This window comes from Protomyctophum bolini, assembly GCF_963924005.1.
Source record: "Protomyctophum bolini genome assembly, chromosome: 4".
Lineage (NCBI taxonomy): Eukaryota > Metazoa > Chordata > Actinopteri > Myctophiformes > Myctophidae > Protomyctophum > Protomyctophum bolini.
This window is the reverse complement of record NC_137865.1, coordinates 32,052,093-32,196,271: the sequence shown is the minus strand read 5'-3', so window position 1 is coordinate 32,196,271 and position 144,179 is coordinate 32,052,093. Positions and strand designations below refer to the sequence as shown.

At 42.3% G+C, this 144,179-nt stretch overlaps 7 protein-coding genes across 11 annotated transcripts; 4 read left to right on the top strand and 3 right to left on the bottom strand.

Moving 5' to 3' along the window:
* Positions 1-25,165: 25,165 nt before the first annotated feature.
* LOC308313951 (uncharacterized protein) lies at positions 25,166-35,768 on the bottom strand. The gene is made up of 6 exons (XM_080761291.1): positions 35,675-35,768; positions 33,866-34,129; positions 32,483-32,701; positions 32,074-32,156; positions 31,745-31,841; positions 25,166-25,285 (listed from the first exon to the last, which is right to left on the bottom strand). The coding sequence occupies exons 1-6, from the start codon at positions 35,706-35,708 to the stop codon at positions 25,251-25,253; spliced, it is 732 nt and encodes a 243-aa protein (XP_080617417.1). The 5' UTR covers positions 35,709-35,768; the 3' UTR covers positions 25,166-25,250.
* LOC308313949 (ankyrin repeat and protein kinase domain-containing protein 1-like) lies at positions 25,615-39,711 on the top strand. Of its 2 annotated transcripts, XM_080761285.1 has the most exons (11): positions 25,615-25,715; positions 26,515-26,657; positions 26,826-27,159; positions 27,740-27,885; positions 27,979-28,028; positions 28,323-28,481; positions 28,940-29,022; positions 29,128-29,221; positions 37,116-37,180; positions 38,412-38,457; positions 38,938-39,711. In XM_080761285.1, the coding sequence occupies exons 3-11, from the start codon at positions 26,869-26,871 to the stop codon at positions 39,174-39,176; spliced, it is 1,173 nt and encodes a 390-aa protein (XP_080617411.1). In that variant the 5' UTR covers positions 25,615-25,715; positions 26,515-26,657; positions 26,826-26,868; the 3' UTR covers positions 39,177-39,711. The 2 variants fall into 2 exon arrangements, with proteins under 2 accessions (XP_080617411.1, XP_080617412.1); XM_080761286.1 differs by having other exon boundaries at positions 26,515-27,159.
* Positions 39,712-45,619: 5,908 nt separating this feature from the next.
* On the top strand, positions 45,620-56,929 carry impdh1a (IMP (inosine 5'-monophosphate) dehydrogenase 1a; the record flags this gene model as incomplete). 4 transcript variants are annotated; one of them, XM_080761103.1, is made up of 15 exons in its annotated part: positions 45,620-45,718; positions 46,502-46,550; positions 48,992-49,093; positions 49,397-49,471; positions 49,977-50,183; positions 50,647-50,734; positions 51,364-51,563; positions 52,166-52,256; positions 52,422-52,517; positions 52,647-52,790; positions 54,063-54,207; positions 54,593-54,736; positions 55,239-55,322; positions 56,680-56,696; positions 56,826-56,929. In XM_080761103.1, the coding sequence occupies 15 exons, from the start codon at positions 45,621-45,623 to the stop codon at positions 56,927-56,929; spliced, it is 1,644 nt and encodes a 547-aa protein (XP_080617229.1). The 4 variants fall into 4 exon arrangements, with proteins under 4 accessions (XP_080617229.1, XP_080617230.1, XP_080617231.1 ...); XM_080761104.1 differs by lacking the exon at positions 56,680-56,696 and having other exon boundaries at positions 56,826-56,847; XM_080761105.1 differs by lacking the exon at positions 56,680-56,696 and having other exon boundaries at positions 45,621-45,718; positions 49,397-49,456; positions 56,826-56,847.
* Positions 56,930-61,270: 4,341 nt separating this feature from the next.
* prrt4a (proline rich transmembrane protein 4a) lies at positions 61,271-110,267 on the bottom strand (the record flags this gene model as incomplete). Its single annotated transcript, XM_080762179.1, has 18 exons — positions 61,271-63,396; positions 64,638-65,327; positions 65,475-65,498; positions 66,140-66,273; positions 81,839-81,993; positions 82,125-82,277; positions 82,369-82,511; positions 82,599-82,638; positions 82,735-82,770; positions 83,514-83,567; positions 83,668-83,718; positions 83,992-84,078; positions 84,170-84,190; positions 84,767-84,820; positions 85,191-85,238; positions 107,549-107,599; positions 108,335-108,394; positions 110,238-110,267. The coding sequence occupies 18 exons, from the start codon at positions 110,265-110,267 to the stop codon at positions 61,271-61,273; spliced, it is 3,957 nt and encodes a 1,318-aa protein (XP_080618305.1).
* A 934-nt stretch (positions 110,268-111,201) lies between these two features.
* LOC308313584 (transmembrane protein 53) lies at positions 111,202-115,799 on the top strand. The gene is made up of 4 exons (XM_080760788.1): positions 111,202-111,321; positions 113,131-113,409; positions 113,857-114,103; positions 114,703-115,799. Exons 2-4 carry the CDS (start codon positions 113,185-113,187, stop codon positions 115,062-115,064), a joined length of 834 nt encoding a protein of 277 aa, XP_080616914.1. The 5' UTR covers positions 111,202-111,321; positions 113,131-113,184; the 3' UTR covers positions 115,065-115,799.
* Positions 115,800-116,982: 1,183 nt separating this feature from the next.
* Positions 116,983-132,478, top strand: rbm28 (RNA binding motif protein 28). Its single transcript, XM_080761255.1, has 20 exons — positions 116,983-117,309; positions 117,870-118,016; positions 118,518-118,651; positions 120,033-120,108; positions 120,490-120,582; positions 120,743-120,814; positions 120,983-121,073; positions 121,959-122,251; positions 122,645-122,711; positions 122,867-122,976; positions 123,067-123,140; positions 123,492-123,630; positions 124,183-124,247; positions 124,410-124,568; positions 124,772-124,921; positions 127,137-127,211; positions 127,907-128,033; positions 128,388-128,526; positions 129,231-129,348; positions 131,786-132,478. Exons 1-20 carry the CDS (start codon positions 117,189-117,191, stop codon positions 131,918-131,920), a joined length of 2,385 nt encoding a protein of 794 aa, XP_080617381.1. The 5' UTR covers positions 116,983-117,188; the 3' UTR covers positions 131,921-132,478.
* Positions 132,479-133,847: 1,369 nt separating this feature from the next.
* Positions 133,848-134,471, bottom strand: LOC308314548 (leptin-like; the record flags this gene model as incomplete). Its single annotated transcript, XM_080762178.1, has 2 exons — positions 133,848-134,213; positions 134,319-134,471. The coding sequence occupies 2 exons, from the start codon at positions 134,469-134,471 to the stop codon at positions 133,848-133,850; spliced, it is 519 nt and encodes a 172-aa protein (XP_080618304.1).
* Positions 134,472-144,179: the final 9,708 nt, after the last annotated feature.

Sequence of the window (144,179 nt, the reverse complement as noted above, 5' to 3'; positions counted from 1 at the left end):
GATTAAATCTTGTCTTTCCCGCTCTGTGTTCGAAACTGTGATCCATGCCTTTATGACATCCCTCCTCGACTACTGTAATGCCCTGTATATTGGAGTCAACCAGGCCTCCATTTCTCGCTCACAGTTAGTCCAGAATGCCGCCGCACGGTTGCTTACAGCCAGGTACAAGTGTTGCTTTTTGTTTTTAAATGGAATTGCTGAAACCATATGTTCCCACAACATGTTCTGACCAGCTTCTCCTGGTGGTGCCTAATTCAAGGCTGAAGCTCAGAGGGAACCGGGCTTTTGCAGTGGCAGCTCCCAAGCTCTGGAATGAGCTGCCTCTGCACATATAAGACAAGGGCCCCACCATTCAGGTGGCTCAAGACGTATCTTTATTCTGTCTTCTGTGGCATTTCCAAAAATAGTATGAGCTGTGTTTGAAAGTGACACTGCATGTGTACTGTATGTTGTTTGTTTTTAAATTAAGTTGTGGTTTGTATTATTTTATTGTAAAGCACTTTGGTGCAACTTTGTTGTTATTTAAATGTGCTATATAAATAAAGATGGTATGGTATGGTATTGTTTTATTATTTCGAAATAAGGCCAAACCCATCCAATGCAACGTATTTTGGCAAATATTATGATTTATCATGGTATAAGCCTAGTCGGTTTTAAATATAAATTCTTTATAGGCAGCTATTTTACTTAAAAGTAAACCATTGAATTCGAGGAGCTTTCTGGCTCTCTGGCCAAATGTTAAAGTTCAAGGGTCAAATTTGCCTTCTGGGCTTGTGTTGAAGCCACAATGACATGTCATGGCATGGCATGGCATGGCATGGCATGGGCAGACATGTAAATGGCATATCATTTTCTCTTGTTTGTATTTAAAGGCTGCAGTGCAATTACGCCACAAAAGAGCATACATGTACATAATGGCTGAAGCAATTAGCGTAATTGCTGCTATAAACAGACTTCCCAGTGACTTCTTCACTGGGAGGCAGAGGAATTAATTGCAATGATTATCAATTAAGGAACATCATGGGAGGAATAGGGTAATTCAAGTGAGGGTTTTGTGTTTGTTTCAGACGTTTTCTTTTTTCTTCCACTTCTTCATTTTGTTACCATGCAAATGTATTGACATGCAAAACTCACCTGATGAGGGTATCACGGTTGGTTGAGCCAGAGCAGATTTGGCAGCACATGGAAAGAAAGAATGGATAGAGAGAGAGAGAGAGAGAGAGAGAGAGAGAGGCAAGTCATATACATTGCTATATTGAGTCTACTCTGCATGCTCTGGCATTTTACTTGGAGCAGAGCGACCCATAAGTCAATGTGTGACCCTGTCCCTGGCATTACAGTTAAATCAATAATACTGGGGAGAGAAGTATACGTACTGTTTGCTCTCACAGGCCAGACTGGGGCTCTCGTTCAACCTAAGGCCAATATCATCGACTCAGAGTCTAGAAGAGATATGACGTGTGTCTGTTAACAATCACTGTCAATATTAGAGGCTCTCTGGTGGGGAAAGCAGATAGACCTAAACATCGATGAGGCAGGTGATATACTTTAAGGCCGCGCTTTCTGTTGTCAGGCATGTTCGAGAGGAGTGGTAAGTAACGGGTAACTGTCGATTGTCGATGTTGCAGTGGTTAACACCGTCAGTCTGAGGTCACACATGCTGCTGTCTGTGGGATTCAATCCTCACACATGCCGGTGTCTCTCCGGCATGTGTGCAAGGAACCTACAGTATATGCACATTATTTCGTTTTTTTTCTGTGAGAGAAAATCCTGTATGAAAAGTATGACATCTATGGACGTCATAGAGGATTGTCCTCTGTACCCACAGTGTTCTCTATGACCAGCTTTTCCTCTCCATACATATCCGGATTAAAGCATTTAGAGAGGCAAATGTACAATCCACTAAAGGAATATTGACAGATCGCTACAGCATGTATTTGAGGGATGAAAGCACAGTAAAGCCAGCAGAGATGGTTAATTAGTTGTTTAAATCAATTAACCACATCCTCACATATACAAAATCCCCCTTTGCTGCTTAGTTGAGACTCAAGGTAAGCTGTGGTAAATGTGTTAATCCAGGAATTGCCCGAGACATGACAGCATGCAGTAATATCCCTGAAATGAATGCAAAACACATTCAAAAGGTGAGGAGATGCAAACGCCTGTTGTGAGCGTTTTCAAGGGCTTCCGGAAGCCCAGTGGCAGTGGTGGGAAAAGTATGCTACTCACATTTTTTGAATACTGCAATTTAGAAATACTAAAAGTCAGTAGAAGTTGGAAATCGGAATTACTCAAGAAAAGTACAAATGCCACTAAATTGTACTTAAGTACAGTACTTATTACTTAAGTTATCTCTAACCTCATATCTACGCTTAGCTCGGAGCTAAAGTGTAGCAGCATAGATATTGAGGTTCCAAACGGAGCTATACTTAAGTAAATGTACTACTTTGCACCACTGGCGCTCTTTGGGGTTGTGCCCGTGACCTCGTGTAAGGCTTGGGTTTACTATATGATATATGTGGGTGTGACAACTCGTTTATCCAGCAGCACACGGAGCCAGGGGTCCAAGCCATGTTTGAGAGAGCGCGGTTGATTGTAGCCGCAGGGAAGGTTTCTATAACACCCAATCTAAAGTTCATTAAACAGAAATCCCTTGGAACATTCTACCCTCCGCAGCACATTCTCCCACGCGCACGCACGCATGCACACACGCACGCACGCACACACACACACACACACACACACACACACACACACACACACACACACACACACACACACACACACACACACACACACACACACGGGTTGTCAGCTTGTAGATCTGCTATTTTCAGCATGCAACCAAGTGTAAAATGACTTACACTGGATCTCTTGTCCACTAGTCCCTTCCTAACATTTTGGTCTAGTTTTTATTTGTTGATGGAATTATCAGCATATTTAGTCTTGGTTTTAGTCATCATAGCTTAGTTTTCATTTAGTTTTCGTCAAAAAACCCAATGCACGTTTGCAGATTCTAGACGCACGCACACACACACATCAGATCCGTATGCTGCTGTGTATCCTCATTGGCCAGTAGTCTTGGAGAGAGTAAAAGGTAAGAAGGAAAGCGCCTCTCCTCAGCACAGCTCAGAGGGAAACATGTCTTATCTCACCACTGCAGAGAGGGAGAATCAGAGAGAGAGAGATGGATGAGACAAGGCAATGAGAGAGAGAGAGTTCTTGGAGGTAAAGGACATGAAGGATGGAAAAAGAGGAAGTGTGTGTGTATGTGTGTGTGTGTGTGTGTGTGTGTGTGTGTGTGTGCATGTGTGTGTGTGTGTGTGTGTGTGTGTGTGTGTGTGTGTGTGTGCGCGCGACTGCGCGCACGTGCGTGTGTGCGTGCGTGTGACGTGTGTGGAATTCATGAATGAAAGCATGCATTCCAATCCTGCACGCATATTATGCGCTTAAATGTAATTGAGAATGGGAATAATTAACGAAGCACAATTCTTGACTTCAATGGGTTGTGGAGTTCCTTAATCCCACCGAATCAGTCTACCTGCACCAAAGACTAATCACTCCTGCTTATGAACAACAAAATGGAACCATGCAAATATTTATGGTCAGCTGTAGCACGATAAAACATGTCTGTGTGTTTGTTGGACAATGTCAGTGCAATAAGAGTATATTATTTGGTCCTGTGAGAGAATTGATTTTATTCATATGGAGTCGGTGGGCTCGCCTCTGTGAAGTCACTCCGGCAGGGTCTCCTAGCAACCGTTGTCATGGGCAACCCACATTCTCTGCAGATGACACATCAGGCTTTGCAGCGATGCTGGCCTGCTTGTTTGCTCTGCATGCACACATGCACGCACACACACGCGCACGCACGCAACACACACACACACACACACACACACACACACACACACACACACACACACACACACACACACACACACACACACACAGCCAGATGTTGATTGTTTTCTTTCGGTATTTCTATGTTTTGAAGGTAGTAACATTCATGGCATAAACATGTCTAATGAAAAGGCTAAAGAGTGCGAGAGGAGCAAATGATGATAGCGAATTGACAACAAATAAGACTGTTCCTTGTCCTTTCCAATGACATAATCCAAAAATAAATAAATGTAGGATATACCTACCTAAATTCATCACCAGCAACCAGCAGTCATTTAATTCTGCACACAGTCAAAGGCAAGCTACTACACAAATATATCGTACTATGATACTACATGTGTAGCACAGCGATTGTGCAGTCATAGACACCTATAGTCAAACGTGACCCCATTTCTGCACTATTCTGCATAGCATTTACTAGTCACCAACAAATGAATGGCCCAAATACAAGATTAGACATAGGCCTAGACATGTTCACACACTGCCCTCTACAGTTAAAGCACAGACTAACACCTGGTCATTATTCCGATTTACTAGAACTACAGTACAACAATACAATATGATATGACTAATGAGTACACATAAACCTATATAGTTTACAGCACCATGCTCTGTTCCATAAAAGGTTCAATTTACATAAAAACCCATGGTTATTTATTGGCTTAATTTTGAGGGCAGACAGTAGCTGCAAAGTCAAGTCTAGTCATTTTTATTTATGTACTCTATTTAACCTTGCATTACCACTGGCATTTCAACATAACAGGAGATGACCCAAAGTGCTTTCCAATCAAGGACGACCAACTGCAACATTGTAGCCATAATCTGTAAATCAAATAGAAAGTTAAGACAATCTGAATAAAACAAAGACATGTAAGAGACAAGCTGTAAAGAAACAGTTCATTCATTAAATTCAGTGTACTGTAGCCTGTACTTCTAAAGGACATTTGGGGTAGAATCATTTAATGTAGGATGGATGGGAGACTATTACAAAGTTTAGATGCAGTGATGCATGTAATTACTCTGCCTATAGTTCTCATGCTGTTAAAAATAATAATGCCCTTCACAACATTACAGACTTGTAAAAACCGACCTCTAAACAGACACTTACTGTAACTTTATACTGTCCTGGTAGACAATAGACCAAGTGCATTGGTTAGTAGTGATGGAGTTTTACGGGTAAAAAAGAATTACTTCAGTTTAGTTTTTTTTAAATTTCATTAAAGAAAGTTTCTCACATTTAATGGAATCAAAACTGTTAAAAAGGTTATTCGTGGAACTAACAGTATCAGGCATGACTAGTAGTAAGTATACAAGCTGTAAAACAAAGAATCGTTTTTGAGTCTCTACACACAAATCTCCATATTGATCATCGTATTATCTGACTGTATTATCATTGCACCGTCCCTGGAATGAACATAAAGCAGGATCTCTGTCTGTCCCGTCAAGTGCATCCAGCAACATGGTGTATGATCACACTAACGAGATTATCCCACCGCCTTGTGATGAGATAAGGAAATAGACAAATTCACGCAAGGCTGAAAATGTAATCCACAGAGACACTGCTGCGACATTGTTGTTCCAAAGAGTGCAGGACTCTCGTGGGCACAGAAAAGGCATGGAGGATGGCATGGAGGATGGATGAAAAGTTGGATGCATTCTGTCCAATAGCATTGGGGCTTATATTAGTCTGTCCAAGTGTCCATCAATCCACCACTTTGGTCCCGAACAACATATTGTTGCTGTTGGGCAAAAACCGCTCATCTCCACATTTCAACCTTGTGTGTTTTTCATAAATGAATGCCCTACTACTTCATCATCTACTTCAAGAGTGTTGCACAAAAGTGTAGAGAAAATAGCAGATGCGTTGTGAGATTGTACAATGGCTATTTTAAGTATTAAAAAGGAACGTTTTTCACATGACACCGATGATATCCTGACAACTACTGGCTGGGATTCCCTTGGAATGATGTGGACACCTTCATGAACCCATGGCCAGTGGATGGCCCCAATGAAGGCCTAAATTATTTAGGTGACCGTCACCCCATTGTGTTTCCACAGGCACCAGCACCACTGTTAGGCCTAACCTTCCACTTGCACACATCCAAAACAATATATCTTGAAAATTACTGGCCGGATTGCCATGGAATTGGCGGTGCACCTTTATGTTCCCCGGGTGATAGTCCCTATTGATTTTGGTGACCCCCCCCCCCCCCCCCCTTTCCTTAACATTAAGTCAAACTTTCCAATTGCCCACAGCATTGAATGAGCAGATTGCCATGAAACTTGCTGAGCTCATTCATGCTCCCCGCATGAAGAGTATTCCTCTAGCACCACCCTCAGTCTTTTCTTCTAATGACACCTTTCAGCCAGAAGCAGCACAGAAGTCTCCTAGTCTAGAGGCTCATATTGGGGCTTTTAAACCTAGTGTCTATAACTATGACATGTGATGAATGAACATATACTGACTGGACAAATCTGTGTTCGTTTGACTCACAGCAGTAAAACCTAATCAGGTTCTGGGTGTTTATGAGGCACTGCCATTGTCTAGTCACGTACCGTATGGAGTGCATGCATGTGTGTCTTCTGGGTAATATGTTATGCATTACATTACAGGGAGGATTAGCTTGGCTAATGCTGGGTAAGAAAGTAAAATCCGCCTCTCTCATATCAGCCATCCATCAGGCACGTATCAGTCTGTCAGCCCATTAACAACATATCCAGCCACAATGGCTGCCCTGGGACAGCACACTCTCACCCTGGCTGGATTGTGTGTGCTGTGTGTGTGTGTGTGTGTGTGTGTGTGTGTGTGTGAGAGCGCGCGTGTACGCATGTACGCGTGCTTGCATGTGTGTGTGTGTGTGTGTGTGTGTGTGCATTGTGAAAGCATTTGCTATGTTATTTGCTTATGTTTGGCTTTGTTAGTTATTCTATATCTCTGGGATATGTCTGGGTTTTGAATTGAATTTAATGCATAATGAAGGTCCAGTCAGTGACCAGTGTAGCCTAGCTACTATCACGCTGGTGCATGGGCCATAATTCCAAGTAGGCTATATTGTAAAAAGAAAGACTATTGTTTATGTATTTATTTATATAGACCTGATTCAGAAGCCTTGATTGCCCTCTAGAGGCGAACAAGAGAAGCACAGAGAAGAATTGTATACACACTATACACAGTGGCAAAGTAACTAAGTGCATTTACTTAAGTACTGTACTTAAGTACAATTTTGAGGTATTTTTTACTTTACTTGAGTATTTCCATTTACAATACTTTTACTTCTACTCCACCACATCTCTAGTTACTTTCATTATTATTATAAAACGTATCTACAGCCCGGCTGTAGAGCACCGAGTCCATGCCCCACCCGGCTATGCAATACCCGTTGTACCCATGTCAGAGTACCCGTTCCACCCATCTGTCTGTGTCCCATCTGTTTGTGTCCCAAGATCATTATCAGGCATGCCCAAATATGAAGTGTTGTGATGTCAGAACAGGCCAGATATAGAGTTATATGGACATGAGTGTCATGGCAGCGTCCAGTCACGTGATTCATGTCCCTTCCTTTCATTAGGTTCCTTGGCACCAACAAGGAAGCTTGCCCTCACTTGAGAGCATTCTCCCTCTGTCTATGATTGTTCCTTCCACATCCTGTGGTGTGGTGACACATTTTGATTGACCATGCAGCATTTAAGCATGACAAAGTTGTTATGATAAGCATCTACTGTAATTTGTGATTTTTTTTAATGTTACGTTAAAATCAATTACCAAAGTATTTGTGATGTGGTTCAAAGAAATTATTTGGTTGGGAAAACGTTTTGAGGGAAAATGGTGAGAAATAAGACACTAAACAGACCGAATGCATTGCAAATAATACACATGGGCAATGCATACAAGTAGGCGAACAAAAGCTTGCACATGCACTTGGATAGGCATGGTATGTATCCTTACACGTGCATGCAAAGTCAGGTTGCTGTTCGTTGCACACGCACGCACACATCTGCATACCGACCGCCGCCTCTCAGTAAACTCTGGGAGAGAACGAAGAGAGTTTAGAAAAAGGCCAAGGAGGCTGTACCATACTGTACGTTGCCAGGGCAACCAAGGTCAAGTGCACTCGTCTGGGCGAGGGAGGGAGAGAACTGCAGTGTAAATACAGTACAATACACACACACACGCACACGCATGCACGCATGCACGCACGCACGCACACACACAGATAGAGAGAGAACATTTGCATCTCTCTATGAGTGTGCCTGCCCTGCATGCCAATTGCAACCATAAAAATAGTGGTTATTAGTGACTGCAGCTAGTATCCTGATGGACAGGCAATGGAAAGAACAGACATCCCTGGAGAGGAGGACAGGATGGCTTGTACATGCAGTAGGCGTCCACAAGACAAAGACAAAGCAGTCCTCCTTTTCACTGTAGTGTACAGTCCTGTGTTTGTTCACCAGTGGTCCTTGAGGGGGTTCCAGGTAGTCCCATGCAGCTAAATGATGGAGAGTTGGTATAACCAAATGGACCCTTATAGATCTTTAACTCTTGAGAGTGTAAAATGAAACCTTGGTTTCACTCTCAAGAGTTAAATTGTTTTTAAACATAGCTGCATTACTTCAATTACAAGAAGTCTACACAATAGAGAATGTAGAAGAATTGTTATTTTGATCAATGTTTGCCTGTTATCTCTCCTACTGGTATACCAACATCAATACAGCATGGAATTGTGGACAATCTTACAAACTAAATATTTTGGGTCCGAGAGGCTAAATCTCAATATCAAATGGTGGTCCGTGGCTCAAATGCCAAAAATAATGGAGCTTGATATGAAATGGGTTGAAAACCACTGATCTATAGCAGCTCTGAGAGAAATGAACCCCAAGAGGATTTCACAGTGTTCCCTCATCCCTATTCAACCTCATTAATATGCACGCATTATTTTCTGACCCATTTACGCATCCTCAAAGTCTCATATCATATCCTCGTAATTAGCTGGTGTGCCACGAAACCGCACAGTCTCTTTGTGCAACCGTTAATCGAACCAATCGTTTATTAAAACGAATTAAAAAAGAAAAAATAGCAGATCTAATATTTTTTTAAATTATATTTAAAAAGTCCCTTTCAAAAAAGTATTTGGTATAATCGCTAAGAAGATCATCGATACAGCCCTATTGTGTGTGTATGTGAGTGTGTGTGTGTGTGTGTGTGTGTGTGTGTGTGCGTGTGCGTGCGTGTTGCAGTCACTGCAGGTTCGCTGAAAGGGCTGCTAACAAGACAGCTATATGACAAGGACCCGCCATGTTAACGCTCTCCATATGGAAGAACCTAGTCCCACTGGGACCCACCCAGACAGACAGATACACACACACACACACACACACACACACACACACACACACACACACACACACACACACACACACACACACACACACACACACGTACACTCCCAGACAAAGACATGAGAGAGAGAAAGAGAGAGAGACACGGCATTGGGAATTTAATAGAAACCATCCTGTCCACTCAAGCATCTGCTGGCTCCAACAGACAGATGGTGAGCCAATCAAACCGCCTGGTGCCTCAATCACTGCCATCTATCTCCCCTCTCTGCCACCGAACGCAGGTGGCAACCTGACCCGCAAATCACTGCCCTGGCCATGCATTACATCTGTGATGATGATGAGATGAGATGAGATATACTTTATTGTCCCACGAGGGGAAATTTGTCTTGGGCAAAAGTTCAGTAGTACATTAAAACAGACAGACAATACACAATAGCAGCGATGTACAAGTATAGTATCACAAGAGTATCACAAGAGTGCAAAATTGCAATCTGAGAAGGTATATAAATATATATATATATAAGTACTAGAGTATTCACAGTTTATAGTATCACAGGTGCAATAAATAACTGATGCAGGTCAAGAAGTCCCTTCCCCACTAAGAACTATGAACTATGTGGCGGTTGTTTGAAGTGGGAAGAAAATAAAGTTTGAAGCGGTTGCAACGACAGGCTCTGCGATGCAGGGCTCTGCATTACATCTGTGATGCAGGGCTCTGCATTACATCTGTGATGCAGGGCTCTGCATTACATCTGTGATGCAGGGCTCTGCGTTACATCTGTGATGCAGGGCTCTGCGTTACCCGTTTAATTTCAAGGACCCCAAGTTTGACATGCATATTAGTCCCATATTATGATATTAGTATGTAATGCATGGTCAGGGCAGTGATCTGAAACAAGCCCTGCATCACAGATGTAATGCAGAGCCCTGCATCACAGATGTAATGCATGGCCTGCAGGGCAGAGCCCTGCATCACAGATGTAATGCAGAGCCCTGCATCACAGATGTAACGCAGAGCCCTGCATCACAGATGTAACGCAGAGCCCTGCATCACAGATGTAACGCAGAGCCCTGCATCACAGATGTAACGCAGAGCCCTGCATCACAGATGTAACGCAGAGCCCTGCATCACAGATGTAATGCAGAGCCCATTACATCTGTGATGCATTACATCTGTGATGCAGGGCTCTGCATTACATCTGTGATGCAGGGCTCTGCATTACATCTGTGATGCAGGGGACACAGCACAGAGGGACAGTGTGTAACATAGAGGGAGACAGCAAAAGAGAAGACAGGAAATACCCTAAAAGAAGGGAGGGGTTGGCAGACTTTTCTGAGCATCTGTCAGCACACGCAGGGTGGGGTGCAGGTTGGAATGGATGGTGTGTCAGATCTTGCTCATTACTGGCTGCCTAATTAGCTCCATCTACATGCTCAGCTGTACGACCTCGTACGTAAGTCTGCAGCCTTCCGGCCATGCGCCAGCGTCTCACACAAAGAGACTGCGATGACACTCCCCTGCAGTGCGGGCCTGCCATTTAAAATGCAGCTGAGTGAGATCCCCTCACATGTGCAGATTCTGTGTTGTGTGTACACAAACACAACACACATCGCTTTAGGTATAGCACACATGCACACAGAGTACACACTGCGACAGCATGCACGCTGACACATAACACGCACGCACGTTCACACATACGCACGCATGTTCACACACACACACACACACACACACACACACACACACACACACACGGATCATCACTGTGTTTCTGTCTCGCAGATCATCTGGTGAAGTCAATTATACTGGAGGTGCCTCACCTCTGTGGTTCATCAATAGGCCTTAAACAGACTGCAGCGTAAACAATGCAAGTGGATTTAATAATGTGTTCCAGTCCAATGCATGCACGTACACACACACACACACACACACACACACACACACACACACACACACACACACACACACACCCTAATGCATTATGTATGCATTTGGAGACAGCGGAAGAAATATTCACTCTATCACTGCTTCTCTCTTTTCTTCTCACCCTTTCTTTTCGCCTGTCATTTATGCATTCATTCATTCATTATCTCTCTGCCTCTCCCCCCCTCCCTCCCTTCCTCTTTTTCTCCATCCCTCTCACTCTCCATATCCCCCCTGGCCCCTCACTCTAAATGTTCTGTGGAGTTCATAGCAGCTTTACTGTACCTGAAACCTTTTACAGTTTTACAAGTCAAAACCCCTCAAAAGCAGAATCTCATATTCTCAAACATATTGATTGTTTGGTAGGTAGAAAAGTTTGTGTGCGATGATTGCTTAAATATATTGCCTTATCATTCAGTCAGTATATCTCATTTTAAACGTTACTTTTAAACCATAATTTAAAACTTTTTGCTAGACGTAAATTAATTTCAACCACATTTAAATTCTCACCTAAGTGGTTGGGATGTGGATACTGAAAAAAGCAAGAGTTATTTTTTTTAGTAAGACATTGTGTTCACATCACTCTCCACAGTTTGTAGTTAGAAATTGAACATAACACATGACATTTTTGTTTGTTTGTAATATGTTTTCAATATGTTGTAAGAATTTCACAATAACTATTGCAGCCATGAGGAAGGAAGCAGCCCTGTCTTCATCGATCGATATAGCACAGGGAAGGCACATGTTGTTTGTAGTCTGAGCTTTGTGGAGGTCTCTAAAGGTGTGTGTGTGAGAGAGAGAGAGAGAGAGAGAGAGAGAGAGAGAGAGAGAGAGAGAGAGAGAGAGAAAGAGACTTCATTGTGCATCACATGATCCAACACGCACGCGCGCACGCTCACGTGCGCGCACGCACGCAAACACACACACCCACACACACACACACACACACACACACACACACACACGCACACACACACACACACACACACACACACACACACACACACGCACGCAACTTGAAACTGCCCAAGATGTCTGCGATATTGCAACAACAGCAGAGTTTCAATACCGGTAGTTTGAAATGAGGCACCCACACTCTGGGATGAAGTGAACACATGCAACAGAAAGCACTGTCCTCTGTTCTGAAACAACAGTTACACAATAGTCAGCCGAGCATTTAGTAGTTTTAGGAAATGTTTAGTGAACAGTGAAAAGCCTTCATGTTGTTATGCAGCTAGTGTTGTAAATCCAACACTAGCTCGCTTGATAGGATGATCTACAGTACTATACTTTCTATCAAAATACAGTATTCAAATACGCAGTGGCTTCTTCTCTTCCAGTTGCAACTTGCCTGCTCCACAGGCAATAGTTCATACAATTATAGTAACAACTTATAGTGTAACCCATAACCACCAGTGGTCCTTGAGGTGATTCCAGGTGGTCCTCAGCTAAATGATGGAGAGTTGGTAACCAAATGGACCCTTATTAGACCTTTAACTCTTGAGAGTGTATGAAAACAAATCGTCCCGTACAGGTCCATTTGGTTTCATTTTACACTCTCAAGAGTTACATTATTGTTAAACATCTGCAATATAGCATGGAATTGTGGACAAATCTTGTCCAACGATAACAAAATGTTTTTTCGTTTTGGGTCTGAGAGGCTAAATGTCATCAAATGGTGGTCCATGGTCCGAGGCTCAAATGCTGAATAAATAATTAATAAAGAATAAAAAATGTTCGCTCTGAAAGATAAATAAGTTTTGCGCCACATTTTCACGATTACAAAAAATAGCAGATCTACAAGCTTGTAGCGTGGCACTCTGTGCCGTGCTATGAGCTTGTAGATCTGTTATTTTTCAATAGCTAAAGTATTTATATAATGCTTAAAACACCAAAAGGGGTTCCCGTCCTGAATGCAGGGTGACATTTTGACGCAGAGTGGATCTGGATCGATGGAACATGACAGTGATGACACACAGGCTAAACTTTGTTTAGGGAGGTGTTGGTTTTGTGTGTTGAGGTGGAAGATTCTGCAGTCTGCAGTAACACACCGTGACAGAGATCCATGGCTGTGGTTTGCTGACTCCAGCAATGCTGCTGACATCACTCAGGCAGCACCGTTCTGCAGTCTGACTCCAGAACCGCTTGACACGGCCTTTATACCAACAGGAAAAATGATTAACTGGAAAATCATTTCATTTTCATTACATAAAAACTAGCAAACTGACATTAATGAAGAAAGAAAGAAAGAAAGAAAGAAAGAAAGAGAGAAAGAAAGAAAGAAAGAAAGAAAGAAAGAAAGAAGCAAGTTAAGTGGATCCCTCAATCTGTAAACTCAAAACAAGTCATATAATATATTTAGTTCTTGAATAGTTTTTTCAATTTGTAATACATTCATGCATTTATTTCATTCATAAGCGACTGTGAAAGTGAAATGTGTGGCGAATGTGCAAAAGAAAATAAGAAATGCTTACCACTAGCTTTCTTCTTGTTCATAAAGGTGTCTACTATAACATATACATTTGTTCCAACCCAACTCCCTTGGGAAACTTTGTGACAGCTGCTGAAAGTTGGGGTACCATTAACAACCAAAATAAGGCAAAATTCCAAAAATGTCATTTTTGCATGAAAATACTCCTTGGGCTAAATTTGTGTGTTTTTTGTGCAAAACTCAAAAGAATAATGAAATTTGGATTTTCTTTTTGCCTTATATTGGTTGATAATGGTACCCCAACTTTCAGCAGCTGTCACAAAGTTTCCCAATGGAGTTGGGTTGGAACAAATTTATATCTGATTGTAGACGCCTTTATGAACACATCTGTGAAGAAAACTAGTGGTAAGCATTTTTTTTTGCAGATTTGCCACACATTTAGCTAATTTTCCTTTATTAACTGGCTGCATTTCAAATCAAGGAACAGAAAGTGCAGATACTGCAGGACGAGTGGGAGATAGAAGGGCGGCAGAACATACATGAGGAACAGAGAAAATGAAATGCCATCTGCAAGCTTCTAATCCAAGACCAACTAATCAGCCATAAGGGGCTAGAAATCCATACAGGGTATAAATAGGCTGAGCAGCAGAGATGGTAGATTGATTTCCTCTGTTACTGGCAGTAATATGAGCCTCTGTGTGTGTGTGTGTGTGTGTGTGTGTGTGTGTGTGTGTGTGTGTGTGTGTGTGTGCATGCGTGCGTGTATTTATGTGTGTATTTGTGTGTGCGTGTGTCTGTGGCCGTGCATGTGTGTCTACTGTCTAAAGTGTGTGTGCCACTGCCTACAGAGCATACGATATGGTGATTACATTTGACATGTAGACATACTGCACCCTGAGTGGAAGACTGGTAGAGGTGAACTGCTGCAGCTGGCATGCAATGATGCAATCCGCAAGATTCGGCATGAAATTCTCTGCAACTGTTTCCACACACCAGTCAAAAGATGACCCCTGCTTTTCTGTCAGCTCGTAAACATGGATTATGTCAAAGCCATCGTGTGGCATCAAGCTAATCAAATTAAGGTGGTACTTTGGAGGTTGGGGTGAATAACTGTAACCCACACACACACACACACACACACACACACACACACACACACACACACACACACACACACACACACACACACACACACACACACACACACACACACACACACACACACACACACACACACACACACACACACACACACACACACACACACACACACACACACACACACACACACAATCAAATTCTCACTTCTATTTGTTTCAGGTCAGTGATCAGTGATCAGTATCTCAGCATGATGTCATTCTTCTTGTCGTCCCCTCCTCCACACCATGCTACTGTACCTTCCACAGTGACAGTACTTATATATATATACTATATATATACTATATATACAGTACTATGTACTACTAGTAACACACACACACACGCGCACACGCGCACACACACACACACACACACACACACACACACACACACACACACACACACACACACACACACACACACACACACACACACACACACACACACACACACACACACACACACACACACACACACACACACCTGACTGGGGCTATCACGTCATGGGGTGATTTGATTAGTGGTTGAATGAAGCTCCTGGCCCCATCACACTGAGTCATCTGCTCTGTGTCCTCAGAGAGACAGGCTAATTGAATGAAGGCACGCTAATGCACAGACATGGCTGACCAAGAAGAAGAAGGACAAGGTAGAACCTGTAGTCTTTGTAGTCATAGGTCATATCTGCTTGTTTTCAGAGAGATTAATAGCAAACAATGGGCTTTCCCTTCTTTGGTGGGGGCATGCGCTCGTTGGGAGTAGTGCTGTGATGTCACCCCTGCTTAAATTACAATCAGTAAACATCTAGAAGCTAAATGAGATGGAACATGCATGACGCTGTGGCAAGCTGAGATATGATGGGGGGCAAAACATGGCCCCACTCTAGTGCTGTACGCATAGTGGGCTCCCTGCAGCTTCATGCTAATCCGCTTAGCTTCGCTGTGTGTGCAGATACTAGTAACTTGCCCTGATTTCTGTCAGCTGTATGGGTTTATAGAGCCCAGTGGAAGAGAGATAGCTCCGAATGAATCTGCACATGTGAAAAAGAAAAAGGAAAAAGGACAACTGCAGCAGTGTTTGCAAGGGATTCTCCACAACTCTGGCCAAAAATAAGAGAAAACAAGGCCAGTTGAGATCTACTGGTATTTGTTTTAGCGATGAGCATGACTGACCAAAATCGAAGTCAATTATTCTACTGCTATTAAGCGTGATTAAGAATCGATCACGGGCACATCCATGGCGGCCCTGTATAGTAGGCTATTACAGGGCTGTATAGTAGGGCAGTATGGTACTGTATGTTTATACCATCCACACTATACAGTAATGGTCCATATTGTACAGCATGCCCAGTGTACAAGTGTAATATAGCACTATTTGATGATGCATTGTTATATTTGTTGAGGGAAAATAATCGTTCATACAAGCATCATTGGAAAACCTAATTTGGTGGATTTGGTACCGAGATGAAGTTGTTCTGAAGAAGGGGACAGTTGGCGGAAAACCCATTTCTAAATGCAACAGCTTATTCATATCACACAACAGCTTATTCATATCACACAACAGCTTATTCATATCACACAACAGCTTATTCATATCACACAACAGCTTATTCATATCACACAACAGCTTATTCATATCACACAACAGCTTATTCATATTTGGTAGACGATCACGACATTTTAATTTGTGCATCGGGGTGAGGCGGTAACTGCCTTGGAGATGTTGGAAGGAGTTAAGAATGTTGAGTGGTATGATCGAGCGCAGAGCGAATTGGCTCAGTGTTGAGTGTGGCTGCGACAGCTAAGATGCCCTAGTTATGGTGTATTTCCTTCTCCATAAGGAATGCAAAGAAACATAGCTTATAATAGTTTAATAGTTAATCAAATAGGCTCTCAAAACAAAACGTTGCAGCCCCTGACGACATGCCCGGAAGAGAATTCCCCATACATTTTTCCCAAAAAGTATAAGCCTCGGACAAAGCCAACTCTTGTTGTGACAAATCATCACAATAAGCACAATGTTTTGGCCCGATCAAACAATTAGAAAGAAGAAAAAAAGTACACTTTATTTGTTTTGTTTTTCCTCTTTCTAATTATTTGATTGGCCCAAAACATTGTGTTTATTGTCATGATTTGTCACAACAAGAGATGGCTTTGTCCGAGGGTTTAAATAAATCTTTAAATAAATACTTTTTGAAACGTCTATGGGAAAAATGAATGGGGAATTCTCTTCCGGGCGGGACTGCGACGCCCTATAGTAATTGCACAGTTCAACATATAATAAATTGATGATTAGACTAAAGCTGCACTGTGTGATATATTTGATAGTCCTATAAGGCCTGAAAAGAATACTGTATGAATATTTCATTGAGAATATACCGATATAGACACACATGTGCACTCCGACACACATGTGCGCGCTATAGCTATTCATGTCCTTTTGTCAAAAAATAAATAAATCATACCTTCTTTTAAACTCCATCTACCCTTGACATGAAAACCGAACTGAAAATACCCTGCAGGCACTGTAGACATGTTTGTCTTACTTTGAATGCTGTAGTCTGTTGTTGTATGCATGTTGTGAAATGTTTTGTCAGACGAGCGTTAGAGAGCCGCAGGGTAAAGGCAGCAGGGGAGGGGAAGAGAGCTCCCACTTGTATTGAAACACAACGTGACTTTTTATTGTACTAGCTTTTGTTTGCAGGGCAAGAAATGTAACTTGTTACATACATCGTTAATGTGATATAAAAGTGGCATTTAAAAAAAGCTAAAAACAGTTATGAATGAACGAACGAACGAACGTACGACGTACGTACGTACATACGTACGAATGAATGAATGTAGTTTTTTATCCTAACGCCAAATCGACCACATGCCCTTGCTGACATCGACCCCAGGCAGGGTTCGAAACCATAACCTTCCGCATGAAAGGTACAATTAATAAACAAAAGTTTGGCAATTTTTAGGTCTCTTATAATAATTATGAATGTGGTCTCTAAAGAACAGGACTGCAAATGTTGCAACAAGGTTTCTGTGTCCATGCATGCACCATGCAAGGAAAAGGCTATTCACATGAGCTATAATCACAATAATCTCTCTGGGCAAGAATCTCGGCAGTAACAGCTAGCATGCCTCGTTGAGGTTAAACCCTTTCCACTAGCCTGTGGTTGTATCTGCTCCAATATCTGATGACAACTTGTCTCTGTGTTACTGCCCGTTAGACTCAACCGTGTTATTGATCCTCTCTGAACCACAATGGCGGCGACGGCCCTTCAAAAAAGGCAGCGTATGGCCACAGACTGACACACAGTAACATCTGGACTGTTCATTTACTTCTGAGAGTGTACACATTCTTCCGCTCTCTGAGTTTGATTGCCTCTCTGTCTCCGCAGCTCTCTCTCTGTCTCCCTCCCCAGTCCGTCAGTCCGTCTGTCTGTCTCTCAGTCCGTGTGTCAGTAAACAGGTAATCTATTCTCCAGCTCCATTAGACAGATCGGAGTGAAACTTTGCACGCACACCCCTGGGAGGCGAAGAAAGAACCTCCGCCCCAAATGTTTTACGGGCATGTTATAGCAGCACAATAACAATTTATATTACTAAAGTCCTTCAGATTGTGTGCAAACCTCACGCAAATCGGTACACATTATCTCTATGGTCATGTGATCAAGACAATTCTGTCAGATTCTTTTCAAGCTTGTGAGCCTTGCACTGCAAAAGTAAAAACAAAGAGGCACCACGTCAAGCATGGTATTTCTCTAAGTAGGTATCATAGCTTTATCAGTGAAGATAAAGGTGCTTAAATTAAAGTGGAGGAAAAAATCATTCATCTATTCCCCATCCAGTCATAATTATTACTCATTCATAATCATAACCATGAATCTATACGAGGATATTGGCCTGAACATTCAATCACATTGAGCAGCACTCAGGCCTAGTTGCCTATGACAGGCTTGAGACTGTTCTGTTTTATGGCTCAGCTACAGCAAAGCTTGGCCAATCACATTATTTACGGACCAATGGAGCCCTGAGGAGAGCTAAAATACAATTTAGTTTGTGTGTTTTGTATCGGCAGCTCAATGGATGAGCAGTGAGCACTCGAGCACCAGCAAAATGTACTTTTCCGGTTTGTGAGTCATTGAATGAGCTCACTTCCCCGCCAATAACTGAATGACCATCTAGTGTTGCTCTGTATGTGAGTCTATATGTGTGCGTATACATACTGTAGTGTATACTACACATACACATGATTTCTACATTGTTCTCTCTTTCCTTCTCCCTCACCCTCAGTGTGTTGTGTGAGAGAGTGTATATATATGTGTCTTTGATGGTCAACCAGTGATTACCTGGCTATAAAGGTATCTCCATTCTTGTCTAACGCATGCAGGAATGCCTTTGAGTTTGCGTGAGTCAAGCCATATGAAATGAGGTTTTTATGTAAAATGCACGACAGCAACATTATTAGTAGCATCTTTCATTATGCTTTTGAGAGGCTCTCAATAGAGAGTAAATTGGGACAGGGAGAAGGAGACAGGATTACCATCAAAGGTCAACTCCAGAAAGCCTCTCACTCCCAACATGGCACAGATTTGTTAACCGGTCCTGGACAGTCGCACACGCACACGCACGTGTCGCACGCACACACAAATGAACGAACGCACGTATGTCTTTCTGTCTGTCTATCTGTAACTAGTAACTACTATATCTACATTCTATTTGACATATGATGTATTGGTTGTTTGCTGTAGGCAGTTTGCACTGTGAGTTATTAAAAGCAGTTCCTGTAATTACTGGGGATGCTAATCACTCTACCTGAAATATTAATACACGCAGAGTGAGGAGGAAGCATCATCAATATTAAACTTGACGCGCGCGCGCGCGCACACACACACACACACACACACACACACACCTGCTGAAACATGAATAATTAAACTAGGTTCATGCTCCGAACATCATGTGAATACAAATGTCATGCATCCTATGAACAAATTGCTGATCTCCTCAGTGAATGCATTTCACATTTAATGAAAAATTCACCATGACAGAATTCACACAAGTCATACACAACAGTGTGACTCCCATTGACTCCCACTAAACGTCATCATCATGCATAACAATTTGTATTTATTATTGGAAAACTATACAGTTTATTGCAAGCTATTTTAACTGCAGCGAAAACAGAAGGTTGCGGCTTAATGTGGAGTGTATAATCACAGCTGAAGAGTGACAGTAAACAGTTGGTGAGCTTGTCTTCCTTTTTACGAGCTGGCTAAATGTGTTGACAGCTGTATGATCTAGGGCTGACAGCTCATAGGGTGCTTGTATGAGAACCCCCTACTGTAAGATAACGCTCATGGAGGCAGTATTGCAAAATGGATTTAGGGGAACAAGGCTGACAGTCTGTCAGCGTGGCGATATTGTGCTCGTCTACCGAGCCCGTCGTCTCTCATCTGTGCTAGAAGGCACATTGATTGTACTTAGTTGGGCGCCAGTTTCGCACACAACGCTCTCAACGTGTTGCATTTGCTTGTAGATCTGCTATTTTGGCACACGACACTGGCAAGCAACCAATGCCTGATTTATACTCGGTTGTGTGACGCTTGTACGCAACTACTGTATAAACTTGTATGAATCAAAGCACTTAAACCCTCAGATGGCCATGGACGTGTTCTCCCAGGAATTAGACACTCTTCAAGGTTACACAACACATCACAATGCAACGTGTTGTAAGCTCCTATAGATCTGTTCTTTTCACTGAACAGGAACGCTATAGGTATACACATGGTTAAGTCTGAGACAAGGCCTCGAGGAGGATGAGATATTTTGACAGGAGACGTGATTGTGTCGTCTAAACAAAAGCCTTCCTTTCCTCCTACTCTCTCCTACTCTCTCCTCCATACGTTCCACCTCCTACTGCCACTTATCCCTTTCCCCGTGTTCCTCTGACCTGTCCGTCACTTCTTGTGCTCTTCTCCTCCTCTATCCCCCCCGCCCCACCCCATGCACCCTCCTCTTCACCCCCCCTCCACCCCCAGTGAGTTGCATGGCCAATCGCCATAGTAACAGACAGCCATGACAGGTGGAGATAGCAGGTAGTGTAGCGAGGCTTGACACCGCTGTGGGAATGCACCGACACTATAGAATGAGAATGAACAGAACAAGCTCTCCCCCAAATACAGAAGTCATCATTTGAACCACTCTGAGTGTTCCAGTTCATTGAACCGTTGTCTGTGTGAGTGTGACACGCGTCACACGCGGTTACGAAATACCACTTTTCTTTTTTGTTCTTCTTTTTTTTTGCTGCTAAGGATGAACATGAGTGAGAGGAGTCAATGGGTTGTTTTACTCAAGTAAAAGTATCAATACTGCAATATAGAACTACTCTGTTACAATTAAGTAAAAGTCCGGCATTCAAAATTTGTAAAAGTACTAAAGTATTGGTATCAAAATATCCTTAAAGTACCAAAAGTAGGCTACAAAGTACAACAATCTAAAGAGTATACAGGGCTGTAGTGGTTAACAATGTGTAAAGTTTCAAATAAATGTACTGAAGTAAAAGTACAATATTTTGGATCCAAGATGTAGTGGAGTAGAAGTATGTACTCAAGTACAAATACCTCAAAATCGTACCAAATACCAAGTAAATGTATACTTAGTTACTTTCCACCACTGATGGGTTGCCTTTTCAGTGCGTTTCTACACTGTCGCGCTCCTTGGCCAGGCCTGAAGCAGGCCAAGCCGAGCCAATCTGTGTCAAGTGACGTCACAGAGGAAATAGCTTCTATCATAACAAGGTCCTATAAATATGGACTGCATGATGCACAGCTCCTTTTTCCTTTCTGGATGTGTCAAACCCGTTCACCCTTCTGGGCAAAACAAATCGATCAGTAAAATCTATAGATTGCTCTTTTGTTATCTTGTCTGTCGGGCAGAAACCACCTACCTAACTCCAATTTCATTTCAATAGCACTGATTTATGAAAAAACTAAAAATCTAAAACCTCAAAAATGGAGTTAGGTGGTTTCCACCCGACAGCAATGATATGCATTGAGTCTGAGAGATCAGTTTCCAGGCCGCAGATGGGTCTGTCTTCTACTGTTGGGAATGGGAGAGCTCCATCATTCTCTGTCCACCCTCCTAATGACCTTTATTAGCACAGCGGAATGGCCTCGCGGGGAACACACACACACACACACACACACACACACACACACACACACACACACACACACACACACACACACACACACACACACACACACACACACACACACACACACACACACACACACACACACACTCACACTCACACTCACACACACACACACACACACACACACACACACACACACACACACACACACACACGCGCGCGCGCGCACACACGCACAGACCTCATCCTAAACCCCACCCCGCTCCCCCTAACTAATAGCATGGATTCTCCCCACACTTCACTGCAGCAGGACCTTGCAGTGCACGTGCAGCAGGTATAGACAAAGCTACATACAGAGAACACAGCACCAGGTATAGACAAAGCTACTGTACAGCACTGTACACTGACACTGTACAGCGGACACACCACCAGGCATAGACAAAGCATCTGTACAGCGGACACAGCACCAGCAGCATGGAGAGGGATTCCCTGTAGCGAAGGGAAAGTACTACAGCTAGTTGCTGACTGTCCCCAGACATCAGCCACTTTCAGAATGGGAGATAGTTGTAGTAGAGGGGGAGGGGCAAGAACAAGCATGCAGCATCCTCTTTTTTAATGAGATGACAGCTCAAAGCCTTTCTTTTATATTCTCTAAGGAAAGACAGACAGACAGACAGACAGACAGACAGACAGACAGACAGACAGAGAGAGCAGTGTAGCCCCCCCCCCCCCCCCCCCCCCTGTAAGTCAATTGAGGAACATACCGTACCCTAGTGATATACTCACCATAAGGAGACAGACGGCGGATTCGGGCATGTGTTGGACGGCCATGATGGGGTCCTCCTGTGGTTTCCTGAGATGCCGAAAAAGTCTTGGAGCCGGGACAACCCCCCCCCCACCACTCCTCCAACGGTCGCTGTGATGATCCTCTTCCCTGGTCCTCCTTATTCTTGCAGAGTTGTCACTCGATCCTTTGGCGAGATTTCTCAGACAGAACGCTGCATCTCCTTAACACTGACTGTATGTCTTTCTATCACCCTGGCACTCCTCCTCGCCACTGGAGAGCCATGCAGTGTGTCTCTCTGGCTCCTTATAGACTGAAGATGGGGACTCTCCTCCTTTGATCTGTTAACAGAGCGTACCCTCCCTCCTCCTCCTTCTCCTGCTCTGCACTTTCGACAATGACCCCGCAGCAGCAGACCCCCGTGTCGACCAACAACACCTCCCTCTCACAACCCACCAGGCCCCCCCGTATCTGCTCCTCGTTTTGGCCTGGATTGTCCTGCTCTCCTCCCTCTCTCTCAGCACAAAGTGGATCCGGCTCCTCCAAGATGCTCCTCCATACGGAAGATGCTCTTCTCCACGTGGCTTTCGCGCCTGCCTGCCCGCATGTCCGTTCCTTTCTGCAAACTCTGCTGTCGCTTCTGACCCGGTCCAAAAAGATCTGTGATGCCCCACTACCCTCCAACTCCCCTGCCTCAGTCACCACCAGTCCATGCAGCACCCCTCCTCACCGACCCACCTCCCTCCGAGTCCACAGCCTTCCTCCTCCCTCGGGGACAAGATTACAGCAAAGCGCACGCCCTCTGCTCACGGTGAGCTGAGCCGGTACAGTGCAGAGAGCTCCTGCCTCATCCGTCACCATACGAAGCAAGGAGAGAAAGGCAACTCGGAGAGATGGAGAGATGAGGAGGAGGAAAAAAATAGCATGAGAATGTCAGGTGGAGGAAGGAAAAGAAAAGCACAAAGAATAGAGGACGAGATATGGGGAGAGCGAGCGATGGAGTATGAGAGCAGCTGATAGTAAGAGAGAGAGAGAGAGAGAGAGATACACGCTGTGGCGGAGCGTAACCGAGAGGCTGGGATGGGTGGGAGGGAGGAGAGAGCAGACCGCGCCTATTGATGCCGGGCAGGCAGCACAAGTATATCAGACACAGTGTGTGTGTGTGTGTGTGTGTGTGTGTGTGCGCGCATGTGCGTGCGTGAATGCGTGCGTGTGCGTGTGTGTGTGTGTGTGTGTGTGTGTGTGTGTGTGTGTGTGTGTGTGTGTGTGCACCTGCGTGTACGTGCGTGTGTGTGGGTTTCAGTTATTGGCTCCAGTATACCTGGGCTCCAGACAGCAGAGATTTTCAGATTTCGGTGGTAAGTGCAGTGAGGAACATTAATAATTTAAAATGAAACACGTCTCATCGTGGCTTTTGTCTAGTGTTTATGCCAGTGACACAGACACGAGAGAGAGAGAGAGAGAGAGAGAGAGAGAGAGAGAGAGATAATCAATGCAAGATAACTGGCTACCACAGAGCTAATGTATTTTGTTAACATGAGAGTCCATCATAAAACACTTCCAACAGGATCCGTTTGCCATACACTGTATATCAGGGGTGCCCACACTTTTTTGACTTGAGAGCTACTTTCAAAATGACCAGCTCAACAAGATCTACCCATTATAATAGCATTGCTGAACATGTCTTTGGAATAGCAGCGCTGGCATTACATTTAAGACAAATGCACTTGGAATGGGAAATAGAGGGGGAGAAATGGAATGGAATAGAGTTTTTTAATTTGTAATTCTACCAACAATCGGTTCGGTAGTGTCATATCCCTAATATGTATGGCATGGTGTAGTACAGTTGAGTTTTGGTTTTGCACCCCAGCCTACTGACAGGAAATATGCTGAGCTGTGTATCGGACGGTTATTCTCTTGAAACCACATGGTTTCATGGAAATCATCCACCCACATTTCTTATCTCTTTACACAACTAACAGTAATAAAACAGGGGAGTAAATTATGCCTCTCAATCACACATCATGATGATATCAGATTATCTAATTGTGAAAGTACAACAGAGGTTAACGTTATGCGATAACCAGCATTGCTGTGTCTACCTGTTATTACTTCATAAAAGATAACAAACACTTTCAGTTTCATGATATGGTGTCCTGACTCAGGAGCATCCATCCCATTTCGGTCACTGGAGGAAGACCAGGGTGTGGCAAGTGAGCTTGGTTCCAGACAAGAGCTTGATAATGGGAATTGTAATGACGATTTCCTGTATTAGCAGGTAGCTGTCAGTGGGCTGGTGTAAGTTTGGGGAGGGAGTCGAATGCTTGAGCCCAGTATATTTAGGGTACCTCTTTTTATATTGCTTGGAAGTATATTATTATATTATATTATTGAAAAAACAAACTGCAAAACAAACTGTAGAACATATGAAACACATCTATTCATACTGTACAGTGTATATCAATCCTCAAATTTTGGTGTCAAGTCAAGTCACCTTTATTTGTAGGCCTATAGCACGGATTTCCCTTCGGGGATAAATAAAGTATCCATCCATCCATCCGTTCAAAACAACAGGAGTTGATTCAACTCCTCCTGCTCCCTTGGTCTGACAGTACATCTACAAGACAAGAGAGACAGGGCAGCCAATCAGGTATGAGGTACATATACAAGTCAGTATGCCACCCCTTGGCTCTCCCATTGACTATAGTCCCATTGACTACTTTGCCTGCAGTGTCTCTGACTACTGTTAAATCAATGGACCTGATTGACACAGTCACAGTGTCAGACTCACACCAATTTGAAACAGATGAGATACATCAACACAAGCACATTGCTGCTGCACTGGATGGATGCCACCCCTTGGCCCTCCTCATGTACAACAAACCCCACCTACCCCAGAGCCCCAGTCCAGTAGCCTACCAGGTATTATCCACAAACAACCCTGAGAGCAGATAAGAGGGTGGGACACAAAGCAGTGGACAGCGACACACGACTGCCAAGTAAAAGCAATCTGAGGACTATATAATATTTCACACATTCACGATATGGTAAGTACCTTAAAATGGTGATGCAATTTATAATAACAAAGAAACTATATAAAAAACGTTATTATCAGGAAGTGGGTCATGACAAATCTCAAAGCCGCCGAAAATACAGAATAGTGTAGTTCTGCAATTTCATCCTATTTCAAGACAATGAATGTACTATATGCAACAGAAAAAAGCCGTTTATGGAGCAATTACATGGGCTTGTTGAAAATAAATATAAAGACAATGTGTTTAAATGTTATAATTTGGGAGGAATGTACCTTCAAATGTACAACAAATAGACATAAGCCTACTTAGGTTTTGTGTAGAATGTCGTTTTAAAAGTACATGTTGAAGTAGAATTATAGTTACTTATATTCATTTAAGTATTTCCTTCCGTCATGTATGGATCCTGTCTTCTGCATCTGGTCAGACAAGGGTTTAAGGTCCATTAACGACCTTTATACTCATAATGTTTTTTCATCTGTTAATATTCAACCTCCCCATTCGCACATGTTTCACTTTTTTCAAATCAGGCTCTCTGTTATGTTGGACTCCTACTTGTCTGAGACAAGTAGTCTCTTGAGGCTGGTGAAAGGAAGCTTACTTCAATTATATATGACGCTATTTTTAAAGTTATTCCGACTCATTTAGACTCATTCAGAGCTGCCTGCATGGGACCAGGACCTCGGTATCAACATGTCAGATGACAAAAAAAAATAATTATATATATATATATATATATTTACAGGTTTAGTAGACATGCCATTAGTGGAATGTACCGTTAAAGTGTACTGTACTGTATGTTCTGTGGTGACAGATGACACAGCGTGGCAGAGAGACAATCGGCGATGAAAGTCTGGAGAACTGGTGAAGCCTTGGCTCAGGGGGCTTTGGAGAGGTCTTAAAGGCCAAACACAAGGACTGGCACTTTGAAGTGGCCATTAAGCTGCTTCATGTTGGGTAATGATGATAAAGTCTAAATCATTGCGATGGGAATTTTAACTGGTATATTATTTCACACTAATGACTGATTTCATTATATTCAGTCCTATCAAAGTCAGTTTCATGTAACTGCGTAAATGCTGTCTCTCTCTTCCTAAACTGGCCCGGCTGCCTGCCATTCTGCAGCTCTGACGCCTCGTGTCCCGCCCTGTGGCGAGAGGCTGATCATATGGACTCTGCCATCATTCAGTATTTTCCCAGGGTCTATGGGATGTACCAGGGGTATCCCCCTGGCCTGGGCGTTACCAAGAGGCAGGGTATAGTCATGGAGCTGATGGAGAGAGGCTCCCTGCAGTCCCTCCAGAAGGCCCTCTCTAAGCCCCCACCCTGGCCCCTGGCTTTCCGCCTGGCCAACCAGGTGGCCCTGGCTATGAACTTCCTCCGCAGTAAGAAAATACCACTTGTGCATATGGACCTGAAGCCAGCCAATGTACTACTGGATGCCAACTTAAATGCTAAGGTAAATACGTAAGACGCCTGAGGGCACGAACGCATCCGCCTCGTTGACGGCAGACTGCTGGGCGAGCGCTGGCGCTTTGGCATGGGGGATGAGATCAACATGGAATAAATTCTGTACTGGCCATATAAGGAGCATGTATGTACAGTGTCAGAACTCAGAACAGGTTCTGACCATATATGGAGATCTAAGGGTTTGAGGTCAGATGTAGAGTTGCTGGCCAATATTGATGACATCAGGGATCTCCAAATATGGGCTTACCTGCGACAGTAGGTTGCATTTACTATGACCTGGGAACCATATGGTGCCCGACCAAAACACTGATGGTGCCCGACCAAAACACTGATGGGTGCCCGACCAACACACTGATGGTGCCCGACCAACACACTTAGTTAACTGCGACCTTCGGTCGCAATAATAATATCCATCCATCTACTTTTGCATTCAAATTAATTAATGCCATGGCAACCAACAGTTTGATTACCATCTCAAGAAAATTAATTGCATATTGCCACATCTTTGCCCTCACTGGGTCTCTTCAAATTTCTATTTAAATAAATCAGAAACCTCTTTATTTCAACAGATATCAGATTTTGGCTTGTCTAGCGTGTCCACCAGTGTTTTGAAGACCAGCGACAAAGGTGACCATGGGGGGGGTACTGCAGCCTACACACCACCGGAAGCTTTTGACCCTTCATACAATGGTGTTCGCTCTTATGATATTTACAGGTAAACTTTTGAACAAAAGCACGTAATAGAGTTAAAATTGTGTTCATTATTTATAACCGTTTCAACTTTTGTTTTTCTTACCCCTCTTATTAGCTACGGTATACTTCTCTGGAGCATTCTTACTGGAAAGGAGCCCTACCCAGGTCAATTATTTCTTATTCCATTTGAATACAGTAGCAGATATAAACTGCTAATAAAATAAAGTGATTGTAATATATGTGGATGTGGATATATGAGAGGAAGTTTCACTTCCCCACAGGTTTGCTTTGTTAATGAGCCTTTCACCGACACTACACTCATTTAGTTTTTCCTCTTTGCTGTGTAAAGCAATTTTAAAACGTCTTAGACCAATCTAAACCTCGTTAATTCCAGCACTTTCCAAATCTGTAAAACAGCCACATACATGCACCAATATGTTTCCTGTGTTTTATGTATAGCGGGGACTGTTTACAGCCGTCTGGTCTTCAGGGTTGAACAGGGAGACAGACCCGATCTTGACCAAATTGAGCAGAAAGAGGCAGATGGTTTGGAGGAGCTGGTTGGCCTCATGAAGAGGTGCTGGGATGCCGAGTCCACAAAGAGGCCCTTCTTTAGAGGTGAAATTACATCAATACTCAATACATTAATACACTTTACTCAGTGTATTAATGTATTTGTATCATACTAGACGCTAGTAGACCAGTGCCCGACTGTAGAGCACCGAGTCGGCACCGGGCACTCCCTTTGGGGGTGTGGAACGTGTGTGTCGAATTTGAGACACCAGAGATTTGGTGCATTTATAGATATGTAAATTCTGAAAACATCAAATCATGGCAAAAATATAATTTGGACATACAGTTATATGTGAGAAATATACCTTAAGAGGCCAGAATATAGCTTACATTTAGGGTATAATTTTGTTAAATGTAATTACTGCAAAAACAATAAATATATATATAAATATTTACTTATATGTACAGCATTCATTCTGATACAGAGTTATAATTCTGTTTTGAATACGATAAAATGGCCAAATATATATTCTTTCAGCATTTCATGGTGGTTTTCCTTTCAGAATGCATTGGCGTGACAAGTCATGTTTTTTCAAGGCATGCGAAGGGAATCAATAAGGCTACTTATGAAGTCTTGACAGAGCTGGTAGGTAGGCCTACAGTACATGCACTAATTTTCCTTTCCTTTGTAAAAAAAAAAACAACCTTCCTGCAGTGTATTCACTCTGTTTTTATAATACCATTGCTCCAGGACCAAGTGAACAGACAGGAGTTTGTACAGGCAAATACCTACAGTCTACCACCAGTTATACCGTCTCTAGCAGTTCTCAGTAGCAGGTCACCAGGTATATATCTGTCTCTTCACACATACTGCACTATACTATACTAATTTAAATTATTAATTGATTGAGTGTGTGTGTGTGTGTGTGTGTGTGTGTGTGTGTGTGTGTGTGTGTGTGTGTGTGTGTGCATTTGTTCCTCCGTCATAATGGGGACACATGCTTGTTTACACAGTCACCTACAGAGGACCTCAAACAGTATGGGGACAAATGTGTAGGTCCCCATAACACAAATCATTCAGGAGGTCTCAGGTTGCTGATGTGTCTGGTGTAATTTTTTTAGCAAGTCCCATGAAACATGTTTTCATGTTCATGAACACACACACACAGTTCATGACAAGTGTGTTATCTAATGGGGACATCCCCCAGCAGGCGATAGTTGGTACTGCAGTGTGTGTGTGTGAGAGTGTGTGTGCGAACACAAAAACACTACTAGCCAATCACAGATCAGAGATTTACATAAGTTTACATAAGCTCAAACCAGCGTTACGGGGACCGTAGCTAAGTTTGATCAACTGAACACATTTTGAATGGTGCACTACATTACAGGAGTTTTCACTGGGGGGGTCTCTCTGTACAGTACAGTACAGTACAGTACAGTACAGTACAGTACAGTACAGTGGAATGTAGTACAGTACAGCACAGTACAGTACAGTACAGTACAGTACAGTACAGTACAGTACAGCACAGTACAGTACAGTGGATAACAGTACTGTACAGTACATTACAGTACAGTACAGTGGAATACAGTACAGTACAGTATTGCCAAAATATGTATGGAGTCAATTTGTATTGGTGTTGGGGAGGGGGGCGGGGCGGGGGTCACGAGACATGTTCAAAGCATTGCCTGGGGGTCCCCAGCCAAAACACATTGAAGAACACAAGATCACCCCTGTCAATGATTAATATGGAGCAATGTGATTATAAGTGTAATAGTGTAATAAGAGTAATAGTGTAATAGTGTAATAAGAATAATAGTGTAATAGTGTAATAAGTGCAATAGTGAAATAAGTGTAATAAGTGTAATAGTGGAATAAGAGTAATAGTGTAATAGCATAATAAGTGTAATAGTGTAATAAGTGTAATAGTCTATCACGTGTAGTAGAGTAATAAGTGTGATAGAGTAATAGTGTAATAGGCTAATAAGTGTAATAGTATAATAGTGTAATAAGTGTAATAAGTATAATAGTGTAATATGTGTAATAGCATAATAAGTGTTATAGTGTAATAAGTGTAATAGTGTATTAAGTGTAATATAGTAAGTGTAATAAGTGTACTAGTGTAATGGCATAATAAGTGGCATTTGTCTGTGTGTGTGTGTGTGTGTGTGTGTGTGTGTGTGTGTGTGTAAACATACGTTTACATTGCCAAAGCAAAAGGTGCAACAATACAATCAAAACAAAATGTATACACAATAGTTGAAAGGCAGAATCTCCAATAAATCAATGTCTATGTTCAGAGATCTCTCAATGCAGGAATACACACAAAACCAATAATCACCAATATGTTCTTATCAAGACCATGAAATGGAGCAAGTATGGACATCTCCTACATATTGATGTTGTTGTCAGCCATTGTCCGACGTCGCATTTGGCGCATCGTCCGACTACTAACCCTATTACTAACCCTAACCTCAGTCTTAACCGGCCACGTGACGTAAGTAAAGTTGTTGTATAGTGCAGTTTCACCATGAGTTTCACAATGTTTTTGCTTTCTAGTCGCCTATACTACTCACGGTAGGCAGTACGTAGGACATGTCCATACTGGCTCCATTGCATGGTCTTGACATGGTCTCGATAAGAACATACTGGTGATTATGGGTTGATAACATTGGAAGCCAGTGTCACAAGCAGATGTAGTGGGAACCCACATGCAGAGAGCCAGGCAAAGTGGTGTTCAAAACCCATTATTGTCCATTTTAATACCGGAGAGACAGGTGAAAGTGAACGTCACAGACAAAACCATGTGACACGATACAGTGATGACACATCAAGTTTCAAGTTTCATTAGAAAACATCATTGCTCAAATCTATTGAAAAAATATGGACTAATACTGTACATTAGACTCCGGACCGCTAGTTGACATTACATTTTGGTGCAACCGGGTGAAAGTGGTGGTCACTAAGACTCTAAAGAATTAAGATTCTAAAAGAATCTTAATAGTCTTAATTTGCATGGTCCCTAATCTCAGTAGTCAAGAAGGGACGAGTTCCCCAGTCACCAAGGACTGACTGAAACAACACTGATATCAACATGAGAGGTGCAAATCAGTTACAGCTGGGGCAAACAGAAACACAGAACCTAGAAAACTAGACCAGGAAATGAGGGAACATAGATTGAAGATTCTAGATTCAAGATATTGTCACAAGGATGTCCAAATACATGCACTGTAGAAAAACTTAGAGCATCACGACCAGCACTTCAAGGACTGACACTGGAACCCGCACAACCAGGACATCACAATCAAACAAGAATGTGCTGCTTCAGTATAGCATCCCCTCCAACAGAGTCATTGAGACATTGACATACCGTTCTGTGATGCTGTGTCAGGAGATCTCTCATCCATATCGTTCAGGGGAATCTCAGGGTCATCCTCCTGTCTGGAATTCTGGCCAACCATGTACGTCTGTAGAAGTAGCAGGGTCAGGTGGTTCTTAACACGCACAGATACTGTAAGCATGCTGTATGTATACTGTAGCCTATATTGCGCATGAATGCATGCACACATGCAAGATGCATGCACAGTAGTACACACGCATGCACGTATACGCACGCACGCACACACACACACACACACACACACACGCACGTTTCACATAGCATAGCGGGTTGTCATTTGAGACATACAGAATACTCACTTTAGATCGCCGAATTAGGAAACAGTAGGATGCTCCCATCCCAAGTAGAAAGACGAAGACCACAATGAGTGTAGCGTAAACGGCTTCAGTGGGTGAGTGTAAGGGCAAAAAAGAGTACAATTTAGTCTCAGTGTGCACTGTTGTCTGGATTTGAAAATGTTAATCGTTATAAATAGTAGTAGATAATTAGTCAGTTTCTTTGCTACTCTGGGTTTGGTGGTAGTGCTACCTGGTTCAACAATAAAGATTTTATTTATTCCATTTATTCAGCTTTTATGAATGAGTATATGTAACAAAACAAAGGGAGATCAAAATCATGACCAGCAAAATAAACTGGCAACTGACACATCTACACATCTGAAAACAATCAACTTTTGTGAATTGAAGAAGAGAATATGGAAGGACGTACTGCTTGGCCCGATGGCAGGTTTCACAGTGGAAGCTTTCACAGTGGCAGGTTTCACAGTGGAAGGTTTCACAGTGGCAGGTTTCACAGTGGAAGGTTTCACAGTGGTAGGTTTCACAGTGGAAGGTTTCACAGTGGTAGGTTTCACAGTGGAAGGTTTCACAGTGGCAGGAGTGGTAGGCATAGTCTTGGCTGTAGGAATCTCAGATGTTGTGGTTGGTTCTGGGACAGTGAGAGATACAGTGGCAGATATGAAGGGCATCTTTCAACATGAAGGGCATCATTGAACAGGTTAGATATAATTATAAGTACATCATTCAAGGTAACAGGTAACATAATTCACAGCTTATCTTTGCACCATTTGCTATTGTCTGTTGCTCTGTTCAGTTTGGTATCAATTTCACCGGTATAGTATGAGCTGTTTAGTGTGTACAGTATAATCTGTGTGTCCATGAGTACACCCCTTTCATTATTTAACAGTACATCACGTTTCCACTAGTCCGGTTTGGAAATAGACACTAATTAGTGTTAATAGACTCTAAATGTCTAGAGACTAAATAACATTTGGTCCAGTCTGTTATGCTACTCTCCTACTATAACCCTTCTACACTACTAGTCTATCTAAGTTATAACATTATTAAAACTGTCCTTCTGTCTGTCCTCATTAATTGTTCTCCTCAGTGGGTTGCCCAAACCATCTGAACGTACACATGTGCATGACATACTGTAGCTTTACACTACAGCGTATGTCGGGTGTGAGGAAGCTGATTTTTCACAGATCTAAATAGTTTTTTTGGGAACTCACTCAAATAAGACTGCAGTGGGAGGAGATGTCCTCATCCAGTTTTCTCTTCAGTGGGCTGACCATTAGATCTCAAATTGCACCAAACCCTGTACACTCAAGACACTGCCCCCTCTTAGATCTCCATATGGAGCTGACCTGTTCTGACATTCCATATGTTGATCTGATCTCATCAAACCCTGTACACTCAAGACACGTTTTATATGGCCAGTACAGAATTAATTCCATATGTTGATCTGACCCCCCATGCCAAAGCGCCAGCTCTCGCCCAGCAGTCCTCGCCCTCAGGGCGTCCTCAGGGCGTCTTACTGGTAGGTAGTAACCAGAGTAATCTAGTAAGAGAGTGGCGACACTAGCGTTGACTCCCAACTTGTAACAATGGAATGCAGAAGTGCTCATTCTATCTCAATGGGATAGTTCCAATGTTTGGAACTATAGCCCATAGGCACCATCAAAGCGTGTCGCCACTCCCTTCTATTCCACTCGTAAGTACAGAGTAGTTTGACAGGAAATTGGCATTACCAGCCTAGATGCCTAGACGGCGACGCCAGCTGTCCAGGCCAAGGGCTTCACATTGTTCTAACCTGAAAGATGGTTTCCATTGGCGTCGGGTGGCTCAGTGTACAATGCCGTGCCATTGGCGTCGGGTGGCTCAGTGTACAATGCCGTGCCATTGGCGTCGGGTGGCTCAGTGTACAATGCCGTGCCATTGGCATTGGTGGCGTTTCCATTGGTGGCGTTTCCATTGGTGGCGTTTCCAGTGGTGACGTATAGATCAGTGATGAAGTTTGTTGCAGTCACATTGGCACTGACTGTTTGTTGTGCAATGGCAAAATGTGTAATAAGACCTGAAAGAAAAGACAGGCCCAAAACCTTGAAATATATTTGGTGTTTAAAGTCATCCCATCATGTTTATACAGTAGGCTACTGTATATAAAGAAATCACACCGTGTGAAGTGAGGGGCGCTCTTATCATCTTACAACATAAATTACAACATTATGTTTGTTAAAATTTTGAGGACTAAAACAAACATTACATTTCTCTTTATTGTCTATGGCGTTTTCTTAAACAAGCATTGTTTAAAAACAAACATTAAAGCTGTATATAGGATCTACTTCAATCCCAATAGGATTAATGATTGAAACAGATTTGGTTACATGACCAACAGCCAATAAGGGACCACCATTCTTGGTGACATAACTAAGGTACGTGTCAAGGTGGGCATAAGGTCATAAGAAGTGATGCCAGTGGTGAGCGCACCTCATGGCGAGACACCTCGACAGAGTGCATTTCTAGTTATTAGTACTTGCGCAAGCAGAGTGCGCAAGTACTGTGGTCGGCTGGACCGAAAGTGGTATGTAGGCATGTATGTATGTATGTCGGTATGTCGTTAAAAATGGTGGTCCCTTATCGGCTGTTGATGGTGACTGTACGCTTCAAGGTTGGTATAAGGTCAATAACGGGTCTAAAGGATTTAGAACAGCAGTTGTAATAGACTTTAGTTAGTAGCAGTACTTGTACGCTCTGCTTGCGCACAAGTAGGCCATGTATGCCCTACTTGTGTGCAAGGCGCAAGTTGGCACCTCGACAGAGTACATTTCTAGTTATTATTATTATTATCAGCTTGAGAATATTGGATTTATACATCAATATGTTTTTCTGTTCGGGTCATGTTTGCCTCCAACACTGGGATAGGTTTTTGCTGGCTGAAAGTTATGAAAGCCAAGAAAATGTTCCAATCTAAGTTGCATTTGCAACCTTCACCTGCTAATCGTACCGAAACGGTAGAGATTATATTTTTAAAGGCCCTTGTCATCATTATCAATTAGCCAATCATCCGTTTCATCAAACTACAGCATGCTGAACAGGGTGTGGCAAAGTGTGTCCTTGTCTGCACATACTGTATGTAAACGTTCATGTGCATTATGGGAGCTTGTAATGCTGCGGCTATGGTTAAATTGCCAATGGACCAGTAAATATTCTCAACTGAAAATACATTTTGTACAGAAAGACCAAACCTCTGCCATACCCAGTTTTTGTATTGTGTAATTAACTTAGATTTTTTTTTACAGTATATAACATGAGGAACCCCCTTCTAACTTATACACATAATATTGACACACAATGTGAGTTTGTTACCGCATACAGTGCTTAGACCAACTAAATAAAACAGACAAATATTTCCATGGTAAATGCAAACTGTCAGTGCCTGTCATAGCTGTCAAGGCTACTACATTTTGTTATCATTATTTAGAAAAGTTTAGATGAAATAAGCCAGCAACAGAATAATGGCTATAACCAGAAAACAATGTCACAGCTTCCAAAGAATCCATGTGATAGAAAAAACAAATGTGAAATATGAAAATATAAAAGACAAATATAAAAAGCCTACCCAGGATAAACACAGAAAGGCCAACGGATCCCATATCGAGACCTCTACGTATAACTTCTGCTGAACCCAGCAGCTGATCAGCTATTATAGTGTTGTTGCCTGAATATTAAGCATGCCCACAAAAGAGGATCAACCATTCTGACCACAGCAGGATGTATGTTGCTCAAAGTGTGTGTGTGCGTCCTCGTTTCGCCAAAAGAGGATCTAAATTGCCTGCCTGCCTGCTGATATACAGTACGCCTGCCTATTGATATACAGTATCTCTCTATTTCCGACTCTTTTTGCAACTTCAATAACCTAGAACACTAAACATAACTTTTGTCAAACCACATTTTACCCAATGTGATATATTATATTCCATAAGAAATATTTCTCATCAAAATATATTGACGTACAGCAATACATGGCAACTTGAGGTAGGCCTACTCTTCACAAACTGACTAACTAATCACTAAACTTGGGTGAAGGTCACCCGAACACCTGCCTGTAGAAAAGAACAGGCATGTGGGCAGGGAAACAAACCTACCTTCTATGATGTCACTGAGCATCATTAAGGTACTGAAAGACACACCCATCTCAAACATCAACAACATTATGAAAATTACAAAAATATAATTGTCCGGGTGAAAATCACCCGTGTTTAGTGTTCTAGGGTTAATATATTCATAACCTTGCTAACCCTAACCCTGTATGCTACATACACATATGTAAATTGTAAGGGATCAATACATACTGTATGCAATAGCAATTTCTGCACACAAGATGTCAGAATTTGTAAGGAAAATATGGTGCTGTGCAGTCCCATGTATTTAAAGCCAGGGCCATCTATTTCTCATTTACTGCAGTTATCAGTGAGGGAGGGAAAAAACAATATTATGGAAAGAATGAGTCAGATAAGGGCACAGAAGGAGTTCATCAAATATCCTATTAGTGTTTCTTGTGTTGTAGAGAATGGAGAGAATGTAGTTACACTGCAGAGTGGCTAGTGCATGGTGAGACTGAGAAAGCAATGCTATGGACTGTAAATATGTAACATCACAGTGTGTTATACTGTGGGTGCGTGCGTGTGTATACGTGCACACAGGTGTCGGTGTGTGTGTGTGTGTGTGTGTGTGTGTGTGTGTGTGTGTGTGTGTGTGTGTGTGTGTGTGTGTGTGTGTGTGTGTGTGTGACTGTGTGTGTGTGTGCGTGTGTGTATTTGAGGACGTCACAGTAGAAAGATGTTGTTCTGAAATGTACTGACTTGTATCAACATCCAAAAGAGTACAATTGAATTAAGGCCTGTTCTGACCTGAACTCAAGGACAAATCAGACCCATTTGTGATTAGTCCCCGTCAGATTATGTGTGCGTGCGTGCATGTAGCCATACAATATCATGAATAATAAATAATGTGTCTACAAATATGTCTTAAATAAAACAAACATACACCTCTTTCAACAGCAGTGTCAAGAGTTGTAGAAGTGGATCATGGTGGTTTTGGAAAAAGTAAAGGACCCCCAAAGCAGGTAAAAGGCTCAACGTTTGTCCGCCATACAGGCAAACGGACCAAAATTAACTACCATGAAACTATGAAATCTGAAAAAGCATAAACCAACACGAGCCAGCAAATCAATTATGACCTGAGATTGATACACGTTGTCATTGCATGCTGTTGTTGTGCATTACACAAATTAGCAAGATTAGCAACCAGAATCAACTGTCAGAATCAACTGTCAGAATCAACTGTCAATCAACTGTCAAACAAAAGATTGACAATAGAGAAAACTGTTCACATACCCTCACAGTCTCACCTTGTGACTGTAGGCCTTGTTTATACACATCCCATGCAGTGTGTGGAGACCTATTGACTTTATGCAGACCGCATCCATCTTGCCAGCAAAGTGCTAGGAGCAACTTCCCATCGACAGCCCATTCATCCAAACAGAAACGTCCTGTCTAATTGTATTTAAACAACGTCCAACTCACCAACATTGCAGCTGTAAGAAAAGCTTGAATTAGCCTAAGGGTTTGTTTCATAAACATCCACATTATGGGCTACTTCCTATAATCAAGTGTCAGAGTTTGGAAGCGCTTGTTATCAGTAAAGCATGCAACCTCATGCTGCCTCATGTGCAAATAAAAACAGGTGGGCCGTTGAGTGATCAACATCCAACACTACCAAACTTCAACACTTAGAGAAAAGAAAAATCCCCTGCAAGGTATTTCTTGACAGGAAGTAGCTGGATTTACGGTGGAACACTTATATTGCAGATAGCTGCATCGTACAGCTGCAATGTTGGTGAGTTTGACATTGTTTAATACAATTAGACAGGTCTTTTCTGTTTGGATGGATGGGCTGTCAATGGGAAGTTGCACCTAGTTAGCACCTTGCTGGCAAGATGGAGGCAGTGTGATGTAATTTTACCCTTCATACACTAGATGGCAGCAAAGGTTTTGCTTAATAATGTCATATCAAGAGCGTCAGCTTCAGCTAAACACTCCAGATAGTTCTTTTAGACTTTCTTAGAATTAGCACATGTGATTCATGAAAATGAATTACGTGTTAAACAAGGCCTAATTAAAATATATATATGTATTGAGAGATTTACTGAATCGTTAGTGGTTATTTCTACATGAAATCTAACAGGGGCCAAAATGCATCTCATTGTTGGCTTTCAGATTAAAGACCACTAACTACTGTAGCCAATAGCACTCAGGCATGATAATGATTTAAATAACATTATTGTGTAACAACAGGATGCTGACGAGAGTTTGACTTCAGAAAAAACTGATGGAGAAAAAGGTGAGCTTTTCTGTTCTTGCTTTAATCAATTCTTGCTGTAATTAGCGAGTGGTATATATATGTAGTATATGCACCAATTTTTAACACAAATATGTGAATGTACCATATATGACAGAGCTTTATTTGTCGTTGCTATAATGAGATACTGTTCTTTTAGGTTTTATGACCTCAATTACACCCACACAACCTGAACATTGAACATTCAGCGGATTTTCTGTGTTCTGGGGTTTTCTCGGTGGGTTCTGAAGCCTTTTGAGCTGCAATGAAAACAGGCAATAATCCCTCAATTGTTATGTCATATAATGGGATCACAGTGCACAGGAAAATCAGAGCACTTGTTTGAGCCAGAAAACCACAGACCACAGAAAATCCACTGAAGGTTAAAAGTTTTTTTTTTGGGTGCAATTGAGCTCAGAAAACCAAACAAAAAAGAAGACGATCCCTTTAAACTCAATCACTGTCCTTTTCTCTTACATACAGCACTATTTGTGATGCAGCACAGAGCAGAGTTGACTCAGAAGGTGTCTACAGTCATGGCTATAGTGGACAGCCTAGGACCTGTGGTCCATCCTGAACTCTATGCCAGGATTCACGCTGACAAGACCAGCATGGAGCAAATGAGGACTCTGTACTCGACAAGACTACAAAAAGGGGGGACAAAAATCAGAGCAGCATTTTATGATGCCCTTCAACAGCACGAACCCCATCTTTTGGATTGATCGATGGAGCAACCGATTGATTGACGATTTATTTTGAATATGAAAAAGGGATAAAAGCAGATACAAGGAAAACAAGACTACAATAAAAGTTAAATTAAATAACCTGTGCAATGGATTTTTGGAGGAACAAAAGCAATGGGAATAAACCAGATTAATGAAATCAAGATTCATTTTTATTCATGCGAAATGTGAAAAACTTCATTGGCTGCCCCAATCACACTTTTTTTTTACCAAGCTACAAAAGCTGCTGACGCAACTCGCAATGGTCCATGTCACCATTTGTAACCTGTTTTATGTAGACATACGCATACTGTACGTTTCATTATATATTCCACTGATAGTTTAGCTTACGTATGATTCTTGATGACAATTTTTATGTATTTGATGTATTACCATGTTTTTTGTTCTTGCTTACTGTAAGTCGCTCTGAATTAAGAGCATCTGCTAAATGCCTAAATTGTAAATTGAGTAGTGGACAGCCATCCTATCTGGATATCAATATAAAGGTTTGAGAACCACTGATTTGAAGGATGTGATATGGATACATGTGTTTGACAAGTCAAATAAGTTCTTCAAAGGGTTCATCCAAGTTGAAAGTTCTGAAATAGATTTCTTTGTGATTTAATGTAATAAAAAAATTCTTTGATATTTTGAAAGTAAAGATCATGGATGGATGGATGAATAATTGGTTACTAAAAAAACAAAACACGCACGCACGCACACACAACTGCTGAATTTCGTCATCTCAGCCACACGCCCATGAGTATACAAATACTCATTGTCAAAGTATTTGTATACTCTGTACAGTGACAATACATTTAATCTAAATCTAATCTAATCTAATCTAATGACACCCATAAGGGTTAAACAGGAGGAAACCATTGTGCTTTCTATGCCTATTCTGCTAACATATCAGGCAGAAACCAGCTCGGCCTATGTCCAAAATAGGCCTAGCTGAAAAATATATATGCAATCTTATATCATGTCTTTTACAGTTACACACACACACACACACACACACAGACAGACAGACATAAATGGACAGAGCAGAGTGAGAGAGAAATGGAGTGATAGGTAAGAGGCTTTTCTAGTTCAATCCCTCAGTAACTGTCACAAGCAGTCAGTCAGTCACCTGCAGCTGATGTTACCTAGGACACAGTCACTCTCATGTCTAATACACAAGACTGGCGCGCGTGCACACACACACACACACGCACGCACGCACGCACACGCACACGCACGCACACACACACACACACACACACACACACACACACACACACACACACACACACACACACACACACACACACACACACACACACACACACACACACACACACACACACACACACACACACACACACACACACACACATAATGGACTCTAATCCTAATTCTATGCCATTTGTATTTCTTTGTATAAAAGCTGAAAGATATTAGGGGAAAGATTAAACAAATAAATGTGAATTAAATGAGAATAAAACAAAAACAATAAAACCAACACAGGCCTACAGGGAATTAAATAAGGAGTATCAAATGGGGAGAATAAAAAGGGAAATGTTGTCCCCGCCATGAGAACATACATGTATGTGATGGTGATGGATATATTTATCTTTTATCAGATACACAGCGTTGTTTGTTGTTTTTGTGTACTTTTATGCCTCTATATAAAATAAATGTTTCTATATAAAATAGATGTTTAAGTGATTCTTGAGAGGGGGACTACTCGATGATATAATAAAATCCAGGCAAAATGTACATTTCATTCTGTTTCAAGTAACATGTGACGGGTCAAACTAGGGGGTTTTCATGGTTCTGAATTCACTGCAAGCTTTCGTTTTGCATGAAAAACACTCCTTGAGCTGAAAACGGCCATAGGGAAAAGGGACGCAAGCACACACAGATGTGTGGAGAAACAGATGCACATACACTATTGTACATGTGGATAGATTAGATACACAGAAACACATGTTCTTTCTTCATTGGTGTTTGTCTCTTCCTGTGTATCTCTTTCCTATGCTTGTCCCCGGCTCTCTCTGTCTCAGAGGACATAACCCTGATAACAACCAAGCTTTTGTCCTGGGATTTGATCCTGTTTGTCTCAATTAAGCGTTCTGTCTCCAAGAGAGCACTCATCACAAAAACACACCTTCTTAATCCTCAGAGGGAGACGGTGTGTTTAAGTGTCATTGTGGCCCCTCCTTCTCTCCCTCAGTCATTTCACCCTTCCACCCCATCCTGTATTAATGCTTCCAATCCTCTTTGTGGTGGAGTGACGTCTGCTGCTGTCAGACACAGAGTTAAGCTCAGCGGGGCACCGGGGAAAGAGAGTGACGAGTGGAGCAACAACTGAGCAGAGCTGCTCTTCTGCAGGCCTCCACGGGGGAACTCGTCACTATCCCCGGTCCCAGCCGGGCCTACACTCTCACTGGCTATACTGGGGATGTCCTGCACTGCACTGCACTCCTCCAACGGTTGTAACGGATAACTCTCTGGGCTGTGCCCGTGTATTGGAGCTCATCTGCAAGTCAACTGGAAGCCTCCACCCCTCTTATTGTCCTCCTGGCCAGGGACCACAGCCAGACTCTGAGGTCTTTGTGTCCTTGGAGCAGGTGAAAGCATTGGGAGCCTTCATTCTTCCAAGAAGACACACACAATTCCTTTTTTGAAGAATATATTTGAAGGACTGCATGCTGCAAATGTTTCTTTGAGAGGATTACTTTTTCTTTTTTTTCTGAGACGCCACGCAGGATTTGAGTCTGCAACGTTTGAGCTTCCAATTTTGTATTTTGCATCCTACTTATTGCCCCCAAATTGCCCCCAAAACAGATGCATGCTGATTCATCAAGTGTATGTGTGTGTGTGTGTTGGGGCTAGAGCATCAGGTGTTCATGAGTAATTGTTATCAGAAAGCTATTGAGGTGGAAGCTGTTAACTGTGTGCATGCGTGCAGACTCAGTGCAGACACTAGTGTCTGCCCTCTGAGTTGTCACTCTTTGTGAGTGCATGCAAGTGTGCTTTGTGTATGTCAGTGCTTAAAGAGTTTGTCTGTGAGCCGGCGGGGGGCGCAGAGACCATATCCCTGGATTACTCAGAAATGGAGGGGCATGGTGGGCATGAGCGCTTTGGAGAAGGGGAGAGGGACAATTACCAGATAGACTACAGAAGGATTGTTGGGGACACGGAGCCTGCACGGCCACACCTCCCACCCAGAGAAGGGGAACATTCCCACCCCTGTGGGCCCTACGCCCATGCCAACCCCCACGGACATGGGCATGAGACAGCGGCGCAGAGATACAGTGCCACACGCATCCAAGTTGGATATGAACCAGAGAGGTCAGAGGTTAAATACTGCAGACTGTATAATGGCTCAATGGGTCATGGTCATTCATAATTACTTACACGGAATCACTTACTAAGAAATCATTAAGCCAAGCCTTTTGTAATTCATTAACTCACTTTCTAGTGACGTCGCTGGGCTTTTAAAAGCCCAGGTATCACCTCCCTGCACACAGCCAAGGTGATGTAACCAAATCCTCTTAGCCACTGTACAGTTTCCATTGACATGCAATGAGTTGTTTGTCTGTGAGAAAGACATGGGAGATAATGTAGTCATAAAAACACAACATAAATAACAGCTGGAACAAAATAACAGCGTAACAGCAAGCAACATACTGAACATTCAACAAGTGGATCATTCTCATTTCTCAAAGCGGTGACAGATGGATACAGGAACTAGCTTGTACATTTTATATTCAACAGTACCAGCCAATTTATCATTCTTTATCACTATAACCTTTTCTGCACTTTTATGGCCATAAAATCTCAGTCAAAAGCAATCATGGAGAATGTATGTAAAATACTGAAACTGTATAAACTAAGGTGTGAAGCATTACAATTAGTGATGCACCGAATATTCGGCCGCAGAAAATATTCGGCAGAAAATGGCTAAAAATGCATTTTCGGCCTATTCGGTTTCGGCCCAAATAGGCAGAAAATATATCACCGAATAGTGTATGCAATGAATGCATTCAAAAGAGCTGAATAAATGTTTTATGGATGCATAATAGTGATTATTATTTAAGTTAACATAACATTTGTAGAATCAAACTCAGGTTAACGGGTTAATTGAGGATACTAAAACAGCGATATTCAGTTACACTTCATACCAATTATACTGTGCGGGTGTAGGTATGTTAAGTGATAACCACTTTCAACATGGCATTATAGGCAAAAGCTTTCTAAATCTTTCAAATTTTCCAAACATCTACAAGCTTGTAGGTCAACAATTTTTGCTTTTTGTTGTACAACAAAGTATATAGTGCTTAAGTGGCATTCTGGACTAGACCTGTATGGCTGGAAACATTGTGGTTGCAAGGACTGCATTTCTGACCTTTCAGATACAGGATTGTGTCACAGTCATTAATACCAAGTGATTGAGAGATTATTTATTCTGTACTTACTCTGTATAAACATACTATTTTAACTAGTGATGAAATATAAAAAAATATGTGCAATTAATACATTCAAAAGGGCTGAATAAATGTTTTATGGACCCATAATAGTGATTATTATTTAAGTTAAGTTTTGCCATAACCATTTATTTTGCCATAAATCAGGTAGCTTTAAGGTACGGCCATGACAGCAATGGTAGGAAAAAAGATGTATAATATTAATCCTATTCGGATATTCGGTATTCGGTTTTCGGCCAACTGTTTCCTATATTCGGTATTCAGTTTCGGCCAAGAATTTCCCTTTCGGTGCATCCCTAATTACAATGTTTGTGCATGCTTTCCAAGTTGTCACAGGAGAATGAAAAGGAATAGGTATTCAATGCTGTGAGAATATAAGCCAAGCGTAATGCACAACTGCATGTTTACAGTATGTTTGTGTTGCAGCATGGCTAACTCCATGTATGTATGTGTTTGTATTATTCGTTTGTTTGAGTCTACGTTGTTATATGGCTGACTGTAATCTCTGCTGTCGAGAAGAAACCACCTACAGTTACTCCAACATTTCAGGAAATGAAAAATATAAAATTTTCAGCTATGCAATACTGCCCCATCAAAGTTGGAATTGTGACTTTATACATTGTCAATTACTTGCATGAGAGATGGTGGAGTTAGCTGCTTTAGCTTTGAAGTTCCAATGGAGTTAAGAGGTTTTGTCCTAAGCACTTTTTAATACTTTCCATTGGTTCAATAGTATTCTAAACCACACCCAGACGTAAAGTGTGTTCGTACTGAAAAATAAATCTAAAACCTCAAAAATGAAGTTTGGTGGTTTCCTCCCGACAGCAACGATTTTGTTTGTGTTGTAGTTAGTATGTCTAACTATATGGTCACCCCCCTACTGTATATGTCTGTGTTCCCTGAGTTGTGTGTGTTTGTATTGTAGTAGGCTATGTCTGTGTCTGTGTTCCCTGAGGTGTGTGTGTTTGTATTGTAGTAGACTATATGTCTGTGTTTGTGTTCCCTGAGTTGTGTGTGTTTGTATTGTAGTAGGCTATGTCTGTGTCTGTGTTCCCTGAGGTGTGTGTGTTTGTATTGTAGTAGGCTATGTCTGTGTCTGTGTTCCCTGAGTTGTGTGTGTTTGTATTGTAGTAGGCTATGTCTGTGTCTGTGTTCCCTGAGTTGTGTGTGTTTGTATTGTAGTAGGCTATGTCTGTGTCTGTATTCCCAGAGGTGTGTGTTTGTATTGTAGTAGGCTATGTCTGTGTCTGTGTTCCCTGAGTTGTGTGTGTTTGTATTGTAGTAGGCTATGTCTGTGTCTGTGTTCCCTGAGTTGTGTGTGTTTGTATTGTAGTAGGCTATGTCTGTGTCTGTGTTCCCTGAGGTGTGTGTGTTTGTATTGTAGTAGGCTATGTCTGTGTCTGTGTTCCCTGAGTTGTGTGTGTTTGTATTGTAGTAGGCTATGTCTGTGTCTGTGTTCCCTGAGTTGTGTGTGTTTGTATTGTAGTAGGCGGCCTCACTCACACCTTCGCATCTAGCATACAACATTGTTGGATGCTAGATGTAAACAAAGGGTAAGTGTCATGGCCACCCCAATGCATTTCCAATGGAAGTCACATGGTTTGACACAACATTTTTGTTGTACGGCTTTCGGCTGTGTTTCGACTGCCCCCCTCCCCCTCATACAACAAAAATGTTGTGTCAAACCATGTGACTTCCATTGGAATTGCATTGCGAGCTTGCATCAGTAAACAAGTCTCATGCATCAGCTATACAACAATCTGTTGTGAAGGTCTGAGTGAGGCCTATGGCCTGCCTGGCTCACACTGCCAGTCTGGCAGCGTGCAGCCTTTACTGCATGTCACCCCGCCATCTCTCTCCCCATTTCCTGTCAGCCTACTATCCCTCTACAAAGAAATAAAATAAAATAAAGGCGAAAGCCACAAGAAAAATATCTTAATAAAAATAATGTTTGTCTTTGTGTTGCAGCATGGCAGACTACTTGATCAGTGGAGGAACGGGTTATGTTCCTGAGGATGGCCTGACAGCACAGCAACTATTTTCTATCGGTGATGGACTCACATACAAGTAAGATACACAGATGGAACAAGCAAACACACGCTTGGAGTATCATGCAACGAGCCTCTCGGTCTGCTGCTGCTAAGTGGTCGCGGTAGTTTATATCGGTAAAAATTAATCTGCTGTGGTTTAAAATGGAGGATTATTATTAGTAATACCACTTCATGTTAGAGAGCTTATGTAAGCATTAGACATTAAAAGCAAAGTGAACGAAGTGTGTGTGTGTGTGTGTGTGTGTGTGTGTGTGTGTGTGTGTGTGTGTGTGTGCATGCGTGCGTGCGTGTGCCTGCGAGTAAGTGTGTGTGTGTGTGTGTGTGTGTGTGTGTGTGTGTGTGTGTGTGTGTGTGTGTGTGTGTGTGTGCGTGCGTGTGCGTGCCTGCGAGTAAGTGTATGTGTAGTTTTAATGGAGGATATATTTAGACTGTATCACTGTACTCTGTCAGAAGGTTGTTTCCTTGAACTGTATACCCACTGTAAAGACACATTCACATCAACATACAGTGTCATTCATATCAAGCACATGTTCCTATAGTGTTACTACCAAAATAAAATACCGTCCAGTAGCCAGTAATGCCATTTACCTTATGTGGTATTGTTATTGGGCAAGTACTGACTCTTTAGGGGTGATCTATTTTTAATGTCATGTCATGTTTGTTTGTTTTTTGCCATGATTAGTGGCAATTTATTTCCAAATATTAGGCTACAATAAACACCTTCTACTGCTATTGCTGCAGAAACTACCACTGCTAAACTACTATTACTACTGTTAACTTTGTTCTCCTTCCTTTTCAGTGACTTCCTGATCCTACCTGGTTTCATTGACTTCACATCAGATGAGGTGGTGAGTATCTCTGTAACTGGCTGTGATATGGCTTGGCTATGTCATACTGTACAGTGTGTGTGTGTGTGTGTGTGTGTGTGTGTGTGTGTGTGTGTGTGTGTGTGTGTGTGTGCGCGCAGCATTATTTTATTGACCAGTCAGGCCTACTGCCATATCGTGGCAGTATGCACGGAATATCTATGTTCACAGTGAAAGTGTTGTTGAGAAGAACCACACGTCCACTCAGCAGTCACTATGCATATTTCCTTTGGGAAACCCAGCCAATGTCAATTGTGCACAGGTTGGTCAGCGGTTATAGGCAGAGAAACTAAGATCAATGTCCTGTTAAGGTATATGTGATGTATGACATGCTTTTGTTTGCCTAAATTGTAAATTGTACTGTCCAGTCTCTGCGAACATTGACAGTCACTGCAAGTGCTGCCACGTAAGGCTATAGCAGCATACTCCAACCCAACATGAACTTTGTTCATAAGAATTTCAGCCGTGAATTAAAAAACTTTGTTTGCTTGTTCTTGCACCTCCAAGATTGTCTAACTAGCCGAATAAAGTGAATAAAAGTGGTCCAGTGTGTGACCGACTGCAATTGCATAAATGTCTGACTTGAGATGCCAGCAGTGTAGCTCTCGAGCATCTCTAGTCTTCCCAGCACAACGGACATGGGTGGCAATACAACACAAACAGCTTTTCTGTGGCTGTGTTTACATCGGCATGGCACCTTGGCTGAGCTTTGCTCAGGCAATGTCTTGAGCTTGTAAGCTCTTTAAAGTCTCACTGTGCAGACAAACTGGCTCAAGTCTATCCCCCCCAAAGTCAATGTCCTGACTCCTTCAATTTACTGCACTTCCTTTGTCTGTCAACTCATGAATTCTTTGCTCTATCTCTCATTAGGCTGAAGTTTTTCTTTGTTTGCAACAGCTGTAGGCAATCAAGCTTGATTGTGTTCTTTCATTATTGTTTACCTGCTGTAAACTCTGCTGGGATTGGAAATGAATTTGTTGCTGATATCACAGGGTTCTTACAGGATAGACAACAGGTGTTAAAAAAACATCGCACGCACGCACTCAGGCACACACACACACACACACACACACACACACACACACACACACACACACACACACACACACACACACACACACACACACACACACACACACACACACACACACACACACACACACACACACACACACACACACACACACACACACACACACACACACACGCCTGTGTCACCTCACACAGCAAGTGCATTAACAACAAGTCAGCATGTGTAGCAGAGTGGCTCAGAGCCTCAGCCTGATGGCCTCAAAAGTCTCATATCTCCCCCGGTCCATAGGGATATGGCTTCAGTCTACTCTAGTGGTTGGATTTTCACGTGGGAGACCCGAATTCGAATCCCGGGCATTACACAGGCTTCAAAGCTGTTCCATCATGACATAATAAATATATACATCTACTTAGCATCAAACAAAATGAGCAGCTCGCTAATGCCTCACGCGCATTAGCGAGCGTCATACCATCCAACAAGGTCATCTGGAGAGCACACGCAACACGCCGAGGGGGGCAACAAAATGTGCCAAAAAGTGCCAAGCCGACCCTCATAATAACAAATTAACAAATGTATCCGCGTAATAACGAGCGGCCGTGCCAGTGCGTCCTCGCAAACAGCGAAAACAGCCGATCTGAATGAGGAAATGCAGCGCTCTCATCGGGAGGGGGACAACACAAATATCTTACGAGTAGGGCAACGGCAACCAAATGGTCAGCTACATCCCTGGGTCTCGGGCTCGGTGGCGCAGGGCAGCTCTGGCTGGCTGGCCAGGGGAAGGAAGTTTAGAGACCAGGATTACTGCATGTTTTTTGTACCCAAGGGGACACGGGGAGAACATGCAAATTGGAGGTTGTCTTGAAAAAGGTCTTGGAGACAGTCGAATCCTGAAGACCGGATATACTGTATTAACCCGTTGGCACGGGGCAGCACACCTAAACCTAACCCCGAGACGGACCAATGCTCCGTTGAACCAATGGTCCGTCGGACCAAAGTATGCCTCACCCCTTGGCCAAGGTGCTCGTGTCATCTTGGTGATGTCACCAGTCCCGAAGTCAGACATGCCCGAAATTCCGAATAGTCAAACAAACTAGATGATGTGAAAGCCTTCGTAACACTATGACTATAGCATATTATATGAATGTATGGAACATGTGTTATATTAATATTATATGTGTTGCCACTGTTTACTTTGAAAAAATATTCCACTTCTGATTGTGACCACCACATAGTAACAGTAAATCTTATTTAGCTCTATTATGTAAACCAAACGGTTTGGTTTGTTAATTTTGCTTTATGATTTATTTCCAAATGTAAATATGACTTAACTTTACTTTTCAAAAAAAGAGAATCATACAGTGATGCCAATGTTTTTGTTTGTCCCACTAAGGATCTAACGTCTGCGTTGACACGGAAGATAAGCCTGAAGACCCCTCTCATCTCCTCTCCTATGGACACTGTCACAGAGTCATCCATGGCCATTGCCATGGCAGTGAGTAACCTAATACAACACATCACTCCAATAGCATAAGTTAAAATGGTAGTACGTCACATACAGGAATACAAGAATGTTTCCATGTTTTTGGATGCTGGAAAGGCATTTTCGCAGATATTTTATATGTGATCCCTAAAACAAATCCTTACTAGGCCTACAATACTTTTTCACGAGCGTAGCCACCTTTTCCCAGTGGTGTAGTGGAGGATATAAAGATTGAACTTGTCCTGTCTTAGTTATGGAAGAGACCGTATCAACCATCATATGACCCCTCAGTCGGTGGGTTTATGTGTATTTCAGCTGATGGGTGGGATCGGCATCATACACCATAACTGCACTGCTGAATTCCAGGCCAATGAGGTGCGCAAGGTGAAGGTAAGAGCTGAGGCACATAAGAAAAAACATTTATCCAACCTTTATATAAACTTTCTATAATACTGTGGAAGCCCTGGACAATTATTAAGTGCTTGCTATTATGCCACATAGGCAATTAAATTATTTCTGTATAAACTTGAGTGTCTACGGTCTCAAAGAGCACTTACGGGTGGCTGCAATTCGAAACTGGTCCATGTAAACAAGTTAAAGTCGCTGTTCCCCCGCCTTTTTTTTGAGTGGCGCTAGCTCCTCCCTTCTATGCACAACTTTGTGTGTCCACTCAATATTTTAACTATGCCATATTTTGTTGTGTTTTGAATGTTCTTTGGTTGTCTTGATTTGGAGTTTGTGTTTCGTTGTTGTGTGTCTTTTAGTTTTTTGTATTTGTTACTCTGTTTGTATTTCTCAATTTACTTCTATATTTGTAAAAAACAAAAAATGAATAAACAGAACATAAGAAAATTAATAATAATAACTATGCCATATTTTGTGATTTCATTGGCAGAAATTCGAGCAGGGCTTCATTACAGACCCGGTGGTGATGAGCCCCCACCACACGGTGAAGGATGTGTTGGACGCCAAGGTGCGTCATGGTTTCTCAGGGATCCCCATCACAGAGACGGGCAAGATGGGCAGCAAGCTGGTGGGCATCGTCACCTCCAGGGACATTGACTTCCTGTCTGAGAAGGACCACGACAGACCCCTGGAGGAGGTAGGCTATTTGTGTTATATTTGTGCGTGTTTGTATTTGATTGACTTTTTTATTTAGACCTGAGGACACATTTGTGTCACCTTATAGATTTTAACCACTTTAACCATTATTTTAAACTTTATCTGTTGAAAAATAGCAGGCACCCGAATGCAGTGCTATGAGCTTGTAGATCTGCTATTATTGAAAAATCTTGAAAATGTGTGCACATCTTTGAATATGTATTATTTCACAGCGAACGTTTTTAACTCAAATATTTGCTTCTGGGAGTCCCTGGAACAGCAAATTTTCAGATGGGAGTCCGCAGCCAATTACATATCATTTTGACATGAAATAGTTTGAGAACCACTGACATAGGTTTTTCAGAAAACTGTCTGATTTAGATTAGAATCTGGTCTCAGGTCTCAATGTGTAAACATAAAGACACCGAACATTTGAATGGATTTCATTTCTGTTTGTATACCAGGCAATGACAAAGAGGGAAGATTTAGTTGTCGCACCAGCTGGTGTCACGCTGAAAGAGGCCAATGACCTTCTCCAACGCAGCAAAAAAGGTACTGTGAAGAGAGCTGTTTTGTCTCATTGTGCAGCAGGACAGAGAGAGAGAGTCAGTGCTAAAGGACATATTTTTCACCTCAAATGTTTTAAAATACATATTTTAATGGAGCCTAATGCAATAATGCACCGTTCGGCCGTCATCTTGACTTGACTTAGATTTTTTTTTTAATGGCAGCCCTAATAAGTGTCTCCCTAATGAAAATTGTGTGAATCACCCTGGTGAATTAAATCACTATTCATAGGAATACAACTTGCTGATGTAACCATGCAGAATAGCTACACACATAATCCTGTGTACCTTTCGTTCAGTTGATTTTCCAAAATGAAATTGAACAAACTAGACCGGTCGCCGGCTGTAACGATGGAAGTTGGAGATCCATGCCCCAACCCATAGAAATGGGGAAAAAACAATATTTGTGACTTTCTTTAGGCATTAGTCATTTTTTGAAATATGAAATTATGTGACAATGTTTAATTTCGTTGTAATATGACCCACACTGAGAACACTAGGTTGACAGTATTTTGTCCACTCTATGCCATTAGTTTTATCCTTAACTGTCACACGTCTGCTCTTGGACTGAGACATCACCTCACTTCTCATTCAGATCTGCACTCTTCCTTTCAGGCAAGTTGCCCATAGTGAACGGCAGTGATGAGCTCGTGGCCATCATTGCTAGGACTGACCTGAAGAAGAACAGAGACTACCCGCTGGCCTCCAAGGACTCCAGGAAGCAGCTGTTATGTGGGGCGGCCATCGGCACCAGGGACGACGACAAGCACAGGTTGGACCACCTGGTGCAGGCTGGGGTGGATTTGGTGGTCCTGGTGAGTGTTCTCTGGTGGTCTGCTGAAATGTTGTTTCATCATCATTATTAGGTTGTCATAATAATGATTAGAATTGTAATAAAGCATGCCTAATCATGGCTTGTTGGGTAAGATGCTTGTCTCTATTAAACAACACATGCACATGTACTAGTAGTGAATTGTTCCAGAAACTTTCACCTATCTCACCCATTCAATCTGCAATCTCTGAACATCAAAAGTAAACATAAATAACATAATAAGAAATCACACCCGTGTGAAGTGAGGGCCACACAGCCCACACTCTAATCATTGTACATTATCGTAAATCATCATCAAGAATGGTGGTCCCTTATTGGCCAAGGGTGGCCACCGACATACATATGCCGATTTGCTCAGACACATGAGACACATATTCTCCATTCATTGTCAATGGCATTTAATGTTTGTGTTCAGACAGAATCTACACTATGGCTGTTTATACCACTCAAAAAATATAATTATTGTAATATTCGTCAGCTAGTGCACTAGTAGTGAACATTTTAAATTTTAGTCAACCATTTCTTAATGACTATTTGTTGTTGGTTTCTTGTTCAATCTCTCTCACCTGGATGCTTGCATCACAGGACTCTTCTCAAGGGAACTCTGTGTATCAAATAAGCATGATCAACTACATAAAACAGAAATATCCTGAACTTCAGGTCGTGGGTGGAAACGGTAAGCTCCCCCCTCACTCATATCTCTCTCTCTCTCTCTATATATATATATATATATATATATATATATATGCATCTCTGCATTTGACTTGTAAAAGTACCTTTCAGGTTATCATTCTCTGGGTAGCCCATCTTCCACTGATTGTTTGTCTTTGGCTCCTTCTAGTGGTGACAGCTGCTCAGGCTAAGAACCTGATAGATGCTGGTGTGGATGCACTGAGGGTGGGCATGGGTTGTGGCTCCATTTGCATCACCCAAGAAGGTAGGGTCAGCAAGACTATCCACAGATACTAACCCACTATCTGTGGACTTTTCATGTATCGTTGTATTTTTTATGTGTGCGTCTGTGTGTGTGTGTGCCCAACACCAACACACTGCATTATTTTCTCAGTTATGGCATGTGGTCGACCCCAGGGTACGTCAGTGTATAAAGTAGCAGAGTACGCCCGCCGTTTTGGAGTGCCCGTCATCGCTGATGGCGGCATTCAGACTGTCGGACATGTAGTTAAGGCTTTGGCCCTTGGAGCCTCTACAGGTATGGGAATGTCTACTTTGACTAAGATTGTGTATACGTCTTTTGTACCTGTATTTACCGTAGGCCTGGTGCTGGACATCAAGGAGAAGGTAAAACAAAATGTATTTTATTTAAAGACGCAACATTTCATTCTATGTACTAATGTAACTCCCTCCAAGCACAGACACAAGTGGTTTCCTCTACTGATTTATTTGAAGGCTTGTGTATCCTCCAAATTCACCGTGAAAACTATAAACAAAACAATAAAACGACATGCACAGCATGTATATATACGGAAGCATTTTGCCAAAGTAAAATACAACAACAACAAACAACAAATACCTCGTTGCCGTTGGCTGCGTGCGCAACAAGAAGGGAATCTCTTCAGGTCTTCAGGTCCTTATAACCTTTACTTATGACAGTCGCATTGTGACCTTTCTTTATAACTTTAAAGTCTCTTTGTGTGACCAGTGTAAACCGGGGCTGCTGCACCTTGCTGCTTGTGGCTTGATTGCTTACACAAAACTCCTGTGTAACCATGCATTGACATGAGAGCAGACCAAACGAGACACAGAATGTGGCTTTGACCCTTCAAAATAAAAGCATTACAACAACTAAATAATGTTTTAACATGAATGTGACTTCTATGAACTTCTTAATTATGAACTTAGACCTTTTAGAAATATAAACAATCATGGACTTATTTTAGCCTTCTTATGAACTTTGTCTTAGAGAAATAAACAAATTATATTACTTGTATATTGGCAACAGTTATAACAATATAAGTCTTCATCGACCTTTAAGGTCAAAATGTTGTGCATTAAATAAAATAGGCTACGTTTTGGGAGTTTTAAACCAGTCTTCTCCTTTTAGCCTACTTTTACTAAGATAATATAAGATTAGCTATAATTCAAATTAATAGATTTTTACTATTATGGCCTATGTGGCGAAATGTGCAGAAATCAGCAGTACATCATTAAACATACATTTCTTAGTGCTGTATGTCACATGATCTTTCAGATTGTTTCTGACAGTCGTTGATGTTGACTACTGTCCTTAGTGATGATGGGGTCTTACTGTCCTTAGTGATGGGGTCTTACTGTCCTTAGTGATGATGGGGTCTTACTGTCCTTAGTGATGATGGGGTCTTACTGTCCTTAGTGATGATGGGGTCTTACTGTCCTTAGTGATGATGGGGTCTTACTGTCCTTAGTGATGATGGGGTCTTACTGTCCTTACTGATGATGATGTTGACTACTGTCCTTTGTGATGATGGGGTCTTACTGTCCTTAGTGATGATGGGGTCGTTGCTCGCGGCAACCAATGAAGCTCCAGGGGAATATTTCTTTTCGGATGGTGTGCGTCTGAAGAAGTACCGCGGCATGGGCTCTCTGGACGCCATGGAGAAAAACAGCAACAGTCAGAAACGCTACTTCAGGTAGAGACGCTCAGAGCATGTTCTCCCCTGCATGTCCCCTTGACTCCCCCTCACAAAAAACATGCAGTATTGGTCTCTATACTGCCTCCCCCTGGCCAGTCGGGGCACCTGATGGTCAGGTCCAACGGGCAAAACTCCCCCCCTGTCAGGTGAAAAGGACTCCTCATGCACTGAAGGAAGCATGAGGTCAGTCCGTTGCTCTCCTCAGGTTTGGCAGAGGGAGTGTAGCGCCCCGGAATCACGTTTTTAAACAATTGACAAATGGGTTACAACATTGTGGGATAAAAATGTAGGCCATCATTCTACTAAGTGTGCCGTCACTAATTATCCTGTGTGTGTGTGTGTGTGTGTGTGTGTGTGTGTGTGTGTGTGTGTGTGTGTCCAGTGAGGGAGATGGGGTGAAGGTGGCCCAGGGAGTGTCAGGATCAGTACAGGACAAAGGCTCCATCCAAAAGTTTGTTCCCTACCTCATTGCTGGTATCCAACATGGCTGTCAAGATATCGGGGCCAAGAGCCTATCCATACTGCGGTAAGTGTGTGGTGTATGAGTGTTGCGTGACATTGGAAATATAATGCTGTGTAGGTTAAGTATATTAAAATGGCAAAAATATATATTATTCGTTGCTGTCGGGAGGAAACCACCTAACTCCATTTTTTAGGTTTTCAATTTTTTTTGCATGAATCAGTGCTATTGAACACCCTTTACGTCTGTGTGTTGGTTTCTTCCCGACAGCAGAGATATTAATTTTAGCTCTAGCATCGACATCGTTAAAGGACCACTTAGGGAATCCAAGTTAATTGAAACGGCAGGCTTTCTATTTCTGAAAAGTTGCAATGCCATCGTTCTCACGATAATACAATCTATGAGACACAGACTGAGTAGAAAAAAGGGTGATATTTTATCATGAACATTAGTGAGGACCAATTATATGAAGATCAGTTGAAAAGCGGTGAAGTGGTCCATTAGGAAGATAATGGAAAACATTGTGTGCCTTGTATGTTCTTCAACTTGACATGTGTGTCCCGTGCAGATCCATGATGTACTCTGGAGAGCTGAAGTTTGAGAAGAGAACCATGTCTGCACAGGTTGAGGGCGGTGTCCACGGCCTCCACTCGTAAGTCTGACCTTTGTTGTCCCCCGTCGACCTTCTCTCCCCAATACAGGATTCCTCTCCTCTGCTTCTGTTTTCTGCAATGACACCTTTTTGCTGTTCAACATTAACGGAAGTGTTTTAAAGTCATTCTGTGTAAGTTGTAACATCCAATTTAGTTTAGTAGTCTGTTTTAGTGGCACGCCTTGTAGCTCCGCAGTCATCATTACAGCCTTAAATACGGAATTACTACAAGTGATTGTTCAATAAGTCCCTGTCTCTCCAGCTCTTTAGTCAAATTGGAAGTGATGACACAAATAAATGAGCAGACAAAATTGGAACTGGAACACAATTAATTTGAAGCTGATAAATGTACGATTGGCTGAAATCGCAACTCACCTGAAGTGAACATGTATTGTTGAGGGGGGCTAGCCCCTCCTATGTCCAGCTTTGAGTGTAACTGTAAACGCAAACATTGTCCTAACACAAACATATGCAATTGATAATGAATATATTACGTAAACACAAACATTGAAGACAATAATGAGGGCGCAAATTGTGATAGGCCGGAGCCCGGAATGAGATCATGTATGATGATGTATGATGATAAGAGCACCCCTCGTTTTACACGGGTGTGATTGTTTTTGTTTATTAAAGAGCTGGAGAGACGTGAGAACCCTGTTATTGAACAAACACTAGCCTATAGAAATGATTACTATCAGAATATAGAGCTTTAACTTTTAGACAAAAAAACGTTTTGGTAAAACAGTATTACACTATAGCTTTGAGCTAGTAGAAAAAGTCATGTGTTGTAGCTGCATTTGTTCACTTGACTAGAGGTACGTTTTTCCTTCTTTTCTTGTTGCCGTTTTCAACACATAAACCCTTGTGGAGGTTGTTTGACACCCTACACATCCTTTTTTTCTGCTCTTTGTGTAAAGCAATACATTACGCAAAGCAATACATTTTTCACATTCCAAATTTTAAAGAAATTGGCCAAAACAAAAAGAAAATCTATCCTGGGCATTTTTTTATTTTGAAATGTGCAGTACATTTTGTGGTATGGGGTCGTGTGTTATATCAGTGTTGTCATACCTTCTAATTACATTGCATATTGTGGTGTGGTGGTGGGTTTTATGGTCCATTGCAGTCTGTCAGTATCTGTGTTGTACCCCTAACACAGATACTCAACGTGTTGAGCTTATCTGCTGCTTTAAAAACAAACCTAGGAATAAAAAGTGAAGTCATATATCCTGTTAGATCTTTCTCTGTGGTTTCTGTGTCATAACCATTTCCTTTCTGATTGTCGAGTGATTTCTGAAGTTAGCAAACTGTCAAACTGTGTTCTCTCTTCTTTCTCTTGCTCATGCTCTCATGTTAGATATTCTTTTGTGCCATGTAAGTACATCCATCCATCCTGTGTGCACACTTCCACCCTCTTCAATCCCCATCCAACATTGTATAACAGTATTCAGCGAAACCTAATTGACCGGTGGTGGTGGCGGTTGTCTTGTTTTCCGACTGCAGTTACGAGAAACGACTTTACTGAGGGAGGAGGGAAAGGAGGAACCTCTCGATCGGCACCCAACGTCCCCATGCCTGCAGCTTCGAGACACAATGGATACATGTGATGAAATTAAACTAAAAAAATAGTTATGGTGATACACTCTCTGACCCCCTTCCTCTTTCTCTCTATTCTGTTGATTGACTGTTGTGAACAGGTTAATTGAAGAGAATTGTATTGATGTATGGCACGTCACAGACGACTGTCGTCTCGCTTTCTCCTTCCATGCAAGGAGTAATAGTGGTGATGTAAACTGGTGGGGTGCGATACAATAAGGCGAGACGAGATGTCTCTGAAACGAATCTACTGATCCCCTCCAAGGTTACACATTACGGTAAGCTTATTGCTGATCTCAAGAGAGACATGTAGGCCTACTAAGAGGAGCTGAAGTTAGACTTTTGAAGCTCCGAAGTGACCCAATGAGAGAGTGTAGGCCTATAGGTTAAGTTTGCAGGTTCTTTCTTTAGGAACACTCCTGGCTGCGTTTTACAATATTTACCTTTCTCATTAATTCAGGATGAATTCATTCCAAACAGAGATTCATACCCAACTGTTTACCCAAGCGTTCGGAATAATGTGTTTACATGGTAAATATACCCTGATTCAAACCGTATAGACCGCCCTCCAAACCCAAATGAAAATTAATTCGGGTCAGACCGGAATGGAACATTCTATTCCAACTGAGGTGTTTACATGAGCATATACGTATTCTGAATGAGCTGTCATTCTGAATCCATCCAATGTAAGCACAGCCACTGTGGAATTGCATCTGGCTGTTGGTTGATAGTTTGGGTGCTATGTGATGTTCACATGTAAGAGACTGTTTCTCTTCTCCTCGGTTTTTCCATAATATAATTTGTGGAAAGATATAGCCAAGTAACTAGCTGATTATATATAGCTCATTAAATGGAGGAAATATTTATTTAAAAAAGAGATAAAGGCAACATAAAAGATAAATGGACTCTTGTAGCTTGGCTGCTTGCCATGTACCCATGCATTGTCACATGGTTGCAGTAGGCATATCACAGGCAGCTTGTGTTTAAGCCTCCTCAACAGTAGTATTTCCTTGAATCAAATTACAGTGAGTAGGCCTATGCTAGCTCTGGTCCATAGCTCTAATGCAAAGGCATTAGAGCTATGGACCAGAGCTAGGCCTATGCAGGCTATTCAAGGTCACCTGGACAGGATACATGGCTATAATGTGGGTTTAAAACCATAGTTACTGCACTTTGGCTTTGTATAGGCAGTATAGGCTACTTTGTATTGTGTTTTTACAATGTGATATGAATTAGAAATTAATATCCATGATTGAAATATGGTTAAAATATAAAATATAATTATGATCACTCTGACTAGGGTATCTCACATTTTTGACGGCCTATTAATTGACTACCATGGATTTTGCTTTGTGGATTAAAAAAAGGATAGAGACCCCTGTCTTTTTAAAAGTATGCTTTGAGTTTACCATTGTTAAACAATGATTTAGCTTGCATGTCACTCTGTATTGTAATTTCAACTGTATTACTTTATATGACGAGTTATGTGTAATTTGTGTATGCGCTACACTATTAGCAATACAGAAGTGACTAAAACTAAGCATTAGCCTTAATTTCACTTTGGCACGTGTAACCAGAGGGCCTTATAACTGAAGAGAGGAAGTACATTCACATTCTGTATTCTGGATATCAGAATGTGACTTGTTTTCAGGAGTGTTACTTGGTTTTTTTGGGGTGACAAGAAGTTAGACGCTTTATAATTCGTCACATTTAGCTTGTTCCAGTATCTATTGCACAGAAACATATATTTTGACTAATTTGTTTGTTTGAATTTTGAATGTACAGTTGCACAATCTCTCCAGTTTGTCAAGATGGAAAGAACAATAATGGTTCCAACCTGCACACTCCCTCCTTGTAAATCTTCCCAGAACCTAATGTTGCAGATTCACATGTAACTACCTTTAATATGGTCATAGACTGCACATAACTAACTGTACATACTAACTACTGCATAGTATAATGATATATAATTATTTTTGTATAGGCACATGGAATCAATTGCACCCATAGTCATTTACAATTACAATTTAGGCATTTAGAAAATATGCTCTGAATCCTTTTAGCACACTAATGGTTCCTTGTGTGTGGGTGCCCAAAGTACCACTGATTTAGCTTATTCAGTACTTTCTTTTTATTTATTTATTTTGTATTTTATTTAGTCGTTTCCTGGGACGTTATAACAATATGCACATGTATACCTATGTTTGATCAACACTATCTACAGAGGTCATTCAACATTTGTAGAACATTTAGGATGGCATTAATGCACTAAACTAAAGGGCAGTTGAAAGGATTTCCCGACTGCATTGACATTCAGTGACACCATTCTTCTGCTGAACATGTCCTCTATTAGGAGTGAACTGCCTGTATAGCTGTGCTCACTGCTCAGGCTTCAGATGAATCTTAGATGTTTATATTGTGTATGAGTACGAATAAAGATTATACATTTTAACAACCATAATTGGTGTTACTTTGGAACTTTGCCAAGGAAAAATGGGAAGACATGCATGTAAATCCAATATGTTGATGTTTTCTCTCCCATTAAAACTCACACCATTGCACAGTGGTCCGGACACCTAGGGGCTCTGTTTTCGTCCATGCTAATTGCTAAACCCCTTATCTCCCAATGAAAAACATTTTTGAATAGTTAAAATATCCAATCTACATCGACACGTTGTAGATGTTGTAGTTGCTTGTAGATTGGCTATTTTAACTATTCAAAAAGTAGTTTAGGGATAAGGGGTTTAGCATGGGCGAAAATTGAGCCGATGTAGCCTGATGGCGTGTTGCGGGTTCGAGTCCAAATCTCGACAGCCTTTGCTGCGTGTCACTCCCCATCTCTCTCCGTTTCCAGTCTACTTACTGTACTGTCAATTAAGGCATTAAAAGCCCAAAAATACATCTTAAAAAAAAGAAACATATATGGCCTCTTTTGAATTTAAGAAAAGAAGTCTTGTAACTATGATATGCTCTGTAACAAAGGTTTGAAGTTTCAATCCTCCACACAGATATTTATCATGTTAACTTGAAGATATGGGAGAAATGTCATAATAAATATTTCATACAGAGCATCACGTGAGTTACAAGTTTACAACTTACAAGCCTTCTTGTCATAATGTAATACACTGTACTTTTCATATTGATTCAGCTCCACTAAAGGGGATGTGTGTTAAATTGATCAGAAATAGTCCTCTTGACTCCCACACTCCTGACTCTCAGTGTATAACCTCTGATTGTAGAAAATGAAATCCAATACATCATACGATCATGGTATAGTACAGTACAACCACAGTCAAACGAGTTGTAGAAGAACAACAAAACTAAAATGCAAAAGTAAAGCATGTAGCGTAATGTTTATTCCTATGATTGTGTAATATTGACACAGGCACTCCTTGCCCTTTAAGTAATGATAATAATACCGTAATATGATAATGGAGGGGATGATATTCGACACAGGTGTCTGGTACATTGCAGCAGTTGTGCCATATGTTTGTTTAATGTGACATGACATATTCCAGTTGACTTGACATTGAGAATCACTGTTAATATTTGACTAATCTGGTTCAACTTGGTAGACAACACGGAGAATCAACACAAAGCTTAATGGTGGTCACTGTTTGCAGTGCCATAAATACAATGACCTTTGCTTGAGCCTAAAGGGTTTGTCCCACAGCAAGTGTCCTTCAATCGATTATTCATTCTCTTATATAGAGTGACTTACAAGTAAACAACCTTACTTACCTCCTAGTTGGACAACATTACAATACAGGCAACGGAATGAGAATTGGAGTACAAGGCTGGGGCCATATAGTGTGTAGTGTTCCTTTGATCCTTGAACATAATATTAAAGTCCTCAGAGGTACATCCGCAAAAATCTTTCAACTTCAGCTACACACAAATTACTGCATAGAGTTTATTAAGCAAGGGTTTTTGGTTGTTCAAAAAGAAGATTAAGTTCAATATTACCCCCAGCAGATGGCACTAAACCTTACTGCTTGCATGAAGCTGCCATGGTCATTTCTAAACAGTAGACATTGCACAGTGTGAGAAGAATGGTAAACGTGTTTACAAAAAATGTGCAATGTTGAAGTCAGCTTTGAGTCTCATCTTAAATGTCAAGAATATTGACTGTACAGTATGAAAAGTAAATGTGTTGTTTCTGCCACATGTAATAATAATAAATTAACAATTCATAAGCCCTACAAAAAAATGCAAAATACGTACAGTACTCTAGTAAGCTGTTTTCCACATATACAACTAGAATGATGTATAATTTAATTCCACAAAACAAACTTAATCTATATGTGCTGTATTTATATAATTTTACAATCTCGGTCAATTCACACAGAGGCCTACAAATCAATGGTGTCACTGCACACGCTCAGAGCATCAATCTGCCTGCACACATTGACAAACTCAGCCTGCACGGCCATATCCCGTTCCAGCTGCCTGCTTTCACTCAGGTGTTCCGTACCCACCAGCCTGCCAGATCCCTGGCTATCCTGCGAGGCTAGGCTGAGGGTCCGGTAACGCCTGTAACAAGGCAGGTGTGGGATGGCCCTAGGGAGGCTGTTCTGGGAGACGTTTTGCCCTTTGTTGGCCCAGGGATGTGAACGTGTCTTCCCCGTCTCCTCAACACTGCAGCATAGGCCCTGGGATGAGCTGCTCAGAGACGCCTGGCACAGGGAGCCCCACTGCTCAGGCGGTGATGGAAGCTGGTTGTGGCATGAAAGAGTCCCTCCCTGCTGGGGAGCTCGCGTCTTGGACAGGGGCTTCTCTTCGTCCATTTCTCCACATGAAGAGGTTCGATAGAGGCCACCGTCTCCCGAGCTGTGGCCCTGCTTTGAAGTGCCTTGAGAGGGGGAGTTTAATGACAGGCTAGAGGAGGCGTGCGCCATTCTCGGGGGGTCAAAGAGACTGTGGGAGAATAGGGCTTCACTGAATAGGGCCTGGTCAATGCTGCGGGACAGGTTTATGGGAGATGGGGGGCGCAGGTCCCCAGTAGAGTCAGTGTCCAAGCCCAGGCCGTACTGGGAGTCTATCTGCGACTCTGCCCCAACTTTGGTTCTGCGGGGCGGGCTAGGAGGTGCAGGAAGAGGGAATACGGAGGTCCAGGTGTAGCTATGAAGAACAGAGTCTATCCCACTTGGAGGGGAGTCCACCATTGGGCAAAGAGGGAGAGCCTCTGACTGTCCCTTACTGATGACGTTACAGAGCATCACCTTTTCCTGCTTGCTCTGGGACCAGGGGTAGTGATAGGGGACGCCGGGAGACTTAACAAGCTCCTGAGAGGGCAGACTACTGGGCCCTCCCGAGGGAGAGGAGCAGGTAAGACGAGACCAAGACCCCGGCCGGGGATGAGTCATGGCCCTGAGGGCGGAGTTAGTGTGACAGAATAGAGGCTGTGTGCCAATGACTGACAAGCCCAGATACACGCCCGCCTCACACAGCCTGCAGCCCAGCTCGTAGCCCCACCAGGGCCAGGGCTGGAACCCACGTCCTTCGACCCCACCCAGCCCGAGGGCGTGCAAGATCCCGTACAGCTGTAGCCCTCCGCACCCCAACAGGGACAGCGCCGCTCCTATGCCGGCACAGGCCGCCCTACCCCAGTCCTCGACCTCTGCAAATGGGCAGCTCGCGGGCCGCATTACCACGGGCGACCCTCCGCCCTCACTGTTGTCACTCAGCCGGTAGATGTGCTTGGTGTCGGCTCGTATGAAGCAGTAGAAGACGAGGTAGGAGCACGGCAGGAGAACAGAGAGGCACACGAACAGGCCCCGGGGCAGGAGGAGAAGCAGAGGGGGGAGGCCTGGCAGGAGCAGGAGGAGGCCAACGCAGCCCACGGAGATGCCGAAATGCAGCAGGGACAGACAGAGCAACAGGCAGGGTTTGGGCAGAACAGAGAAGGAGGCCGAGATGGAGAGTGAGAGCGACAGGTGCATCCGCGAGCGCAGGGACAGCAGGAGGAAAGCGAGGGAGAAGGCCGAGGTCAGGCATGGGAAGGGCAGCTCCGACATCAGGAAGGAGGCCAGAGGCGGAAGACGCACTCTGTGACCGTACGCGTCGTAAAGCAACGAGAAGGCTCGGAGGCCTGCGACAGCCAGCAGAAACAGGTGCAGCAATGAGAAATAGGGGCATCCAGCCGGACAACGCAGGGGCAGGCCTAACAAGCAGATGATGGATATCAGGCCAAACACAGCGAAGACAGAACCCAGTCCGTAGATGTAAGCTTCCCATGCCAGTCCCCACGTAGCAAGGGCAGTGTTCCAGTCCGAGCACAGTGGGACAAAGAGGGGCGGGCTACGGGCCAGGGAGGGACGCTGTGATTCGTCGGAGGTGAAGTCATCTTGGTTCACAGAGGTCGAGGATTGGTTTGAGAGCTTGCACGCTGGAGCTGTAGCGTCGCCGTTACAGTCTGGGAGAAGGATTGTCCCGTTAGTCTCTGAATCATCGTGCCACTCCTCGCCCGGAGTCCCACCTGCAGAACAGATGCCAGAAAGATTGTTGACAAGGGTTGACAAGTACATCAAAGTAAAATATATATATGTAAAAAGTTGAATCAAACTGTGCTAATGCACCATTGACCTGTGCTAGTGGGTGTGAAACAGAGTTCAGTTCACCATATTGATTTTGACAGAACATGACAGAAATTACAGGAAAGCATTCATTCAGGCGCAATTCTATCACTGGAATGGCCTTGTGTTGTAGGATTGATTTACTACAACACATTAATGCATGTTGTCCATGTCATGGAACTTACATTTAAAAGAAAGAGCTATGGAGGATCTACAGTGTGAAAAGGAGATAATCCATAATAAAACAGAGCAGGCTTGTAACTGGGAATCTCTTAACTGGGTCACAGAGGGAGAGAGAGAGAGAGAGAGAGAGAGAGAGAGAGAGAGAGAGAGAGAGAGAGAGAGAGATGTTGTAGATTAGGTAGTATTGACCTCATTGCTGCTCTCATTTTGTGTGACTATTTCTAATCGTGGTCAAGTGACACTTTGCCAGTAACAGTGCATTAATTTTAAAAGGATTTGTGGATGTTCTAATTTTAGAATATATATGTTGAAGCCTGATTGTGTGAGCGATAAATAATGCAAGTACCATATTCTCTTGGTGAAAGGACATCTAGAGTAATAGCAGTGCTGGTGTATAAATATAGAGTCCAAACCCAACCCAAGCCAGTTATCAATGGGATAGGCTTTGTTTCTTGCAGGGGCATAAGGCGGTATAAGCTGTGACTGAGAAACAACAACTTTATGAAGGACATAGAACTCAAAAGATTGGTTGAGGTCCATCTGCAAAACAGACATAATTTACATAAACAATAACATGATATAGGCTACAAGTCCAAGGGCGGTACAAAAATAGTTAAATCAATTTAGGTCCCAGGTTTTTATGGTGTTTATGGAAGGATTAGAAGAGGAAGGCAGGGGAGATGATGTTAAGAGGACAGCGACAACCATTTGCAGCCAGGTAGGAGGTAGAGAATGAAACCTTGGTGAGAGAAAGTGATGCAAACTGCTCTGTGAATATAAAACAACTGTGTTTTGCAGCTAGAATACATTATTGTGAACACTGCAGAAACACCATACTGTTTGCTTCGCTAAAAACATATCACCTCAAGATGTTGAGTACTTAAAAACAGTACACATTACAAGTACTGGCCTGAGCATTCTCTAGTCTATATTGTCCAAACATAATTGATGTGACGCTCACCTTTGTCTGTCCTCATGCTGACAGATTTAGGCCTTTCTGTAAAGTCCTGTAACCTGTGTCCAGTCCCCTCCTGTATGGCCAGTGATGGGGACAGACCCTCAGTGGTGACCGCAGGTCCAGTGGACAGTGCCGGAGAGGTAACAGAGTCTGGACTGTACGTTGGAACGATGGCAGACAGCAGAACAGGTAGTTGCGTGTCATTTCTCTGGTTATGCTCGGCCGGCAAGCTCAGCAGATCCTCTCCATTCTGTGTTCTGGGGTGGAGTGTAGTGCCATACATGTCCGCTTTTCTAGACTCAGTCAGCCAATAATCTGTTGCTTGGCCGGGGGTAGTCTGCGCTGGAACTCCCACTAATGAAGACCCTATTAGTCTGGCATCCACCTTTGATGTATAACCTTCTGTGGGACTGAACGTCAGAGGCAATTCCTCAGTTGGATACAAACGGGACATCTCTGAACTGTCCTGGGTGTCACCATATTCCCCAATAACTCCTTGGCTGTCGTTTTCCTCAGACGATTGCGAGAGCCATCCCAACGGTAGAGTCAGGACGTCGTCCCCTTTGGGTCCAAGCACGGGGTGCACGGGCGCTAAATTGGGCCTGCGGGGGCCCCGTGTTGGCATGACGTGGTGCCGTGCAGCCGTTTCAAAGTCTGGCTGCGGCGTCTCCTTGTCATCTTCTCCAGTCAAGGCTGCGACGAGTGAGAGAAGCGAAGAGAGAGAGAAGAGCAGAAGACAGCGAGTCCGCGAAGAAGAGAACATGGCGGACGACTTGTATGCTCCTCTGAGAAGTCGCGAGAGGACTGTCCAATCACATGGCTGATGACCTCTCTGTGTACTCAGGTCACCAAATGTCAGCTCACCTGGAGAAAAGACACAGAAATGTCATTGATACCACAAAAGGCTACAACCTATGTGATTTTATTATATATGATTAAACTTCATACATTTGCTGCCATCTCTGTTGGCTAAGAACATATGGGTTAAGGACGATAACTGTACTACAGAATGAGCATTCAACTGAGGTTAATTTTCTGAAAGTATTTCATTGAAAAGCATGCACGTCCTTTCCTTCACATCACATAGACATTCAAAGACATACAAAACACACTCATTAACACATGCGCACGCACACGCACACACGCGCGCGCACACACACACACACACACACACACACACACACACACACACACGTGATAAGCAAATAAAAGCACATAACATGCAGGTGCAAAAGAAAAACAGTCTTACGGTTTTGTCTTTACTCTCCCTCTCAGTTGCCCTGCTCTGTTCCTACTGGTTCGTCTTGTTCTCGCTCACAAATAGCCCACTTTGCTGCAGCCTCTCTCCAAGTGCAACAACACACATGCTGCTCCACATTGCTGCTGCAGTCCTGCAGTGTCTCTGCCGCGTATCGTAGTCCTGTCATGCTTGCTGTGCTGCTGTGCCTCTCTCCTCTCCATCAGACTACATGCAGTCGACACACAGACAGACCCCAACAACAGACCCCACCTCCTCCAGGCAAACTCCTCCATCCATCCATGCGTCCCGTCCGTCCCTCTCTCCCTCTGTTGCTGCACCGGTCGTACCTCCTCCTCTCCCCGCCTGTGTAAGGAATCCCACTCTACTGGCTCACTGGGACTGTGGACATCAAAATATATAGGGTCTCTTTCATGGATGTGTGAAAAGTCCACTGTGTTTCTGGTTCTGGCTCCGTCCACTATTCTCTATAGTCTATATAACTTACTCGTCCCTGTCTGTCTCTTCTTCCCTCTCTCCCCCAACCTCTACAGCTCTGTCTGTGTGCCTGCCTCTCTTTCTGTCTGTCTCTCTCTCTCTCTCTCTCTCTCTCTCACACACACACACACACACACACACACACACACACATGGGAGAGAGGGAGAGGGAGAGAGAGAGTATAAATATATGCCAATGGATCAGACGCAGAGGCTGCACGTTTATCAGTTAGAGTGTGAGCAGCACTCTGCATTTAACTAACCATAAGATCAATACATGGTATTGACTGTAATTTATAGAGCTAGTAGCCTCTGTGTCACAGTCAACATAAAATCAGTGGATTCATTTGAAACTGCACGTGTATGTTTGTGTAATGAATGATTGTCCACCCCTGTGTTCTAGTGGATTCTCTATTTTAAATGGGAATTACCGACATAACGCCCTTGATTGCCATTCACATGACCCTCTGGGCCACGTCCATTATAGTGACTGTGACAACTGCCGTCCCTCTATCTCTGTCCTTGCTGTGCCAACCCAACCCCCTTCTTTTGAACATTACCACACTGCTTTAGATGCTTCAATTCTTTCCCCGGTGGGGGAAATCCGACGGCCTCATGGCCTAATTCAATTCCTTGGACGCTTCTAAAATAGACACTGGTCCACATACCTTCTGATGCATTCAGCGACACGGAGCACAAAGCAGGAACACAAAATGTGCACTCTCTCTCTCCCCCTGTAAACTTGATGTAAGATTGTAGGACGGGCTTCTTCTAGGAGGAACTGAAGTTCACTCAGAACTTCAGAAGAATGCCGACGTGGAGCATCATTGAGTTCGGAACTAACTATATCTACAGGAAAGATTGTTTGATTTATTGGAATTTGGACCTGATCATAAACACATATGGTTATGGCTATGGTTATGATGTCGACATGCAACCTATTAAAATAAACACATAAAGATTATTTTAAACCTCACCTCGTCTGAGCAACAGTTTCAAGCGGACAGGTCAAAGGGCTGCTTCTCACCATTCATTCTCATCAAGACTGATGATGAAAGAAACTTAACTAGAAAAACAGGCATTTTCAGACTATTATACTAATTGTGTGTGTGTGTGTGTGTGTGTGTGTGTGTGTGTGTGTGTGTGTGTGTGTGTGTGTGTGAAACATAATTATGTTCTGTACTGGAAGAATTTGAAACCACTGAGTTGAACTGTCGGTCAATGGTAATGACAGGAGCCTCCAGAGGGGACTGACTGACCCGTTGTCCAGTGATGACACAGGAAAGCACCAAATCAGCTGGAACTAAGGGGGTCTGGAGGGGAACAATGACAGGCCAAACACATGAGCTCAATGAGGTGCATGGCCAAATTATTACTGCCTCACACCAGCGATCCAGAGTCATTGAGTATCTGTCCTCTGTTTGGACAAGTCATCCTCCAACAAGATGTAGTCAGCAGGGACGGGCGAAATTCACTAGGCCTATACAGCCACATAGAATTCGGCCGTTACTAATTGCAGAAGAGGAAGTCATCATCAGACACAATGGGCAACCGGAGCCATGCATGCACGTGCTATGCTATAGCGCTGGACTTGACCAATGAACCAGTTTAAAGCACATAAAATCTTGAAAGAAATTAAACTGTCAAAAACAAGTAAAAATATAGCTGCAAGCAGCGATAAGACGGGACCAATCAATAAGCCCTTTTTAGGCTGCTCATCGGTCTCACTTTAGGTCACCCAGCGACAGACAGACAGACAGACAGACAGACAGACAGACAGACAGACAGACAGACAGACAGACAGACAGACGAGGCATGAGTTATGCCTGTTCAAATTGCCTGTTATCGCTGCTTGCAGCTATATTTTTTGTACACATTTGCACAAACTTCTCTTCAACTCTGAATAATCTGAGGGCGGAGCTTACTGGCCAAAGTGACAGATGTGTTCCACATGAGTCCGCATGTGAAAACAAGCCTTTGGCCAAACAAGGCATGAGTTATTCCTGTTCAAAGGTTTCATTTTAAAACAATTGCTATAGTATAGCCCCTTGGCCAATTGGAGTAAGACTGGTTTCCTTGCTATTTGGCATGACCCTCTACTGCGAAGACCTGGTTAGCACACTGTTCCGGGCAGTGCACCCGTGCCTCCGCCTCCCAGTTCTTCTGCCCCTTTTTCTATACGGTTGTCACATTTTCATTTTACTTTAATACCTGATGTAAAGAAGCCTTAGTGCTTTTCTGGTTTTATCCTCGTAGCAGTTTTTGTATTGACCTTACAAATGTAAATCAAGCTTGTTTGTTAAATGTAGGCTATATAGCCTAATTGTACAAATGCGGTAGACTATATTAATGTCTTATTAATGCCTGTAGTTATATGTAGCCACTTTATCCGCGGGACTCAGCGTTTTAGCCAAGAGATATAACAATATAATTAGAAAATGTATATAGGTCTCTTCAACAAATGGGAGCCAGCGGCAGGCTTTCATAATTCAGTGTTCCAGGCAAAGCGATGCAGGCCTAATTATTATTTTATGTTCATTCCATACCAAAACTCTGTTGCGTGTGTGTGTGTGTGTGAGTGATTCTGATCTGTCATCTCTGCGTGTGTTGACACACACGCAGAAGAACTGGGAGGCGGAGGCGCGGGGGGTGCACTGCCCGGAGCAGTGTGTTAACCAGGTCTTCGCCCCTCTACCATACTGTAAAGTTTCATAAACATAATGATGCGCCATGTATACTATTCAGGGAAGAAGAAGAATTTTCATAAAACGGCAATTTTCATTTCAAAACCTTCATTTTTTCCACTTAAAATAAATCTACTCAATATTTTTTGTCTGTATTTCACGTGTACATTTTGATCAAAGATCCCGGGAGGAGATAGATCTTTTCATATAATTCAAAATGGTGGGTGATCTAAAGGTCACAAGTCCCCATACCACGTTTGTTCATCGTGAGGAGACGCATACCGTATGTGTATTTAAGTTTTATTGCTGACGGTGAGGTCTATGCCTGTTTAAATTTTGCTATCGCGCCACCCTTTGGCCAATGGTTGTGGGCTTTGTGTCTAAGCAGGGTGACATAGCCCTCTACCATATTGTGTCCAAGCAGGGCGACATAGCCCTCTACCATATTGTGTCTAAGCAGGGTGACATAGCCCTCTACCATATTGTGCCTAAGCAGGGTGACATAGCCCTCTACCATATTGTGTCTAAGCAGGGTGACATAGCCCTCTACCATATTGTGTCTAAGCAGGGTGACATAGCCCTCTACCATATTGTGTCTAAGCAGGGTGACATAGCCCTCTACCATATTGTGTCTAAGCAGGGTGACATAGCCCTCTACCATATTGTGTCTAAGCAGGGTGACATAGCCCTCTACCATATTGTGTCTAAGCAGGGTGACATAGCCCTCTACCATATTGTGTCTAAGCAGGGTGACATAGCCCTCTACCATATTGTGTCTAAGCAGGGTGACATAGCCCTCTACCATATTGTGTCTAAGCAGGGTGACATAGCCCTCTACCATATTGTGTCTAAGCAGGGTGACATAGCCCTCTACCATATTGTGTCTAAGCAGGGTGACATAGCCCTCTACCATATTGTGTCTAAGCAGGGTGACATAGCCCTCTACCATATTGTGTCTAAGCAGGGTGACATAGCCCTCTACCATATTGCCACATTTAATAAAAAACGACTGCACGGTTTGGCCTGGAACGACGACAGAAGAAATTATTTATAATTCAAAATAGTGGGTGATCTAAAGGTCAGAGGTCAAAAGTATGAACATCGTGTTCGGCATGAGGAGACGCATATATTGTATTGAAGTTTTATTGCGATGCCGGTTTATGAGCTATGCCTGTTCAAAGTTCTCGCTGGAGAAAATGGTCCAGCACCGGGATGCCTGGAGAGCTCTTGTTCGTGGCCTATTCCCAAGGTTGGGCGATAGGTGTAAGTAAGTAAGTAAACTATAGCGCCACCCTTTGGCTAATGTCTGTGGGCTTCAAACTTGGTCCCATATTACCCCTTTTCCACACATAAAATAATGTTAAATGCATAGTATACCGTATACGTCATTCCGTAAATGCACTAGACTAGAGTCTATAGATAAGTTGGTTCAAGTTGAAATAATTTATAACTTAAGTTAAGATTCAATCATCACCAGAACCACCCCAACAAAGACAATTCTATGCATGATTGCAGTTCTGTGCGATCTCTTGTTTGCAAGAGGAATCATTACTACCAATTTCAAGTCAGACCTGTTGGAGAAACTATATCTCCCATATATAATATAATTACAGATAAGAATGCAGCAAAGCAGGCACAGCTTGAGAAACTAAATTACCTGGTGATCTATGATGACGCGTCATTGTTCTAATTCACTGGAAGTTGGAGGTGAAGACATTCCACAGAAAAGGGGAGTTCAAATCTCAAGAAGGCAAGTGCACAGAGCTGCTGGTTGAGTCCTCAAATGGAATTAGGTTAACCGTGACATCCGTGAGATAAGAATAGATCAGTGGTTCTCTACCTTCCCTCCTTTTTTGAGCTCTGGACCACTAGCATATTTCAGTTTAATAATAATGACCGATTAGGGCTTGATATGATTTGTTGCGTGTACGACACTATTCATTTTCAAGCTTAAACTTTAATACATTTATCAAAGGTATTTTATTCATTTTCATTTTAAAACATTTCCCCCACCAGTGCAGACATAATTATACCATGGACCACTAGTACTCGGTGGACAATTGGTTGAGAAACAGTGGGTTAGCTCTCCCAAAAAAGAACTATGGTAATGTTAGCCCAAATCCCCACCCAACACAACAGTTGTCCCCAGATTCAGATTCTTGGGTGGTTGTCCCTGGTTCACAATCAGTTGAAATCCCCTGCCCTAAACAAACATTCTGATGTGGCATGCCCATGTGACATCAAGTGCCATTCCTAACAGTCTTGTATAGATGCCATCCATGGCGTTTTCTTACTGTACTGTGACAGTGAATGGGACAATAACAGATGTATGTTTTTTTTTATTGATTAATCAATAAACAGCCTTAAAAGTAGCCTAAAAGAACAGAATTAGGCTAATTTGGAAGCCAAAGAAGGCTCAAAATGTAAATGGCCTTTCCAGGACTGAACCATCCAGCCAAAATAATTCAGCCCATGAAGTCATGAACACAAGCCTGTTCCTCGAATTTGCATAGGTCTTACTCCATCTACTGGCGAACTGGCGAATTTGTCTCTCGAGACAGACTGTGAGGCAAATTCTAAGGAAATGAGGGTGCTGTTTTTCCTTTGTTGCCAATGGGTACCCAGATTGTGAATTAATTAATTAATTAACGAATGAATGAATGAATTAACAAATTAATTAATTAATTGTCTAATGCAAATAATTGTTGACATTGCATTAGAAAATAATTATTTTCTTAGCTGTGGTGATATGAATGGCCATACACAAGAAAGGGATGATTATGTCCTAGTTGAGGGGGATAAATGGAACCCAGATGAGAATGTCTGCAAAAGTGAGTGCCATGTGGGAATGCTGGAATTATTTAATATTCCTTTACAAAGAAAATCAGCTGATGCACACAGAGACGTTGGAAATTATGGCAGTGCGCTGTTAGACCTATACAGTATGCAGAAACCTTGAGTTATGTATACTAAACGGAAGATGTGGGGATGACATACATTTCGGAAAAGTGTCATTCCCCTTTCATTGTGAGCCAGGCCAGAGGCTTCTGTGTACATGATTTTCACCCAGTTTTCTGATAAACATTGTATGGTGGAAGTGTCTTTGGAGGTAAACATGGAAAGAGTTCAACAGGTTGAGGGCCCTACGGAGCATGTAAATAGTGAAAATCAATAAATAGGTCAATGGGAACCACTTAAGGCAGACGAGTACATAAAACACATTCAGCTTGATAAATTGAATAAACTATTACTTGATCAAGGTAACCTATCAGTGGATGAAATAACAAAAGAAACCTGTAATATTCTGATTAGTAGCGCAGCAGTCACATTCCCTAAAAGAATGGATAGACCTAGAAATGCAAAGAAACAAAATAAAAATGCAGTATGGTTTAATAAAGAGTGTTATCAAAAAAGGAAAATATATCTTAAAGCAAAGAGAATGCACAAATTACATCAAAATGAAATAACTTCCAGAAACGTAAGGTTAAATAAAGAATACAAGAAAGAGTTGCAGCCCAGAAAGAATATAGAAACTCGTTTAATAAGGAGCTGCTGAGTATAAAGTCTAAAAACCCAAAGCTTTTCTGGAAGATGCTTAGTGGCCCCAGCAGAAATAAGGAGCAATGCCCAATCCCACCAGATGAACATCCCTATGTAGTCTTTTTTTTTTTTTACAAAGTATATTTATTGGTTTTTTAGACATTTAAAGACAACAACAAGACATTACACAACAAGAACATAATAACAAACAGTAAAAGAAAATAAAGAAAATAAAATAAAAACAGCTCAGACACAACACCATTATAAATAAAAAAAGATTGAGTATACAAGGACATGGCAGGAACAATGAACCATAATGTGGTTAAAGTGGCTTGATAGTTTTGATAGACTCCCATTCAGGAAATACATCCATGCAGTATATAAATACATATATTACATGTGAAAATGAGTCAGATGCCAGAGGTTGATTTCGAAACACTCACCCATGACGACAGTGCTTTAAATGCTAGATTCACAGATAAGGAAATTAACAAGGTTATTTCAAAATTAAAATCGGGCAAGGCAGCAGGTATTGATCAAGTCTTAAATGAGTACATCAAATGTACAGCAAGCATTTTCATGCCACTATATACAGCCCTGTTTAACAAGATCCTTGACTCTGGTATCTTCCCCGAAGATTGGATACTTCACAAATGTAGGCTACTAAATGCAATGCTGCTTAATTTCTATTTAGCAGACTGGGTTTCTTGATGGAAACCCAGGCAGGCTTTAGAAAAAATGACTCCACCAGTGACCATATTTTTCTCCTGAAGCACATTGTTGAATTATTTTGCTTTAAAAAGAAGAGATTAATCTGTTCCTTTATTGATTACAGTAAGGCATTTGATACAGTCTGGAGGGATGCCCTTTGGTATAAAGTATCTAAAGTAAGCATCAAGGGTAAATTTATGGATATAGTAATGAATATGTATTAAATCGCGTGTTTTTGTTAATGGCGTGAAATCAGATTTCTTTGTAAGTAAGCTTTTGGTTTTGGTATTATTATACACGGATGACACAATTGTCATGTCAAATACAAAGGAGGGATTGGAGAAGGCAATAGACCTGATGTGTGGTTTCTGTGAAAAATGGAAATTGAAAATCAATAGTGAAAAAACAAAGGTCACAGTCTTTGGATGTAAAAAGCTGAGCTAATAGAGTCAATCTAGAGATTGTCCATAGCTTCAAATACCTTGGAGTTATTATGAATTATAATGGATCATTTAAGATTGCTATCGAAGAATTACACAAGCAGGCCTCACATGCCATGTACTCCCTCCCTAGTAAATGTAGATCATTTGATTTACCAGTAAATGTTGCACTAGATCTTTTCGACAAATTGGTCTCACAAGTCATGCTGTACACATCTGGGTGTTCGGAAAAATTAGAAAAATTACATCTTAAAAAGTATATCCTAAAAGTTAAAACAACTACCTGTAGTCATATGGTGTATGGTGAGCTGGGGAGGTACCCAATTCGTATCTCTGTTAAGAAGAGACTTATCGGGTAGGGCCCGGTTGAGAGAGTAAACTGAGTCGAATAATGTACGACTGTCTGCTTAACCTGTTCAACACAGGTGTCCATGTGTCACCTTGGGTTGCACAGGTGAAGAAAATACATTGACTGGCTGAAGGGAACTGTCGAAACAAAGGTTGACAGACCAGTTTTTGCAAAAGTGAACTCAATAGTATGACATCATGTGACAAGTATAGACAGGCTATTTGCAACTTTAGGCTAAACAACACAAGAATTCCAAAGGTCATCGGTAGATATTAGGACTGGAAAGAAGTCAGAGGATTTGTAACCTATGTCAGAATTGGAGATGAGTACCATGTTTTGTTGGAATGTAAGAATACTAGCATTATGAATTTCAGGCAAAAATACCTGCCAATTTATTTTTTTACACACCCTTCTATGTTTAAATTAATTGCATTACTAAAATCTGAAAAACAAAAGTAATCTATAAATTGGGTGCTTTTTTGAAAAATGTTCTTCCACTGTTCAAATAGTGAAAGCCGTTCGATATGTCTGACTTGTCTGTATATTGTATAATGTATTGTATGCTTTTGATTTACTTTTATGAATCTGTGCTCCATACCATGTGATGGTCGTGAATTAAATAAATTATGATGATGATGATTTTTGGGGCGCTTGTACATTTTTGGAAGCTCGTTTATTTTTGGGGGAGCTTATATAATACAAACATTAAAAATCACAATGTTTGTGTTACGCAATGTTTGTTAATGTTAATGTTTACACACACACACACACACACACACACACACACACACACACACACACACACACACACACACACACACACACACACACACACACACACACACACACACACACGTTTAAATTACTCCTAAACATTTTGCCAAACATCACACATTCTCCTATCCTCCTGGTGGAGACCTGTGCCCAGAAGGGCAGTTTTTCTAGTTAATTTATGCTTAGGGCCCATTTAACCATATAATGCATTTGGATGGCAAAAATGGCAGATCTGCAAGTTCAGTGTCTTGAATGAGATGTGCTGTGAGCTTTAATAATGATATTATTAAAATGATTGCTTTGGAGAGGGAGGTGGTGGAGCAGTTTCCCCCACGACCCGACTACGGAGAAGCTGTTGAAGATGGCTGGACGGACCTTTGTGGTGGTACGTGTCAGTCTGAAACCTCGGTAGTTGTCTGCTTTTGAGAGGTCTCCAGCTTTAGGCACTGGGATGATGTTATGTCTAGATTCGTTCTTCAAGACCACCGGGGAATGCCATCCAGCCCAGCACTTTTGCCCTCTCTTACTGTGGATTCCGTCCTGGCCAAGCTCACTGGCTAAGTCTGAAGGGACGCCGGATATATTTTCCTCGTATATCAATCTTCTTTTATGAGCAGTCCAAGTAGCATGACTGTACGGTTCTTCATTAGCAATAGTGGTTAGGAGTCAAGATCTGTAGCATCATCTTCTGTTAAAGTAGTATGTGATCTGTCACTTAATATATAGCTTCAAACTATAGGCTCTGTAACCTTGAGAGAAAGAACAAAACAAAAGAAAATGCTCATTATTAGCAGGTTGTTGTTCTTGCCTACTGTAATTGTTCTGGATTAAGGGAATCTGTTAAATACCTAAATTGTACATTGTTTATAAAATAATAAAAATATATATACACCTTGCTGTGTGTGTGTGTGTATATATTTAATATTATTTTCATCAACAATGTACAATTTAGGCATTCAGCAGATGCCATTAATCCATATTTTAAAGGGAATATAGTTACCTTGCCATGATGGGAGTCCAATGAATGATGGGAAATTAAATGAAATTCGTAGATTGTCTTGAAGAAATTAAATTTGTCAATTGTTTCATTGAATGAAACACACGCACACGTGTGCATTAACATCCACACCACTGCAACGTCCTAATAGCTATGTAGGGTAATACGGCACTAATTCATATCTGTTAATTTGTGTCACTAGAAGAGTGACACAAATTCAACGTTTGCCACCTGGAAAGTACTACAAAAGGGGGTTAATCAAACACAAACAGTTGGTTGGCCAACCTGGCGGGAAGGAAACAACAAGATAGGGAAAACATTTGGCCAACCAATTAAAAACAGATTCAACACACATACCACATACTGTACCACACACCCCTCCCCCCCCCACACACACACACAACACCCCCACCCACACACCCTTAGGCCCATCACAATTGCATAATAACTAGTATTTAGTAGTATTTACACGCACGCAAAGACGTGGCACATTTATATTAGGATTTGGGACCACAATCGGGCATAGCTCCGCCCTAATTGCTACTCCACTACATCTCAGAGGCAAATATGCTTTTACTCCACTACAAATAAAAATAAACTAATAAGACATTGCTGCGTCTAAAGCAACCACAAAAATGATCAAACATTAGCCAAATTGGTAATTACATCAGAAAGGCAAAGATTTTGAAAATAGCCGATCTACAAGCTCACAACAGCTCGCAGTGCAAGGTATTGCCTTTGCCACTGCAATGCTGTAGCTACAAAAAATCTTCTAACCGCAATGATGAATACTATTAAAAAGTATTGATGGAAATGTTGGAATAAGTACTCTCATTTCTGACTTGAAGGTTTCTTCAACCAATGTTCATGTTTTAGGTTATTAGAGAAAGTAAAAGATGAGTGTTTATTGGTTTATTTTCATTTGCTGCTTTGTTTCGTTTGAACGATTTTAGCTATTTTTGACAGTAGAAAACATTATTTAGCACCATGTTCGAATGCCCCCACCCCCATGTCAAAAATAGATAAAAATTGCTAAAACGAAAGAAAGTACAGTAGCAAATGAAAGAAAATGTACACTCATCTTTTACTTTCTCTAATAACCTAAAACATGAACCTTGATTGAAAAAAATCAAAAGTTGTCCTTTAAGTAAAAGTATCAATAGTGCTGTATAGAAATACTGTTTCTGTGAAAGTCCAGAATTTAAAATGTACTTCAGCAAAACTACAAAAGTATTGATTTTATAGCTATTTTTGACAAAAATTGAAAAATAACCACCGCTCATCTGCTGGAAAAAACTTAAGGGAGGTGCTGGAGCCACAAAGGTAATATAAGAGAAAATAAAGAGAAGCTCCGCACACTCATCTGTGCATAATCACATTTATTGTTTGGCAAGCTTTCGGTCTACTGACCTTCTTCAGGCATAATCAAAAAGTGACAAAGGACAGAATATATGTTCATCATTTGATTGGATGATTGATCACACCTATGTCAAAACATTTCAATTTGAAAGATAACTCATGGGAGTTGTAGTTCTCAGTGAGACTACAAGGCACCCAAAGTAGTGATCGACCGATAATCGGCCACGGCCGATTATCGGCTTCGATATTCATGTTTTTTATTAATATCGGTATCGGTGGTAAAAGTTAATAATCGAAAAAAAACGGCCGATTATTATATTTTGTCATAAATGCGCAAAAAAGTACAACAACCACTCCACTCTCATTGAAAATCCGGTAGAGTACGGTTGTAAGGAGATGTATATAGCTTAGCTGCGTGTCTAACACGGAGGAGTAGACACACACAGAGCACAGCACGCTCTGCCTAGTGCCTGTGCTCCTCCCTCCCTCCCAGTTCCACACACACACGGAGTAAAAAGAGAGAGGACCAGGGCTAGAAGGAGTAATACTAACCTTGTAACCATAAACATTGCTGTTTTCATCTTGCATTAGCCAACGCTAGCTCCTATGCTAACGCTGCAAACTTACAGCAGATGTAAACGGTTCTTTGTGTGTGTGTGTGTGTGTGTGTGTGTGTGTGTGTGCGCGCGCGCGCGCGTGCCCACATGCTGCGTGTGTGTGTGTGTGCGCGCGCGCGCGCGTGCCCACATGCTGCGTGTGTGTGTGTGTGTGTGTGCGTGCGTGTGCGTGCGTGCATGCATGCGAGCCAACTGAATGTTTTCTAAAAGGACAACTTTTCCCCCCCATCCTGACCAGCCTATTATTATTATTATTGCATTTTGGCTATGTGCAATAACTAACTGCAAGCCAATGAAGAATGAACCAATCAGTAGCATTGTCAATATTTGTCTTAATTTCTAATTCATATGTATTTAGTTGACAATAATGTAACGGTAGGCCAGTGTTTTGAGACATACAAGGCTATTGTCTTGTATTGCTATAAAATTATGATCTTGAAAGTGGCAAATTTCAGTGGTGGAGTAAAAACAACAAGGTCACATGGCTTTGGGGAGTTTGGGCAGCAGATCTACAAGCTCTCAACATGTCATGCTGCAATGTGCTGTGGGCTTGTAGATCACCAATTTGGATAAATAAACTGATTATTTTTCCCTGATTTCTTTTTAAATAAATGTTTTAAGCCTGTGCCTGCACTTCATACAGCACTATGTTCCATATTCTGCTACAGTACATGTTTGCACTAAATTAAAGCTGCATTTGATGGGGGGGGGGGGGTTGTTACTGAAAACGATGTTGGTGCTTCTTGCACTAACTTTTTATAAGCAATAAATGTTCTCCAATGCATTTAAAGGAATTGTTGTGTTAGAATTTAGTTACTGTAAAAAAAATTTTTTTTTTACTTAAATTAATATCGGTCATAATATCGGCTATCGGGCTTTTTGATTCTCCACTAATCGGTGATCGGAAATATCGGCCAAAAACCATATCGGTCGATCACTAACCCAAAGACACCAAGTGTCCATTTAGACAAGAGAAAAACATCACAGGGAAAAAATTACAATTATTTACAAACGAAGTAAACAAAAAACAGAAAAAAACAGAAAAAAACAAAAGCCAATAATGCAATCAAATGCAAAAACCTCAGGCACATAGCCATCATAAAGCAAAGAGCAAATGTAATCTTTTGTCTTTTGTCATGTGTTTATATAAAAACACTCATATCGAAATCTACATTGAGACCTAAGGGTTGTAAACTTTCTAGAGTGTGGATCCAATAGAGCTCTCTCTGGCATAACCTTCTGTCGACATCACCCCCTCTCTGAAGAGTAATAGCTATTTTTGAAAAATCATGAAAATGTGGTGCAAATCTTTGAATGTATATTCTTTCAGAGCGAACGTTTTTAACTAAAATCTTTGCTTATGGGTTGGGAGGGGGTTGTCACTGGAAAAACATATTTTCAGATCGGGGTCGGCTGCCAATTACATATATTTTTGGGGGTACTTGGCATGAAAATGTTTGAGAACGACTGACATAGAAACATGGGCTTTTCAGAAAACTGTCAGGATTTAGAAGGAATTTGTAGTCCTCAGGTCTAAGTGGTTAATGTATGTTTTGTAATAAATATAAAAAATAATCTGCAAAGTAACTAGTAACTAATGGGTAGAAAGGGAGTCTACCAACACGCCTCAAGCCTAAAACGGCTGATCCGGTGCAAGGACATCAAAGTTGCATAAGGAGAAGAGACTGGAGCAGCACGGACATTTAGAGCCTTTTATGTAGGTGCCGAGTATACAAAACGACTAACGTTTAGAACTTGCGGTCGATGACTCTGATGAAGACCGCAAGTTCTAAACGTTAGTCGTTTTGTATACTCAGCACCTAAATAAAAGGCTCTAAATGTCCGTGCTGCTCCAGTCTCTTCTCCTTATGTAACTAGTAACTAAAGTTTTCAAATAAATGTAGTGGAGGTAAAAGTATAATATTTGGATCTGAGATGTAGTGGTTAGTAGAAGTAAAAAATATTGGGGAATATATATTGAAGTGCAACTACCTCAAAATTTAAAGGAATGACCGGAAGTACTCAAATTGCCTCGAAAACTGTTTTTAACATTGTAACAACATTGTAGTAACCTTGCAATAACATTGTAACACTGTAATAACACTCACCGGTCTGCCGGGTCCACGGGCCGGGGAGAGGCAGGGAGCCAAATCTGTACCTCTCCCCCCGCTGTTCTGAGGAGGGTTCCAAGAGCACCAGGCATCATTCTCCTTTAAAAACAAACAAAAAAAGTAAATATATTATAAAAAGATCAGACCAGTCTGAAGTGAGTGGTGGTACGGTACTGTACTGTACTGTACTGTACTGTACTGTACTGTACTAGGCAAGCCCTCCTCCCTTGCCTGTGTGTCTGTGTATTAGGCTGTGCAACAGTGACACTTTGTGGTGAACAAACGCTATAACGCTATTTTCATGCTCGGACACAGGGACCCAGGAACACAGCCACACACATAGCCGTCTATAAAATCACACCCGTGTGAAGTGAGGGGCGCTCATCATCATCATCATTGTACATCATCAAGACTGGTGGTCCCTTAGTTGATCAAAATAACAATTCTTCTACATTCTCTAATTGTGTGGACTTTAAGTGATGCAGATATTTAACAATAATTTAACTCTTGAGAGCGTAAAATGATATTGGTATCATTTTACGCTCTCAAGAGTTAAAGATCTAATAAGGGTACATTTGGTTACCAACTCATCATTTAGCTGGGGACCACCTGGAACCCCCTCAAGGACCACTGGCGGTCCCCGGATCACTGGTTGAGACCCACAGTTTTAGATCATTACTACAAAACACACATCAACCACATTAAGCCCTATATACACTTCGGCCATTTGAAAATTGCTGATCTACAAGCATGCGATGCGACACATTGTGAGTTTGTAGATCTGCCATTTTTCAAAAATATTTGTATACAATTTATACATTTGATAACTTGTGTGAAATGGGACATTCTGCATAGTAATTGCGACCGTAGATTACTATGAAAACCTGCAAAACCCGTGGCTCCATCATGCCTTGTGACACAAGTAGTGAGGACAGAGCGATACGGAGGATGTCATGACACTCCATATATAGGCATTGCATTGAGACTGGATTACCCAGAAGCCCTGAGAATTAAGCCATTTTAGACCAGAGGACGATTCTACGAATGCCTTCTAAATCCTGACAGTTTTATGAAAAACCTATGTTTCTATGTCAGTGGTGTTCAACCTTTTTCACGTCAAGGACCCCCAGAATTATCTGTATTTGATATGATTATCTATAATTTATAAAATAATCAATTAGTCCCTATTTTGGTTATGTAATTATAGACAAAAAACTTTAAAAACCAATTTGTTAATCTAAATGTAAAATAACACTTATGGGGTTACCGGTAATGGATTCATACATTTAATAAAGTATATATATAATATATACAAAATGCTTCTAATTTTTTTTTTTAACAATCGATATAGTAATCGCTAAGAAAATAATTGATAGTTGCAACCACCATTACTGAATTGAAGGCTTCCTTTACCTTTCCTCTTTGAATCATATCCAACAGCTTTCCTGGAGTCCCACACAACACGTTGCATCCCCTGCAGATGTCTCTGATTTGGTGTCCAGTTGCGATTCCACCATACACCACAACAGGACGCACACATGTCCTACACAGGTCAGATGAGAAAAATGTGTTCATTAATATACTACTATGGCATCATTGGTGTGTTTTATTGGCCTCTGGCCAGTGTGCACTTTTACACTCAAATGATTATGTTCCGTGTTGCTACTACACTATTGACAAAGCTGTATGATCTAAACTGATGTCACTTCTGCTAATAGATATAGTTCAAAATGCCACTGATTGATAGTAGTTCATGTAAAGGACAGCTTACATGTAAGTTTTTCATATTAGACTGCTGCTGATCTCCTGAAAGTTCATCTGAGCTTGCAGATAATTATTTTTTACCATGTGCTACTGCAGAACTTCAAACTATTTTGACGATACACACCCATGGGCGAACTTCCTGGCCTCCATGTAGATCTGATTGATCAGTTCTCTGGTTGGGGCAACGATCACGACCTCAGGTTCCTGCAGCTCACTGAACTGACTAGCTGCCACTCCGTCTGCCATCAGCTTCTGGAGCATTGGCAGCAGGAAGGCAGCCTTTAGGGAGGAAAACACATCCACTTCGTATGTAGTGGTTCATTACACCACTGGATGTATTTTTAATCTGAACAATGTGTCCTGTCCTGAACCATAAGTCATTCTAGATGAAAGCATCAGCTGAATCTCACCGTTTTGCCTGATCCAGTCTGGGCACAGGCCATGAGGTCTCTGCCCGCAGCGATGATAGGGATGCCATGCTTCTGCACTGGAGTTGGCTTCACATAGCCGGATTTGCTCACGTTCCTTTTCAGGGACTTGCAGAATTGTGCCTCCTCGAAAGTCTGAAAATGGAGACAAACAGGGTTTCATTGCTGTCCAAGAAAACTACTCACGACTACTGAACTGATGAGAACACTGGTAACAGATCATTACCATGATGGCCTTTGGTGGGTTGCTGCCACTAACATCCACCATGATCTGATCATACTTGTCAAAGTTAATGCCAGATTCGTAGTGGGAAAGAATGGATTCTTCATCCTCAGGGAGGGCTTCAGGAATATAGGTCACCTTTGGTCCTAGGGAAAGGGATAAGGTTTAGTTAGAATGACTTTTGGACAAGTATACAAGAAATGTATTACAATGGATGCATTTATTTGAATTACTTACTCTCTTCACCTCCATCTTCAGTGTTTTCTGTTGAACCTGTTACAGATAAAATAATATATATTTTTAGCATGTGTCCCCAATGCAAGCTGAAGCTAACCAACTCAAACATGGAACCTTATCCACACAAATTACCTTTAGAAAAGACTTCTTCATCTTTGCCACGATATCCTGCAGCATTACACAAGAAGGATCAGTTGACATTCACTCATGAACATGACTCATTAATTCACTTTACAATGATGTATCATGATAAATTTACCTCCTCCTCACATTTTTGCAGTTACACTAACATAGAATTACTTCACGAATACATTTTTATTATTTCTTCCCTTTTCAGGCAAGTAGAGCACAGTTAAAGCACAAAGCTAAAAAATGAAACTGCACACATACAACTATTTTCAAATGCATAATTTTTTTCCCAAAGTGAAAAGAACAAGGAATATTGATTTTAGACAAAATAGAGAAGATTGATGGCAGTGAGCAAACATTGCAGCTGCCTGTTTGCTAGTTGATAGTCAACCATTCCACAACCATCCGCCTCCATAAATTCCTGCACAGGAAGCGCTCATCCGTTCGTAATTTCAGGTCACGAAAATGTTTTTAAATATCTTTTGACATATATTTTTGAATTTCCATTTCTGCTAAGAAGCAAGCTATAGGCTTCAACTAATTTCAATACAGGACTTATTTATGTTGCAATTGTGAATTGAAGTGGCGCAGGTGGGACATCAGAAGCATTTGTCAGTCTGTCTCGAGTCGGTGGTGCAATGCAGACACTTTTTTCCACAGTCAATTTTGATTCTACAAGCTTGTTGTGGAATTTTCCAGATAGAGCTGACTTTAACAAACTTTATACCAATATTTACTAAAATTACCAGATAACTTAAGTTGGATTTTTAATAAAAGTATACCTTGACGGAAGCCACCTCTGCCACCTCTGCCTCCTCTTCCTCCACCTCCAAACCCTGGGAAGAAAAAATAATACAATCAGTTCAATAGCAAATCATTTATGGACAATCCAGTGGCCCAGTTCATCTAGTTTAATCCACCTCTCTCCTTAGTTACCTTCTGTAGATCCTCCATCATCTCCATCACTTCGACCTCCTCTGCTGCCTCCTGTCAAGTACAAATATTACCGTCATAAGCTGTAAGAACCCGATTTTACTGTGTATACTTAACTTCTTCCTTGCTTTATATTTCCTTTCAATTTTCAATGTCTATTTTTGGTTGTGGCTCTTTTGGAGCGGGACGTTTGAGAGGTGGGAGGGGTGACATAAGAACCACTGATTTCAATGGCTGTCTTGTTAAAGCATGTTTTCACATGGATTTCTTTCAATAAGCTACTTCACCAGTATGAATTATATGTAGATCAGCCACAGCCCGTCTCACTTCTGCCTCCTCGTCCTCTTCTCTCTCCTCCTTCACTGTTCCAGCTGCTGCCTCCTCCTCCACTGTTCCAGCTGCTACCTGCTTCATCTAAACAAACATAATCAGACATAGTATAATATAAACATGTACATTTTTAAGAGTGCCAACAGTCAACACCAATAATACTACTAGTACTTACCATTCCCCTTCTCATCAGCTCCTGCAAAACAAGGGCAAAAGTTTAGCTATATTTAAGCTATCAATGTGTTGTGAAATAATGTCACCGACACATACAGTACACGTACACGTACAGTATGGGCTTCATGAGACTTGAAAATAGAATTCCAGAATAATGTAATCTTGATTCATTCATACATTACAAGCATGTATAAGGGTTTAATGGTTTGAGTAAAACTACCGGTACAATTAGTTAATGTTACTGTATGGTGAAAGCAGAGCTGTTTTGACAGGCTTGCACATAAAAATTTATGTTTACCTGATTAATTCTGAAATACACCTTTCTCTTTTGCATTCATGCGTGCATGAAGAGTTTTCTGCCTTTGGCAGTATCAAGTGAAGAAGGATAGTAAAGAGGGAGAGAGATGGGGAGACACACGCAGCAAAGGTCGTCATGAACGGGACTCGAACACATGACGCCCTGGCAGGCCAGAGCCCATGTAGCATGAGCCTGGGCCACTTGGCCAGCGGGCATCCCTTGGCAACTGTCTTTACTTATCATGCGCAGTAATATCGATAGTATACCACAGATTTGTATGCAGCCCAAATGTGTTCTTACCCGAGTCGCTCCTAAATCCTCCTCCTCGTCCTCCTCTGCCTCTTCCTCCACGACCTAACACAGGCAACCTCAATTTGGTAAATGACATCTAATGCTAGATGTTTATTGTTGTGCTTAAGTTATTAACTATGTGTGTTATTTGACATATTGTGAAACCTTAGTTAACGAAGCCTAACAGAACTGTAATTTTTATTCATGCGCAAGCATCCAACGCAACTAACTTGCCCCTTGAGACAGTAGTTCAATGGTTTTGAAATGTGGGACCCCCCCCCCATCTTGCATTTACCATAAAGTCAGAGCAAAGTGTAAGACATTCAACTACCAAAGCAATTGAGCTGATTCAGACATCATGCAACTATTATCAGGCCCAGTACCAGTGGTGGAGAACAAATTTAAGGAATCACATTTCCCATAACATACTTACCTCTGTCATTGTCATCCCCTCCTCCAAATCCTCCTTTCCAGGAGCTCCCTAAAATAAACATACATACATCAGTCACCCTTATGAACATAATTCAACTGATAACAATATTAATTGTCTGTTGAGCCCACTGTTACATACATAAAGGTACACCATCAAGTCAATGGTAGCAATGTTCTTTTTTTATGACTACTTTAAACAGTATATGGCAATATACTATATATGAGTGTTATAGCAAAGGGTTCATTTTCAGTCATAGTTAAAAGAACAGTCAGGATTTTGCTGTGTAGCTATGCATAAACCCAATAAAGTACAGAGGTACAGTTTCATACAAAAGGATGCTAAAAACGTCGATAAACCAAGAAAGCGTTACGCCAGGACTCTGCGACTCTGTGTGTGTGTGTGGGGGGGGCGCTACTCCACTGGACTCTGCGACTCCGCTACTCCACTGGACTCTGCGACTCCGCTACTCCACTGGACTCTGCTCCTCTGATGATCCACTGGACTCTGCTCCTCCGATGATCCACTGGACTCTGCTCCTCCGCTAATCCACTGGACTCTGCTCCTCTGCTAATCCACTGGACTCTGCTCCTCCGCTAATCCACTGGACTCTGCTCCTCCGCTAATCCACTGGACTCGGCTCTGCTAATCCACTGGACTCTGCTCCTCTGCTAATCCACTGGACTCTGCTCCTCTGCTAATCCACTGGACTCTGCTCCTCCGCTAATACACTGGACTCTGCTCCTCCGCTAATACACTGGACTCTGCTCCTCCGCTAATCCACTGGACTCTGCTCCTCCGCTAATACACTGGACTCTGCTCCTCCGCTAATCCACTGGACTCTGCTCCTCCGCTAATCCACTGGACTCTGCTCCTCCGCTAATACACTGGACTCTGCTCCTCCGCTAATCCACTGGACTCTGCTCCTCTGCTAATCCACTGGACTCTGCTCCTCTGCTAATCCACTGGACTCTGCTCCTCCGCTAATCCACTGGACTCTGCTCCTCCGCTAATCCACTGGACTCTTGACTCTGCTAATCCACTGGACTCTGCTCCTCCGCTAATCCACTGGACTCTGCTCCTCCGCTAATCCACTGGACTCTGCTCCTCCGCTAATCCACTGGACTCTGCTCCTCCGCTAATCCACTGGACTCTGCTCCTCCGCTAATCCACTGGACTCTTGACTCTGCTAATCCACTGGACTCTGCGACTCTGCTAATCCACTGGACTCTGCTCCTCTGCTAATCCACTGGACTCTGCTCCTCTGCTAATCGACTGGACTCTGCTCCTCTCGGTGGAGATCCACTGGACTCTGCACTCGGTGCCACGCTTCGAGCTTGTAGGTCTGCTATTTTTGAAAAATCATGAAAATGTGGTGCAAATCTTTTAATGTATATTATTTCAGAGCGAACGTTTTTAACTAAAATCTTTGCTTATGGGTGGGGGGGGGGGGGTTGTCACTGGAAAAACATATTTTCAGATCGGGGTCGGCGGCCAATTACATATATTTTTGGGGGTCCTTGGCATGAAAATGTTTGAGAACGACTGACATAGAAACATGGGCTTTTCAGAAAACTGTCAGGATTTAGAAGGCATTTGTAGTCCTCAGGTCTATGTGGTTAATGTATGTTTTGTAATAAATAATAAATAATCTGCAAAGTAACTAGTAACTAATGTTTTCAAATAAATGTAGTGGAGGTAAAAGTATAATATTTGGATCCGAGATGTAGTGGTTAGTACTAGTAGAAGTAAAAGATATTGGGGGAAAAACTCAAGTGCAACTACCTCAACATTTTAAGGAATGACCGGAAGTACTCAAATTCCCTCGAAAACTGTTTTTAACATTGTAAAAACCTTGCAAAAACGTTGTAACGCTAATGACATTGTAACACTGTAATAACATGATTGTAACATTGTAACAACACACTCACCGGTCTGCCGGGTCCACAGGCCGGGGAGAGGCAGGGAGCCAAATCTGTACCTCTCCCCCCCGCTGTTCTGAGGAGGGTTCCAAGAGCAGCTGGACTCTGCTCCTCCGCTAATCCACTGGACTCTGCTCCTCCGCTAATCCACTGGACTCTGCTCCTCTGCTAATCCACTGGACTCTGCTCCTCCGCTAATCCACTGGACTCTGCTCCTCCGCTAATCCACTGGACTCTGCTCCTCTGCTAATCCACTGGACTCTGCTCCTCTGCTAATCCACTGGACTCTGCTCCTCTGCTAATCCACTGGACTCTGCTCCTCTGCTAATCCACTGGACTCTGCTCCTCCGCTAATCCACTGGACTCTGCTCCTCCGCTAATCCACTGGACTCTGCTCCTCCGCTAATCCACTGGACTCTGCTCCTCCGCTAATCCACTGGACTCTGCTCCTCCGCTAATCCACTGGACTCTGCTCCTCTGCTAATCCACTGGACTCTGCTCCTCTGCTAATCCACTGGACTCTGCTCCTCTGCTAATCCACTGGACTCTGCTCCTCTGCTAATCCACTGGACTCTGCTCCTCTGCTAATCCACTGGACTCTGCTCCTCCGCTAATCCACTGGACTCTTCTCCTCCGCTAATCCACTGGACTCTGCTCCTCCGCTAATCCACTGGACTCTTGACTCTGCTAATCCACTGGACTCTGCTCCTCCGCTAATCCACTGGACTCTTGACTCTGCTAATCCACTGGACTCTGCTCCTCCGCTAATCCACTGGACTCTGCTCCTCCGCTAATCCACTGGACTCTGCTCCTCTGCTAATCCACTGGACTCTGCTCCTCCGCTAATACACTGGACTCTGCTCCTCCGCTAATCCACTGGACTCTGCTCCTCTGCTAATCCACTGGACTCTGCTCCTCCGCTAATCCACTGGACTCTGCTCCTCCGCTAATCCACTGGACTCTGCTCCTCCGCTAATCCACTGGACTCTGCTCCTCCGCTAATCCACTGGAGTCTGCTCCTCCGCTAATCCACTGGACTCTTGACTCTGCTAATCCACTGGACTCTGCTCCTCCGCTAATCCACTGGACTCTGCTCCTCCGCTAATCCACTGGACTCTGCTCCTCCGCTAATCCACTGGACTCTTGACTCTGCTAATCCACTGGACTCTGCTCCTCCGCTAATCCACTGGACTCTGCTCCTCCGCTAATCCACTGGACTCTTGACTCTGCTAATCCACTGGACTCTGCTCCTCCGCTAATCCACTGGACTCTGCTCCTCCACTAATCCACTGGACTCTGCTCCTCCGCTAATCCACTGGACTCTGCTCCTCCGCTAATCCACTGGACTCTTGACTCTGCTAATCCACTGGACTCTGCTCCTCCGCTAATCCACTGGACTCTGCTCCTCCGCTAATCCACTGGACTCTGCTCCTCCGCTAATCCACTGGACTCTTGACTCTGCTAATCCACTGGACTCTGCTCCTCCGCTAATCCACTGGACTCTGCTCCTCCGCTAATCCACTGGACTCTGCTCCTCCGCTAATCCACTGGACTCTGCTCCTCCGCTAATCCACTGGACTCTGCTCCTCCGCTAATCCACTGGACTCTGCTCCTCCGCTAATCCACTGGACTCTTGACTCTGCTAATTCACTGGACTCTGCGACTCTGCTAATCCACTGGACTCTGCTCCTCTGCTAATCCACTGGACTGCTCCTCTGCTAATCCACTGGACTCTGCTCCTCTCGGTGGAGATCCACTGGACTCTGCACTCGGTGCCACGCTTCGAGCTTGTAGGTCTGCTATTTTTGAAAAATCATGAAAATGTGGTGCAAATCTTTTAATGTATATCATTTCAGAGCGAACGTTTTTAACTAAAATCTTTGCTTATGGGTGGGGGGGGGGGGGGGTTGTCACTGGAAAAACATATTTTCAGTCGGGGGCGGCGGCCAATTACATATATTTTTGGGGGTCCTTGGCATGAAAATGTTTGAGAACGACTGACATAGAAACATGGGCTTTTCAGAAAACTGTCAGGATTTAGAAGGCATTTGTAGTCCTCAGGTCTATGTGGTTAATGTATGTTTTGTAATAAATAATAAATAATCTGAAAAGTAACTAGTAACTAATGTTTTCAAATAAATGTAGTGGAGGTAAAAGTATAATATTTGGATCCGAGATGTAGTGGTTAGTACTAGTAGAAGTAAAAGATATTGGGGGAAAAACTCAAGTGCAACTACCTCAAAATGTTAAGGAATGACCGGAAGTACTCAAATTCCCTCGAAAACTGTTTTTAACGTTGTAGTAACCTTGCAAAAACGTTGTAACGCTAATGACATTGTAACACTGTAATAACATGATTGTAACATTGTAACAACACACTCACCGGTCTGCCGGGTCCACAGGCCGGGGAGAGGCAGGGAGCCAAATCTGTACCTCTCCCCCCCGCTGTTCTGAGGAGGGTTCCAAGAGCAGCTGGACTCTGCTCCTCCGCTAATCCACTGGACTCTGCTCCTCCGCTAATCCACTGGACTCTGCTCCTCCGCTAATCCACTGGACTCTTGACTCTGCTAATCCACTGGACTCTGCTCCTCCGCTAATCCACTGGACTCTGCTCCTCCGCTAATCCACTGGACTCTGCTCCTCCGCTAATCCACTGGACTCTGCTCCTCCGCTAATCCACTGGACTCTTGACTCTGCTAATCCACTGGACTCTGCTCCTCCGCTAATCCACTGGACTCTGCTCCTCCGCTAATCCACTGGACTCTGCTCCTCCGCTAATCCACTGGACTCTGCTCCTCCGCTAATCCACTGGACTCTGCTCCTCCGCTAATCCACTGGACTCTGCTCCTCCGCTAATCCACTGGACTCTTGACTCTGCTAATCCACTGGACTCTGCTCCTCCGCTAATCCACTGGACTCTGCTCCTCCGCTAATCCACTGGACTCTTGACTCTGCTAATCCACTGGACTCTGCTCCTCCGCTAATCCACTGGACTCTGCTCCTCCACTAATCCACTGGACTCTGCTCCTCCGCTAATCCACTGGACTCTGCTCCTCCGCTAATCCACTGGACTCTTGACTCTGCTAATCCACTGGACTCTGCTCCTCCGCTAATCCACTGGACTCTGCTCCTCCGCTAATCCACTGGACTCTGCTCCTCCGCTAATCCACTGGACTCTTGACTCTGCTAATCCACTGGACTCTGCTCCTCCGCTAATCCACTGGACTCTGCTCCTCCGCTAATCCACTGGACTCTGCTCCTCCGCTAATCCACTGGACTCTGCTCCTCCGCTAATCCACTGGACTCTGCTCCTCCGCTAATCCACTGGACTCTGCTCCTCCGCTAATCCACTGGACTCTTGACTCTGCTAATCCACTGGACTCTGCGACTCTGCTAATCCACTGGACTCTGCTCCTCTGCTAATCCACTGGACTGCTCCTCTGCTAATCCACTGGACTCTGCTCCTCTCGGTGGAGATCCACTGGACTCTGCACTCGGTGCCACGCTTCGAGCTTGTAGGTCTGCTATTTTTGAAAAATCATGAAAATGTTGTGCAAATCTTTTAATGTATATTATTTCAGAGCGAACGTTTTTAACTAAAATCTTTGCTTATGGGTTGGGGGGGGTTGTCACTGGAAAAACATATTTTCAGATCGGGGTCGGCGGCCAATTACATATATTTTTGGGGGTCCTTGGCATGAAAATGTTTGAGAACGACTGACATAGAAACATGGGCTTTTCAGAAAACTGCCAGGATTTAGAAGGCATTTGTAGTCCTCAGGTCTATGTGGTTAATGTATGTTTTGTAATAAATAATAAATAATCTGAAAAGTAACTAGTAACTAATGTTTTCAAATAAATGTAGTGGAGGTAAAAGTATAATATTTGGATCCGAGATGTAGTGGTTAGTACTAGTAGAAGTAAAAGATATTGGGGGAAAAACTCAAGTGCAACTACCTCAAAATTTTAAGGAATGACCGGAAGTACTCAAATTCCCTCGAAAACTGTTTTTAACGTTGTAGTAACCTTGCAAAAACGTTGTAACGCTAATGACATTGTAACACTGTAATAACATGATTGTAACATTGTAACAACACACTCACCGGTCTGCCGGGTCCACAGGCCGGGGAGAGGCAGGGAGCCAAATCTGTACCTCTCCCCCCCGCTGTTCTGAGGAGGGTTCCAAGAGCAGCTGGACTCTGCTCCTCCGCTAATCCACTGGACTCTGCTCCTCCGCTAATCCACTGGACTCTGCTCCTCTGCTAATCCACTGGACTCTGCTCCTCTGCTAATCCACTGGACTCTGCTCCTCCGCTAATCCACTGGACTCTGCTCCTCCGCTAATCCACTGGACTCTGCTCCTCCGCTAATCCACTGGACTCTGCTCCTCCGCTAATCCACTGGACTCTGCTCCTCCGCTAATCCACTGGACTCTGCTCCTCCGCTAATCCACTGGACTCTGCTCCTCCGCTAATCCACTGGACTGCTCCTCCGCTAATCCACTGGACTCTGCTCCTCCGCTAATCCACTGGACTCTGCTCCTCCGCTAATCCACTGGACTCTGCTCCTCCGCTAATCCACTGGACTCTGCTCCTCCGCTAATCCACTGGACTCTGCTCCTCCGCTAATCCACTGGACTCTTGACTCTGCTAATCCACTGGACTCTGCGACTCTGCTAATCCACTGGACTCTGCTCCTCTGCTAATCCACTGGACTCTGCTCCTCTGCTAATCCACTGGACTCTGCTCCTCTCGGTGGAGATCCACTGGACTCTGCACTCGGTGCCACGCTTCGAGCTTGTAGGTCTGCTATTTTTGAAAAATCATGAAAATGTGGTGCAAATCTTTTAATGTATATTATTTCAGAGCGAACGTTTTTAACTAAAATCTTTGCTTATGGGTGGGGGGGGGGGGTTGTCACTGGAAAAACATATTTTCAGATCGGGGTCGGCGGCCAATTACATATATTTTTGGGGGTCCTTGGCATGAAAATGTTTGAGAACGACTGACATAGAAACATGGGCTTTTCAGAAAACTGTCAGGATTTAGAAGGCATTTGTAGTCCTCAGGTCTATGTGGTTAATGTATGTTTTGTAATAAATAATAAATAATCTGCAAAGTAACTAGTAACTAATGTTTTCAAATAAATGTAGTGGAGGTAAAAGTATAATATTTGGATCCGAGATGTAGTGGTTAGTACTAGTAGAAGTAAAAGATATTGGGGGAAAAACTCAAGTGCAACTACCTCAAAATTTTAAGGAATGACCGGAAGTACTCAAATTCCCTCGAAAACTGTTTTTAACATTGTAGTAACCTTGCAAAAACATTGTAACGCTAATGACATTGTAACACTGTAATAACATGATTGTAACATTGTAACAACACACTCACCGGTCTGCCGGGTCCACAGGCCGGGGAGAGGCAGGGAGCCAAATCTGTACCTCTCCCCCCCGCTGTTCTGAGGAGGGTTCCAAGAGCAGCTGGACTCTGCTCCTCCGCTAATCCACTGGACTCTGCTCCTCCGCTAATCCACTGGACTCTGCTCCTCCGCTAATCCACTGGACTCTGCTCCTCCGCTAATGCACTGGACTCTGCTCCTCCGCTAATCCACTGGACTCTTGACTCTGCTAATCCACTGGACTCTGCTCCTCCGCTAATCCACTGGACTCTGCTCCTCCGCTAATCCACTGGACTCTGCTCCTCCGCTAATCCACTGGACTCTGCTCCTCCGCTAATCCACTGGACTCTGCTCCTCCGCTAATCCACTGGACTCTGCTCCTCCGCTAATCCACTGGACTCTGCTCATCCGCTAATCCACTGGACTCTTGACTCTGCTAATCCACTGGACTCTGCTCCTCCGCTAATCCACTGGACTCTGCTCCTCCGCTAATCCACTGGACTCTTGACTCTGCTAATCCACTGGACTCTGCTCCTCCGCTAATCCACTGGACTCTGCTCCTCCACTAATCCACTGGACTCTGCTCCTCCGCTAATCCACTGGACTCTGCTCCCCCGCTAATCCACTGGACTCTTGACTCTGCTAATCCACTGGACTCTGCTCCTCCGCTAATCCACTGGACTCTGCTCCTCCGCTAATCCACTGGACTCTGCTCCTCCGCTAATCCACTGGACTCTTGACTCTGCTAATCCACTGGACTCTGCTCCTCCGCTAATCCACTGGACTCTGCTTCTCCGCTAATCCACTGGACTCTGCTCCTCCGCTAATCCACTGGACTCTGCTCCTCCGCTAATCCACTGGACTCTGCTCCTCCGCTAATCCACTGGACTCTTGACTCTGCTAATCCACTGGACTCTGCGACTCTGCTAATCCACTGGACTCTGCTCCTCTGCTAATCCACTGGACTGCTCCTCTGCTAATCCACTGGACTCTGCTCCTCTCGGTGGAGATCCACTGGACTCTGCACTCGGTGCCACGCTTCGAGCTTGTAGGTCTGCTATTTTTGAAAAATCATGAAAATGTGGTGCAAATCTTTTAATGTATATTATTTCAGAGCGAACGTTTTTAACTAAAATCTTTGCTTATGGGTGGGGGGGGGGGGGGGGGGTTGTCACTGGAAAAACATATTTTCAGATCGGGGTCGGCGGCCAATTACATATATTTTTGGGGGTCCTTGGCATGAAAATGTTTGAGAACGACTGACATAGAAACATGGGCTTTTCAGAAAACTGTCAGGATTTAGAAGGCATTTGTAGTCCTCAGGTCTATGTGGTTAATGTATGTTTTGTAATAAATAATAAATAATCTGAAAAGTAACTAGTAACTAATGTTTTCAAATAAATGTAGTGGAGGTAAAAGTATAATATTTGGATCCGAGATGTAGTGGTTAGTACTAGTAGAAGTAAAAGATATTGGGGGAAAAACTCAAGTGCAACTACCTCAAAATTTTAAGGAATGACCGGAAGTACTCAAATTCCCTCGAAAACTGTTTTTAACGTTGTAGTAACCTTGCAAAAACGTTGTAACGCTAATGACATTGTAACACTGTAATAACATGATTGTAACATTGTAACAACACACTCACCGGTCTGCCGGGTCCACAGGCCGGGGAGAGGCAGGGAGCCAAATCTGTACCTCTCCCCCCCGCTGTTCTGAGGAGGGTTCCAAGAGCAGCTGGACTCTGCTCCTCCGCTAATCCACTGGACTCTGCTCCTCCGCTAATCCACTGGACTCTGCTCCTCCGCTAATCCACTGGACTCTGCTCCTCTGCTAATCCACTGGACTCTGCTCCTCCGCTAATCCACTGGACTCTGCTCCTCCGCTAATCCACTGGACTCTGCTCCTCCGCTAATCCACTGGACTCTGCTCCTCCGCTAATCCACTGGACTCTGCTCCTCCGCTAATCCACTGGACTCTGCTCCTCCGCTAATCCACTGGACTCTGCTCCTCCGCTAATCCACTGGACTGCTCCTCCGCTAATCCACTGGACTCTGCTCCTCCGCTAATCCACTGGACTCTGCTCCTCCGCTAATCCACTGGACTCTGCTCCTCCGCTAATCCACTGGACTCTGCTCCTCCGCTAATCCACTGGACTCTGCTCCTCCGCTAATCCACTGGACTCTTGACTCTGCTAATCCACTGGACTCTGCGACTCTGCTAATCCACTGGACTCTGCTCCTCTGCTAATCCACTGGACTCTGCTCCTCTGCTAATCCACTGGACTCTGCTCCTCTCGGTGGAGATCCACTGGACTCTGCACTCGGTGCCACGCTTCGAGCTTGTAGGTCTGCTATTTTTGAAAAATCATGAAAATGTGGTGCAAATCTTTTAATGTATATTATTTCAGAGCGAACGTTTTTAACTAAAATCTTTGCTTATGGGTGGGGGGGGGGGGTTGTCACTGGAAAAACATATTTTCAGATCGGGGTCGGCGGCCAATTACATATATTTTTGGGGGTCCTTGGCATGAAAATGTTTGAGAACGACTGACATAGAAACATGGGCTTTTCAGAAAACTGTCAGGATTTAGAAGGCATTTGTAGTCCTCAGGTCTATGTGGTTAATGTATGTTTTGTAATAAATAATAAATAATCTGCAAAGTAACTAGTAACTAATGTTTTCAAATAAATGTAGTGGAGGTAAAAGTATAATATTTGGATCCGAGATGTAGTGGTTAGTACTAGTAGAAGTAAAAGATATTGGGGGAAAAACTCAAGTGCAACTACCTCAAAATTTTAAGGAATGACCGGAAGTACTCAAATTCCCTCGAAAACTGTTTTTAACATTGTAGTAACCTTGCAAAAACATTGTAACGCTAATGACATTGTAACACTGTAATAACATGATTGTAACATTGTAACAACACACTCACCGGTCTGCCGGGTCCACAGGCCGGGGAGAGGCAGGGAGCCAAATCTGTACCTCTCCCCCCCGCTGTTCTGAGGAGGGTTCCAAGAGCAGCTGGACTCTGCTCCTCCGCTAATCCACTGGACTCTGCTCCTGCGCTAATCCACTGGACTCTGCTCCTCCGCTAATCCACTGGACTCTGCTCCTCCGCTAATCCACTGGACTCTGCTCCTCCGCTAATCCACTGGACTCTGCTCCTCCGCTAATCCACTGGACTCTGCTCCTCCGCTAATCCACTGGACTCTGCTCCTCCGCTAATCCACTGGACTCTGCTCCTCCGCTAATCCACTGGACTCTGCTCCTCCGCTAATCCACTGGACTCTGCTCCTCCGCTAATCCACTGGACTCTGCTCCTCCGCTAATCCACTGGACTCTGCTCCTCCGCTAATCCACTGGACTCTGCTCCTCCGCTAATCCACTGGACTCTGCTCCTCCGCTAATCCACTGGACTCTGCTCCTCCGCTAATCCACTGGACTCTTGACTCTGCTAATCCACTGGACTCTTGACTCCGCTAATCCACTGGACTCTGCTCCTCCGCTAATCCACTGGACTCTGCTCCTCCGCTAATCCACTGGACTCTGCTCCTCCGCTAATCCACTGGACTCTGCTCCTCCGCTAATCCACTGGACTCTTGACTCTGCTAATCCACTGGACTCTGCGACTCTGCTAATCCACTGGACTCTGCTCCTCTGCTAATCCACTGGACTCTGCTCCTCTCGGTGGAGATCCACTGGACTCTGCACTCGGTGCCACGCTTCGAGCTTGTAGGTCTGCTATTTTTGAAAAATCATGAAAATGTGGTGCAAATCTTTTAATGTATATTATTTCAGAGCGAACATTTTTAACTAAAATCTTTGCTTATGGGTGGGGGGGGGGTTGTCACTGGAAAAACATATTTTCAGATCGGGGTCGGCGGCCAATTACATATATTTTTGGGGGTCCTTGGCATGAAAATGTTTGAGAACGACTGACATAGAAACATGGGCTTTTCAGAAAACTGTCAGGATTTAGAAGGCATTTGTAGTCCTCAGGTCTATGTGGTTAATGTATGTTTTGTAATAAATAATAAATAATCTGCAAAGTAACTAGTAACTAGAAAGCAGTTCCTGTAGAAACTGCGTGGGCTCGCATAAAATGCAATGTATAAAGTTATTGCCGTGTCAAGTTTGAAACTCGGGGCCCGGAGTAATAGTGTTCCCATTGGTGGTCTAAATCCATAATAAAAATTTCGGGACTGTAGCATATTGTAAACAAAAGTAGAAAATGTATTAAAGCTGAAGTAAAAGTTTAAAAAAGTATGAACATTTGGAAAAACTATAGTTTAAGCATAAATAACTGCATAAAGCGGAATAAAGTATGTGGAAGTTGTAGAAGTGTTTTTAAAAGTTTTTCTTTAAAGGTAAAAAATTCAAGTTTATTCTTAATAAGTAAAAAAAAAAAAAGTTGAAGTTTTTTCTTAATAAGTCATTTTTTTTTAAGTTTTCAATTTTTTTCATTTTTTTCAATTTCTTTCAATTTTTTCAATTTTTTTCAATTTTTAATAAAAAAAAAAGAAAAAAAAAAAAAACATTTTTTTTGCATGCTTGCGTGCGTGCGTGCGCTTGCGAGAGCTGTGTAAAGGCCAGCCAATAGGAAGACAGGGTGTGTGTGTGCGTGCTCTTGCGAGAGCTGTGTAAAGGCCAGCCAATAGGAAGACAGGGACGCGTGCGTGCGTGCGAAGACAGAGTGTGTGTGTGTGTGCGTGCGTGCGTGCACTTGCATGTGTCTAGCCTAATTGCACAAATAGCAGACCTACAAGCTCACAAGGTATCGCAGAGCAACTCATTGAGATCTTGTAACTTTAATGTCAGCCCTGCAATTAAGCCCTTATATGTCTCAGCTGTGGAAGTAAAAGACTTCCAAGTTCTATGCCAGTACTATGACTGGGAGATTAGAATGGTTCTGAATGGGGGAAACTATGCCCCGAACAAATTGCTCTATCGCAAAAAGTAAAAGTCGAATGCAAATATTTTTTTCGCTGTGAGTGGCCTGAGATATTGAGGTACACCATGTGCGATTGTGGTGTTGGTACGATTGAAAATGTGGTTATAAGAGCGAGTTAAGAATTGTCAGCGCGATAATTTCCTCGTAAGAATTATACAATGGAGGTCAATGAGCAGATTGACTGTTTTTGTGTCACTTAAAAGGCCGTAGTTCACATTCTGTATGTCTCTGTGCTTTGGTGGTCACATTGTGTGAAAGAGGACATGTGTGGCTACAAAATGACCAAAGAACATGCGTGTAAAATGAATACTTTGGCCGGGACGACAATTTGTTTGGTAAATTTTCAAGGAAAGAATTTCAGTTTCCACACTCTACTCGAAGAGGCCCCGCACTCTAAGATGGCACTAATTAGCCGAAACGGCCTGCGATTGAAATGCGATTTCGGAAAAACCGTTCAACGTATTCGAATACGGTTTGAACCGGTCCAGAGTCCAGAGTTGTGTGAGCGTTCTAAAGTTTAAATCACGTTTCTACGACAAAGTATGCCAGAGTAATGAGGCTGCAAAAGTGAGCTTGATTTAGAGATAAATCCCATACATTGTCAATGGGAGGGAAAAACTATAAATAAAGTTAAATATTTTAAAAAGTATAAACTTTTTCAAAACAACTTTTTCACCAATGAAAGTTCAAAGATAGATGAACGTTATAAAGTTTGAATGAAGTTGAAAGTATGACGGAGTAATAAGAGCTCAAAAAAGTTAACTGTGAAAAATGGGACCTTTCTTCCATCGACTCTCATTATAAAGGATGTTAAAAAAAGTTAAAAAGTTAAAAAGTATAAAAAGTATAAAACTTTGTAAAAATAAAAATACAAGCATAAATCACTTCAAAGAGCTGAACAGTTTGAAGTTTGAACTAAATTTCTAGCATAAAGTATGTGGAAGTAGTAGGGTATCAAAGAAACGGCGGAATAAAGAATAAATAAATAAAGAAATATAGGCTGGCAATAACTATTGTGTGCTCGCTGTAGCGAGCCCACAACTAATGTTTTCAAATAAATGTAGTGGAGGTAAAAGTATAATATTTGGATCCGAGATGTAGTGGTTAGTACTAGTAGAAGTAAAAGATATTGGGGGAAAAACTCAAGTGCAACTACCTCAAAATTTTAAGGAATGACCGGAAGTACTCAAATTCCCTCGAAAACTGTTTTTAACATTGTAGTAACCTTGCAAAAACATTGTAACGCTAATGACATTGTAACACTGTAATAACATGATTGTAACATTGTAACAACACACTCACCGGTCTGCCGGGTCCACAGGCCGGGGAGAGGCAGGGAGCCAAATCTGTACCTCTCCCCCCCGCTGTTCTGAGGAGGGTTCCAAGAGCAGCAGGCATCATTCTCCTGTAAAAACAAACAAAAAAAGTAAATATATTATAAAACTAGAACTGCACTCTGCCGAGTGCATACTTGCTTGTTGCACACTAGTAGGCCATAAATGGATTACTAGTGCGCAAGCAGAGCGCGCAAGTACTTTCGACCGCTGGAAACTATCACATCTCAGTATCTCTGTGAAGGAACGTTTGAAATGTATAATCATTACGTGTAACTATTTGCTACCTAACTACTTTTTTACAGAAAAATGAATCATTGATATGTGATGAAAAAGAAAAGGTATATAAACTGAATTAAAATATATTATACAGTATAATTATTTTATTACTTATTGTAAATTGTCAATTGTTTTAAATGTATTTCATTTTGTACTATAGTGATATTAATACTAAATCATGATCAGAGTAATATGTGTCTCTAACTTCAATTTCTGTAATAATACTTTCAAATTTGTTGAAATATACATGATCTAAAATACTTCCGAAATCTGTAGTTGGATTTGTATCTCAGTGATGACGTAAGAGAAATGGTCAGCTGTGTAATCTGGTCCCACCAGATACCACATTACGTCATCGTTGAGAGCTGGGACCAGAGTACACGGTGTGTATATGTATGACTAGCTCTCAGTGATGACGTAAGAGATATGGTCATCTGTGTAGTCTGGTCCCAGCAGACCAGGCACAGATTTACAAATTACAAATCACATTACAACTACATACAGAGTATGTAGTTGTAATTTGATTAGCAGTATACTGTGGTTACTTGGTTCCAAAAAGTGAAGCCAAGTTTTTTTCAACCGTAAGTCTGTGCCTGGTTTGCTGGGACCAGTTACAACATTACGTCATCGTTGAGAACTGGGACCAGAGTACATGGTGTGTATATGTATGACTAGCTCTCAGTGATGACGTAAGAGATATGGTCATCTGTGTAGTCTGGTCCCAGCAGACCAGGCACAGATTTACAAATTACAAATCACATTACAACTACATACAGAGTATGTAGTTGTAATTTGATTAGCAGTATACTGTGGTTACTTGGTTCCAAAAAGTGAAGCCAAGTTTTTTTCAACCGTAAGTCTGTGCCTGGTTTGCTGGGACCAGTTACAACATTACGTCATCGCTGAGAACTGGGACCAGTTACATACGGTCCCAGTTCTCAGCGATGACGTAATGTTGTAACTGGTCCCAGCAAACCAGGCACAGACTTACTGTTGAAAAAAACTTGGCTTCACTTTGAAGAGACCAAGCGAAATGATTACTTGCGCGCTCTGCTTGCGCAAGTAAAGATCAGACCCGTCTGAAGTGAGTGGTACTGTACTGTACTGTACTGTACTGTACTGTACTGTACTGTACTGTACTGTACTGTACTGTACTGTACTGTACTGTACTGTACTGGGCAAGCACTCCTCCCTTGCCTGTGTGTCTGTGTATTAGGCTGTGCAACAGTGACACTTTGTGGTGAACAAACGCTATAACACTATTTTCGTGCTCGGACACAGGGACCCAGGAACACAGCCACACACATAGCCGTCTATAAAATCACACCCGTGTGAAGTGAGGGGCGCTCATCATCATCATCATTGTACATCATCAAGACTGGTGGTCCCTTAGTTGATCAAAATAACAATTCTTCTACATTCTCTAATTGTGTGGACTTTAAGTGATGCAGATATTTAACAATAATTTAACTCTTGAGAGCGTAAAATGATATTGGTATCATTTTACGCTCTCAAGAGTTAAAGATCTAATAAGGGTACATTTGGTTACCAACTCATTTAGCTGGGGACCCCCTCAAGGACCACTGGCGGTCCCCGGATCACTGGTTGAGACCTACAGTTTTAGATCATTACTACAAAACAACAACCACATTAAGCCCTATATATTCTTCGGCCATTTGAAAATTGCTGATCTACAAGCATGCGATGCGACACATTGTGTATACAAATATTGTATACAATATTTGTATACAATTTATACATTTGATAACTTGTGTGAAATGGGACATTCTGCATAGTAATTGCGACCGTAGATTACTATGAAAACCTGCAAAACCCATGGCTCCATCATGCCTTGTGACACAAGTAGTGAGGACAGAGCGATACGGAGGCTGCCATGACACTCCATATATAGGCATTGCATTGAGACTGGATTACCCAGAAGCCCTGAGAATTAAGCCATTTTAGACCAGAGGACGATTCTACGAATGCCTTCTAAATCCTGACAGTTTTATGAAAAACCTATGTTTCTATGTCAGTGGTGTTCAACCTTTTTCACGTCAAGGACCCCCAGAATTATCTGTATTTGGCCGTGGACGCCCATCAGAAAATATGTTGTTCCAGGGACCAGGGACCAGCAAAGATTTGAGTTAAAAACGTTCGCCCGGAAAGAATATATATTCCAAATTTGCGCCACATTTTCAAGATCTTTCAAAAACAGCAGATCTACAAACTCGTAGCACGGCACCAAGTGCCGTGCTATGTGCTTGTAGATCTGCTATTTTTCAATATTTAGCTAAAGAATAACCTAATGCTTAATAACGAGTGCTTCCAAACTAACACTAAAAAAAAAAAGAATCGGACACGTCTGAAGTGAGTCTGGCCTGTGTGTGTCTGTGTGTTAGGCTGTGCAACAGTGACACTTTTCTGTGCTCGGACACAGCCAGGGACACAGGGACAGACAGACCCAGGGAACCAGGGACACAGCTACACACAACTGTCTATAGGAGTGGTTGCGCCACTCAAAAATATCACAGCACAGTTTTTCTTGACAGAAAGTAGCTCATAACATGTTTACGGTGGATTTTTGGGAAACAAAAGCTTTTCAGATTGAAAGAGGATAATTCAAGCTTGCCCTACTACAGCTGCAATGTTGGTGAGTTTAACGTCGTTCAATACAAGCAGATCGTAAATGCAATTTGGACCAATGGGATGTCAATGGTGGGCATTGCAACTCTACAGTCATCGCATGGTATTGTTAAGTGTTGCAAATTGTGGCTAAATGACTCTTAATCATGAAGGAATTTCCAAACTGATTCCACTATATTTCAAAGGCCCAATTAATTCCGAAATGAATTTAAAAAAAAGAATCAGACCTGTCTGAAGTGAGTGGTACGGTACTGTACTGTACTGTACTGTACTGTAAAAGTCATCCTCCCGTTAAACTTTCCGACAAACTCCGGTAAACTCCCGAATTGTACCATCACACCTGTATATTACCGTATATTAACTGTATATGCCTGCTAAATACAGTGCCTATAATTGCACGTTAACTCCTCTTTTCATGCAGTGTGACTCAGGGGGGTGTGTTGGCCGCAATTTGCAACTCAAATTGCAATTTGCAACGATTAATCACATTTTTTTAAATAATGTGATGAATCTAGAGTTGCAATACCCTCCATTGACTCCCCACTCATACAAATTGCTTTTGTGATCTGCTTGTATTAAACGACGTTGAACTCAACATCATTGCAGCTGTAGGTTTTTATTAACAGGTCGTGCTGTAGCCCTGGTCCAGGGCTTACAGCAAGTCTCTCTCTGACGCCCTGTGGAAGTCCCTTCCGCAGCCCTCTGGTGATATTCTCACGTGCGCGGGTTTAGAAAACCCAGCAAATAAACAAAACGACGTAACTACTCACAGAAACAAAGCCTGCTAGACCTTGGTAAAAGTCTATTCTCGTAGCTGGGAAGCGTCTCAGGTCCCCAGTTTCTCTCTAAAATCATGTAAAATGCACTATTTTAATCATTAAATAAAATGAATCCAACCAGATCGGCGCAGGCAAAACCCGGAAATGCCATAGTAGAAGAAATGACTCTGCCCGGTGAATTCAGGGTACTGTAGATTGCGTTATTAAAATGTGCATTTTAGAGAGAAACTGGGGACCTGAGACTTTTACCAAGGTCTAGCAGGATTTGTTTCGGTGAGTAGTTATGTCGTTTTGTTTATTTGCTGGGATTTGAAAACCTGCGCACGGGAGTGAGAATATCACCAGAGGGCTGCGGAAGGGACTTCCACAGGGCGTCAGAGAGAGACTCGCTGTAAGCCCTGGACCAGGGCTAGTCGTGCTGCTGCCTCCTGTATCATGTTCAAATGCGAAACAGGTGGTATGCAGGGCCGTTCACTGACTTCAACGAGTGCTTTCAAACACCAACACTTAAAAAAAGAATCACCTGCAGAGAATGTCTTGACAGAAAGTAGCTCATAACATGTTCTACGTCGTTTAATACAAGCAGGTTATTGCAACTCTTGATTCATCCAATTATTTAAAATTGCGCGTGTGTTCGTGCGCGTGTGTTCGTGCGCGTGTGTGGGCGCACGCATGCGCACGTGCGTGCGTCTCCAATCCAAATGTTGCACATTAAGCTATATCAACTGTGGACCCAAGGGGGCGATTTGTATGAAATGTATACAAATAGCAGATCTACAAGCTCACAACATAGCCAAACAGCCACACACACACACACACACACACAACCAAACACACACAGCCCCACACACACAGCGCCACACACGCACACTAAAGTAACTAATGCAAACTAATGCATGTCAAACTGGGGGGTCCTTGAAATATGACGGGTTGAGAATCACTATAGAGAGCCGTCAAAATATTCATATGGGGGTCCCTGGCATATCTTTTCAATTGGGGGTCCGCTGGCTAATTAGTGTCAATTTGGGGGTCCTTGGTATGAAAAAGTTTGGGAACCACTGATCTAATTAACTATTTGCGGCTACATCAAAGTGAAATTACACTCAATTCCATCAACTCCTTTAATGGTAGGCCTAAGTAGCTAATTAGCTAAGCCAGTCCACCATGCAGTGGTCCTTGAGGGTGGTTACTTCCAGGTGGTCCCCATGCAGCTATGGCGTTTAACCAAATGGACCCTTATTAGGGGGGACAGCACACTGCAGCTATGACATCTTTTTCACTGAAACAGTGTTTTTGTACATACTTTTTTTCTATATTTTTTTCTTTAAACTATTTCATGTCAAGGACCCCAAAAATGATATGTAATAGGCCTCCAAACCCAATGTGAAAATATGTTGTTCCAGGGACCCCCCAGAAGCAAATATTTGATTGAAAAATGTAATATATATTCCAAAATTGTGCCACGATTTTTCAAAAATAGCAGACCTCCAAAAGTATAACATAATGCTTTAAACACCAAAAGGGGTTCCCACCCAGAATGGGTTAATCCAATGAATCGATTTAATTGATTATGAATGATTATCTATAATTTATAAAATAATCAATTAGTCCCTATTTTGGTTATGTAATTATCGACAAAAAACTTTAAACTTTGTTAATATAAATGTAAAATAACACTTATGGGGTTACCGGTAATCGATTCATGCATTTAAAGGTATTATGACATTATTTTTAACATAATTTTAACAACATTAAAAGTCTTGGCCATGGTCCTTCAAACGTGTCTAAAAAGTTTGAACTTTTTTTGAACACTCCAGTATTTCTTGCCAGGAGTTTTTGTGTGTATGTAATATGCATCCTGAGAAGGCATAGAAAAATACATTATTTTAGCCTGTAGATGTCGGTAATTCCCCCTTTCCTGTCAATCACTACCCAGCTCCGCCCCCCCCCCCCCACCCCTCAAGCCCTCCATACCTCTCCGCCCCCCTCAGAGAAAGGGACTGTTCTTTTTTTTTTTCTTTACAAGTTCACAGCATCTCAGCCATAGCAACGCTGCCAGTGCCAACGCACGCAACTTCTTCTCCTTTTATAACTATTTGTTTATAGTTTATAAAAAAAGGTTATTTATAATAAGACTATCACTGCATGTATGTACTGAGGGGATGGACAACAACATGTATTCTCTGCTGCAAAAGGAGAGGAGACTGGAGCAACACGGACATTTAGAGCCTTTTATTAAGGTGCTGAGTATACAAAACGACTAACGTTTCGACCAAGGTCGAAACGTAAAAGGCTCAAAATGTCCGTGTTGCTCCAGTCTCCTCTCCTTTTGCAACTTTGATGTCCCTGCACCTGTGAAGCACCGGATCAGCCGTTTTAGGCTTGAGGCGCAGACTCCCTTTGTAACATGTATTCTCTATTCAACGTCATCGTACGAGCAACAGTTGCATGGTAAACAAATAAGGCACGTTCGGAAATACCGCACCGGAGCGCACTCGCCTATTAGTTTGCATTGCACAGTGCCAGTGGGCTTAGTGCGCTATTTCCGAACGCGCCTATGAAACTCCTGCAATATCTCACCCCACGACCACGTCGACATAAACTTGTGTAATGTCATCGTCATCGATATCATACTCAATGACTATAGCCTATCATTATTCGCCATACTTTTAACGTGGATTATATCACACGAGCGTTGGCTGCGCGTTGCTATATTCCACTGTATCGCATTACAAGAACAATAATGAGCACATGCAATCTACAACAGCTGGTGCACGCCACGAATCAAAGATTAATAATAGTCAAACACACAGCTAATGCGGGTAGTGGCAGTGATTGACTATAAATTAAAAGTAGGCTACCATGAAGCATTTCGGAGTGCTGCAGGCGATTGATTTTTTATTGTGAGTCCACTCAAATAGTACTGCACAACAATTTAACACAAATCATTGCAGTATAAATACTTATAGTTGGGATTGGGACACGAATGCTTGGTATTGCTCCTGGGTTCATAAAAAGTTTGGTTGCAAATCCACTCTGAACTTGTCCGAGATTTGAAAAACTTTCTGGGGTGAAATGATGTGCGCACACCAAGAGTCCCTTCTTTGACAACTTGGTTGGAACGTTACCGTCAAAAATAAAATGCATCCACCTAGAGCGTGAATCTTCATCTAGGCCAGTTGGTGGAAAGTGCAAGGACTTGTGTTGATTGACACAGCCGACAACGGAGCAGATTGCTTTTTCTCTAGAAGCCATTATTATTATTATTATACTGAAACAAAGTCGCGGACAGAATGAGGAAGAAGAGAGGAGAGCAGGTGGAGGAGAGGAGAGGGGCGGGGATGAGGAGGAGGGGGGCGGGTAGTAGAATTGGTAGACAGGGAGCAGAGGAGAGGGGGCGGGGTTTAGCGTTACATTACGTAGGCCTCCGCCGTCCAAGCCACGAGTCATATTTGCATAATTATTCACAAAAGTCCAGACAGCGGAGAATACACTGAATGTTCAAATTTGGTTTTTTTTTGGTGAAATTGATGTCAAGAAAAGCCAAAGAACACAAAATATCTACAAAAATGTGTTTTAAATGTCACAATCCCTTTAATAAAGTATATATATACGAGTAAGACGCGCAAACGCGGGAAGCGAACGCAGCTCGTACATATTTGGGCTTTGGACGTATAGCTGCTTTGGGGACTCCTTATATGGTGCCCCTTTTTTGCCCATATATGGAGCTGAGTGGACCTGGCCCCTTTTGTGCCCATATATGGAGCTGAGTGGACCTGGCCCCTTTTGTGCCCATATATGGAGCTGAGTGATTGCTGATGCAACACACTCCATATTTGGATAGCGGGACAGACACACAGACAGACAGACACACACACAGACAGACAGACATGATCTGCTAGGTCTCATAGTAAGTGCTCACTGCATTCGCAATAAACAAAATGCTTCAAATTATTATTATTATTATTATTTTTTACTTACATTTTTATCCCACGATTTTGTAACCCAGTTTTCTTTTTCACCCAGTGCCAATTATCTAATGTAATCCTGGGCGCTATACATCCTCTGCCAACCTGGCCTCCTTCTATGCATGAGGAGTCCAAGCTGCTTCTTTTCACCGGACTTAGCGCGTGGAAGGGACACGTTATTCCGACCAGTTCCTGTCCCCTCCATCAGGCGCCCCGGCTGGCCAGGGGGAGGTAGTTTTAGAGACCAGGATTACGGCATGTTTTTGTGAGGGTATCTACCCTAGGGGACACGGGGAGAACATGCAAACTCCACACAGAAAGGCCCTATCGCCAACCCCCGCCTCGGGTATGGGCAATAATAATTATTTTTTTAACAATCAATATAGTAATCGCTAAGAAAATAATTGATAGTTGCAACCACCATTACTGAATTGAAGGCTTCCTTTACCTTTCCTCTTTGAATCATATCCAACAGCCTTCCTGGAGTCCCGCACAACACGTTGCATCCCCTGCAGATGTCTCTGATTTGGTGTCCAGTTGCGATTCCACCATACACCACAACAGGACGCACACATGTCCTACACAGGTCAGATGAGAAAAATTAATATACTACTATGGCATCATTGGTGTTTTAAGCCCACCACACACCGGCTGCGTCCGCCGCGCGGCGCCGCAAGAAGCAAGCTATAGGCTTCAACTGATTTCAATACAGGACTTATTTATTTTGCAATTGTGAATTGAAGTGAGTCGGTGGTGCAATACACCATGAATAATGTAAGACACTTCAGGACTGTCTTTTTTCCACAGTCAATTTTGACATGTTGGGATTCTACAAGCTTGTTGTGGAATTTTCCAGATAGAGCTGACTTTAACAAACTTTATACCAATATTTACTAACATTACCAGAGAACTTAAGTTGGATTTTTAATAAAAGTATACCTTGACGGAAGCCACCTCTGCCTCCTCTTCCTCCACCTCCAAACCCTGGGAAGAAAAAAATAATACAATCAGTTCAATAGCAAATCATTTATGGACAATCCAGTGGCCCAGTTCATCTAGTTTAATCCACCTCTCTCCTTAGTTACCTTCTGTAGATCCTCCATCATCTCCATCACTTCGACCTCCTCTGCTGCCTCCTGTCAAGTACAAATATTACCGTCATAAGCTGTAAGAACCCGATACATATTATTTTACTGCGTATACTTAACTTCTTCCTTGCTTTATATTTCCTTTCAATTTTCAATGTCTATTTTTGGTTGTGGCTCTTTTGGAGCGGGACGTTTGAGAGGTGGGAGGGGTGACATAAGAACCACTGATTTCAAGGGCAAAGGTTTAGCTATATTTAAGCTATCAATGTGTTGTGAAAATGTCACCGACACATGTACAGTATGGTAGGGCTTCATGAGACTTGAAAATAGAATTCCAGAATAATGTAATCTTGATTCATTCATACATTACAAGGGTATAAGGGTTTAATGGTTTGAGTAAAACTACCGGTACAATTAGTTAATGTTACTGTATGGTGAAAGCAGAGCTGTTTTGACAGGCTTGCACATTCAATTTATGTTTACTTGATTAATTCTGAAATACACCTTTCTCTTTTGCATTCATGCGTGCATGAAGAGTTTTCTGCCTTTGGCAGTATCAAGTGTAGATGGATAGTAAAGAGGGAGAGAGATGGGGAGACACACGCAGCAAAGGTCGTCATGAACGGGACTCGAACACATGACGCCCTGGCAGGCCAGAGCCCATGTAGCATGAGCCTGGGCCACTTGGCCAGCGGGCATCCCTTGGCAACTGTCTTTACTTATCATGCGCAGTAATATCGATAGTATACCACAGATTTGTATGCAGCCCAAATGTGTTCTTACCCGAGTCGCTCCTAAATCCTCCTCCTCGTCCTCCTCTGCCTCTTCCTCTTCCTCCACGACCTGTATAAAACACAGGCAACCTCAATTTGGTAAATGACATCTAATGCTGGATGTTTATTGTTGTGCTTAAGTTATTAACTATGTGTTATTTGACACATCTGCACTGTGAAACTTTAGTTAACGAAGCCTAACAGAACTGTAATTTGTATTCATGCGCAAGCGTCCAACGCAATTAACTTGCCCCTTGAGACAGTAGTTCAATGGTTTTGAAATGTGGGAACCCCCCCCCCCCCCCATCTTGCATTTACCATAAAGTCAGAGCAAAGTGTAAGACATTCAACTACCAAAGCAATTGAGCCGATTCAGACATCATGCAATTATTATCAGGCCCAGTACCAGTGGTGGAGAACAAATTTAAGGAATCACATTTCCCATAACATATACACATACATACATCACAGTCACCCTTATGAACATAATTCAACTGATAACAATATTGTCTGTTGAGCCCAGTTACATACATAAAGGTACACCATCAAGTCACTGGTAGCAATGTTCTTTTTTTATGACTACTTTAAACAGTATATGGCAATATACTGTAAATGAGTGCTATAGCAAAGGGTTCATTTTCAGTCATAGTTAAAAGAACAGTCAGGATTTTGCTGTGTAGCTATGCATAAACCCACCACTGCTTGAAGCCTAGCTGGGGACTGCACCACCGGTGCTGGTTCCCTGTAAACATGGACACAGATTAAACCAAGAAAGCGTTGGGCTATGGCTTGTTTCCATTGTGGACGTCCTGTGTCATTTTATCGAAATACTATGCAAAAAAGTTGGACGCAGTCACCCTCGAAGCATGTATTTATTGAACATAACCCAAACTAAAGACTTTTTTTTTTACTAGGGTAAAAGAAAATGTCGTGTAAAAGTCGCCACACGTGGTGGCGCGTTGTCTCATTAAATCAGCCTCAATGATTACCCTACCGGGGCGGCCTCGGCGGTCTACCTAACATGTTCGTCGAAACCACGTTGGTTAGCTCCTCTCGGGACCCTCGCCCTCGGTTATACCTTTTCTGTATTTTGGACGGCGTTACCGAGAGCCCCGAAAGGGGCTACCAGTCCACGTTGGTTTGTGTTTAATATTTAGGCCTAAATCCATCCACATCGTATCATGACGACGGGTTCCGACTTTTAAACTTTGAACGTGCCGTGGTCATGGAACCTCTAAACATCGAAGTGTGCTCCTCCCCTCGCCTTACACATTATTATAATGTTAACTTAACATTGTGTTCTCACTCATGTATACATTCAGGTTTATTTTTTATTAGAAGTCGTGTTGCAGGCGGCCGACATTCTGCGGCCTGTCTATCATGACATCAAACAACTTTTACATTCACGTCCAAACAGTCAAACTCCGCACTAAAACCCTGCTGTTTTGTATCTACAGTAAGTATTTCGACACCAAGTCACGCATATTATAACACATACATTGACATAAATAAATTGTGCTCTTCGTCTTTTCGCCGACCTACCTCTTCAAAGTTGAGAAGAAAAAGAAGGATGATTAATGAGCCACGATTGCACGTGTGCGTACTAGACTGCGTACCGAGCAGAAGCGATGATTGACAGGCTGATTGACCTGTGACAGGTAGCACAGAGCCTTTAGACCCGCCCTGCCACGCCCCTAAAATCGCGGCGATAATACTCCCATACCCCGGCCGGTGGGTAGCACCCTGATTGGTTAGAACCATAGAGTTAGAACGTCGCCAGGCAACGGGTGGTCACTTGTTTCGTTTTGTTTGTGAAGGGGGCGGGTGGAGGTTGGGGGTTTGAGGAGTTCGCTACCGACGCCAGGGTAGCGAATGGAGTTATTGGAGTAATGTATAGGTGTAGGTAGGTGTACCAATGCACCATCGTGTTTCTGAACTTTCATCTGTTCTGAAGAATGCACTGGAGCTTCTAGATTATCTTGCTAGGATGAGGATAATGATGATGACACACACGCACGCGCACACACACACACACACACACACACACACACACACACACACACACACACACACTGACACAAACACACTTAAGCTATCGCCCCTCAAAAGTCCATGGCTGCCACATGATGTCATGACGTCATGTCTGAAAGCCAGACGTTGGAGGGGGAGGTCACTGAGTTTTACTGAACGTAGGTACCGGGTGTGAAATGTAAGGATTATCATTGGAATGTAGTGTGGATTTGTGAGACCTAAACAACAGAACAGAAAGCAATAAGCCTATACTTATTTCCCATTATGCTGTTTTATTTAGAACATAATGACTTAGGTTAGGTAGGATCCTACATAATGAATTGTATTGTAGTAGGCCTATGGTAAATTGTATATTGTTGAGTGGTGCAACCACTCCTGGGTCCCTGGCTGGGTCTGCCCTGGCTGGGTCTGTCCGACAGTTGCCTCAATAGAGTTAATAGGCCTTGTAAACGAGTGTAATAGCCTATGTATGTTTATGGTGTCGTCCACTCACAGTTGACAGTTTTTGTATTGATTTGTAGTCTTCTTGAAATCTAGGCTACTGTAATTCTGCAAACTGTTAATAAATACTTCAATCAATCAATCAATCAATCAATGGAGACAGTCTAATCAGCGGCAGTTATGGCTGTTAATGCAGGGGATCTGATCTGCACGCTCTGCGCAGAATGGAATGGATAAATCATCCGTCAAGGACGGTGCTCTGCCAGAAACATCTACACAGCGGGGGAAGCCTCTTCCTCTTCAGTAAGCAGTTGCCTGTTGACTAGTGGCAACTGCTATATTGCAGGTTAAATATAAACGTGGAGGAGGAGGAAGATAATTTGGCTATCGTCCAGAAGATTCGGCGCTGATGAAACACTGCTCTATGTATTATGTACAGACTGGGCTGTACACAGAAAGGCAACGTATGATACCGATAGATAACTGCATGGTCTAAGGAATATACTCGAAAAAACTACAGTTTATGTAAGTAAGTTTATGATGGATACATAATAACGATTGATAGCCTATTAGCAAACGAACTAACGGGTCGAGTAGCGCTGTGGTACGGTAGCCTATACATTTACCCCTGTGACTATTAACGCTGCATTAATCTCGCATGTTTGCTTCATAATATGGTAACAGGTGTCAAATGGGCTTAGTGCTTTCGTAGTGCACTGCTAACCAATACGATAGACTGGCAGACTGCTCTCTCTCTCTCTCTCTCTCTCTCTCTCTCTCTCTCTCTCATGGTGGACCCTCTTGTACACAAGTGTAATGCTTAACTCAAACTGGGTCGTCCACTCACAGTTAACAGTCTTTGTATTGAGTTTGTGCTTGAAAACATATTTCAATCAATCAATCAGTCAGTCAAAACTATCTCTCTCTCTCTCTGTCTCTCTGTGTGTGTCTCTCTCTCTCTCTCTCTCTCTCTCTCTCTCTCTCGCTCTCTCTCTCTCTCTCTCTCTCTCTCTCTCTCTCTCTCTCTCTCTCTCTCTAAAATATTATTACCGTGTGCAGTGCGCACCATAACAATGCTCAGAATGTGTAATAATGATGTGCTTTTCAGGCGCTAACAAGCTGCAGTATAGGTTAATAGACATGATCTGTAGCAATATTTAAAATATAGCCTACTTTTAAGTTTGTATAGTCAGTCAGGTTTTTCAATTTCATCTATTTCTCAGGCTTGAGGAATGTGTCATATAGATTTCTGGATCAATCAGTGATAATGAGGCAATAGGAGTCGAGACAATATTCTATGTGGTGATGGTTATGATTGAATGTAGGCCTACATGTGGAGAAGTATAGGCTAATAAGTCTCATGTCAGTATCGTTCTGCCAACGAGCACAGGGATCATAATCAGATGGTTATATAGTTGCATGCTGTGGTGGCAAAAATGCATATAAACACTATGGTATTGATTCATTGAATGTAGCCTACTAGTAGATGATACTTAACACACTAATTACCTGTTCCTCACTGATAAACCATAGACTGTAAGTGATAAACTCATTAGAGACTGCCGACTCATGTAAACCTATTTCAAACTGTGTGAGTTAACTATAGAATAGAGTCCATTTAAGGAATGACCATCTCTTGTTACTCCTGAAACTCTGTACACTCCTGAAAGTATAAAATATGTGTTGGGGATGTGTGTGGGGAGTTCGAATCCTGATGGTTGAGTCCTGCTTCTCCCTGATGTTGTTTACTTACTAATAGTGAGAAGATTAATTCCCATTGCAATGCTTCAAGGACAAACTGAACCATAACAAAACAGGCTATATTACCAAAACAATCAGGTCATGTGTAGACTATAGGGCCCAACACATGTGGGGGAAGGGCCTTAACAATTGTCATTTGGGAGCCTGCATGCCCTGTTGTGGGGAAGTGAGGGCTATAGACAGACAGGCACAGATCAATCACTTTGCTAGAGTGACCTGAACTGAACTGAACTGAACTGAACTGAACTGAACTGAACTGAACTGAACTGAACTGAACTGAACTGAACTGAACTGAACTGAACTGAACTGAACTGAACTGAACTGAACATGACGCGCTTGTAAACAGTGACTTGTCTATGCTATTACTACTTTATTGACTTAGAATGGTGCAGATTTGCTCAGTTCATACTTGTGCCATAACAGAAAGACTTTAGAAGGATTTTATTGTCTGGACTTTCTATCAAACGATACCACAATAGACCTAGTAGTATATTATTCTGCACATGAGGACTCAAGCTGTTCTCACTTTTGTGACCTTGATATTTTCTTTTTTTTTCTTTTTCTTTTTTGTAGATCCTCTCAGCGTTGCCTTGATCCCTCTCCCCATCAGACACCCTGTCTGATATTATGATGCTTGGCAGGGTTGGCATCAGCAGTGGGGTCAGTACCCATCGCCTCTGCAAGAACATCACTCTCTACCTGAACAAATCTGTGTCTCCCGCCTCTGTAAAACAGACACCTAAGCCCCTCCTGGTGATGTTGCCATGGCTGGGCTTCCGACCACAAGCTGTGGCCAAGTACTGTGAAATCTACCTCCATACTGGCTTTGACATTCTCATGGTGGAGAGTGAGGTATGGGTAGCATGCATTGAGTCCTTCTCTAACCTTTTGGATTCTCTCTTTACTCAGTGACTCCAAAGGAAAAATACCATAGGAAAAATACCATGAATACCATTACTGTATCAAAAGTAGTGTGAGGCATTGTGAGCTTGTATCTGCTATATTTCACAATTTTTATCTGTGGAATCAGCCGGGCAGGTCTGACAGGTTTCATTTCCTCCAATTCATTTCAACTCCAGGCAACTAAAGAAACCACAAGGCAGTGGAAAACATTTCACAAAAGACAGATGACTAACAAACATACAATTCACTGATGCATTCAGAGTTTGAAACTCGGAAGTATGCTCCGACACCGTCATAGTAGAAGTGAAACTATCGTTCTCTCTGTCATAACTCAGCTGAAAGAGTTTGTATTTATCATGATTCAGGTGTAACGGTTATTTTTGTGCCATGTTTCAGGTGAAACACTTCTTGTGGCCACGCTGGGGGCTGGAATACGGTGCCCAGGTGCTGGAGCTGCTCCAGAGCGAACGCTTTGTGTCACGGCCATTGCTCATGCACGCCTTTTCCCTTGGTGGCTACACATTTAGTCAGTTGCTGGTTCACATATCCCAAGACACCCAGAAATACCAGGGGTTTACACAGAGGATCAGAGGACACATCTATGATAGCCTGGTCATCGGCTCTCTGGAGAGGATGGCCATAGGTTTGTTTTACCGATTAAGCCCTACATACGTTGTTGTGCGGCAAATTGAAAATAGCCAATGTACAAGCTTGTAGGCCTGCTATTGTAATGGGGATGTTATTGTGTTTCATTTACTTTACGCCTTTCTGTAATATGCTGTATTGTCTTCCTTGAATGCTGGAGCTTCAGGCCAAGATGCTAATTCTGACTTCACTACTCTAAAATAAATTGGCCAGCAGCTTGTTGGCCCAGCATGTCTCTGGGTTCAAAGTTCAACCCCTGATGTCTTGAGGACTATAAAGAAGTCTGTGAGATACATTCTTGGGGAGGAGAGGGGAGAGAGAGAGAGCATGGCAGCTTTGCTGTTAGGCCCTGCACCAAACATCTTCTAATAAAATGTTGACTTATTCTTGGCTAGGTCAAATCAAATGACTATGTTATACTATAACGTCATAACATATCACTTGCCCCCCCCCCCCAAAAAAAGAAGAAGTTTGAGATGTGCCACAGCTTGACAGCTGAACAAAATTTGGGAATAGTGTCCAGAATTAAAAGTGATTGAACTCTATATTATGTCAATAATAATACATTGATATGATCAATTGATTGATATTTTACAGGTCTAGGTAAGTCCTTATCGCCTCGGTTGGAGAGCCCGGTGAAACTTGCCAGCCTATTGTACTTTGACACTTTCAAACGGCAAACAGTCGACTACTATGAGCGAAGTATTGAGGCCTTCCAGAACACGCCGATCACTGCTCCGGCACTCTTCTTCTACTGTGAGAACGACCCGCTGGGCGACCCGCGTGCCCTGGAACAGATTGTGGACAGGTGGCGGCAGGGCGGGATGGACGTCACAATGAAGTGGTGGGAGGACTCCATTCATGCAGGTCACATGAGGAAGCACCCTCAAGAGTACCTGGCCACCCTGGACACGTACCTCCAGTCTGTCAGCATGGCTCTTCCCAAGGCCAAATTGTAACTAAACCACAGAGAGCCTCTGTAGGTTCAGTGCAGAGCAAAACTGATTCAACATTTGCTCTGCATATTTATTTTTTGAGTGTGTTTTTGCGCCTTAATGCAAGCTTTCACCGGAATAACAAGGCAACATAACCGGTGTACATTGCTGAGTACATTCATGTAGTCAGCGATAATATACTTGATACAATAATATATACTTGAAATGGCTTTATATAGACACAAATGTCTGTCTGTCTGTCTGTCCGTCCATCCGTCAGTCCATCCATCCATCCATCCATCCATCCATCCATCCATCACATTCTGTAAACCTAGTGAACCTTGGCATTGAAGCCTAGTGCACATTTGTAATATAATGTATGAGGGTTTAGTGCTTTAAGTCTGATTTACTTATATTATTCATATTTTATATTTGTCTCCAGGATTGTAAGTGTGTTTACCAATGTTTACTGTCAGGGAAATTCATATTAATACAGTATATTATTATATTTGTGTTTCTCTCAGGGAAATTAATACTAATATCATTCTAATTATAATGTTATAATGTTCTTGCTTATGGTTGTTCCAATTCAATGGATTTTATTTTACTATGAGATTGTGGGCCTACCTGTATGCATAGCCTAATGCTAATCTTCCACATTTGTGTAGGCCTAGAAAATGAGCTCTTTCCATCTACTGTGAGCCATCGTGAATGTATTGAATTTCAGTCAACTTCATGGCAAACAACTATGCGTAACTAAATACCATGTTTAATTTATATTCCCTTAATTTAGGGCTGCGTGATATTTTTTCTTTTAAATGAAAATGATGATATGTAATTCTGTACAGAACTTTACAGTAGGTCTACATGTTTTTCTGTTGTTAGGTTGATTGATGCTTGAATTTAACAGTTGTTGTTAGTAATCGTATTCTCCATGATGTATAGTATAGTATTGTACGTCTTTATGTATTGATTAATTTTATACATAGGACCACAATGGAAACAAGCACTCAGGGATTTTTGTGCTATCCTTTTAGCATTATTGTATGACTACCTCTGTACTTTTAGCAAACTGTTAAACAGTTAAATAAAGTAATTCAATCAATAAAAATGTAGAAACCAATATAATATTTTATATTTATCTTGCATCATACAGGCTACACATGTGTCTCATTAGCTTGTTTTTGAACGTGCCTACTATGATAGGGTATCAAAGGATGTGTATTGATTTCTCAACTAATATTTCTGAGATGAGAAGGCTACGCACAATGCCTTGTTAACTCACTAAATATATTTGCAAGTGATCAATACCTCTGAATACCTAAACACACAAATGAATTAAAAGTACAATCAAAGCCTGTTTGGTTGTCTTGATTTGGAGTTTGTGTTTTGTTGCTGTGTGTGTTTTAGTTTTTTGTATTTGTTACTCTGTTTTTATTTCTCAATTTACTTCTATATTTGTAAAAAAAAATGATAATAATAATAAACAGAACATTAAAAAACAAACAAAAAAACAATCAAAGCCTGAAAAATACCCTTTCCCCCTCCCCAACATTCTTTGTACTTTATAATAGAAACAGTCATTCTGAAAAAGGTTTATATGACATGCACACTGCACCGTATACTAAGTACTCACTTCACTGCTCAGCAGCACAATGCTGTCTCTGATTCTCTGTGTCTGTGTGTGTACAATGTTAGGCCAGATTTACATTTACAATCAGAATTTAGTTTGAATGAAATCAAATTCATCTATTTTGCTATGGAAAAAACAACCAAGTGATTACCAACCCCACAAACATGCATGCATTGTCTCCGCCTAGTGACGTGAGGCATGTAATGCATGTAGCATTACTTGCTTTAGGGGGCGCTAATTAGATATTTCAGGAGAAGAAAAAGATTATGACAACTTCCGCTGCTAGTACGCACTACGCAACATGGCTGCCTCCACATGTAAACATGCGACGCGTTTTCTCCGGTTTTCTCTGAACTAGGCTGTAATTTTTTCAACTTAAATATTTTAAACATGTATTTGTCGCGGAAGACATATATATAGTTAGATCTTATCCCTGTCTATTAACTGTAATTATCTACAGTTAACGTCTTTGTGTGCGAGCTTGTCGTATTGAGCAGTACACACGAGTTCCAGCCATGCCAGCAGCACATACTTTATTCGTTGAATCGCTGCCAGATTCTGCAACAAACGAGCATCTGGAGGAGATATGCTCTGAAATTGGCCCTGTTAAGCAATGCTTCGTGGTCAACGAAAAAGGTGAAATTAATTATCTTGTAAAAGTTAGTTGTGTCTCAGTCCAGTTCGTGGGACGCTAGCTCTGGTCCATAGCGCTGGTCCATAGCGCTATGGACCAGGGCTAGAGTGAGCCCTAGCCCCTCTCGGAACCCTCCATAAAGCTTTTCTGAAATTTGGATGTCGCTTTCTGGGTCTAAAAAATGTCAGAAACTTCAGTAGCATTGGGTTCTGCTTGTAGGGCTAGGCTAGCCCCTGTATGTTCCTTCAGCTCATTCTCGGAGCTACAGAAAGAGCGTAGTGGGAGCTCATCTTTTTCTAAACACGAACGAATATAATCTTGAAATTATGGTGGTAACCTGACTAAATATGGATATATATTTTCATTGCATTGATTAATGTAGCAGACTCCATAAAACTATGATATACTTTAACTTGATCCAAGTATATGATTAATGATAATCTAGTAACGATACATTTTGTAATATGTTCATTACCGTACAATGAATGTGGTATAATTTGATATATTCCCGATGCCTAGTATTTACGTTTAGGGTTATTGTTTCAAACATCATCCATACCAGGCACCCAGAAATGTCGTGGATTTGGGTATGTCACCTATGCCATGGAGGAGGACGCACAGCGTGCCTTGAAAGAACTTCTGCAGTATGATGGACGGAGGATTTCTCTTTCAGTGGCAAAGAGGAAAGTACTTGACAACAAGAAAGCAGGTGAGTTGGAACATGTCCAAAAGCATTGAATGATTGAAAATGTTATTCACAGTATGTAGAATGGGTACATTTCAAACGAAAGCACAAACCAATACAAAGACTTCTACACTTCTATGAAAAATCAGACCTGTCTGAAGTAAGTGGTGCAACAGCGCCCCCTGTACCCTAAACATACAGAATTACAGACAGACAGACATAGGGAGGGAGGGACGGACAAAGCTGGGCATAGGAGTGCTGCACCCTATGGTTGCACAGGAAATCATATATATATATATATATATACAAAGTTAAAGAAAGTAAAAACAAAAAGGAGAAAACATGTACAGCAGCCGTCCGTAGGTGCTCTTTGCGAGCGGTTTTGAAGGAGTCTAGGGAATGGAATTCACATTTCTTAATGGCTGTAAGGCTAAAGAGATTGACTCATAAGAGTGCTTAAAGCACATTCTTTCTAACCAAGTGAAGGTGTAAAATGGATTGTGTTTGTGGGTTGCTCTCATTTAGCATCAAAGGATCCCCCTCCAGCACCAAGTGGAAAGGAGGCGAAATCCGATGGGAGTGGAAAGGAGACGAAATCCAGTGCCGTACGAAAATCACAGCTGAAAGCAAAGCTTATCATAAGGAATCTCAGTTTCAAGGTATTCAGCTACTGTGTGGAAATCTAATATTTATTCTAAACATGTATTTATCATTTGCTTAAATATTTATATTTAGTTGTTCCTAAGTGTACATCGTTGTGGATATAATATTTATCAAATCACTCTTGATCTGGCGTATCTTGATTCTTCAGAAGAGTCAGTGTCTCTGCAGTGCATACATCGGACAGTTAACAATGTTTATTGTATGGGGCTGTCCTTATCTGTTCTTCACGACACAAACACCTTTTGTAGGGTTGTAGCTATCAATTAGCCATTATTTAGTCGATTACTTTCTCTGTTAATCAGATCATTACTTGCGCAAGCAGAGCGCGCAAGTAATAGTTTCGCCCGGCTCGTACACACCGTCCCAGCCAACCCGCCACTTTTGATGCGTATGCACTGTCCCAGCAAATTGTGCCTGATTTGCTGGGACCGGATTACATGGTGTGTATATGTATAACTAGCTCTCAATGATGACCTAAGAAATATGTGGATTAAAGGACCCAATGCCAGAGTGTAATTGGTTTTCGATGGTGACGTAATGACGATATGTTTTAGTGTTGGGGGGGGATTAAAGGTAATGCTCCTGTGTATACATGTATGTAATCTGGCACCACTGCCGTATCAGGCACAATTTGCTGGGACGGTGCATACGCATCAAAAGTGGCGGGTTGGCTGGGGCGGTGCGTACGGCGCAAAGTAACCACAGTCCACAGTATACCGCTAATCAACTTACAAATTACATATACATATACATAGTATATGTATAACTAGCTCTCAATGATGACGTAAGAAATATGTGGATTAAAGGACCCAATGCCAGAGTGTAATTGGTTTTCGATGGTGACGTAATGACGATATGTTTTAGTGTTGGGAGGATTAAAGGTAATGCTCCTGTGTATACATGTATGTAATCTGGCACCACTGCCGTATCAGGCACAATTTGCTGGGACGATGCATACGCATCAAAAGTGGCGGGTTGGCTGGGGCGGTGCGTACGGCGCAAAGTAACCACAGTATACCGCTAATCAACTTACAAATTACATATACAATACATATACATAGTATATGTATATGTATATGTAATTGGTTGACAGTTTGAAGCTTGTCGAAAGTACTTGTGCGCTCTGCTTGCGCACTAGTTGGCCATTTATGGCCTACTAGTGTGCAACAAGCAAGTATGCACTCGACAGAGTGCAGTTCTAGTTGTAATTAGTCTCATTAACCACTTAAGCCTTATTGTATACTTACAACAGTAAGTATACAATGGTGTCACATATACATATACATATATATATCACAACACACCGATTGTTGCACCCCTATGATGAAGGCAAACTGTATTTTACCTGTAGTAATTCAAGTGTTTTCCTGTTAAAAGTGTTCGGAAAGTGAACTGAAGCAATCCTTTGGCGAGTTTGGAACAGTGCTTGAGGCCAAAATTCCCCTCAAAGCAGGTAAATACGTATTTTCTCGACTCCTTTGCACATTCAACTGTGACATTGCTGCTATTTATTAGATATGTATTTGCATATTTCTTCAACTGCTGCGTTGATAAGCTAATGTACTACCTGTCTAAGATGAGATCTTATATTGTGTTTCTCACAGTTTATTTATTTATATTATTATTTATTTTACTTAATATATTATTACGTGTAGGATGTTGAACAATTTCGATGCTTGCACTAAGCACTTGTATACTTTATGTTAGTGACAAATACAACCTTGGTTCTTGTCTTATGAAAAGCTAGTGAATGCTGCTTTGGGTGTTACAACACATTTGAGTTATTATGATAGTTAACTTTAATTTATTTTTGTATTCTTTGTTTGTTTCATAGATGGGAAGATGAGAGGATTTGCTTTTGTCCAGTTCAAGAGTGTGTCTGAGGCTGGGAAAGCACTGAACGCTATGAACCTAAAGGAAATCAAAGGTTAGTAACCGAAACCTTTAACTCTATTATTATTCTATAGATATTTCTGACTATTCTGTAGAAAGCAAAACATTGTGTTTTGGTCTGGTCTCACTTCATAAAAGAAGAAACTTGATTGCACAGTGTAAATGTGATGCTATGTGGTTTGTTTCTTTGACAGGACGTCCAATAGCAGTGGATTGGGCTGTGCCCAAGGACAAGTATGTTGCCACACAACAGTCATCCAAAACAGGTAATAGCTGGCATGTAGTTATATTGGCTACAGCAAACCAGTTATGATTTATTAAATACAATGGATTTTATTTTCCTTTTGGACATTTGCATATATGAATTCAAGACGATGTATATTGTTCTACGATTGACAGTAGACACATTCGTTTCATTTAATTTTCCACCATAGCGCCTGCAAAATCACAGGAGGTAAATGCAAATCCTGCGCCATCTGAGAGTGACTCTGAAGAAGAAGAGGAAGAAACACCTCAGAAGAAAAAGTAGGAAACTGATACATTTCAGATTTATGATTGTACGGATGTATGATATTGGTATTAGTCAGTGGTTCTCAAACATTTACATGTCAAGGACCACCATCTAAAAAGAGTTTGTGCCAAGGCCCCAATAAAACGTGTTTCAAAATGATTTGAAATTGTAATGATTTCTCACAATGTTTCAAAAATAGCACATTGCTCTCACAATGCATTTCATTGTGACCCGTAAGTTGGAAGAAAGTGTACAATTGGGTGTGGTTAAATTGTTCCTCATGCCTGGGGTCCCCCATGGGGTTCCATCCATCCATCTTCAACCGCCTATCCGCAGCCGGGTCGCGGGGGCAACAGCACCACCAGAGAGCTCCAGACTTCCCTCTCCAGAGCAACATTAGTAGCTTCCTCCTGGGGGATCCCGAGGCAAATACAATGCACGGGAAAGGCTGTGAAGAAGGCCCAGTGACTTACCCCCATGAGGTCACTATTCTTTCGTGAGAAGCGCTAATATAGTTAGCGTGAGGTCACAGGGATTTCTTTATTGAGCTCCTAGTCCTAACATCGTCCCTCACCTCATAACACCTCAATCTGAGCCTTAATTGAGAGAAAAACGCAGGTAAAGATTGCGCTTGTAATGTATGTATGTGGACGGAGGGGATACATTTCAATGACAACAGAGTATTAATTCTGGACACTTAGAAATGTTTCAGACTGTCAGTGTTTGACTTTATAAATTACTTGCCCGCTAGAGTGTATTACACGGGTAAAACCGAAAGATGAAATGGCATACTATTGTCACCTGTTTTGGGCCAAGGACTTTATAAACTATTCTGATTTATGTACGTGTGTAATGACCTCGATGAAGTCTTACAAGTTTGTGACCAATCCAATTCACAGAGCATGTGCTGAAGGATCTGTAAAGGTGAAGGAGTCTCCAAAACCAGCTAAGAAAAAAGCGGAGGAGTCTGCAAAACCAGCTAAGAAGAAGGTGGAGGATTCCCCAAAACCAGCTAAGAAGAAGGTGGAGGAAGAGTTGCCATCGGAAGACGATGACTGTGAAGAACAACAAGACAGTGAGGAGGAGGAAGATGATGAAGATGATGACAGCAATCTTGATTCTGAGGATGATGATGATGACGACGACGACGACGACGACGATGATGATGATGATGATGATGACGACGAATCAGGTATGTTTCTCGACCAATTCACTATTTGTCAGACTTCTTATTGGTCCCTGACTGACTAACCAGCAGGCTCTTTCTGCCTTGTCCGCCCTGGTTCTGCCTTGTTTATGTTGAATTTGCTAAAACTTGGAAAAGACTAAACTAAGTTTAAAATAAGAATTGAATGCACAGAATATCAATACGAAGCAACTGAAAAACATGTTATTTCAATGGTAGTGGATGGAGAGAAAGGATTTTTGTCCAACCACAAAATGCCAACCAAGGGTGCGAAGAGGAGCACGACCACGGGCGGGACTTGTCAAAGGGCGGATTGCTCTGTGGTATTTTGTTTGCTTGGAAATGTTTATTTTTCTTTTGCCTTTAAAAAATTTAAACTTCATTGCCTTTTCTCTCTAGGTCAGAAGAAACCACCAAGGAAACCTCTTCCTTCAGATGTGAATCAGGGCAGAACGGTCTTCATTAGGTTTGTAGACCTGCTCCACCATGTTCTTAATCTTAACCATGGGTCTTGTATACTTAGCCTTTATATACCTTAGCCTTCCATTTTTATTAGTTACGACACAGTTTTCATTCGCTCCTGTTGATGATGGCTGTTCTTTTTAACCTCACTGATTTTAGGAACCTCTCCTTTGACACCGAGGAGGAAGGGCTGGAGGAGATTCTTCTACAATTCGGAGAACTGAACTACGTTAAGATCGTTGTCCACCCAGACACAGAGCACTCCAAAGGTCAGTCTGCAGTGCCTGAGTAAAACTCGTTTATTGATTTTAGAAAACAGGTTGGATTTTTTTGTTATTCATTGATTTATTGCTTGCTAGGTTGTGCATTTGCCCAATTCAAGACGAAATCAGCTGCAGACAAGTGTGTCGCTGCGGCAGAGGACGAGGCAGAGGTAAGATGCAACAAACGAATGGATTGTTAGTTTGGATCAGTCATTGGAAATATTCTACTGTACTGCAGTATATGTATATACAGTATATGTTAAAGTACGATTGGAAAATAAGAAATAATGTGTTGGAGGTACAGATACTAGGGGTGGGTGGCGGCGATGAATTAGGACTCAGTCCCTACTCCTACAAGGTGACTTTGCCTCTCGTGGCTCAAGTCGCCTTCAGACGGCACGCCTCCCTCCCTCTGTGAAAATGAGCGGTCATACTGTGACATATACTGTAGATGCAGATGTGTTGTGTCCTATTGTATAGTCTTCTATTCTTACATGTCTAACTTTCGGTGGTTCATTCAGAATGGTGGCATCCGAGCAGACGGCAGAAAGCTGATTGTCGTGGCAGCGGTGAGCAAAGACACCGCTGTCAAGTTAAAAACCGACCAGAAGGTGAAAGTTGAAACGGGCACCAGGAACCTCTACCTGGCCAGGGAGGGCAGTGAGTAAACCCTACACTTTGATCCCTCTCATCACACCTCACCGTGAAACCAAAATTGATGATCTCTGCTGTCGGGAACACCTAACTCCAAAAATTTGCATTTTTCAGGAAATTAAGAGAACCTTATTTTCAAAACAATTAAATACTGCCTCATCAAAGTTGGTATTGTGACTTTACACAATGGACAGTCTTAACATCACGTCCCGTGTTTTATGATTCTGTCAATTACTTGCATGAGAGGTGGTGACGTTTGAGGGTCCAATGCCGTTTTCCGAAGCGCTTTTTAATACTTTTCATTGGTTCAATATTTTCTTTTAACTAACACAGGGTGTCCAATAGCATTGTTTATTGTTGTTTATTTGTTGAAGAGAAAATCAGCTAATACAATATATTCACAGTTATATACAGTACATTGCTTCTGGGCAAGCTGTGGTACTGTGGAATCAAATGGCCGTCTCCTCTTCACTGACTTTATTTACGGACATATAATAATTACAAATAGTCAGTCAGAACACTTCCTCACCCTCTCTGTTCCTCTCTCCATCTGTCCAGTGATCCGTGAGGGTACCAAAGCTGCAGATGGTGTCCCTGCAACAGATATGGCCAAGAGGATGAGAGTGAGGACCATTTCAGAAAACAGTCATAAAGACATTATGTAGAATCTATAATTGTAATTGTAGCATACAAATACTGACATAATTATGCATTATGCTTATACAGCTTACTGCGCTAGTCTAAGTATACAAATAAATTGACACCATGCTTTGCTTCGTCGTCAGTTTGAAGAGGTGAAGAGGACAAAGCTGAAGGATGTCCAAGTGTTTGTGTCAAAGACTCGCCTGTGCATCCACAACCTGCCCAAGTCTGTGGACAACAAGAAACTGAGAGAACTCTGTCTGAATGCAGTCAAACAAAGCAAAGGAGCCCGCGTCACTGAGGTGAGGACACACTGCGGTATACAGAGAGAATTGAACACACACACTCTGATCTTTTCTCAATCGTCTCCTGCCACTAGAGGTAAAGGGAAAAAAACGTGCTGGGCAGGACACACGCACCAATGGCACATAGCTGAACTGACTAGGCACGTCTTTGTCCACTAGGGGGTACTGTTTTACTATGTGATTCCTTTCTTTGTCCCTAGTGCCGGGTGATGTACGACAGGAAGCCGCAGAAGGGTCAGGTGTCGGGACAGTCTCTGGGTTACGGCTTTGTGGAGTTCCAGGAGCACGAGCATGCCCTCGGCACACTGCGTCACCTCAACAACAACCCAGACGTCTTCGGCGCTCACAAGGTATGTGTTTGTGTAGGAGACAAAGCATATAAACATAGATTTTGTGTGTATGTTTTTATGCTTTGTTAACTTATATTATACTTTATGTGCACTACTGTCTGCCTGTTTAGTTTTTATGTTTTGTGTGGAGAATGTGGATGTAAATTAGCGTCTTTGCTAATTCCGGTGTATTTACATTGAATTCACATGTAATGTCCATTAATATGCACTGTCCCGTCCAAATAAACGAATACAGTTTGTCCATGCACGTGCGTACACATGCATGTGCGCTTCTGCATGTGAGAAAGCTGGAACATTGCTGAATAAGTAAATGAATATATGTACAGACTATCAACAATGAATTGGCATTAGATATGTGTAGTTTGTGTACAGTCTTATAAGCAGTGAATATGAGAATTTATTTATACTGTATGCCCATCCCTAATGTACATTCTAGAAGTCCAAGTTTGCCAGAATCCATGCAGGAGTCAGTACTCAAAACAAAAGTCAGTAGCAGACAGTGCAGGTCTTAAAGTTCTCATATGGGGCGGGACAAGCTTGATGGTAGAGCCTCATGGCTACTGGCACAAAGAACTGGCCAAGGCGCCAGTGGTGTGCGGAGGAGGGCTGGGTCTGTGGAAGAATGTGCTACTCATCTTTACTAGCTGAGGTGATTGATGAACACACACACACACACACACACACACACACACAGTCACACACACAACCACCCCCATATTGTCCATTGTTGGCATCCCTTGTGTTGGTTGTTACTCCTCCCCAAGCGTACCACATCAAAGAAGAGGATGCTGGAACATACAGACCGGTGGTAGAACATCTGCAGCAGCCTGTTGGCTCCTCAGAATGAACCACTTGCTCTGTTCCTCCCTGTAGGGGTTGTCAGTGCACTGCAGTCACAGTTTGTTGTTCATGTAAACTTGTAAGTGTCCATCACCTCCACATCTTCTGAACAGCCATAAGACTGAGGTTAGGGTCAGTGACCCACATGGCTGGTTAAGAGGATAGGGTTTGGGATATTGTTAGTAATCGGTCGGACTAATGGGAGGTCGGAAACAATGACATGTTACCTCAAGGTCACCTGCCATGAAATGGATTTTTGTCCTGTTCAATGGGGCTTTAATGTTGGGAAAGCAGCACACCATTTTGGTTCTTCTCACAGAACCTGACTTAGTCCCCATATACATAATACAGTTAAGTAGAGGAGAGTCTATCAATGTTCTCGTTGACCTTATCAAATAAGTCCCAAGTTGAGTCAGTTCATGTACAGAATAAGCCACAGGGTCATTGAACTTGGTTCGATTGCTGTCACATTTCCTTTTGGACATGCATAATGTTTTTTTCTGGCTCGCTTGGATGCCAATGTAAAAGTGCCAATGTAAAAGTGATATTAGTCCACAAATAATAAATGGTGCATTTACTGCCTTTATCCAAGGCGCTTTACATAGATTGTGCATCAATTCACCCATTCACACACACACATTCATACACCGATGGCGGCAGAAACCATGCAAGGCACTAGCCAGCACATCAGGAGAAATTTGGGGTTCAGTGTCTTGCTCAAGGACACTTCGACACTAACTCTGGGGGAGCCCGGGTTCTAACAGGCAACCTTGTGGTTACCGTCCAGCCTACTCCTGAGACACCGCCGCTCCTCAGTTACAAAGAAAATCTGTTCTCCCTCCCTTTTCAGAATATTTTGATTTAGTCTTAGTCTTTTAGTCATAATCAACAAAATGAACGCTGCTGCATAGGCTACTGTATGTTCCACTTTCACGATTATCAAACCTAAAACTGACCTGCAATGATAAAAGCTGTCTACATAATGTTCACATTGCCTTAGCCCACATACATTACATATACTATGGCCACCATTGAATGCGATGTTGGCGATGACAAATTTGAGAGAAAAGTTGGCACAGTCGGACTCATTCCCTACAGTTTAACCACATTAAACCCGGTATCCCTATTTTGGGCATGTCATGTCATAGGTGAATGACATAACAAAAATGCTGTTTTTATACACACAGTATATATTTCAATAGCTAAAGCTCAACCTGTCGCACGTTGTGAGCTGTCGATTGGCTATTTCCATTATTTGTCATGCAACAAAATATTTGAACACAATTACGGTAATTAATAACAAACATTCCATAAAGCAAGCCTGTCTAGCTGTGTTGGGTGAACTCAGTCTTTCATGCCTTTTCTGTTATTGCAGAGGCCCATTGTCGAGTTCTCTCTGGAGGATGGACGGAAGCTCAAAATGAAACAACTACGGCAACAGAAAAGCAAGGTTTGTCTTTTCAGTTTTCACGTGCCATACTTTGGAAATTGTGTTGGTCATTAGTTACCAGAAAGATAGATGGTTGTCGCACCGCAACCGGAGTGTTATGCATACAGGAATCAATTGATTAAAAAAGGGCATGAAAAGGCGATCTCGGCAAGGTAGGCATCACAAGGCGATTTCAGCACAGAGTGAGTTAACCAGGGGTAGAGGCAAAAAAATAAAAAAGCTCCATCCTGAGGCACCTCAGCGCCAACTGTGTATGGCGGGTTTATGGTTAAATAGCTTATTTTGATCGCTTACATCTGTCTTTCATACTGTCGGGAGCCGTGTCCACAGAGTTTGACCCAAATAGGCTTCTGTAAAAGATGAACGGTCGTTAAACCCCTCCTCCCTGCTGAGAGCGTGTGCACATACAGCATACAATAATATATATGTACACACACTTAAGCAATATTACACGAGAGGGTGTGCTTTGCCGTCATTAATGGCACGCCTGCGTTGCTGCAGGAACGAGCCGATAAGCGAGTTCCGTAGGCAGCGCAAAAGGGACTCGGCACAGCTGATTTATGTTTTGATTAGGCGTTCCATCATGCTCGTTTAAGCACGGCCAGATGACTTTCATTGCTTCCTCGAAACGACCTGATGTATAATATTACATGATACATGGCTATAACAAACTGTACACGGGAACGTTTCACTAGGAACATCAGAGAAACGGGCCGGTGAGTGGAGCCAATTCCCAGGTGGTTGGAGCTGGAGCTGGCCCAAAGAAAACTGGACCTGCTAAAACCCAGGCCTCGTCACCATGGCAGGCTGGGAAGAACAACGGTATGGTGACAGATGTTTGTTCATCTTTTCTTTTTACAGTTTTATTATTCCAATATCAGGAACACGTTACACAGTAACGCCCTCACAGCAGTTCTTAAAACGTTTTATTCATGTTATTCATTTTCTTTTTTCTTTTTCAAATTTCAATGTGACAGTAATGCCTCACCACACATTTTAAATCTTTGTTCATCTTTTTTTTATCAGGAACACGTGTGCCAGTAATGATTCACCGCACATTATAAGTCTTGGCACTGACCCCACATTTGTTAGAAATGCATTCTGTTCTGTTGTGTGTGTATATAACACACATTACCAATTAGTGACATTGTTCCCTGCTGTGTCTCTGTGCACCAGCTGGTCCCCAGAAATGGAGCCAAGGCAAACATCACTCGGGCTTCCAGACCAACCCTGTGGTGGAACATGTTGAATTTGAAGATGGAAAGAAACGGAGGAAGGTCCTGCCCCTCCCATCCCACCGAGGGCCCAAGAACAGGTACTTCAAAACAAAATGACACTTTGGTTTGAGTTGTTGGTTGTTTTTCACTATGTTCCATAGTGGTCCTGTTGATATTCCAAAATTGTCTATCCATTGACTTACATTGCATGGTGAAACAGGTCTCAAAGGCACTATTTTAGCAAATAAATAAACGCTATTGTTGTTGTTTTAAATAAAAATGTCAACTTCCTGTTGATTTTTACTAACTGGAGATCCGGATCCAACTAAGGGACGATTCATACTCCTATTTTACAGCTGTTTCGGCACTGTAGTGCCGAAATGATTTCGGCTCGTCACAAATTTTCAGTAGCACCGAAGAGCCGACTTTAGGACGGTACCCGCCCCTCCTACGTCAAATGACGTCACATTGTAGACAGCACCGAACCGACTTTTATTCGGCTCTAAAATAGGAGTATGAATCGGCCCTAAGGATCCACTCTGGATCTTCTTCCTAATTGAAGTTGTATGTCTCTGTGAGCCTGATGATGGGGAGATGAGTTGTGAAATGTTCTGTTACCAACCGTTATGTAGTGATAAGGAGACGAGGGCAAGGTGCTACAGCTGACGAAATAAGTGATATATATTTTTTTTTATCTGTTCGTTATTGTGAAACAAAATATTACTTTGGAGAATTGTGCAGATATAATGTTTTGCCAGTTTAGCAACAGATCAATTTTGTTAATTATCTTTCTTGCGTTCAGGGTGCGTGATAAAGGGAAGAGCCAGACCCCTGCACCCATTAAGGCCAGGAATCAACCCAGCAGGAGCGAGAAACAGAGAAGACCAACAATGGAAAAACCCACACTGCCAAGACCCAAGGTACACACTAACTGTTCATGATGTAGACTAGAGTATCCCCAACCTGTATTCATCTGCTCTGTGCCTGGTATTAGACCATCTGTGTTAGTATCAGCCTTCTGGGTCGGAAATGTCATTTTATTTGATTGTTTGTTCAGCATTTAACACGTTATTTGCCAGCACGAAAAATCTCTGGTTTAGTTAATATGATTTAATCCAGAATTAATATATATATTTATTTGTACTCTCATGGTAGATCAGGTTACAGCCTACATCAGAATCCTCCATGCACGCAGCCGCACGCGCGGTTATTAATGGTTTTTCTGAACAAAATGGGATAAAATACCATGCTTGGGATCTTATAAAACATCAATCCGAGCTAATAATAATAATAATGCTCCCGACGATCACCCTCAGACTGCAGTGAGGCTAAACTACATGCTATCACTTCCGGGATTTGGACACGCATAACTTAACAATAAAAATGAAAAACGGTAAACTATGAGTGAAACCGCTGGCATGATTTGTTTATTTTTCAAACACACAGTTCTTATATGAGGCGATCTAAGATCTCCCTATGGGAATTATAATGCAAATAAAATATACACAAACCTGTAGAATAGCGCCCTCTAGCGATATTGACGTCAGACTTTGGTGTTCACATTTCCAAAGCAAGTAATACACATCCCATTATATGACTACATGTGAGTGTATCATTTGAAATGTGATTTGTGTTGCACTGGATTGATCTCCAACGAGGACAAAACAAGCTGGAATAGGAGTTCCAGGATATATTATTCATCATTTAGGAGATCAATAGAGCCAGTATGAAGAGGGAATGTTGAAACAAGAATGACTCGCGTCATAACTGCCAGGTGCAGCAAGCTCACTATGGGTTTTAAAATGTGTCCACTAGGTCCTCACTAGCATAGACATATAAACGTAGACGCCCTTTCCGGCTCTGGAGCGTATGTGCTCAAGGGAGGGCAAAACTTTCCCGAGATTCCTTGCGAAGTCCCGCAGAAGCATGAGCGTGTGTCACAGAGCGCATGTTCGGGTCTGTACATCTTGGAAAAGATGTGCTGTGATTGGCCAGTAATCACTTGAGTGGCAGTGTGATGTAACGCGCCTTCCACACTTCCGGTGTACTTCCAATTTCCCAATGTAAATTCTTCCGCCCCTCCTTCAACACACATTGCTCCTACGAACAGCGGCCAATGAGGCATCTATTTTTTAAATATCTATCCTCACTAGTCTCAACATGACTAAATATATATTTAGCCAGGTTGCACCTGGCTAAAAACAAGAACGTGGCCGCACACGATGATAGCCAAAGTGCCAATAGAACACGGGTTCTAACTTCTGATGTTCTGAATTAGACCAGTCTTATTCAGAACCCGTGTTCTCTCACTCCCTTCTGATTTAAGTGTGAACTATGTGAACTATTCCCTGATGAAGGCCTAACGGACGAAACGTTGGTTTCATGTCTTAAATAAAATATTGGCACTTTGGCTATCAGTGTGTCACTTTCTTGTTTTCTTTTCAAGATTCCCTTCAATTTGTTCCAGTGTTGATTTTTAGTTTTAGTCATAGTCTCTTGAATAGTTTTCATTTAGTTTTAGTCATATTTTAGTCACCTGGCTGGAATGCTTTAGTGTTAGTCTAGTTTTAGTCGACTAAATATCATATATAATATCAAGATTTTAATATATTTTGGCAGACCTTGATGCCGTCGTATAAAGACTGATTTTACACTTGCTGAAAATAGCCGATCTTCAAACTCGCGACATGAGTTTGTAGATCTGCTATTTTCAGCATGCAGCAAAGTGTAAAATGACGTATTCTGGATATCTTGTCCACTAGTCTCTTCCTAACATTTTAGTCTAGTTTTTATTTCTTGATGAAATGTCAATATATTTCGTCAGTGAAAAAAGGTAGTTTCTCACCTGATTCTGACAGGACATTAGGTCTACTAGCCAGGATAAAAAAATCAACCCTAATCTGCTCACTGCAAATACCCTACATTTGCCTTAATCCAATATGCCACCATTGACAACCTATTATAAGGCAATATTTTCTAAATTTTATTATGCTTTAAGTATCATGAGACATGTCAAACTAGGGGGTTTTCATGATTCTGAATCCATTCCAAACATTAGTTTTGAACAAACATTAGCTAAAAAACGGCCATGGCCAAATTTTGTCTGAATCATGAAAACCCCCTAGTGTGCTTAAGTGTCCTAGTGTATAGCACCAGAGCCAGTATACCATCACTTTTGGGCAGAAACGTAAAGTACAGTACAGTACAGTGTGTTCATTCATAAATTGAAGACGAGCTAACCAATATAAAAAATAGGTTATAGACATGGCTCGGTGTCAGTCTGTGCCATTTGTATGGTAATGCCGTGAGTGAGCAGGAGAATTGCATCATTGAAATAAAAATTACTCTGTTTTCCAGAGTGCTAAAATGCCCAAGAGACGGAGTAAAGATGAGGCCCGTTTCGAGAGTCTGGTGGCCCAGTACAAGAGGAAACTGATGGGCACTGCCAACAAGCCCACCGACATAAAAAGAAGCAAATGGTTTGATAGTTAGTTATTGTGTGTGTGTGCGAGCGTGCGTGTGAGAGAGAAGTGAATGGTGCAGTGTAAGTTAGTAGTTTACAGCTGGCAGCTTTCATTGTAGTCATCTAATTAATAATAAAAATAATAATTAAAACTACCTGGCAGAAGATAAGTAGACTTCCATCCCAGGATCAGGGTTGTGACTTACTGGTCTGAATGCTAGAATGAAGCCCTGCTTATCCTTTTTTAATGATGACATTTTTACACAATTTGTTTAAAATACATGATTACAATACAGTTAACATGCCATGTGTGTTTGATTGACATCCCGTATACTAAGCTGTACTGCCAGTGTCACTACAGTACAGTACTGTATGTGTATTTAGGTTTATTCATTATATTCCTAGGATATCCTTTGACCATGTGAATAATATATGTATATTGATATATTGATTTGATCTATGCCATGGTTCTCAAACAATTATTTTCATTTATGTAAAAGGCTGAAACTTGTATTGTGTGAAAACACGTTGAATGTTGTTTTTCATCAAACCTTTGTGTTTGAGTATTAAATGTCATTTTGTTGGCAGTTTGAGAGTCAGTTATGACTGGTCTTAGTATTAATGTTGTAATAGTACTAATAACGTACTTCTGTCTTGCTCTTAATGGTTAGGCTGTAATATAATATTGATCACAAGTCTGACAGTGAGAAATGAGCTTTTACAAATCCACCATGATTACTGTGCAAGTGCAAGTGTCCATATAATATGCATTAACCAAACTATATAATACATTATACATTGTGTTGCTCTTTAAGCCATTATCTTACCGCCTCCACTTAATAATAATACACCACATATATTGACTTGTAAAAATATTTTATTTTAAATATAGCATACTTGAATACACATTTTCTTTTGCAAATGGTTACAAACATGTCCACTGTACAAAAATGTGCAATTATAAATAGACAAGACTATAATCATAGAATCTATCTATGCTACCAGTGCTGTTGTGTAGAATACGGGTGGGCCCTTCTGTACAGTACCTTACGGCTCTCCACCAACCCCCTGACTCCTCACACACACTCACAAAAACATCTGCTTTTCCTGGAATGGTTTGATCTGGCTTTCAGGAATCTTTGTGCATGACATCACCAATCACTGGTGACACCTTCTCCAGAGAGGACGGCCTTATACTCGGGCTAGTTTGGGTTCTGTGTGAGTTACGAGTCTCATATTTCACTGTCGCTGCTTCTCTGCACTCTGCAGCAACAGTCACAGATCCAGAGCTCAGCTCTTTGTTCACAACATAGCAGCGTGGTCAGCCTGCCAGCAGCTTGTTAGACCTTTTACTGTGCAAAGCATTGATTCCCCCCTGTGTGTGTGTGTGTGTGTGTGTGTGTGTGTGTGAACGCTCCTTGAAAGTAGACATTCGCCACCATGTAAACAATCTCTTTGAAACATGACACGTTTTCTTATAAATATGTCAAGGATAAAGAATAAATGTCTTGAAAATATTAGAAAAAGTGCATTTTAGAAATATGAATAAAAGGACGGTAATGGGCCATAGACCAGATGGCTTTTTGTTTTAGTTTCGGTAAGTTGTTGGTGATTTGCGCAGCAAAATCTCAACCTAACTCCACACATCAATGGATACAGTTTGAATTTGCAACTAACCATTGGTCACCTCAAAGTGAAATTGGTAATTATTTTCCAAAATGTAACTAAGAATAAATGTATGATGTGGAAAATGAAATAATGTATGTGTACGGTACATCATTATCTGACCTAAATTTTAAATACGTTTACTAAATTTACCCTTCAACTTCCTGTTTATGCCAAATGTCGTTACATTAAATGTCATTAAAAATTTTGTTTACAAACAACAAAATTAAAAAAATTACAAAAAGTTGCCTGGGGTCTCCGGGGCCCACTCTACCGGTTACCCACAAATCACTAGGATTCAAAAGGTCCGTCCCAGCAGGTCCCGAGATGATCTAGGTTCTTCAGTAGTTGGTTGAGGAAGTCCTTCAGTCCCATAAGGGCCTCCAAGCCCACCGTGTGAATGTACTGTTTCCGACTTAGGAGCTGTGCCAGGCGGCCCTGCATAGGGGGCTTTGGCCGAGGGTCTCTGCTGCAGTGGCCGTGCCTCCAGGCATCGAGGTATCCCCTGAGTGACGACACCTCCTGTTTCAGCTGAGGCACTCCGTCCAGGGTTTCGGAGAGCAGGTTCTCGTAGCCCTCCAGCACCCTGATGATGGAGGAAAGGCCTTCCAGGTTGTCTAGATGTGGGCTGATAGTCCAGCCCGCGGGGACAAGCAGCTAGAGAGGACGGAAAAGGGCATGCATAAATTTATTTGAACACAAAGAAACTTGCTCTCAAGGTTCTTAATTGGAGTAAATCACACAGCGAATAGCAATAGTTACCTTAAGGGAACTGTCTATCTTCCTCATTAACTGTTCAGCATTCATTTTGACTTTGGACTTCACGAACAGCACATCTCTGGGGAGAGGGCTGGCCGTGCCCATGCTGAACACCTGCAGCAGAGAAAGGACCAGGAGAGCCGGCGTGTAGTCCATATTTGGTCAGGATGCACGTTGTGTGTTATTCCTATGAAAGAGACAGCGAAAGTGTTTAAAGGCCGCCCATATAATTGTATGCTCTATGATTCCAAATGTGCAGTGTATGTGTGCACGCTGCACGTACTACAGCAGGCTGTAAGTGCAGTGCAGTACGTGCATGTGTACACATTTCGTCACCTAAAACTTACGTCCAGTGAGTGACATGTTTGTTAATGCCAGTCAATATTTGGAAAAGAGATGCCTATGAACTCCCAATAGGCACAGAAATCATGGACATATCTATTCTTGACAAAAATGACATGCACAATTTACGAATTACAGCTAGTGGGAATGTAAAAGGATGTGATAATCCTCATGGAGAGAGAGAGAGAGAGAGAGGATGTAGTAGCAGAGGAGGTGAAGCAGCACATGGAGAGAGGAGAGTGGACCTTACCTTGGCCGTGTCTGAGTGAGCATGCCACTGTTGGGCTCCATCAGGATGTCTTATAGTAGAGGGATGTTGACTCATCTCTTACTCACCTCTCCCTCAACCCCCCTCCCTCCCTGCCGTCCCATCTCCCCCAGGGGGTCCTTTGAGCAGGGCAGAGAAGCACATGTATGCAGCTCATATACGTTGATGGAACTGAAAATAATGAATTAATTATTTTTTCAGGTTCAGTTGTTTTAGGAACCCCATACGTAAAAGAAATATTTTTGGCTTACTAAAGCGCTGGAGAGACAATTAAGAACTGTTACTGAACAAATCGTCTAGAGCAAATTGCAGAATATAGAGATATTTGTTTGATATGTTTGTTTTAACAAAGGAAAATCACTTACTTACAGTTCTGTAACTCTGAGAGTGTACAAATGGACCCGTAAGTGTTAAAAGTTTGGGAACCTACTGGGCTGGATAGCCAAAAACGTTTAGTTGTTAAATTTAATAGCATGGAACTTTAAAGACAAATACACTGAGAGACGACACTCTTCTTTCTTTAATGTTAAAAGTTTACTAGAACAATGTACCAGACAGTCAGAGTGTGTTTTAAAAGTGTTTAATCATTGTAATATTTGTATTTGAATGTACCTAAAATCGAAACAATTAAATTAAGTTAAATATCGACATTGTCTTAGTGTATTCTAGAAGTTTGTATTCCTATTATTGCATGGGTGAGATAGGCTCTCCTTCTCTCCCCTCTGCCTGCCTATGTAATCCTCTACCACGTCTTTCCCTCGTTGTTGTCTGTTGGCGGGGATCTCCATTGGCATGTGACATCATTTACAACTAAAACTAGTCTTGTGTGGCCCGACTGTTGCCTCCTGCTGCAATTTTCAAATGCTTCAGTTATAGAGCACGGAAGCGAGCAAGAGATAAAGCGGAAGTGAAGCCTCCTCCCTACTTCCGTTTCGTCTTTACAGTCGCACACATTTAACCTAATATAAATCAAAATCATGGAAGCATAGCGTGCTACTTAGCAGAAATGGAAGATATTTAGAAATATATTTTCATGAATTCCAGCTTCCTGGATCGGATTTCAGGAAGTGGGGTTACAGACTCGAGCATTCGCAGATTGTGGAATAGTTGTCTGCCTACGCGAGACTAACAAATGACCCCCCCCTGACCTCAAATGACGTCACATTGTAGGCTCTACAGAGCCGAACCGACTTTTATTCGGTATGAATATGAAAATGAATCGGCCCTAACAGCCATTTTTGAGAATTATCTGCATGATTTGCGCACAGCGATTTGCATTGACATCAACCGTTGTGAGCACGTCAAACTCCAAATTTGGGCATAATCCGGCCTCCGAACCACGACGACACAACATTTTCAATTAACCTTTTCAAAAGGCAATTCTTCCCAGCAAATTGTTATGTGATTGACAGTTTCTCTTTCAACTCTTTCAATCTCTATCATTTCACGTTTCTTTATAAATACACAGGTACTACTAACCAATTACACGGGTAAACTGTTCCAATTCAACCCCCTATAACTAGGTTATATTCAGGCAGATGAGCACCAAAGGAAAGTTGGTGCTGGGATGCTGTCACTCACCCCTCCCACTGATACTTTTCCATTACTACCATTTGTATGTTGTGACATTGCTCACGTTTGCTGTGTCTCCGGATGTCACTTAAGAGCGAGCAAGGCAAAGAAATAAGTATTGGTTGTGTGTGCATGTGCACATCTGGAGTGAGAGCAAATTTCTCAATACGTGTGCTGCTGTATCCGTGTCGCAAGCACATCGATTGTGCCCATTGGTGTGATGAAACCCTACCCAGTTGTCACAGTCACTGGTAACCCTCCCCTCTGAGTCATTGTCAAGATGCCCTCATTATTGAACGCAGCAGGGACTAGCTCTGAATCCTCCTTGGAGCTCCATGCTTGTCTGAATGTCTGACAAAGCTTGCAGTGGCGAAACTAGGCCGCACGCACGCACGCACACACAGGCTTGCAAATGTCAGAAAAGGTGAATTCCATACTAGAAGGCTTTCTTACCTTTATTTGTAGTTGTTACGTCCCCGCCAAAGAGGTCCAGGTGTTATTTAGTGCAAAAGCGCATTATTGGCAATTTCCCCTACCATAAGCCCTCAATGAATTGCATTTAATTGAAAACACTTAATCTGGTGTCCGTGAGGTCAGATGTAGAGTTGCTGGCCGGCTCCATGTATTCAGATCTAGTCTTCTCCATGTATGGCTATCCAGGGTTTGATGAGGTCAGTTTTGTGATCTTCATATATGGAGCTTGCATGTCATGAGGTGTGACGGACTGACTGACATGAAGGGTTTTCATAGTAAACTGTGAGCGTAGTTTACTGTAGGTACCCCTCATTGGTTCAATTTCTAGCTTTTAAAACGATCTGCTGCCCTGTCTTTTATTGTGTATTGGTACCAGGATGTTAATTGAGCTCCATTGAGTCTCACCCATCCCTGATTAGACATCACGGACACCAATGAACCTTCTGGTAGGATAGAAAAGCGTCAGTAAAATAGGCATCCCCAAAGACCAGGGTTGTTGTACAACACTTGGAAGCATCCAAGTGGAACCACATGACCCAAAGTCTGTGACTTACTGGATTGTGAACGTCAGCAGTAGGGTCACAGGTCTCTCCTTTAGTTCATGGTGGTGGCGTCACTGGCGTGTCGCGTTGAAGGTGGAGAGGAAGCTAATGACCTCTCCAGAGATCTAATGGTCTGCTCATGCCTTTCCCTCTCTCTCTCTTCCCCTAGCTCTCTCCATCGCTATCTTCATCTATTAGCCCCTCAAACCACCCCACATCCAGACAATAACAAATCTAGCGAGACATGGTATCATTTAGTGCCTTAATGGCATTTGGAATGAAACATATACTGGTTTAACTGGAATTCATTTGTATATAAGGAGAAAAGTAAGGGGGATAAGATAGTCCCCTGTGGAGCACCGGTGTTTAGCATAGTGATGTCGGACTATGCATTAACACGGACTATGCATTAACACGGACCTGTTGAGGACGGTCAGAGTGGAAGTCTCTGACAAGATGGATAATACCTCCATTTACCCTTGAGATTTTTTTTTAGGTGAATAAAGGATGGAGCTACGGGTTCGTTTTAACCTGCCATGGGTTCGTTTTAACCTGCCATGGGTTCGTTTTAACCTGCCACGCAAGTTGGGAGCCACGGGTGAGTTTTTAACCCGCAGCACAGGTTAGTTGTAACCGGCAGTGCACCATAGTGTTGTCAAATTAAGGGGTCATAGTAGCTTGTTTACAACTGAAACGGACTTCCTCTTCAAAATAAGAACCCACATTTAATGAATAGTCAACACTAGTTTCTATGTCTACTTACAGGACATTAACGTCACATGAGTTCCTTTTGAATGCCTGTCAGATTTCTCTACATAACTGTCTCAAATGCGCCTTGCATGCCTTTGATCTACGCACAGAAAACATTTTGACGACGTATGCGTGTAACATGTAAACACAACATGAACATACCGTAGTACTCTTATTATGCATATCGCCGAGAAATATTAAAAAAACAAAACAAAAAACGAATGGTTCAAGCCCATTAATTAAGATTCGAGTGCCAACCCTAACGAGCGAAGGTTCGAACCCCGAATGTTCGGGGACAGCTTTACCATGCACAGACACGTGCACACCTCCATTGTAAAACAGCAGTTTCTAGTATTACCACACATAAAGCACACACACATGACTTTTATCTCAGACATACGTCATACAGTATTCTCCAATTCTCCTATTTTAGTTTTTTGTCCATCGCAACGGTTGAAGTTTCCTGCACACTTCACTATCTTGTTTACTTGCTCTCGTCTTTTCGCCTGGAGTAAATACTGGAAATGTGTTAGGAAAGCCTTGCCTTTCTCAGTGCAAGTGGCTATATCTTTTTGAAACCGGAGTCTTGTACGTCTGTCCTTGGTGGGAGAACGGAAGGGGCTGTGTTTAAGATGTTTTCACTGGGCCTCTTGAGTGGAGAGTGGGGAGCTTGTGCGTACAAGACCGATCTGCCTGAACGAGAAACACAGCATGTGCCTCAAGGGGGAAGGGCAGTTTCTGATCCTATGCAGGTCACTTACTGTAAGTTGCACACACAGGCACGCACGTGCATGCATGCAAACATATACCTATGGCCTATTCATGCATACACATTCTCACCCACCGACAGAAAGACAGACATATGGTCGTGCACACTCGCGCACGCACACACACACACACACACACACACACACACACACACACACACACACACACACACACACACACACACACAGTCACACTCCAATGTATGCACACAACCACACAGGGTCTCAACAAATTAAACAACTATTGGCGCAGAGACATACTGTAAAAACAATATAAGACATCATTCTGGGAAAGAGTGATCAGGCGACTGTTCCCAGCTCTGCTTTATTATTGGGGATTATAGAGAGCTGCTCACTGCAGCCAGCAAAAGTTCACATTGTATTTCAATTGAAAACTGATTTGCTTCCATCTGGATCGGATATTAAGTTGCTGCTGAATTATCTTTTGGTCCAATAACTTCTCTGTCAGCAGTTTTACCTGATGACTATTAAAGATCATGGCACTTAAGGGCCATAGGCTACTTGATGGCACATGGCAAATACGACACCTATGAATGACACATTGTTTCATGATAACAACAATAATGTATACAGTGTACACAGTACATGGTTATGAATATTGCACATTCTATAAATACAGAAGCTTCAATGTACTGTACAGTCACATACACTGCCTTAAAATGTTGCCTGAGTAAATTACCTCAGAAGACTGCAATCTTCCTCTTGGCTCCTGTTTAAAGGAAGGGGTTAGCACGCAGACTTGTGTGCATCACAACACTTTATGCTCTGACTGTTTCCCGGATTGGCGTGGAATTCTGGAACTTGTAGAAGTGAATCGCCTACTACAGTTTTCTCACAAACTACTGGTCATGTTTGAGAAATGGGTCATGATAAAAGAAACAAAAAAAATAACTTGCCCAAACAACTCCGGAAGCAACTTCGTCTATCCCAAAAACACATGCTGACTCAGATGTGTTCTCTAGACGGTGTAATTAGGCAACTTTATTCCTTCATTGTTGCTCAGCATGTACACTCACTTGCCTTCAAAGAATATGGGCCTTTTGAACTTTAAGGATGTTTCAAAAACACGTTGATGAATACATCCTTCTCTGCGTCTTCTCTGGACACTGTAAAACGTAATGGCTCAGTTCAGGAGGTGGAGTTCACCCAACCAAATGGTTTATGGTCAGGTGTCCCTTGGCCCTTAGTTACTGTAATTGGGGAAACCTATCCTATGCGGTTCCCCAGCACGGCGTACCATAAATCAGCCTTGCGTGTGGCAGAAGGACACTGTCGGGCCTAATGAATAATTCATGTGGAGCGTGTCACATGACTTATCGTAGAGGATGACTCATATTTTACACACACACACACACACACACACACACACACACACACACACACACACACACACACACACACACACACACACACACACACACACACACACACACAATACACCTTACCATGCAAATTAAATCATTTGTAATTCTCTTTAAGCTTGTAATTAAATTAGAATACTGGTAGTCACTGGCAAAAAGCAAAGGGTCACTGACCTATTCCCATTCAAATTAGTGTGACCATGCATGTTGTAAATGGCCTTGCACAGTATCATATTACACTTGCAAAAGCAGGAATTCCACCCAGCAGAAATGATCTGGATGAGTCAGAGGAATGACGGGAATTCTAATTCAGCAATCCTGTACTGTATAGTATTATGCTGCCAGCCGGGGAACAATAGTTCAGCTTTCACTTCTGAGTGACATTCACAGTCAAATCACAATCCAAACCTGAGTCATGTTGTCTTTTCAGCATGATTCTGATGTGCAATTGCAATAAATCCAGTCCAATCATTGCAGCCAACACGTTTAGCTGTCATTTCCTCAGATGTGAGACAGGGTTGTTGTGGCCTTCCAAAGAAGAACTGGCATCTTTTGCATTCGAATTTTGAAATGTGAGATTGATCAAGAACATACTAGTACTGTAACCTATTAGGACGGAAATGGTTAGAACACTTACACTTTCCAAGCACTATAAACCATGGTTTGGTCTTTAGTAAGGTCCAGCATGTTTCCTGACTCCAGATGTTGTCATCTCTCCTGCTGCCAATGTATTTCAGAGAAGTGTTTTGGATGGAGAAGCATTTTGAATAATGCATTTAAAAAGGCTGGCTGGCTCCATCCAGTCATATTTCTGATGTGGAGTGGTTCCTGCAAAGAAACATAATACGAACACTACTCCAATGTTCCAGTGGCATCTCAAGGAATGACATTTTAGGCAAAATGTGTCGTGTCACCACAGGGCTTGCACTTGAAAATATCTATAAATCGTAGTTCAGACCTTCAGTTAAATGAATCTCTCTCAATCGCTAGAGGACAGACTATTCTGGAGAGAGGTTGTCAGTCTACTACCTGGTTTAACATGATGCGCAAATCATTGTCACAATTGACTCTTGTTCGCTTTCCCAGGGAAGTAGCCCTAAGGAGCCTGGTAATGGCACTGTGATTTAAATCGCACATCAGAAACACTAAACGCAGATATTGTACCCATCAGGTATAGGCTACAGGTGATGGCCCAATCCCGCACACCTGGCACCCCATGGCAAAAAATTGCATTCCTCTTGGCGAGGGTTGTGCTACGGAATGGACAGGACCCTGAATGGGAGAAGAGCCAATGGCCGAGCAACTCGCTGTCCACTATTGTTCTCTGTTTTGGTGGGTTTTTTTCAGTCAGTCAGTGTTTTGATGATATTTGGTTTGATGCTGGTCATTTCATGTGTATTGCTATAGTGTTAGAAGTTAGGATGGGTGTGACAAGTGTGTTTTGTCTGAGGCTTGGTGGTATATCCCTGTGTAGGATTAATGGTGTTTCCCCCTGTGGGACTCGCTGTACTAATTTGTTGATTTGTCTTTGTAGATTCTGTTCCACACAAGATGGGACAGGGTGGTACCACTGGGATGCCTTGTCGGTATGGGGGACTCAGGAGGACCACTGAAGACCAGGGCAAGTGAGGCAGTTTAGTTTTTGGTTAGGCAGCTGAGGTAGGGGGATCAGCGCACCTGTAGGAACGCCTGTCATATCTGTCCTGGCTTTGCAGGGTTGGAGAGAGAGCATTCTTTTGTTAGTTTTTGTATGTTGATTAATTGTGAATTAATTGGCAATAGAGCACCGAAGTCCTGACGTCACTGTCAGTAGAGGGCGTCAGTCCCCAGGTTCATTACTTTTTATTTGCATTGTAATCTCCATAGGGGGATTTTAGATCGCCTCATATAAGAACTGTGTTTTTATTTTTTTTAAACTCTTTATTTTAGGATTTTTTAATATGCAAGACAGACAAAAAAGACAAACAAGACATACAATAGGACAGAAACATCAACAGTAAATAAAAAAAAGGCTGAGTAAAAACAAAATACGAAAAAGAAAAAAAAAAACGAGGTCATGGGAGGTCAACAGCAGCAATACATATTATAGATTTTTGGGTTTCTTACATTCAATGACAACCGGAAAGACACCACCCATATTCACTCCACATCCAGCTAAGTACTCTGTCCATTTCTCCCATCTTCTTTCACCCAGCTCTTTTTGCAGTCTTAACGAATAGGTCATCTGTTCTAGGTGATGCAGATGTTTCACAATGTTGATAAAAAGGTCGGCAGTAGGACAGTTCTTTTGTAACCAGTTTCTTGTAATAGCTTTTTTGCTTGCTACAAGTAGAATCTTAAGTAAGTAGGAGTCATCCCGGTTTAGCCCGTCTGGGAGTTGTCCTACGTACAAAGATGTGAATTAATCATCTATTCTAAAACCCATAATGTTTGAGATAAGTGTTGTCACTTCCTTCCAAAATGGCTGAATTACAGGACAAGACCAAAAGACATGTGCATGATCAACCACTGTATCTCCACATTCTCTCCAACAGTCCATATGTTTGCCAGTCTGTTTGGACTTAAACAGACTACTCTTTGGAGTAATAAAGAAGCGAATCTGGTTTTTCCAACAAAAGTCTCTCCAAGTCAAGGAATTAGTGGTCGTTGATTGCATTTCCCATATATTCATCCATACTTCATTACTTATATCAATTCCCAACTCTTTTTCCCATCGCTCTTTCACATATATTGTAGAGTCCTTTTTCAACGACATAAGTCCATTATATACAGTAGTTTACTCACAAGACCCCTGTTGCTTCCTGAGCCATAAGCATTTGTAAATACAGTGATTAGGCTTGTTGTAATACCTGGAGTAGACCCTTTTACCTTTTTACTAAAATAATCCCTTACTTGCAAGTATCTGAAGAAGTCCTGGTTAGCCATAAGAACTGTGTTTGAAAAATAAACCGATCACCCCGGCCTTTTCACTCATATGGATATGAAGCATCGACTGAAGGTGGAAATGTACAAATATACCCCAAGAGTAACAAAATAAGCGTTATAAACGAGTCAAACAACTCGCTGGGGGGGACAATTCTAGGACAATTCTTTCGTAAGCAGTTTCTTGTTGTCTAGGAGATGTTCTATAGGAGATGCAATAGGTCAAAAGTAGGACAATTCTATGGGTTTTGAAATAGATGATACATTCACATCTTTGTACCTACGTAGGACAACTCCCAGATGGGCTAAATCAGGATGACTCCTACTTACTTAAGATTTTACTTGTAGCAAGCAAAAAAGCTATTACAAGAAATTGGTTACAAAAGAACTGTCATACTGCTGACCTATTTATCAACATTGTGAAACAACTACATCACTTAAAACAGATGACCTATTCTTTAAGACTGCAAAAAGAGCTGGGTGAAAGAAGATGGGAGAACTGGACAGAGTACTGGGGGGGTGGATGTGGAGTGAATATGGGCTGTGTCTTTCCAGTTGTCATTGAATGTAAGGAATCCAAAAGTCTGTAATATGTATTGTTGTTGCTGTACATCCCATTTTGTTATCCCTATATACAGTTAATGTGTGCGTTTGTGTGTGTGTGTTAGGTTGTGCAACCATGCTGTTTTCGTGCTCAGACCCACCCAGGCAGGCACCGACACACAGCTCCGTAAGGGAGTGGTTGCACCACTCAAACAAACATATAAACAGATTAGATAACGAGGTTACAGGTATATACTGTAATACAGGGCATAATGCAGAGCTGATACAGAGGCAGAAAAAAC

What these genes read in the sequence shown, in the direction of transcription:
- LOC308313951 (XM_080761291.1), bottom strand. Translation starts at nt 35,708, where the DNA reads ATGGGATCCGTTGGCCTTTCTGTGTTTATCCTGG. An exon ending in CAATGGAAACCATCTTTCAG is followed by an intron (nt 32,702 to 33,865) that starts GTTAGAACAATG and finishes TCACTGTCCCAG; the next exon opens with AACCAACCACAACATCTGAG. An exon ending in TCCTAATTCGGCGATCTAAA is followed by an intron (nt 31,842 to 32,073) that starts GTGAGTATTCTG and finishes CTACTTCTACAG; the next exon opens with ACGTACATGGTTGGCCAGAA.
- LOC308313584 (XM_080760788.1), top strand. Translation starts at nt 113,185, where the DNA reads ATGATGCTTGGCAGGGTTGGCATCAGCAGTGGGGTCAGTACCCATCGC. An exon ending in TTCTCATGGTGGAGAGTGAG is followed by an intron (nt 113,410 to 113,856) that starts GTATGGGTAGCA and finishes GCCATGTTTCAG; the next exon opens with GTGAAACACTTCTTGTGGCC. An exon ending in TCTGGAGAGGATGGCCATAG is followed by an intron (nt 114,104 to 114,702) that starts GTTTGTTTTACC and finishes GATATTTTACAG; the next exon opens with GTCTAGGTAAGTCCTTATCG.
- rbm28 (XM_080761255.1), top strand. Translation starts at nt 117,189, where the DNA reads ATGCCAGCAGCACATACTTTATTCGTTGAATCGCTGCCAGATTCTGCA. An exon ending in ATATGGCCAAGAGGATGAGA is followed by an intron (nt 124,248 to 124,409) that starts GTGAGGACCATT and finishes CTTCGTCGTCAG; the next exon opens with TTTGAAGAGGTGAAGAGGAC. An exon ending in GCAGGCTGGGAAGAACAACG is followed by an intron (nt 128,034 to 128,387) that starts GTATGGTGACAG and finishes TCTGTGCACCAG; the next exon opens with CTGGTCCCCAGAAATGGAGC.
- LOC308313949 (XM_080761285.1), top strand. Translation starts at nt 26,869, where the DNA reads ATGGACTCTGCCATCATTCAGTATTTTCCCAGGGTCTATGGGATGTAC. An exon ending in TGGAAAGGAGCCCTACCCAG is followed by an intron (nt 28,029 to 28,322) that starts GTCAATTATTTC and finishes TTTTATGTATAG; the next exon opens with CGGGGACTGTTTACAGCCGT. An exon ending in TCTCAGTAGCAGGTCACCAG is followed by an intron (nt 29,222 to 37,115) that starts GTATATATCTGT and finishes CTCTTTCAACAG; the next exon opens with CAGTGTCAAGAGTTGTAGAA.